Genomic DNA, 144,179 nt, shown 5'->3' on the forward strand with positions numbered 1-144,179 from the left:
CAGTGTTCTTTCACCTAAAAGTACCATTGTTTCCACAATTTGCACAACCCTGGCACCCAGGTAAGTCCCTAGTAACTGGTACCCCTGGTACCAAGGGCCCTGATGCCAGGGAAGGTCTCTTAGGGCTGCAGCATGTCTTATGCCACCCTAGGGACCCCTCACTCAGCACAGACACACTGCCTACCAGCTTGTGTGTGCTGGTGGGGAGAAAATGACTAAGTCGACATGGCACTCCCCTCAGGATGCCATGCCAACCTCACACTGCCTATGGCATAGGTAAGTCACCCCTCTAACAGGCCTTACAGCCCTAAGGCAGGGTGCACTATACCACAGGTGAGGGCATAGGTGCATGAGCACTATGCCCCTACAGTGTCTAAGCAAAACCTTAGACAGTGCAGGGTAGCCATAAGAGTATATGGTCTGGGAGTCTGTCAAACACGAACTCCACAGCTCCATAATGGCTACACAGAATACTGGGAAGTTTGGTACCAAACTTCTCAGAATAATAAACCCACACTGATGCCAGTGTTGGATTTATTAAAAAATGCACACAGAGGGCATCTTAGAGATGCCCCCTGTATTTTACCCAATTGTTCAGTGCAGTACTGACTGGTCTGTGCCAGCCTGCTGCTGAGAGATGAGTTTCTGACCCCATGTGGTGAGGGCCTTTGTGCTCTCTGAGGACAGAAACAAAAGCCTGCTCTGGGTGGAGGTGCTTCACACCTCCCCCCTGCAGGAACTGTAACACCTAGCCTAGCAGTGAGCCTCAAATGCCCAGGCTTTGTGTTACAATGCCCCAGGGCACTCCAGCTAATGGAGATGCCCGCCCCCTGGACACAGCCCCCACTTTTGGCGGCAAGTCCAGGAGAGATAATAAGAAAAACAAGGAGGAGTCACCCACCAGTCAGGACAGCCCTTAAGGTGTCCTGAGCTGAGGTGACCCCTGCCTTTAGAAATCCTCCATCTTGATTTTGGAGGATTCCCCCAATAGGAATAGGGATGTGCCCCCCTCCCCTCAGCGAGGAGGCACAAAGAGGGTGTAGCCACCCTCAAGGACAGTAGCCATTGGCTACTGCCCTCCCAGACGTAAACACACCCCTAAATTCAGTATTTAGGGGCTCCCCAGAACCTAGGAAACTAGATTCCTGCAACCTAAGAAGAAGAGGACTGCTAAGCTGAAAACCCCTGCAGAGAAGACGGAGACACCAACTGCTTTGGCCCCAGCTCTACCGGCCTGTCTCCCCACTTCTAAAGACACTGCTCCAGCGACGCTCTCCCCAGGGACCAGCGACCTCTGAAGCCTCAGAGGACTGCCCTGCATCTAGAAGGACCAAGAACTCCCGAGGACAGCGGCTCTGTTCACCCAAGACTGCGACTTTGCTACAAAGAAGCAACTTTGAAACAACTTGCGTTTCTCGCCGGAAGCGTGAGACTTGACACTCTGCACCCGACGCCCCTGGCTCGACTTGTGGAGAACAATCACTTCAGGGAGGACTCCTCGGCGACTGCGAGACCGTGAGTAGCCAGAGTTGCCCCCACCTAAACCCCCACAGCGACGCCTGCAGAGGGAATCCCGAGGCTCCCCCTGACCGCGACTGCCTGCTTCAAAGACCCGACACCTGGTAAAGGCACTGCAACCGCAGCCCCCAGGACCTGAAGGATCTGACCTCCAGTGCAGGAGTGACCCCCCGGTGGCCCTCTCTTTTGCCCAGGTAGTGGCTACCCCGAGGAGCCCCCCCCTTACCTGCCTGCATCGCTGAAGAGACCCCTTGGTCTCCCATTGAAACCTATTGAAAACCTGATGCTTGTTTGCACACTGCACCCGGCCGCCCCGTGTCGCTGAGGGTGTACTTTCTGTGTGGACTTGTGTCACCCCCGGTGCCCTACAAAACCCCCCTGGTCTGCCCTACAAAGACGCGGGTACTTACCTGCTGGCAGACTGGAAACGGGGCACCTCCTTCTCCATTGAAGCCTATGCGTTTAGGGCACTACTTTGACCTCTGCACCTGACCGGCCCTGAGCTGCTGGTGTGGTAACTTTGGGGTTGCTCTGAACCCCCAATGGTGGGCTACCTTGGACCCAAACTTGAACCCCGTAGGTGGTTTACTTACCTGCAAAAACTAACAAACTCTTACTCCCCCCAGGAACTGTTGAAAATTGCACTGTTTAGTTTTAAAATAGCTATATGTGATTTATGTGAAAATTGTATATGCTATTTTGCTAATTCAAAGTTCCTAAAGTACCTACCTGCAATACCTTTCATTTGAAGTATTACATGTAAATCTTGAACCTGTGGTTCTTAAAATAAACTAAGAAAATATATTTTTCTATACAAAAACCTATTGGCCTGGAATTATCCTTGAGTGTGCGTTCCTTATTTATTGCCTGTGTGTGTACAACAAATGCTTAACACTACTCCTTTGATAAGCCTACTGCTCGACCACACTACCACAAAATAGAGCATTAGTATTATCTCTTTTTGCCACTATCTTACCTCTAAGGGGAACCCTTGGACTCTGTGCATACTATTCCTTACTTTGAAATAGTGCATACAGAGCCAACTTCCTACATTGGTGGATCAGCCGTGGGGTACAAGACTTTGCATTTGCTGGACTACTCAGCCAATACCTGATCACATGACTAAATTCCAAATATTGTCATTAGAAACTGATTTTTGAAATTTGAGCTATTTTTCTAAATTTTTAAAAGTCCTGCTAGGGCCTTGTGTTAGTCCCTGTTAGCATTTCTTTTAGAGTTTAAAAGTTTTGTAAAAGTTTGAATTAAGTTCTAGAGATAGTTTTAGATTCTTAAAAAGTATTCCAACTTTTAGAAACATAGGGGGTCATTACGACCCTGGCGGTCATGGACCGCCAGGGCCGGGGACCGCGGATGCACCGCCAACAGGCTGGCGGTGCATCCAGGCCAATTCTGACCGCGGCGGTAAAGCCGCGGTCAGAAAAGGGAAACCAGCGGTTTCCCGACGGTTTTCCCCTGGCCTGAGGAATCCTCCATTGGCGGCGCTGCAGGCAGCGCCGCCATGGGGATTCCGACCCCCTTACCGCCAGCCTGGTTCTGGTGGCTTTGACCGCCAGAACCTGGTTGGCGGTAACGGGTGTCGTGGGGCCCCCTAACAGGGCCCCACCAAGATTTTCAGTGTCTGCATAGCAGACACTGAAAATCGCGACGGGTGCAACTGCACCCGTCGCACCCTTTCCACTCCACCGGCTCCGAATCGGCATCCTCGTGGAAGGGGGTTTCCCGCTGGGCTGGCGGGCGGCCTGCTGGCGGTCGCCCGCCAGCCCAGCGGGAAACTCAGAATTACCGCGGCGGTCTTTTGACCGCGCAGCGGTATTCTGACGGCGGTACTTTGGTCAGAATGACCCCCATAATGTCTACTGCAGAAGAGACAGTGGTGGAGCTCAACCTCACACCTTACCTGCGTCTTAGGATGTCAGAGTTAAGGACTCTATGCAGAATCAAAAAAATAAAAACTGGATCAAACCCTACCAAAGAACAGCTCCAGGAGCTCTTGGCAGAGTTTGCTAAAAACAACCCCTCTGATGATGCCCTCACAGAGGGGGAAGCTAGTGATGTGGAGGAGAATTTCTCCCCTCCAGTCCTAGTTAGGGAGAACAGGGTCCCTCAAACCCTGACTCCAAATGTGATAGTCAGAGATGCTGCTTCTCTCACAGGAGGGTCCAGCACCTCTGGAATCACTGAGGATAGCCTCAGTGAAGATGACCTACTGTTAGCCAGGATGGTCAAAAGATTGGATTTAGAGAGACAGCTCCTAGCCATAGAAAGGGAAAGACAAGAGATGGGTTTTGGTCCCATCAATGGTGGCAGCAACATAAATAGGGTCAGAGATTCTCCTGACATGTTGAAAATTCCAAAAGGGATTGTAACTAAATATGAAGATGGTGATGACATCACCAAATGGTTCACAGCTTTTGAGAGGGCTTGTGCAACCAGAAAAGTAAACCGATCTCACTGGGGTGCTCTCCTTTGGGAAATGTTCACTGGAAAGTGGAGGGATAGACTCCTCACACTCTCTGGAAAAGATGCAGAATCCTATGACCTCATGAAGGCTACCCTGATTGAGGGCTTTGGATTCTCCACTGAGGAGTATAGAATTAGGTTCAGGGGGGCTCAAAAATCCTCGAGCCAGACCTGGGTTGATTTTGTAGACTACTCAGTGAAAACACTGGATGGTTGGGTAACTGGAAATGAAGTGCATGACTATGTTGGGCTTTATAATTTGTTTATGAAAGAACACATTTTAAGTAACTGCTTCAATGAAAAGTTGCATCAGTATCTGGTAGACCTAGGTCCAATTTTTCCCCAAGAATTGGGAAAGAAGACAGACCACTGGGTCAAGACTAGGGTAACCAAAACTTCCACTGGGGGTGACCAAAAGAAAGGGGTTACAAAGCCTCCCCAGGAGAAAGTGGGTGACACTAGAAACAAAGAAAAAGAGTCCTCTGTAGGCCCCCAAAAACCAGAACAGGTGGGTGGGCCCCAAGACACAACCCAAAACAAAGGTGGGTACCAGGGTAAGAACTGGGATGCCACTAAGGCATGGTGCCACAACTGTAGACAGGCAGGGCACCACACCAAGGACACTTCTTGTCCCAAAAACAAACCCCCTAGCAAAATCCCAGGGGTGACCAGTGTAGCCATTGGGGATGACTCCTCCGATGAGGAGGTCTTCATAGCCTTCAACTGGAAAAAGGGCCCAACAGGTGAGTTGGAGATTCCAGAGGGAAGTCGACACTTCCACCACCTACTGGTGAATGGAATCCCAGCCACTGCCCTGAGAGACACTTGTGCCAGTCACACTATTATGCATGACAGGCTGGTGTTCTCAAACCAGTACATCCCAGGTGAGACTGCCAGAGTAAGAGTTAGCCCAGACAGGGTCACTGATAGGCCTGTGGCTTTTGTGCCCATAGAAGTGGGTGGGACTTTTAGCTGGAGAAGGGTGGTAGTCAGTACAGACCTCCCCCTTGATTGTCTCCTTGGAAATGACTACCCAGAGGTTAGTCAGAGCCCAAGAGAGGAACTGGTCCAGGGCCAGTCCTCTCCCAATGACTCTGGAGGTGCTACCCCTGCAGTAACTGCAAGTAGGCCCCAGAAGAAAAAGAAAGGAAAACAGAGTAGGAAAGGTAGACAACCTTTAGCCAAGGTTCCAGCAAGCCAAGGAGATTCAGCTCCAGTAGGGGAGAACTCCAAACGTGGCACTGGTAAAGTCCAACCTGACTCACAAGAAGTCCTGGCTAGTCAGGCAACTGTTAAACCTGAGTGGGTGACTCCTCAGCTAACAGAAGAAAGAGTGGAAGAAGGGTGTTTACTACAAGATGTAGTAACCCCCACTCTAATACAGCAGACAGGCACCCTGAGCCCAAAGAAGCCTGTAACTTATCTCCTTCCCTTACAGGTGAAGAGCTAAAGGTGTGGTTCTGGGCACTGACAGCTGTCACTTGCCTCTGCTGGGTGTTAGCCTTTATGGCTGCACTATCCTTGGCATGGTGGTCTGACACCATGCCAAATAGCAAGTTAGGCCCCCTGAACCTATTGGTCATGGTGGGGTTACTCCAGCTCTGGGTAACCTCTTTGGGTAAGCTAAGGGTGACCCTGGCTAAGATAAGATTAGCAGAGGTGGATACCTCTAACCCCAAAATAGAGAGAATGGGTGAAGACATTAAAAGCACAGACAAGAGGCAATTCAGACTAGGTCCTATCACTGTGGAAGTGGGTCAGTTCCCCAGAGGGAATGACCTGAACAGGAGGATGTAAGGCCGAGTAGGCCCTGCAACAAACCAGCCTATTTCCTCTACTCTTCCTCGCCTGACAGACTAGGAAGACTCTCCCAGCTTTGGCTGAGTCTCCTGGCCTGTGGGCTGGGGGGGGGGGGGACTTGTGTAAGGAAATGGCTCCCTGTTGCAGTTACCCCCCACTTTTTGCCTGATACTGATGCTGACTTGACTGAGAAGTGTGCTGGGACCCTGCTAACCAGGCCCCAGCACCAGTGTTCTTTCACCTAAAATGTACCATTGTTTCCACAATTGGCACAACCCTGGCACCCAGGTAAGTCCCTTGTAACTGGTACCCCTGGTACCAAGGGCCCTGATGCCAGGGAAGGTCTCTAAGGGCTGCAGCATGTCTTATGCCACCCTAGGGACCCCTCACTCAGCACAGACACACTGCTTGCCAGTTTGTGTGTGCTGGTGGGGAGAAAATGACTAAGTCGACATGGCACTCCCCTCAGGATGCCATGCCAACCTCACACTGCCTATGGCATAGGTAAGTCACCCCTCTAACAGGCCTTACAGCCCTAAGGCAGGGTGCACTATACCACAGGTGAGGGCATAGGTGCATGAGCACTATGCCCATACAGTGTCTAAGCAAAACCTTAGACATTGTAAGTGCAGGGTAGCCATAAGAGTATATGGTCTGGGAGTCTGTCAAACACGAACTCTACAGCTCCATAATGGCTAAACTGAATACTGGGAAGTTTGGTACCAAACTTCTCAGAAAAATAAACCCACACTGATGCCAGTGTTGGATTTATTAAAAAATGTACACAGAGGGCATCTTAGAGATGCCCCCTGTATTTTACCTAATTGTTCAGTGCAGGACTGACTGGTCTGTGCCAGCCTGCTGCTGAGAGACGAGTTTCTGACCCCATGTGGTGAGGGCCTTTGTGCTCTCTGAGGACAGAAACGAAAGCCTGCTCTGGGTGGGAGTGCTTCACACCTCCCCCCTACAGGAACTGTAACACCTAGCAGTGAGCCTCAAAGGCCCAGGCTTCGTGTTACAATGCCCCAGGGCACTCCAGCTAGTGGAGATGCCCGCCCCCTGGACACAGCCCCCACTTTTGGCGGCAAGTCCAGGAGAGATAATGAGCAAAACAAGGAGGAGTCACCCACCAGTCAGGACAGCCCCTAAGGTGTCCTGAGCTGAGGTGACCCCTGCCTTTAGAAATCCTCCATCTTGATTTTGGAGGATTCCCTCAATAGGAATAGCGATGTGCCCCCCTCCCCTCAGGGAGGAGGCACAAAGAGGGTGTAGCCAACCTAAAGGACAGTAGCCATTGGCTACTGCCCTCCCAGACCTAAACACACCCCTAAATTCAGTTTTTAGGGGCTCCCCAGAACCTAGGAAACTAGATTCCTGCAACCTAAGAAGAAGAGGACTGCTAAGCTGAAAAACCCTGCAGAGAAGACGGAGACACCAACTGCTTTGGCCCCAGCTCTACCGGCCTGTCTCCCCACTTCTAAAGACACTGCTCCAGCGACGCTCTCCCCAGGGACCAGCGACCTCTGAAGCCTCAGAGGACTGCCCTGCATCTAGAAGGACCAAGAACTCCCGAGGACAGTGGCTCTGTTCACCCAAGACTGCGACTTTGCTACAAAGAAGCAACTTTGAAACAACTTGCGTTTCTCGCCGGAAGCGTGAGACTTGACACTCTGCACCTGACGCCCCCGGCTCGACTTGTGGAGAACAATCACATCAGGGGGGACTCCTCGGCGACTGCGAGACCGTGAGTAGCCAGAGTTGCCCCCCCTGAACCCCCACAGCGACGCCTGCAGAGGGAATCCCGAGGCTCCCCCTGACCGCGACTGCCTGCTTCAAAGACCCGACACCTGGTAAAGGCACTGCATCCGCAGCCCCCAGGACCTGATGGATCCGACCTCCAGTGCAGGAGCGACCCCCAGGTGGCCCTCTCCCTTGCCCAGGTGGTGGCTACCCCGAGGAGCCCCCCCCTTACCTGCCTGCATCGCTGAAGAGACCCCTTGGTCTCCCATTGAAACCTATTGAAAACCTGATGCTTGTTTGCACACAGCACCCGGCCGCCCCATGCCGCTGAGGGTGTACTTTCTGTGTGGACTTGTGTCCCCCCCGGTGCCCTACAAAACCCCCCTGGTCTGCCCTCCAAAGACGCGGGTACTTACCTGCTGGCAGACTGGAACCGGGGCACCCCCTTCTCCATTGAAGCCTACGCGTTTTGGGCACCACTTTGACCTCTGCACCTGACCGGCCCTGAGCTGCTGGTGTGGTAACTTTGGGGTTGCTCTGAACCCCCAACGGTGTGCTACCTTGGACCCAAACTTGAACCCCGTAGGTGGTTTACTTACCTGCAAAAACTAACAAACTCTTACTCCCCCCAGGAACTGTTGAAAATTGCACTGTGTTTAGTTTTAAAATAGCTATATGTGATTTATGTGACAATTGTATATGCTATTTTGCTAATTCAAAGTTCCTAAAGTACCTACCTGCAATACCTTTCATTTGAAGTATTACATGTAAATCTTGAACCTGTGGTTCTTAAAATAAACTAAGAAAATATATTTTTCTATACAAAAACCTATTGGCCTGGAATTGTCTTTGAGTGTGTGTTCCTCATTTATTGCCTGTGTGTGTACAACAAATGCTTAACACTACTCCTTTGATAAGCCTACTGCTCGACCACACTACCACAAAATAGAGCATTAGTATTATCTCTTTTTGCCACTATCTTACCTCTAAGGGGAACCCTTGGACTCTGTGCATACTATTCCTTACTTTGAAATAGTGCATACAGAGCCAACTTCCTACAACTTTGTTCTCCAATTGGTTCATATGGTGGCTGTTGCCATGCAATTACAATCTCAGTACTGCTGACCTGTAGTCCTTGTATTATTATGCCATGTGTCCCATGCCATTGGTTTACGTCTGCAGCTGGTTGTGTGTATGGTGTGTGCGTGAGTGGTCTGTGTCATGCGTGTGTGTGTCACTCTCCTTTTCCTCCCTTCTTCCCTTGTGTGCTAGGCGGCTGTACTCACCATCATCATCTTCGTCTGTGTTGGTGTTCCAGGTGGAGCATGGCACAGAAGAGAATTGGGAAGACTTGAAGTTCTGGTTCCATGGTGGCATTGACCTTCTCTGTGTCTTTGATGGTGAGTCTTTGGTCTTCTGTGTTGTGTTTCCGCCAGGCTTTTGATGGCATTGGTACTGCCCCAGAAATCGTGGCAGTTTGCTGTGTCATGATGGTGGGCGGTACCTTGTCTTCCGCCTGGCTGTTGATGGCTACCGCCTTGGTACGTGGTGTTTATGCACTGGCGGTTGATGTGGTGCATTGGCTGTCTATGGGAGTTCTCACTGCCATAGTCCTAATTAGGCAGTAATTACTGTGAGCCTGTTGGTGGTGTTACCGCCACTTTAACAGTCACCGCCAATGTCATAATAACCACCTAAATCCTGTACCTTCATTTTTAGATATGGTTCCAGAATTGGTGTAACTACCATGCAAAAACTGTAACTTCTTTTAGCATGGATGAAGTATTGCAGTAAGGGATCAGAAAAACTGGCACGTTGCGTATTCCACATGCAATAATTTAAATTTTTAAAACTTATGCGTGGTTTGAAGGCTAGCCTGATAGAGATTAAATAGGGCACAGCCCAGTGTTACATTTCGACAACCCCTTGGCAGAACTCTCCCATCTTACGGTCTAACATGCACATGGAGTAGGTAAGACTGCTCACCAGATACCTTGCAGTTGGTTACTGCATAAGCATGGTTACATGGCACTTTTCTTACCATGTGTGAACTGGATAGGCCACAGTGTACGGCATTAACAGCACAACTGGGTCACACTTTGTGTCATCAGCTCCAGTCAATAAGATCACATTCGCACTGCAGAAAACGTGCTCAAGATGAAAATCTGATCATCCAGTTTTCACTAGAGCAGTAAGTGCAATGACAAGGAGGTCTGCTATGCGAGAGTCCCACTGCACTGGATTTAGTTGTATTGTATTAACTAACTGGAGAGCAGAGGGCACCATTGCCCTTGCCTGCATTTAGGCCTTTAGCACCATTCCTCTGCCACCGACAATATCCCAGACCTCTAATGCAGGAAAGTGGGGAAACTATAACCTCCTGCACTAAAGCTATTTTGTGTGAAATTCCACGTGGGTCTAGTTCAATTAATCTGATCGAAAGATGCAAATGGTGTAGGTTCTCCTCCTAGTACATGTTTTTATGTGCATTCAACCATAATATTCATTAAAAGAACATCCCCCCTGGAAACAAATCTCACAGACTGTGTGGGCAGGATGGGAGAGTGCATGCTAATGGATGTCAACTAGGTATTATCCATTGTTACACTTGACAACTGCTTGACAGTCAAAATAGCAAACGTCCTTAGTCTTTCCCTTTTGAAGTGCATACTTCTCCACCTCACTGAATGTAAACCTAACTGAAAATGACTACAAGCAGGAGAAATTAAAACAAAAAATATGGGTTAAAACAACATTGAACTTCTGCTTGCTATAAAAACGTAGTTCAACGTTTCCAGACAAATGCAAAGACTAATACAAAAAAACAGTGCAGCAAAATTACAGCCTGATACGTTTAACTCAGTGTGTAAAAACCTGTGCTATAGCCAAAATATCTGGAATGTAACAACTTCTAAATATCAATTTAAAATGTTACAAAAAATACTTTGCAAGAGATGTAGTCTTCAGATATCAAGGAACTCGAGTTCGCTTAGTAAGTAGATTCAAAATTTCTTCACGTGATGGAAGGAAAAAGAGAGTCTTGGACGCTGAGTGAAAAGTGGTTTCTGCAACTTGAACGACATTATCAAAGTTATACTTTTGATTCCAAATAAATTTGTGAGAATCTTTAAAACCGCAACTGCTTTTGAAAGTGTTTCTGATTTCCTCGCTTAAACCAGTGGAATCATTTGACGAAGAACGTGCAGCTCTAGGGGATCTCGTGAAGCAAAATCAAAACATGTGAAGTTAAAAATATATTGGCTAACAGCGATTCACCGATCTTCCGTGAGTGATGGAATCTACATTCAATACAATACCAATTATTGTATGAAAAATGAGAAGCAAACAAGTGAGGAAGGAATTCATTTCAATTGTAGACAAAGCACTGCTGCCCTAAATTCATTACGTATCAACGAAACAGGACCACATTCTTTTTACCAGGAATAAAATTTGAAGACAGAAGATACTTCAAAACACACTTTGAATTATGGAAAAATAAAATAAAAATTCACCAGCTTTAATATGTTTTCAGTGATACCTCAAAAGCTGTTTACATAAACGTAAGGTTAAACTGTACGTTGTCTATATGGATAACTTTCTCTTTATATAGACCGACTATTTTACTTACATTTATAAACCATGGAAAAAATATTTTCATAGACACGGAAATTATTGAAGTGTTTAATAATGTGCCATGTTGCTAAGCTGAAACCTCCTTTGTGTAAAAAAAATGGATTGGAAAACATTATACCATATGATATCTCCACTATCAAAAACATTTCTAGCCAGGATTAGAAGATATATTATATATTCAGGTTTCCACAAAACTATGCTAAAGAAAGGTACGTTTAAGATATATGTTTGGGGCATTTTTTAAAATAGTACTCTTCAGTTATATATTTTACATTGCAAACTGTACACATACCCAGTGTTGTTTTGAACAACATAAGCAGGTGAGTTCGAAGATCATTTTTAAAAAACGTGAATGCCATCTTAAACTAAAATCCACAGAAAAAGTCTGAATAATGGAGACTGTAAGATTCCTTGATGGTACATAGTGCTAAATCTGGTAGTATTGAGAGCTGCATCTTTGGCATTGAAAAATCTGTACAACTATTAAACAAATTGTTGTAGTTTATACAGCTTTGACTTCCTGTTTTCTTCAAATACAAGGACAAAAACAAAACTGACCCAGAATGGAAAATGGGCATTAATGACGCTCTGCTATTTGCCAAGGACATCCTGGGTGCTCCCTGTTTATTTTGTTACTTAGGTGTGTGGTGTGGGCTGTAGGCATCAATATATAAAATCAACTAAGTTGTACACCTTTTCGGAAAATTATATATAATATATAATATATATATATATTTATATTTATTTAGAAGCTTTGAAATAGTACAGTAAACACTTTGAACACGGTGTATAAACTACAGAATGTCTTTGATATTTTGTGGGTCTGCAGATTAACAACATGTTTATGACCCACATGTGAACGGAACATGACCACAATCTCTTGTAAAGTTTGAATAGTTTGGGAAACACTTGATCACACAAAAATCATATAAAAACAGTCAGGTTTAAAACAGTGATATTGCATTCAGAATGCACATAGTTCTTCCATCTGAACGGTTGGCTTCTTGTGGTGAATATAAACATCGAAAGGGCTCAGTGACATTTTGGAGAACGATATATAGTGCTGTAAACAGGCACACACTTATCGGGGAGGCAAGTTCGGTGGCCTCTTAAGTTTCCTAGGTTCCACACATACTTCAACTCATTTCTCAGGCCTGCTGAGAGCAATTAGGTCCAATCGTTGGCCATGATGTCTCCAACAGCACACTAATCCTTCAAGTTAGAGAAAACTGGGAGGCCAAGATAATGAAGTTGAAAAGTTGATGCTTTTGTTGGTCGCCTTTTGTGCAAATCATGCTGCTTCTCGCAAGTCCTGCTCATTTGACTAGCATATCCTTTTCCGCGCTGTAGGAAAAAAATAGAGAGTGTTGTCAGAATAATAATAGCATATACATAATAAAATGTTGTGCTCATATGTCGCCACAAAATTGTCCCAATAAAAGCAACCTAATTATAAATGTTCTACAAAGATCTGTCTCATTGGCTGAATTTGTATATGTTAAAGTTTTTCCTTCGTTCAGCAACACAGTTAATGTTACATATTTTTAGGAGCCCGTGTAAAAGACATTCTAGAAAGTTACACATTAACTCTGGACTTGGTGAGGATGGGATCACTATCTACAGCAGATTATTACTGTGCCAATCAAATCTAGTTATACTTCAGACAGTGGGTGAGGTCTTACAGCTTAAATAGCTGCAAGATTCAAGTCTGCCTAGCCAAAATCAAAACAAGCAATGTAAACAAATAAGAACAAGAACTAAGACTGAAATAGCAAGATCATCTTGAACATTCAAGCAAATATGTGCTTCTGCATTGTGCATCCTCTTACTGGTTGCATGTCTGAAAAGTAAGGTAAAAATATGCAATAATAAAGACTCCACAATATGGACAACCACTATATTGTCAAAGTAAGAAGATGTGGAGCTAAAAATAACTAATTTACACCTGTCCATGTATATGTACATTGAAGAGGTTTTAATAGGTGATATTTTGTAGTACATATTGTGGCTGGTTTGTATTTAAACTTCATAAGTGTTGCACCACGCTCCAGCTACCATGCTTTCACTATATGGGTTTATACAATGAGGATTATGGAAGACTAGAACTCCAACTGAGCAATGTTGAAACTAAGTTTCTTAGTTAACGTAACTGTTCCTGAAAATACCTCTGTTTCTATACTTAGCTGATAGGACAGAGAGAAAATGCAATTTTACTATTCAGTATTCAGTCTGTCTATCGTAAGACAGGCCTTCACCCACGATCAAAACTGCCTCAACGTTAAAGAGGTAAATACTGGAATTACAGCAAATACTTACAGTAGGGCAAGCACTGGCAAAGCCAATACATTCCGCTTATGCAAAATCTATTGGCTTTGTCAGTATTTTTTAGCCTTGTTGTACAGCACAGCTTTTTTCCAACCATGTTGCACAGCAACCACTTAGCAGTACAACATGACAAAGAAAATATTGAAAAGAAAAGCACTATCAAGCGCCCGGCACTGACAATATGATAGCACTTTTTTGTACTGTTAGCCATACTGTACACCATGGCTAAAAAAGTAAGAATTGGTGTGTTTTAGCCCTTATGTACACCAGTGTGGCTGCTGTTCTGCATGGCTAAAGGTTAGTGGAGTGGCTTGTGGAGGGGTAAATTGGAGTGGGGTAGATTGGGTAGAATGGAATGCAGTAGATTAGGGTAAAGTGAAGTGGGGTAGATTGAAGTAGAGTGGTGTGCGGTAATGTGGGGGTAGAGTGGATTGGGTAGACTGAAGTAGGGTAGAATGTAGAAGGGTAGATTGGTGTTTGGTAGATTAGAGTGTGGGAATTAGGTTGATTAGAGTGGTAGATTGGAGTGGGTAAGATTGAACTGGTGTAGATTAAAGTGGAGTTGATTGGGTTAGATTAGAGTGGGGTAGATTTGGGTGTGGTAGATAGGAGTAGGGTAGATTGGGTTGAGTGGAGTAGGATAGATTGGAGTGGAGTTCGGTGGATTGGAGAAGAGTGGAGTTTGTTGTGCACTATAAAAAAAAAATCCTACATCCTCCCCTCTTACATGGATACTCAGCAGGATTGTAGAAGAAAAATAAACACCAAGCTTCCTCAGCAGCACAAGCTTGACATTTGACTTTTATCTTTGAAATAAGAAAAAACTTTTTTGTACTGTTTACTTCTATGAGTACCATTGCAATGCATGAATGAGTTTTTTTGTAAAGAATGCAACAATAACAGGACATTTAGCTTACGTTTTATTGTGTATGAAATTCCCCTTAGATTTGTGCGCTATGTGTCTTGTGTTGTCTTATGTGTGATTTTATTTTGTTTTACCTTTTTAGTGGGATATTGTGGGTGATTGCTGCATCTGTGCAGAGTAGGTGCTGGTGAGTCTAGCTGTCTCTGGCAAGTGAGTGACATCATTTGTGAGTATATATGTCTTTGCAATAAAGCCACACTTTCTTTATTTCCTATTTTACATAGTGTTGGTTGTTGTTGATTTATTTGTCAAGTTACTTTTATAAGTAAGAATCATGGTTAGCCACAGGATTACTTCTCAGCAGGTTGCTGGTGTGCTTTTTGAATCTTCCTCTGACCATGATTATGAGACTGACTCTGCATCTGAGGTAGAGGAATTAGTGCAAGATTATGGCAGTGAAATTACTGTCTGAGAGGAATCATTTGATGATGAAGCCACTCTCAGTGTGGATTGCAGTAACTGTTTTTGAGGAGGACATTGATGTGCCGATAGTGCTTCAAGAGGCACATGGCTTGCAGCCCAGGGCTGCAATGCTTCCCATTGAAAACGTTGAACTCTGGGTTACCCCGAACATGGTGCAGCCGGCTTTGAATGCCTTTACTGGTGTTGCGGGGTGTAGAGTGAATACTGAAATCTTTTTGCCTATACATTTCTTTCATTTTTTTATGGGCAATGTATTTGTGAGTGAAATTGTTGAGCAGACTCATTTGTATGCTGAACAGTATTTGAGGGACAACATTGCCAGACTTGGGCCCCGCTCTAGAGCTGCTGGTGCTTTCCTATAAATCGGGAAGAGTTGAAGAGGTTCTAAGGTTTAACTTTTTTGATGGGCTTGATAAGGAAGCCGTTAGTGTCTTCATAATGGTCTACCAGTCTCTTGATGGTAACAGCCATATTTCCGGCAATCATGAGTCGTGATCGGTATTTGCTTCTGCTTCAGATGCTGCATTTTGTTGATAATGCATTATCTTTGCCACAAAGTCAACCTGATTGTGACCACCTTTTTAAGATTTGGCCTTTCCGTGATCACTTTGTAGACTGATTTTCAAAGATCTATGTTCCAGAGAAAGAAATCATTGGTCCTTTTCAAGGCTGTATTTAGGCAGTACATTCCTAGCAAGAGGGCACATCATGGAATTATTGACCCCCCTGGTGGTTTGGCCATCTTCAAAGTTAACAAGAAAATTGTGAAGGGAACGTGGGAGAGGACGTTTTAACAAATGTCACCATTTGTACCTAGATAACTTCCACACTGGTGTGCAATTGTTCAGGGAATAGTTCAAAGTGGACACAGTTGTTTGTGGCACAGTCTGTTCTAACAGTAAAGGTTATTCAAAGGAGCTTGTGTGTAAAAACCTTGAGAGGGGACAGAGCAGTGCCTTGTGTAGTGATGAACTCCTAGCTGTGAAATGTGAAGACAGGAGAGATATCTACATGCTGACTACAATCTATGATGAAGGTATTTCACCTCTGACTGTTCTAGGCCCCAAAATCCAAAGCTAGGCACATTCCAAATAATGAGTCTGTTTTCAGTGGAAAAATGTGATGTGTCCACTTTGAAGTTTTGGCCAGTTTCCTGTCACGGGCACTAGGCCTAACCACACAAGTGAGGTACCATTTTATTGGAGATGTGGGGGAACAAAGAATAGCAGAACTAGTGTTGTTACCAATTGTCTTTCTCTTCGTATGTGCCTTCTAAATGTAAGACAGTGTATAAGAAGAATTCATTTTGAGAAATACTCTGTAATTCACATGCTAGTATGGGTACCCCCAAATTCAGAGATGTGCAATTAACCACTACTTCTAAACTCCATATTGTCTGCCCATTTTGAAAATACACAGGTTTCCTTGATAACTATTTTTACTCTTGATATTTTACCAAATGAATTGCTGTATGCCTGGTACACAATGAAAAACCACAAGGTACACCTCATTTATTGGCTCTGGTAAGTTGGGTTCTTGGACAAACTACAAGCCCTAGGGTATGTTGCAGTATAATGCGAAAACTGTGTTCAAAAGTTTGGTGTTCTGAATCTAGTCTGCCTATTCCTGAAAGCTGGGAATAGCCTTATTTCCAGTACTGCAAACTCTTCGTTGATGCCATTTACAGGGAACCGATGCTTTCTTCTGCAGCACTGTTTTCCCATTTTTCCCAAACAAAAACAACATTCAGCTGTATTTTGGCTGCTTCTCAGTCCCCTCAATGTGAATCCCCAAACCCTGGGTACCTTTAGAATCCCCAGGATGCACCCAAAAAGGATGCAAATTTGGTGTGGATAGCTTATGTGGACAAAAAGGTTATGGAGGCCTAAGCGCCATCTACCCCAAATAGCTAAAAAAGCATAAGCACAGGAGGGGGAAAAGGCTGAGCAGTGAAGGGGTTAAAGGAATGCTGTATGGTAAAGTGAAGCATTTCAGGTAAATAGTATGGGAATGGATTTGAATTTGTGCAGAAGCAAAGACCTGTAGAATAATACATGTGTAGGCTAAAAGGTCAGGTGAGAGTTGTGCTGTCAAGCCAGACCTAAATGTATGTGTAGGTTAATTTCTGTACTCTGCCTTTCTATGCTGCTGCCAACGAAAATTACAATAAATTATCTAGTTATCTAAAATACTCTAATGGAAGTATTATGTCATGTTTGTGTCCCTAAAAGATGAAGCTCAAGCAGCTTGATAGATAAAAAATTAATAATCACAGCTCTGTGGAAGGCAGGGATTTATTTGTGGAAGCACACAACTTATGCCCAATCACAACTTGTACTCTTGGCTTGACAACGTACGGGCACAGCTAAAGTCCCTATCTGGTGACAGTTGCATTGTCATGCAAGACTTTTAAAAACTGTGACAGATATGTGCAGCAGTTATGAGCAGAGAAAGAAAGTAAAATAAAGTGAAAGAGTTTACTTGTGGCTAATATGAAAGTTGCTTTAAGTGCCTAGTCTTAATAAAATAGATCCTGTCATCAAGACAATTTAGAACTTTTGAAATCTCAATTGATCAAGTGAACTTTCGAAAGCAGTGAAAATACAAGATGTTTTGTCACAAGCTAGTTCTTTTTTTTAGTAATCTCTGTATGATCTGTCACAACATTTCACATTCAGATATTACAATGAGACCTATGAGTGAAAAAATATCAGACAGCTTGTGACGTTGGATCCACCACTTCATGACTATATTGTCACAGGGTCTTCACGGGTTGAAGAGGATAATGTAACTTTTAGCTCTTGCAATGGCACCTTGCTAGATATCACTGATGGAGGGCTGGCAAAGGACGTAAATGAGTCCCAGTATACTTTTCCAGACCAAACGTTTTGTTCAAATTAATTACCTATTAACTATATTAATTTCTAGGAGGTACTAAAATATTTTTCATTTGTAGAGCAAGCATCCACCTACACATTTTCATAGCCTATGATGTACAGAAATCTTATTCACAAATAGTGGTGAATGGTGTATGCCTAATACTGGTAGATTACATGTTTACATTGTATGGTCTCTCTTCTTTGTTGCATGCATGAAACCAGTGAAGCATGACATTGCTGCAGGCTTAACATGGCTTCTTCATCACAGAATCAATGCAATGCTTACTGATTAAAAAAAAAAAAAAAAAAAAGCACTGTATTGTTCTATTGGCTGAAGCACCTTTAAAACTGGTAGTCATTAGTTTGCAGTACCCTGCATTGCAAGTTTGGAGTACAAATGACGTTATTTCATCACTGCATGCTTACACGAACATGCTCAATGGGGAAATAACTAGTTGAGATAAACGCAAATCATTTTTTTCACCTTTTAGGATCTCTTAGTAGGAAAGACTATTGTGTTTCGGGGGGGGGGGGTAAGAATAAATCTGACTAAAGATGGGTAAGACATTCATAAGAACGGTTCAAACAACAGTGCTGCACAGACAGGTCTTCAACGTACAAGAACAATTAAAAAGTATATGAAAGAACACGCAGGGTGCAAGGTTATAAAGGAGGGGGGAGAAGTGACAGTGCAGAAGAAAGTACTGATAAACCACATGCCATTTTGAATTCAACATCTAAAAAGCTCTGTTGCTGAGGTGGTTCATCTCTAAGGGGCTGAAGATCATAGTTACAGACCCTTCTGACCAGGTATCCAGCTTGCTTCTGCAAAAAGATAAGGCTCTTCATAAAGCCAGTGTTGTCCTGCACAATTTGTTTTCTTTTAAAGGATGAAAAGGGGCTCATTAGTGTTCCTCCCTTTCTATTCTCTGGTTCATTGTGTGTATCATTAATAAATCTTACCAGCTAATCTGGCGGTTGAATGCAGATTTAAGGACACTTCTCACATTTACAAGGTTGGACTGGGACATAGACTAGGCCTGGGCACCACTATAAACAATAGTCCCCATTAGGGAACCCGTTAGCTATAAAAAGTGGCCCACATTTGTATGTGTACTTTGCAAACTATGAAAGGCTGCATGCCTTTGTGCTTTCTGCAGGCAGTGTTTGTGGTAATATCAGGGAAATCAACAGTAAAAAATGGCCCATCTAGCCATAAAACAGGACCACAAACTTCTAATAAGTCGGCCCACACCCTGACCTGTCAGAAAAGCTCATTGGGCACTGCCTGATTGGCCAGTAAGCCAATCCGACCCTGATTCACAATTATCTGTGATACCTGACTCTAAAGACCTGCAAGCTGAGGCGGCACATCTAAAGAGCATGTGCTACAAGAAGCCATTCCATCAGTTGAGTTGCCACTTAAACATTCATCAAAACCTAGGAATCGTGAATACACAGCCATACTGAGACTACACAACCAGCGTCAGCTTCATCACAATTCAAACAAGCTTTGGCGAAGCCAGTAATACTGATTTTAATGTGCTAATCCATTTAAACTGCATTAATGCTTGTCTATCTCTTCATGTATTACCATATTAAAGACAGAATACTTGTTGATTAGCCACTGCTTGTTTTGTGTTTAGCAACTAATTGTGCACTGCTATGCGTGTGGCTGTCCCGGTGTTTGTGGCGGGTGCCCATTCTACTTAAATTCAATGTCCTACTTGAATGAAGTGGCCTTTGTGCAGATAAAATATTTTAAAACACTTACGTTCTTAAGGAATCCGCCATATTTTTCGACTTTATTTGATGCTACATAATTGACATTCTATCGGCTTTACCAGATTTCATAGGGGTTTGTCTTCTTTAGGGCTTTTGTACTGAACTTGGCATGTTGGTAACTAGTCATATACAATATTTTTTTGTAGGCATTTACAAAGGAAAAATGTTTTTTTTATTGTCTAAAAGATGAGAAAACTATGCAGCCAGCTGAAAAAGAAATAATATGAACGTTTGGATATGTATAAATTCAGTAAGTAGCCAAACAGCATCATTAGAACAAAATGAAAATGAAAACGCAATCACCACAAAAGTGGAATGAGAGAGGAATGCCAAACGGCAGGTTCAAACGAAAGGGGAAATAGAGCACAACGGAGTAAAACATGCAAGGAAGGCTGCGAGAAATAAAATAAGTGAGTTTTCTGTTTGAGATATATCTAGTGCTGTGACAGCACCCCCTAAATAAAATGAGAACATTTTGGTGAAAGGAATTTTTATTCCTAAAATTGTGTGACCTTTTGTTTTTTTGATAGCTTTTCGATTTTTCAATCGCCTAGTCACAGGAAAGTGGGAACTGTTTCTAAAGCACTGCACATGGAATCTGCGATCCATAGACATCACTTTGGTGCTTCGAAAGAGAATGATTGACGTTGCAGTGGAGCTTTTCATCAAACTTCACAAGGAGGTCGCTGGCCGAGGTGGGGAAAGTGGCTGTTATGGTCGTGAATTCTGTTGTTACACTTGTACACATTTGCATGCTTAGCAAAAGCAATGTATTTATTTGATAGTAAAGACAGGGAGTAGACAATATAAAGAGGTAATTCATTCCATAATGAACATGAGGTGTGCACCCTAAATATCGATCCCAGAATATCCATGGGACACAACATAGAGGACAAAATATTTAAAAAAATATTGACAGGTACGTCAGTCTACATTTTCTATACTTAACTCTGCAATACATATATCTTCAAGGTACGCCGATGTGAAGTTAGGAATAGTAAATCCATGCTTCCCTATATGCACTTACTTTTCAATATTATCTCCCTCGGTAATCTGTTCTCGATATTTTTGTACCACAATATTCTGGGTGTCGATATTCAGTAGCAGAATTGAGCATGAGATAGAGGTGGCCTCGGACAGTTGCTTGGGGAGACAAGACACAGAGAGGGAACAACAGGGGACCTTGCATGTTTATAAGTAGGGGAACCACATCTGGCATGAGGAGGACATCAGCAAAGTTTAAGAGATGCGAGAAGGTAAATGGAGTAACAAACATCCTAAATGAAAATTGCAGGAGTGTTTAAAATCTAAGACATTGAAAATGTGGAGTAATGTTGAGACTGATAGTGTGATGAAAGTAACGTTTGTGTGTCTCAGCTGAAACAAGTAGCTCACTTTACTAAGAAAAAAAGGTATGAATCACTTTCTGATCAGTGTTTATAGGTATCACATACTGGTATAAATGGGTACATGCATCAGCCCACCTTTGGTTAGGTGCCTCTCTTTGCTTAGAAGTCCGTGACATGGCAACCCTGGAATAGTTTTTCACTTTAATCCTCCAGTCAATGTCTATATAATACAGTAAAAAGAAAACGTTTTGGAATTATAGCATTCTAAAGAAATTTTGGGCATATGTGATTTTATGTGCTATTTACTGAATCCATATTATTTTCTATTAAGTACATGCTAGAATTTGGAGACGTGAGTATTCTTTGCAACACTTGATCCCGTGAGTATGCAAATGTATTTAATTTACACACATAAATGTATTTTATCGAACCGTCTTTATCGCTTTCCAAGATATTCATTTATCACATTAGGAAGATAATATCAAATTAGAACGTCCTGCTATGAAAACATATTCCTAGTAGACGTTTATGAGCTCACTGTGAAATTACATGTAACGCAAAGATACTGCCTCTCAAATAAATGTGTAATTTTTTATTTTTTGAAAGCGGAGGGACTTTGATGTGGTTTTGTGGATGGAAAAAGAACAGATCGTTGGTAGTATTAGTACATGGTTACGCGCAGTTCCTAAAATTGCTTATTTCTTTAACAACGAGGATGTGCTCCTCCACTATTATCAGCATTCATATGAACTTTGCTTCAAAGAACAAACCTGTTGCACAAAAGGAATCAAAGCAGTGAAGCACCATCTTTCCTGATAATAAACATTTTCTATTATATCACCAATCACAACAGATTTGCCTCTTCCGTCTTCCAGCCACATCCTAATAAAAATCCTAGACTACCTGATCAACTTAGAATATCAAGAAAAACGTCGAAAAGGAAAGTAACAGTGATCCTTGGATAAACAAAGAAGGAGGTAGATCTAACCTCAGGGGCATTTTGAAAAGTAAAACTTAATTGCACTCCAAGCACAAACCTCCCTCCAAGACATTATAAAGGCTTCAGAAACTGCAGAGATGCCTACGAATGTACTGTTCATAATATTATAAAATACTGTCCACAAGTCATGTACTGTGAATTATCAATTAGGTGAAATGATTTGTTTTCTTGGTACGGTCACGAATGTGTTGCAAACTCTTGGCTGCTTTTTGAAGTGACATGTCCTGCTGCGGAAAAACTTGTTATTCCCACATTCTGCATCCATAGAATATTTTACCTTAAAATATGGAGGTGGGGCCAAGCCAGATTTGTGGATGCAATATACCTTTAACAAGAGTTAGATCTCGTGACTATTGTACACTTAGCCTGGTCTGACATGTCCACTGCACTAGCCTCTTCTCATTCAGGGAGTCCATGTGGAAGAATAATGGAAGCTAATGATAAGCTGCAGGTGGTAAATGTACATAGTAATGTGATGGATTTGTTTAACTTAGTCCTGGGGTTACCTAATCTCATGAAAAGCTAATATGGTCCCTCCGAAGCATTATTCTCTCCTTTAAAAAAAAACGATTTCCTATTACTTGTCCGTGACCATCCAGAATTGTCTTTTTGTTTCTCCTCAAGCGCCTCAGATATATAGGCTGTTCCAGGAGAACTTTTCTATACAACTAAAACCATCTGAACCGTGGGCAAGTACAAGCTTCTGGAAAATAATTTTAAAACCTAGAGAAAACTGTACATTAATCAGTTCAACTATTAGAGAAAGACCTTAGAGAGAGGTATCCCTTACTGTTGCCTCCATCCCTGAAAAATAATAAATATAGTCTTAAAATGGTGGATGGAATCCAGCAGCTCTTAGAATCATGAAGGTAAAAGCCAAAGTGAAACGGATAAGTCTAGTCCAATCAAAAAATATACTTCAGGGAAATGATATATGTCTGCACCAGCCAAGCACTGTGCAGGCTAATCCTGCACAAAATGAGTTATTTTTCGATAGAGTTAAACATGCTTTTAATTGTGACTTCTTGAAAAGCATATTAGAAGCTTCTTTACACAATCTTCTTCAAATGTTACTGTTCACTTTAGTTCACTCTAAATTTCACAGCTAAATATAAAAATTAAAACAAGGTCGAGTAGAGTTCTTTGTGCATTATGATAAGCACTTCTATTAACAAAAAAAACTGTTTTTCTGATTGAGTACATTTGATACTAATGTTTGACCAGAGCTGTCAGATTCTAAAAACAAAAACAGGAAAAATACTCCAGTAAATGTACTTCTGGAGTGAATTTGCCGCCGTTTTGGAACTCACCGAAAATTCCAGGATTGTTCATGAGAAGTTGTGATTCCTAGGGACAGCTCTGTAATCCGTGGCATTTTCTCTGATTGTATGGGTGAGATTAGAGAAAAATGGGAACTGATAACCTTTGGTGCACTTAAATAATGTATGTGACCTCACTGCTGACAAAAAGGATTGATTGTACCTGGGATTTTTTTAGGCTATCACTCATGGTACAGTGAGGCTATGTGAATGAAACCCTAAGATGAGCTACATCAGACTTCTCTTTGTAACTAGCCACAATAACATACACTCCAAATGCATTAATTGCAGCTGCGCTGCCACTCTTAAGAATGTCTTGGAAATACATGTTAAGAGTAGACCAGAAATAAACAGAATATGGAGGCAGACAATAACTACCAGACCCTTGTCAATTCTCCTCATTTTCACCACATTGAACCTCTTTGCGTTCACTCTTAAGTTTTGATTTTGCTAAAAGTTATTCCGACAAGCTTTTAGAACCGTCTACCCACACAAGCAAAAGTAGCTTCATTCTTCTAGACGTAAACCTTTATTTTGAAAGCACAATAAAAGTAAATTAAATGAAAAAAAAAACTGAAAGCGAGCAATATCTGCTTAAAGTTCAAATCAAACCTGCATTCTCTGCTCAATCATGATGTATATTTGAAGTATGAATATAACACCAATTATATTTTTGTCAATATAGCACTTTCTACAGCCATTTCATAAGTCTGCGAGTATGGCTACTTAAATCAATGGCGCTCATTGTATCAACTTGGAAAGTGTGGGAGGCTTAGCATGTGTTGCTAACATTATTATTTGTGGCCTTCAGGTAATACACAGATCACAGCACCATGTGCTCAAAACCTGTAAATCATCTCAATGTCTAGCACATGTTTTATACTATAGTTATGTACGATAAGTTAATGTTGCATAGTAGCACTGGGGGAAAAAATTACTTAGATCAGAAAACCTACAGTCACATTTATAGGCACACTCGTTGCTTTCTTTCTGAAATAGAGTATTTGTATGCCTAAACAGTAATTATATTAATACATATCTACTATCTCAAAAAAGCATAACGGCAGAGGTTCCAGACTGACCACACAATTACAGCAGTAGGGGATAGATGATTTGCCACCACACGGCCAGTGCACCCAATGTGCCACAATAACAGGATTATTTATTTTAACCCAGGTACCTTTTATACATATGTGGATTGAGAACAGTTCTAAGTACTCAGTTCTCATATATTATATTAATAATGACCTTTTTAAACAGTCAAAATAACAGCAGACTTAAGCCACACAATCACTAAGAACTATTCTGAACTGTATATATAGATATGGAAATCTTTGAAACAAGTTCATTGACTTGGATAGCCAAAACTATCTTTTCGCTTGAAACTCATAACGAAGGGCCGGTTACACGTTAAATTATATGGACAAAAAACTCAGGCCTGAGGAAGCACTGTACTAAAAACCACATAGGCTGAAACATCAATGACAACGTTTGCATAGCCAAAGGGTTACATATAATCACATGAAAGTAGTCGACTGGCACATGCAGTTACCCCCACTTTATAACAGGAGATCACGTAGTACAAATGCCATTTTTCAATATCAGTACACACAAGTCACGTTATGAAATTATTTATCGCATGTGTCCATCATCTTGCAAGACGAGAACACTGTATTATTCAGCAAAGTGAACGGCACAAAAATGACAGTATTCTCCACTACCTGCGTGTAATTGTGAAACCCCTGTAAACCCCTTGCAAAGTCGTGTGGCCTCCATCAAACATAAAACTTTGACACACGAACATTAAGCTGTTTCACGGTAGTGTTCCCTTTAATTGGTTTCTATGTGATTATTAAATAGCATTCGTTTGCTTTATCTCCTGCAGTCATGTTATTCATACAGAGCACTTGACAATTAAACAGTTTATGGCTATACATGCCTTCTCACGTCATCTTCCACTCTCCATGTGTCCATGTATCAAGAAGTTAGCACTCCTTGGCTACTAGTGCCTTCTCACGTCACCTTCCACTTTCAATGGGTCCATGTATCTACAATTCCAATCGGTTTTGCTTTTATACAGAAATACACAACTGAGGTACAGCTTTTGCAACAGTGGTGCAAACGTCTCTTTTTCTAAATCCAGCAAGGCAGAAGCAATGCAAGCTTCCGTTTCTCACAGTATAATACTTTAGTGTGGCTTGGGCCGCAGAAGCAGAGACGTCCCTCCCTCATGGAATGTCTAGTGAGCAGACAGTAGCATCCCCTTGCCCTTTTAACTAGGAGCAAACTAAAGACACAACATTGAGCCTGTTTACATGATTGAATCTATTTAAATGTCACGCTAAGCACCTACTTCCAGTCAGTGCTTAATTTGAGCCGCTGGTTTCCAGTACTACGCACCAGCACTTCATTTTCAACTCCGGCGCTTGTGGCAGCCCGCACATTTTGATGGTGTCTGCTTAGTTTACAGATGTTTATTAATTCAATATACATTGAAAATGACACTTACCTGCTGCCCAAGCCATTCTGTTTAGCTTTGGAGGCCTGGAATAGCGTGAATTGTCACACTGGCAGGAGTGTGGTGGTCAGCAATGGAGTTGGTACTGCCATTGGCAGCGCTGCCAGGGGCAATGTGTGGTACAAGCTGCAGTGGCATCCTGACGAAAGCCCTGGGACGTATTTTTTTAATTTATTTTTTTAACAAATGAAACACTGGTTCCAGTCTAAATCAGCACATGCTTGACTGGGGTCCCGGTTACTCTCCTCCCCAGTGGCCTGCGCTCCCAATTCACTTAGAGCGGTAGTGGAGTGCCATGATACATGCCAATATACACATAATTAATAACTGTATTCCACATGGTAGTTGGTTGCAGGTAGCCTACGCTGCCGTTCAAATGCTAACAGTGCAGTGATGCAACCAATCACTAGGCTGCAGGTGAGGCTGGAGGATGAATTGGACACTTGACAACAGCAGAACCAGATAAATCATTGCTGGCAATATGGATCAAATGAGCAATATGGACATGGACGGACAGGCACCCAGCACCATGGGGAGACGGGACAGAACAGTATACACAGAATTAACAGAGGGTCAGGTTGGTGGCCTTGAGTTAGGGCAAATAGGGCACACTCAAAGGAGTGTGGGAAAGAACACTAGTAAGTTCTATTCTTAACTGTATTGCGCCATTGTTCCATGTGTGACTCTGCTTGTAGTATGACTCCTTGCCACAGAACTAGAAATAGGACCATAATGGGATTTTACCCATTGGGCTAAATGTCATTTTAAGATGGCATTGAAAAATGTAATTAGAATGGATCAATGTGCCATCATTATAGAGAACTGAATGCTTTATTGTCCATGCACAATGAAAGCACTCCTCTGACAAAAAGTATATACGATGCTATCCGCTACTTCGTGAAGTGCTATTTTTTTTTCTTTATGCACATCAATCCAAAGGTTTCCTCTTGTGGTGCTAATGTACTAAAAAGCCAAGACTTAAACGAAGGAATATGCCTGTACCAAATGGAGGAGGAACTTTGACTAGAAGTACTTCATAAAAGGAGAAAATATACTCAAGGAAGCATATGTTTCTCTTGTGTATGATACAGTGAATTTTAGGTCGAGAATAGCAGCGCTAGTGCTGCGTTTCCGACGTGTTGGTATCTATGTGGGCTTTTAACCACACCCACCACACCCATCACTTTCACTCAGTCGCTGGCTTACCTTTCAAAAATCATTTGATGACATTGGTAAATGCTTTACCTTTGTCCCACCATTGGGCGGTTTTGCTACCGCCTTGGGGACCGACCCCGTTACATGGATAATGGCACGTTTGCCAGATTTTTGACAGCGACCAAACTTCTTTTTCATTTCATGTCTCTTCTTCATGCTCATGCTCATGACTGCCATGGCACTTTGAATTTGCCTATGTCAACTTTTTTAATGTTCATTTTTAATTTATGTGGCAAGAAAAGACCAGTTAGGAATGTACAAAGCTACTAGCTCTAACTCAAGCAAACATGAGACCCATTGCATTGCAAATTCTTGCTGTGATAGATCAGCAGGAAAACCAAAACACAGGCATTATGATTACAGACCAGCCACCAGGACAGGGATGTAGGGAGGGCTCAAGTGTGAAGCACAGCTGCTTTTGTTATTGGAGGCCAATATTGCAGCACTGCTGCAACACCAGCCCCCAGTAAAAAAAAGACCCCCACCGCTGCAAAACCAGTCCCCACCCTTCCAGCCTCTTGGGGGAACGCTCAGTGTCCGTTACGGCAAGTCTGGCCCCAGGACTAACAGCATGCCCATCACAATACACAATAATATTCTCCATGCTATTAATTCTAGTATTTTTATTCCCATTAAGAACACATTACGCCCAAACAAAGCTGTCAAACTATGATACCTATGAAAAAGCGCTCTCTTGCCCCAACGGGTTTGGCTGGCACTATATAAAAGTTCATAAATAAATGAGATTTGGGACCTTTCCTGGATTGCACCTGTAGTTTGGTAAACCAAATATACATAGTTGCAGAAATGCTGGCCATATGAAGAAAGAACTCTGTTCGCAAGAGAGCATTTGAAAGTAAAGTTTTAAAGGAATAATTACTTATTTTCTTTTATAAGATATTTTAATGCCATTTTATTGGGCATTCATAGAATCTTCCTTTTAAAACTGTCTTAGCTGGTGACTCAAAGCACAAACTAGCCTGCACAGTGTTTGCAATTAAGATGTTCTCGGTTTCATAGCCATTGTACTTTTAATGCAGTCTTAGATGTTGCGCTTTCCTTACAAACGTGCATCCTTTATTCAATCGAAGTTTATAAATAGATACAAAATACCCTTCCCAAAGTTAACAATCCACTTAAATATAGAATGCCCTGACATATAATCTCTACATTTGGGACACAGTGGTTCTAAAAGCATAAGGGCCTGTGATTATGATTTCCATTTGTGTGTACTCTGGAACAAAGTAGCACACACAACAGCAAAGATTCAGGGTCTATGTCCTTGGACATTTTCACTTACATTTGATTTCAACAGCAAAGATTTCAAGCTAGGAGAAGCAAGACTGATGAAACTTCACTGCCTAACTTACTAGGAGATAGCTCTCTTAATGTTCTAGTAGCTTCAGGAAGATAAGGATCTGTTAAACGAAGACTTGATTTTATGTCAAGTAATAGTAATCAGGACTTAAAATTTGATTTTCAGTAAAGTAAACACATATGTCCATGTTTCAATAATGTGTTATGTTTAAAATATTACTGAAATTATTAATTTCCAGCAAAACACATAACTCAACATATAGAGGCCTGCGGTTATTGATTGCCTTACCACTGATGTGAAACAGGCCTTCTTCAAGACATAAGGTTCTCTATTCATAAAAGAGACCTCAGTATAGAGGGAGGGTAAGCTGGCAGTCCACATGCTTCCCAGTGTGGTTGTCCATGCTGAGTATATTCTGCACAAGCCCAATCCCTTTATTGCCCCATAACTCCTGTAAGCCACATAGATGAATGCACTGGGTCAATTTCAGATCAAAACGACCGTGGACCTATCTGAACATGTGGTTGGGTGGAAGGTTGTGGTGGACTCCCTTAAAGGGCCTTTCATGATAACAAAGGAGACTTAGAGCCTCATTACAAAGCGGGTGGTCCAAGCATCGCCAGCCTCACGGTGGCGGCCAAACTGCCACAACTGTTGTTGTCCGACTGCCACATTACAAGACTGGTGGGTGGCACCATAAGGGGACCGCTGTCTCTGCAGTGAACATTGCTCCTGATGGGTAGATAGAGGCCGGAGTAGTACTCAGCCCCGGCAGTGCTGAACTACGTGCTGCCTGGCTGATTACAACACAGATTTCCTCCAGTCTTTCCAAGGAAACCCAGTGCTGGGGACCACAGGGGGGCCTGCACTGTCTCTCTTCTGAGCCCCCTTATACAATTTTGAGCCACAATGGCTCCTGTTCAACCATATATCTTTTTGTGTTGCCTGTCTACCTATGTACCTGTGGGCCATATTCGCTCCTACTGCCCATTGTGTCCACCAGACCTTTCTTAATGAGGCCAATGGCCACCATTTTCTCTCTCTTCTTCTGCACCCTTTTGCTGATATTCTTTGATTAAGCATCGTTCTACTTTTAGTGTTTCCTTGGATTGTAAAAGAGGTGTGTTGAAAATGTGAAACTCCAATGTAGTATCTGTACATCAACTCTAATGCCAGTAATTCTGTCTCTCATGCATTACATTTCTACCCCCATTAGGTTCCTGCACCAATCCTGCCTTTAACAGCTTCGTCCCTCTGAAAATTTAGCACCCTTTAGTCTCCTCGTTCTCGTTTTGCGATGAAATGATAGTACTGACCCACCGGTCCCTGTAAAATGTGTGGCAGCATAAAATTCATGCAGGACTGAATGTGAGTAAACAGACCAGCGCACTGTAAGCACATTAAAACAAGTATCTGGCTATTAGTGTGTTACCCTTTTATCTGACTGTGCTGTTCTTTTGTATCTCTTTCTGTTCATGCATCTATAATCCTCTTGCATCTCCCGCTTTGCCTTTACATCCTGTGTGTTCCACTTATCTGTGTACAGTTTCAGCCTCACGGCTTTTCCATGTGTTTCTCTGTGCTGCTTCTACCTACGTGCTTATCTCTGAATAGCTTCTCTCTGTGCACTTTTGTCCTCTTTGAATCTCTTAGCCCTTCTTGTCTACTTTGCTTACCACATAATAATTCAATTTATATAATGCACCATGTAAAGAACGATAATCCAAAAAATAACTGGAATTGCTAATAATACAAAAAGAGAATCACGAGAGAAGGAAACTCCTCTAAAGTAACTTCCCAACAAACATTCATTAATACTAATACACACGTCAGTCCAATTACATCACTAATTGCCCCTTTTTCTATTTTCTATGCAAAGCGTAATTTCACTGCATCTCAAACTTAATAATCATACAAAATACCAGCACAGAACCTGCCTGGGGGGTAAAATGACTCCTGCGAGACATTTTCTGCTCGACATAGTCTCTCACTGTAAAAAGGTGCAACATTGTGAAAAAATGTAGAGATGAAGTTTGCAGAATTTAACACAGGCATAATAAATATTTCACACAGGCCTAATTGCATATTACTTTTTTAAATGTATGGCTTAGAAAGGTTTAATTCAGATAAACCTCGAAACGTCTGTTCCTGATGTAAATTACAATCCTCGTGATCTCGCTACAGCCCACATTCTTCCTTGGTCAAATTAGAAATTTATTAATGCTGGACAAAGTACACAAAGTAGATAAAAATGTATGTAAATAACACATTACAGTACATAGTATTTACATAGGAGGGGCTCAAAATAGGCCATTAATGCATACCTTGAACATCGTTGTCACATCTAGCAATGTTCCCACCGCCTCTAATCTCATATCTGACTTTTCAATCCACAGCCATACTTCTCTGCGAGAATTACCACTTATGAATCGAAGATAAATATAAATCAATGAAGTGCACAGCACACGAAACCAGCAGTACTTTAGCCTCGAGTGCAGCAGAAGCCTTCACACTCAATACACGCTGTCTCTATGGGTCCATGTGTTTTGTTGAACTGTTAGTGTAGATGAGTAATGATGCTCCTTCAACATTTTGAAACCAATAGGACAACAAAGGCCACACCACAGCAATATTCCTAAAGCCAGGAAGTATTTTACATCTAGTAGCATGAATAAGTGGCTGTAATAAGAGATAACCATACAGAATATTGAAACGATAAAGGTCACACAAAGGTGCTCTTATTTTGGAATCCACTTTAGGGTGACATCAAATAACAATCTAAAATACGTGCACAAATCTACAAGATGTACATTACGGATTTTCAGTTGGAACTTCTGCTTCGTTCTGCCATAAGCCAGGATTGTTGCTTTATTTTAGTATGTCTGAATTCCAGTTCTACTGCAGTAAGTTTAGGGCAGCAGATAACACGATGTCAGAGACAGAAGTGTTGCTGTGATCTAGACAGTATCCTTCTTTATCCCACCTAGGAATGCTTCTGTATTCACCAAATACACACAGATTACTAAATGGGCAAACTACAACCTTCTTATGCTCCTTCGAGTTGATATTTGCTAGGTGAACGTAACATAATTTTCCACCCATCGACAAACTCATGTATCTAGATGTAACTTAACAGACCTCGGGGACTACCCCACGTTTACCATATGCATTATAAAAATCTCATTCATCTTGACAAATGCTGTACTAGCATATATGCAGAGGCAATAGGAGGATGGTGTCTCAACATAGTGGAACATCCCATCCTACAGCTCACATTTGTGACGACTAAGGAGCCCCTTTTTTCATACCAATCTGACATTAATCTATAGTAGTTATAGCAAAGTGTTTTTCCTTTTTCAAGCAATGCAATTAAATTAATACATAGAGGCTTTGTTTAGGTGATGCATTTTTATGGATTGTTTAAAGTTCTGCCTCTTTCAAATAGTTTGGTGTAGATTTCAAAAGCCAATATACCAACTGAAGGACAAGCACATGAGCTGAGATGAAGGACATGTCTGAATTTATAGGCAACACGTGACAGACGAAGTTTTGCATCAATGAGTGCATGAGCTATTGCTTGTGATACATTTTGTTTATTTACAGGGGGCTACAGGCCTGCCCACAGCTTACAATTGATTTACTGCATCATTGCTCTCGTTTCCTTGCTTCTCTTAAGTGAGAGCATGCTGGCTTCACATCCTTGTCATGTGTTTGTCCCTTCCCAGGTGTTTGGCTCAAGTATGGCTTCCTTGCCCAGTGTTTGTCCACTGCTTGCATATTCAAGGCTATTTTTTTCTTTCAGTTTCAGCACTCCACTAGGCTCCTGTGTTTGCAGGCCATCCCCTCCCGTTGTGCTCTACTCCATTGTTACTTGCTCGTGTTGTTGATTCCCACCCCTACCATCTCCCTGTCTTGTTTTGCTTGTCCCATTGTTGCTTGCCCCTCTCATATCCCATGCAACCCCTGCCTTGTCCTGCATTGTTGCTTACCCCTTGCCACCCTGCATTGTTGCTTATCTGCCCTGTTGTATCACCCTACCATCTCATTATTTTGCTTGCCCTTGAACCTACCTTTGCTTGTCCCTTCCACCCTCCCATCCTGCACTGTTGCTTGCCGTTGTCCCAAATTGTTGTTAGCTTCTGCCTACCCCACATTGTTGCCCCCCACCCTCCCATGCAGTGCAATAGAACCATGTTTAAGGAGCCACAATTAATCCAGATGTCCAATGCCTAGTCCTTCCGACAGTAAACAATGTGCTGTCACCTACCATGACACATATTCAATCATACCACCCAGTACATTTTTATCATATATCCTATACACCACATTAACTCACCTCATTCCTTAAAGGGCACCTGCAGCAAACAAGCACTGGCAAAGCCAACAGGTCTCATCTGTGCAGCATGGCTGAAAGTTCTCTTTCTTTTTTTAAAGAAAAAAGCTATAATGCAAACAGCACTGGCTGCATCATAACACTTTTTTTTGCTGATGGGAGCGTGGGCCAGGATGCATCTACACCCTTTGTATTGCAAACTTGCCCTCCCTCTGACATACCTCCTGCACTGCCCTCCATCCTGCAATTAAAAAATAAAAAGTGTTGTGCCACATCATATCTCTTTCTTTGTTTATCATTATTTTTAGCCAAGTTGCACTGGTGTGGAAAAAGGCCAAAAACATTGATAAAGGCCATAGCTCAGAAAAGAGAGTCCTACTGGCTTTACCAATGCTTGTTTTTTTCTATATTTAAAAGAGTTCTTTTGACTCTGCTTCAGAATCCTTTATGCTACTATTCGTTTTAAATCGCTCCCTTCCCTCGGGTAGTGCAACTTTCTCTACAGCTATTTGTGCCTGGTATATATCTCGCGTTCAATCCATAATGCTAGCAAGATGCCTGTTTTCTTATGTGACTATATCTAACTGACATGATTTTGACAAACTTAAAGATCGCTCTGAATGCTCCTTGCCAACTGCTCAAGTCACTCAATTACATTTTCTGATGCCGTAAAAATATCCTGAACCAACTCAGTCCAAACTCCGCCTTTTTCTATAAAATTAAAGAATTTATTTGAATTACTTCTTCAGGCAGCATATCCTATCCTTACACCTCCCTGAGAATTTTTTTCTGATTTCGTTCTGTCAACGGTATACTATGCCCAGCATTCATCAAAGAAATGGCAATGATAACAGATGTAACAATGATCTAGAAACCCCCGAAAACAAGAATGTTTGTCATTAAATACACTACCGCTCATAATAAAAATATTTCAATTTGCTTTTAAGGGAAATAGTCTACCCACCCTCCCAATATTCACAATTACTTATTCAAAACGAGGATCCGGAATATTCTTAATTGGGGTGACACCAGAATATCAGTGTCAGAATATGCCTGTGAAAAATATTGGGTCCTAAATATTGTTTACGTGTATTGCTCCATTGGCATTAATAAAAGAACATCTACACGACATGGGACTGATATTTTTATAAGTGATATTTAGGGACACAATATTGACATCGCACGATATTTCTGTAGGTGATATTCAGCCACGCTACTTTTTAAATAAGCCTTCCATCTTCACTTGGCCAGAAAATGAATGTAAATGTTGAGATCAAATATCCCAACATCAGGATTATAGCCCCCGGAAAGATATCTGTCAACTTTCAAAGGACCCCCTGGAAATCGAAAGAAATACCCTTAAACTGATCTGATGATGGTGGCCAATAGAAACTTACAGCTTTTATTTTTTCCTACATAGTATATAATCATTCATTCTTTCACAAATCTTAATTCGGATAACATTCTTAGAAGATAAAATGTTATAAAAACAATAAAATTGAGAGCTAACTCACATTACCATTATCAAGTTAAAAACAAACAAGTTAAAAATGTGAAGGTGGGAGCAGCAAAATATTTTACATGTTGATATTGCATCATTTTATGATACGTTATCTCCTAGTTCATTTACAAGAAGACTAGCAAAGTTACAGTGCAATACAAAGTTAGAGTGCAGAAGGAAGGATCAGCAAAACATTCAAATATTGACATCACATCGACTTTCAATTCATCAGGTCTAGTTGCACTTCGAAACATAATCCACAGGCCTTAATCTTAAATGGGCCGAATCTTCTGTAACCAAGAACGATTTCATAATAAGAAATCCGCTTCATATATTTAATCCATTTCATAGGTTAGGACCTCTAAATGTGAATAGGCTTTCCATCTTTTGGGAACAGTTTGAACATAGGCAGACACTGCATGACACAAGCCCTCCTTATCAAGTTTGCAGATGAAATTAAAAACATCTTTGTAATTCATTTAGAAAAAAGGATCATAAAATGTGTTTCCTAATATACTTATAAAATTGCAAAAAAAGGATAAAATGCAAAGTTGACTTGTGAGACTTGCCATCACATGGACACTTAGGTAGGTTTGGGTTCCATGTCCCCATTTTGGGAAAGCTACTATAAAGTCCAGAGTCCTTGTCCATAGCCTAGCAAAGTAGAATCTGTGTTCTAAATTATCATAACTTGGTAATTTCTGTCACAACGTCAGAGCTTGGCTACAGTTTCATCAAATACACATTAGCACATTTTGATATGTTGACAAGATCAAAGCACCTTCCTCCCCACCAATAAAGTTTTGCAAAAACGAAACCATGACAGAACAAAGCAACAATTTACAAAGACAAAAGATGGGCAGCCACCAGAAAACCTATTGGGAATGTGAATACTTGTTTATTCATGTTTTCACCCTGACTACTGTCACTTAGTAACCCATTTAATATGGGGTGGGAAAATCTTCATCCTTACCTCTTCACCTGCTATGAATGGAAATTGATCAAATCAGCATGAGCTACAAAAATGCTTTCTCTCTTAAAATCAGTCAGCAAGTGGGTTGATCTATCAAATGAAACTCTATATAGATCTTGGAAGTTTACAACTCTAAATGGTGGTATAATTTCTAAATTCTTGAAAATATTCTAAATAGATTATTCCATAGCACAAATAAATTCTTTGGAACCCCCTTCTCAAGACTAGTGAGCTATCTTAGAACCTTAGGATTTACATAAGGATTCAGATATGGTACCACATCCACACCTTCAGCACTGCACCCTTTCAATTTAAGTTCCATTTAAAGTGTATCTGTCAATACCTCCCTTTCGGAACCAAAATGTGCCAGCATCTTCTCTTTATTCGTGCTGAATATATCCACCTTTTCTTTCCCTCGTCATATGGCCAAATGCAAAAATCTGTTCATATCATTTACTGGAAGATTACAAGGCTGCAGCAGAGAGGCCTATTCTCCCCATATTTATTACGTTTGTGTTGTCTAACAGGGAGGGAAAGGGATCTTTCTCTTCTTTCAATCTCTAGTTCCCTACCCAAGTATCAACTTGATTATCCAGAGTTTGCACATCTTGTAAATCTTATTTAGGAGTCAGTCTCCAAGTTGTCTACTCTCTGAGCACTACAGACATTAACAGCAGTTGTGACTGAACCCTCACATATAATAAGATTTACTTCTTCCAGTATTACCACGCATGGCAATTTCTTCATCAAAACATACTGAGCTTACTGAGCAGAACTCCAAGCAAAACTAATGAGCACTTGTTGTTGGAAGAAAAATTACAAAAAAAGCAAAATTAAATTGCTTCAGAACACCAGGGACTAGCATACTTCCTTTGGATTTAAATAAAACAAGAGTCATCGAATGTGGCAGAGTTAGCAAAAAAGGTAGAAGAGCCCGACTAAATGATGTTTATCGCCAGTTTGAAATTATAAAACTGTAAGAAATATGGATCACAGAATCCTACGAATTTAAAGACCATCACAATTTCACAGAAAGTGCCAGTTCCGATGTGGCAGAAAGGAACTATGGCTATGTTCATATCAACTGTAGTCTGCAAGAAAATGGTAAGTAGAGAAATCAGTATCAAACAGTTACAAATGGTGAACTTTTGGCTTCTAGAAAACACCAAGCTGAGACAAACTGTACTATCAAAATATTACCTTTTATATCCATGATACACAGGAGAAGGGATATGCTTAATCTCCCTGGATAAACACAATGGCTTTGTGATGGGACTATAATGCCATGCCACTAAAGTGGGGGGAAATCTGAAACAATGCCCACATGAAAAGATCTTTAGGCATACCAACTGTCTCTGATACTTTCCCAAAAGATGATTGAACTGGGAAGATGTTGATTTTTTTTTCAAGAAAGGCTTGATCTACTTAACATTAAGACATACTGGAAAGTGACCACAGTCTCCCAAAACTAAACACTGCAAATACATACAGAGGAGATGCAGAATCTATGTGATGAGCAAGAAATTGATTCAAAGTCAATGGCTACTGGTAATGAAGAACACAATAGCATGAAAAACAGGTTGAACAAGCCAAATGAATGGCAATCTTGGTTCATCAAAGAACGTGTCTGAAGAAAACAAGAACTTCTGCAAGTGATCTGGAGAGGAGATACTAAGAAATAAATACCATATATAAATGATGGAATGCTTTAGTTACTACCAGAACAAGAAGAAGTGCTCACACAAGTGTGTGCAGAGTTAAAAGTCTGTGGCATGGAAGAACTGGGCGACAAGGCCATCAATAGAAGCACAGATCATGGAAATTAACTGTGTAAACATTTTCAGCATCCTGTTTGATACCAAGGTGGTGTGCAGTCATCAATGTTGTAGTTGGTTGTAGGTTCTACCGATCCAGTGTTATTCTCCTTGAGCAGAAATCAGTTTTACGAAAAATAGAAACCCATCCTCCAGCTTAAGAGACATGAGCCAGGCCTGACAAATTTCCACTTGAGATATATGCATTTTTCCTGAGGGTGGAGTAAGTTTCTTGCCAATAGTTTCTAGAACGTCGGAGACATGCTACCTTTCTGGCACCATGGAACATAAAACTTGTGGTACCATGGTGCAAATGAGGTCTTACCAATCCTATAAAGTTGTAAAGACCGATCAACCTCCATGACAACGACTGCAAAATGTGATACATTATGATTATATTGACTTTGAAAGCCTGTGTTAATGGGGAATATATACACGCTACCCTGGGCAAGACCATATATTAGATGTTGTATTCTACCATACAATACAGATCGAATCTATAAAGCAAAGCATGGATACCACTCAAGATGCCCCATTGAAGAAAGGTTTATAGGCAAAACTACTGGATCCAGGTCCAGAATATTTTGTGTTACTATTATCACCAGCACCAAGACACTTCGTCCTGAAAAGATATTCACCCATCCTCAAAATGCCCACAGAAGCAATTTCTCACCGTCTTCTCTATGAGAAAGTACAACCCAGCTTAAATGGTTAGTACATAAAGTCTACTTAGCAAGTTGTCTCTAGAATGCAGGAGAGGCTTCACCACTTATTATCTGACGTATTTGTGCAATGAATATGACAAAACTCCCTAATGGGGATAGAAAAGCATGTCTAACACAGATGCAGATGGGCTTGATCCATGTCCGATTTTCAGGGTATAAAAGCAAGATAAATGTGCATGTTGTGCCATTGCTGCTTCAGCACTTCTTCCAGCTCTCAGTGCTTCTATATGCAGCACTGCAGCTTCCATGCCCCTTCTGGTACTATGTGTCTCTTCTATTTCTCTATTTCTCTTCTGATTTGCTATGTCCTGATTTTTTGTTCCTCGTGTTTCTCTGATCGCTCAAGCCTGTTTTATTTTTAGATATATTTGCTCCTTCAGTGCCTGTGTGCTTTTGTTTCTTCGCGCTCCGAATCGCTCCTTCTTTCTTTGTCTTGTGGGTGTCTCATCATGCCACTGCTGTGTCTCTGCTACGCCGCTGTGATTTAAAAGGCTATGTACCACTTCCTCACCCTTGTCTTTCAGCACCCCTTCTGCTACTGTGGCCCCACTATTTCTGTGCCTCTCCAGTGTCCTTTTGTTTTTGTAATGTTGTTCCTGTCTCTCCTTATTTATTTTGTCACTTTACCAACGCTGTCTTTGTGCTCCTTGGGCTCTGTGCATTTCTGGTCTCTCTCTGATCTTTCTGTTTTTGTGGCTATCCTTCCTCCTTGTACTCCTCTTGTCTTTCTGGGAGGCTCCTGTTACTGTGATTCTTGCAACTACGTGCTACTCGTATCTCTGTGCCCCTGTCATTTCTCCCCATTTGTGCTACCCAAATCCTTTATCCTACTTTGTTCTCTTCCCCTTACTCACTTATTCTGATTCTTCTTTCCTGATCCGAGTGGTTAACTATAGTGCAGTAGTAGATTATCTATTTCTCAGCTTTGGGCACCGCCAAATTTTAGTTATCGTTGCGCTCATAAAACAATATAAAATGGCAGCAGGAAGATGTTTACACTGCTGCAAAAGTTGCATTGAAGGGTTCTGGGCAGGTGCATCAAAGGGTGCATCAAAGAGCTTTGAGTGAAGAGCTGGGACTGAAAACCCGGAAACTGAGAACGGAAAGGCGCAGTGATAAAGGGGGAGGAAGGGGATAAAGGACTAAAAAGAAGGAATGTGACACCAATGGGGAGCCTGTCTGTCCGCTCTGTATTGGTGGTGTTTAACATGGGAGAGTTTGTTGCAATTAACAATGTACCAGAGACCGGCTTCGTCCATCCAAAATATGGATATTCGTCACTATTGGTACCCTTTTTCCATATATATATATATATATATATATATATAAGAATGTATAAAAATTGCTACTGTGGACAACTATGAGAAAGAGAAAGCAAAACGAAATTGACAATGTGATCTTCATTTTTCTGTAACAAACTATAATTCTACAAATAACCTGACAAGATACTATTTGAGTGTACCGATTGCTATTAACATGTTCAGGAGATACCATGAGCTATGCTCGTTGGTAGTGGCAATAATGGATGGGCAGTGACAATGTTTTATCGCCGCTGTACTTAGCAATGTAAAGAAATGCAATAGGAGTTAAAACAATAATGTCCCGAGCAGATACTCCTCAACTCACACTCACACAATATTCGCAAAGCACAACCTACACAAGGGCCTCTCTGAATCACCGAAGGAGCACCAGGACAGAAGCAGGTCATCGCTGCCATGGTTATCTGGGGACCAGCACTTTTATTTATAGCAGGTGTCATAGCAACACCTATAGGGCTGATTCTTACACAAAGTAATTTTCATTAGTGTGTATATGTATATATATATATATATATATATATATATATATATATATATATATATATATATATATGCCTTTGCACACTTCATCTCGCAACTAATACACACAAATGCAAGGCAACCATTGGAACTTGCACAGCTCCACAGAACCCACTGACACTTTCTATAAAAGGGACATTCCAATTTATCCTACATTTTAATGAACTCCTATTTATGTACAGCAGTTCTTCAGAAATTACATTCAAGACGTACATAATGGTGACAGGCAACATATACTTATGAGCACAGTAAATGACTTAAGATGCAAAAAAGCGTAGATACGTTCTGACGATTTAGACAGTATAATTATATGCAAAGAAGCTGCTTTTAAAATAGCAACACTGAATATGTCAACACAGTCTACAAGTACTTCCTACTCAGGAGTCCTGCTTTGCAGAAGTTATTCTCAGTATGGAAGTTGATGCTTAAAGTAAAAACAAAAAGAAAATGCCCAAAATACATCCTCTAAATTACTGCTTCCTAACACTAAATTGAAAAAAAGAAATTACGTTCTAACTCCAAAGGCAAACAATGTTACTTGGCACCGATTACTATGCAAGGTAACTAAAGCGGAGAAGTCCTCTAGTTGCAATAATAGAGTACACCTGATCATGGTTACACACAAAAGTTACAATATTGCCATTTAGTAGCTCACATAGGTAGGAATGACTTATGTTTTAATATCCCTTACTTAGTGCAGTTATCTGATATAGCACAGGCAGGGGAAAATTCTGGCGGTCGTGGTGGGGGGGGGGGGGGCTGTTTGGGATGTGCCCCCCTAAGTAAATGCTTTCTTGGCTTGAGAGTTGTGTCTGGGGGCCCTGAGTTGAGTCTCCGGGTCTTTGTTGTTTTTTCGCGACGTCTTCATTTGACTAAAAAGTTTTAGTTTGGTTATTTTTAAATCAGGAAAGGGTCACCTAATGCAATTCAGTATTGAATCTGTTCCTCATGGAAACCGTGTATCCCAAACCTTGGTCATCCCGCAAACCTTCAGCATACTGTTTTTAGTTGGGAAATCTGCAACTCACACCCTCTGAATATCATTCACTAAGCTACGCCCCTGAATGCAGACCTGGTTCTAATAAGCACTGGAGAGATTTACAGAGAATATTTTTATTACAGCTGGATCTTCTCATGAGGTGCTGCATACAGAATTGTATTGTGTGTGAGTGTTGTCTAGGTGATACAACATTCTAGAAATCCAAATGTGATGGCAGAGAGGGGTCGGTACCTAGGGCAACACACAAATATTTTTCATCACAATACATATATGTACTATTTGATGCACAAGGCGATAAAGTGCTTTGCTGTAAATTACATTATTTTGGTCTACAACCATTTGAATGCCTCGTCTACCACAGGCGAGCAATTAATGTGCCATCATAGCAGGAGTGTGGACCTAAATGTAGACATGGCAAAAATACTCCAGTAAGCCCTACTGCCTTCCTCTACTTGCACTCTTTCTTTCCATCCATCCATTCTCTTTGTCTCCTTCCCTCCTTTCTGTCTCTGATCGCTTTCTTTCTACCGCCCTTGCTTTCTCAAATGAAGCCCCCTGTCCCTACTGAAATTAAAACATGTGTACTGAGGATATAACAGAGGCACCAGCAGCAGCAACCCTGGGCTTCCAAAACAGGCCTCCAGTGGCCCCAGGTCACCTGGGCAAGGTCCGATAGAATAAAAGTCCAGGCCATCTTTGTGTGGCATAGCAAATAATTATTGTATTAGAATCTCAGGAGACAAAGCTAAGGAACCATTTGATGCCCAATGTGGTCTATTAGTGTGAAATGACGCACATGGCAAAGCGGTCAGAGAATGCCTCTGCAGCATAGGTCCGGCATGTGTGGAAAATCCATCTTTGGAACCGTAATGTTAAAGTGCTTACAGTATTTAGTTTGTAAGAAACATAAGTGCCAAGGCCTGCATTAGGGAGCTCCTGCAGCTTGCACCATCCACTGCCTCTTGCTAGTGCTGCAATAATGCTACCAGCGCAACCTCTGACCATCTGACTCCTGCAAGTGTGATAATTCATGCTATTCCCAGCCCCCAAAGCTATAGGAATGACCTGGTCAGCAGGTATTAAGTCATTTTAATGTATAGTAAATTAAAAATCAATTGTTGTGGTAATCTTTAAATCAGATAAACAGAATCACCACGTGGCAAACTGTCCTAAGTGCCGGTGTTGATAAGTGCCGGTGCTGAAGGATGGAATCTACCAGCTCAAATTAAGCACTTCTTTGTGTGCTTTCTAGCCAAACATAAGAAAAGAGCGCACTCCCTCCCATGCCTTAAATTATCTGACAGAAGTTATCAGCACGTTTTTCAGTCATCCTGAGAAAAGCATAGAAGACATCAGAAACGTCCATTCTGTTCTACTTAACAAAAGTGGAGAGATTTCAGCTTATTATAGGTCACTGTTACTGTGGGACTTGGAAATATGCTTCAAGTTGGAGAAATGTTCTTTCCTGCTTCATCTTGTTCTCTTTGTGTACGCTTGATAGGTACTGTTTTGAGGTATTTCAACTTCGTTTCAAAAGCTTCCTTTTCCCTCTCAATAATGTTCTAGCAGTTAGTAGTATTTTAGTTTTTTTGTGGAGATAATTGAGCTGTTGTCTGATTAATGTACAATCTGGTATCCCTTATTGCATGTCGTTAAAGACAGTCACAGCATTTACTTGTCTTCAGTCTTCATCGTATTCATAAACCTTTGGCCTACATATCTTTATAAGCACCAGTTATAAGAACCGTGATGAAGAACAAAGAAAATGTAAGTTTATGATCCGGGGTGCACGGGTTCTCATCTGAGTGTGGATTTCAGTCTGCTCTTAGGTGGACACAGTCTGGACCGACGGCCAACAGCAGGGGAAACACTCCTATTCCCACTGTGATGCTCTCAGACCCATGATGGGAGTCCCTGCCCTCTTGATTGATAAAAACGCGAATCTGCTGTGCACTCGTAATCTGGACACTCAGACGAGAAAAAAAGAGTGAAAAGTTGCAACAATTCAGTAATCCAGAATCAAAAGTGGTGGCTTATAATTTAAGATTTTAGCACTACTGAGCAATAATGTTGAAATTCTCCGGATGTGAGTGGCTTGAAACAGAAGTGTGTCTTAGGAGGAAGTCATGGGCCCTTAGTTACCATTGAAGGTATGAACCTGGGTATTGTAACACTTAGGTGCTTCCAAGCTCTCATCCGGTTGAATGAAGAATTAAGGGTCAACCAGAGGCAAGCAGGCATTTGTGGTACTGAACAATAACAGGTTTTCGAGTGGGAATTAGTTCCACTTCAAGACTTTACAGGGAAGAGCCTTACCCTGGTGTGCGTTTACAACCAAGCTGCTAGCAGTTGTCAGGTGCATCTGCCACAATGATGTACAGATTACCCACGATACAGTCCACTGAACACAAGTGAGCTTGAGGTTCAAAGGTGCTTTGCAGAACAAGCATTTGCAGCTGTCGAAGCTATGTAACCCAATTTAAGTTCCCTTGTTCCTGCAAACACGCTCACACTGGGTCACATGCTTGTGACCTTTACAAAGAATTAGTTAGTTTGGGTTTTAAAATTAGCACTTGATGAAACAGTGAATGCAGTATTTGCCGGTTTTATCAGAGTGAATAATTTGGGACATGTGTATTTAGCCATGATGTCAGACAGGACCTTGCTTCACTTGCGCTCATGCTGGGATTAGGGAAGTCCATGGTCTCCTGAGGGCAGTTGCATATATCTACAAGACAGTGCTGCGATAGCACATATATGAACACAACCTTCAATTAGAAAAGTTATACAAACAATGTAACTGGCGGCACATTTAGTTAAAGTGACTACTTATACGTGAAGGCCTCACTGGTGTGGCTCAAACATTCCTGAAGGACAGAACGAAAACGTTGATGATTCTGCTCATGCTTCTTCAGTGGTGTCACTGGCAGCCGAGGGAATAAGTATCTCCAGAAAGGGACCAGCTGACGAACAATAATTAGCAGTCAGACACTGAGGTCATTTGCGACTCGTGTGCAGTAGGAGGCTGTTAAATACCAGGACTCTCACATTCAGTTAATAAGGCACATCAGGCAGTAACGTACACTGAGTGATGAAATGGCCAATGACATTTGCTTGATTCAGTTTTGCTGGGGTCATTTTCATGGGAATATGACAAACGGATCGTGATGGAAAATATTCTATAATTTTAATGGCATTCAAAAACGTTCAGTTTTAAAATTTGTCTAAGAACAGTAGAGGTGACTGTATTAATCTTTTTAAAGAAGGTATCACTGGGGAAAACGAGTGGAGGTCGCCTCCTGAGCAAGATATGGGATCATTTTTAGTCAAGCCGTTAAGAGGGAATTATTAGGGTGTCGTTATATATATGATCCACTATTAGACTTAGTGTAATTAAAACATTGACAATACGAAGAACAGTGCAGCCTCAACTGACATCAAGGACGAGCTGCCTATATGCTCCTGGCCCTGATTTTGCCAACTCTAAGGCCAGGGGTCGCAAAGGCAGAGCCCGTGGTCGCAAGGGGCAAGCCAGGTGTCGCAGCTCCGACCCCTAAATGATGTCCGTGGCTATTACCCGAGCTGAGTTGGCGATCGAGTGGGCAGCTGTTACTTCTTTGTTTTACTGGGAATGGGCACTATTTAGAATCTGAGGTGCCTCAGAGTTCCCTTTTCTTGTCAGCATCATCACCACTTCTCTGCATGAGGGAGATGTCCCTGGAAGATGTGGCAGTGCTAGACAGTAAGTCTTTACATCTACTGATGTATCAAGATCACCAGCAGAATCCCTGTAGCCCATTCCCGCACCTGCCCTAATAGAACAAATTTGTATACTCCTGCAGGCCCACTACTGCTCTTTCCAGGGGGCTCATATTACCACCAATGTGCTTCGGGCCACGAATGATTGTTAGTACTTTTGTCATTTCTATAAACTTTCCTTGAGTCTGATATGCTTTTTATCTCCGTCCCAGACTTTGGCAGCCAGCTCCATGCTTTCATCGCTCACATGGATCCCACATTTAAGAATACCTTGTTCAATACAGAAAGGCTTGCTACTTGTACTCTGGCTGTTCCTAAGGGGAACCTGAAACAAACCCCTGTCCTTGCATTATGTCTTGTTCTCTTCTCAAATGGAGGCAGCATGTCCAAGGCAGTAAGCAAGCATGCAAACTATTGATAGGTCAACATTCTTTTAAATGCTGGCCTGGCAACAAAGGCATGAGCAGTTTCAAATCGGAAAATGTTAGAAATTATTTTTTATATATCCTGCAAAACAATTTAACCACATACTATTTTAATCTCAAAACACATAGGAAATCCCCACATACCCCGAAAAAAAAAGTAGAAGAAATCCAGGCAACACATCAAAAGCAAGATGTTGCGCTGTTCCGTTTGACTGTAATATGAGATGGGGGTAGAGTGTTCTGGAAAATCTGTTTTGAGAATGCATCCCCTTCCTCTCAAATACAGATGTCCACTTCACCTGTTTTGCGTGAAAATGTCAAGGAGTGCAAATACTGTAATCGTGCCATTTTCACCGAAGTGCAATACTTCTAGTGCAGCCTGGTCTATCTGATATTATAAGCGGGGCTATATGGCTCCATAATCACCGAGGATTACACCTTTATTTGTACAGGTGCTTTTTCATCCAAATATGAGAATTCCCCTCATCTCTGTGTATGCTCACTTTATTGAACAATGGCTCTGCCAAACCAATGTTTTTTGTCAGTCTGTGGAGTTTCAGCTCACTGAATACATGATTCATGGTAGTGAATGTGGAGTTCATCCCCTTTAACGTTGCCAAATAAGCAAAAAGAAATGTTTGATTGGGAACACGTAACAACTAGTACAGCCCAAGGCAGCAAAAGACAAGGTAACTTTTGATTGGGAACATGTAACAACTAGTACAGCCCAAGAAAGGCTATCAGGCTATTAAAACATTCTACCCACTGAGGGTAGAGTATTCTAAATTAAAATGGAAGGTAAAAAACAGAAATATTGGAATTTTGGTGCAGAACGTCATTTCCTGCCACTATTGGCTCTAAACAACCTATTGTCGTCAGTGAAGCGCTCTACAACCCAGTGTTCTAATTCCTTGATAAGACTGCCAATTGAGGGAGTGTCTCTACCACAGACATGGGATTGAGGGCTTCCTTATTTGACAAGTCTGTCATCTTGTCAGGGCACTATCCCAGAACCTCCAAGGTTTATTTGGGCATAAAGACTCGTGACTCTTCAGGACAATCCTTTGTGACAGAAATATTGCTTGGGTTTATGGCACATTACTAGGTCACTAAGTCACAAAAGAGAGTACGGGGTTTTTTGGAATTACAAATGGGTTGAAAGTGTGCTAATTGCGTCACTATACCAATCCTAAATCTCAACTAAAGATAAAACGAGGGGTGGTTTAAGGTCTGTGGAGGGGGATTTCCTTTACGGACTAGGTGGTCTCACACACTATATAGTGTCATGCTTCATCATATGACCACCTAGCCCCACCCAGGTAGGACAATACCACCTGGGCGGACTCAACCTCGCTGTTAAAGGAACAGGAGGGAGTGCGTAAATTAGTTTGATTTCTGGAAAGTAGGGATCCAGCTATGCTATGGGAATAAAAACACCTACTCAGATACCAGGGTGAGTTTTAATAGAAGGTTCTGTGTGGTGTGATTAAAAGAAATCGGAGACCAGTGTGAGAACAATGACTCACAAGGTCACCTATCTAGCCGACATGTTTCTGCCCTTGTCATTGAGCTATGGAGGGTCTCTGGGCATTCATCAGGGCGTTGGATCCCTGTTGCAGATGCTTGTAGCGGTGCAGTTTAAATCGCAGTAGGAAAAAACGTGGGAAGGGAAGGAAGGGCCTACCTTAGCCAAGGGAATACCTGGGGAGGACCCTAACAATAAAGGCTATTAGCCTCTGGTATCCTGGAGAGGGAGCGTCCCCTTATAGTCAGACTTGCATCAAAGGTGGGCGCTCTCTGTGCGCCTATACCGACCTCTCTGTCAGGACCGCTTGGGTGTCTGACTATAAGGGGACGCTCCCTCTCCAGGATACCAGAGGCTAGTAGCCTTTATTGTTAGGGTCCTCCCCAGGTATTCCCTTGGCTAAGGTAGGCCCTTCCTTCCCTTCCCACGTTTTTTCCTACTGCGATTTAAACTGCAGCGCGCTACAAGCATCTGCAACAGGGATCCAACGCCCTGATGAATGCCCAGAGACCCTCCATAGCTCAATCACAAGGGCAGAAACATGTCGGCTAGATAGGTGACCTTGCGAGTCATTGTTCTCACACTGGTCTCCGATTTCTTTTAATCACACCACACAGAACCTTCTATTAAAACTCACCCTGGTATCTGAGTAGGTGTTTTTATTCCCATAGCATAGCTGGATCCCTACTTTCCAGAAATCAAACTAATTTACGCACTCCCTCCTGTTCCTTTAACAGCGAGGTTGAGTCCGCCCAGGTGGTATTGTCCTACCTGGTTGGGGCTAGGTGGTCATATGATGAAGCATGACACTATATAGTGTGTGAGACCACCTAGTCCGTAAAGGAAATCCCCCTCCACAGACCTTAAACCACCCCTCGTTTTATCTTTAGTTGAGATTTAGGATTGGTATAGTGACGCAATTAGCACACTTTCAACCCATTTGTAATTCCAAAAAACCCCGTACTCTCTTTTGTGACTTAGTATTATGTTTGGGGAGTCGAGTACGATGGGTGTCTTTTCCTACTCCCTTATACTCTCCCTTTGTGTACTATCACATTACTAGGTCACAACAGGCATAAGACGAACAGCTTCTTAGCATGATAAATGTGACAACTGAAAATCCATTAATGCCATCATGTTTAAAGTCCAACAATGTTTAAGCTTCTGAAACTCTGAATCTGTTAAAAATGTAAAGCAGATGTCCAGGAGAATGAACACAAGATCTCTAAATTGATAATATTTGATCACCTGAAGCGGACTAGGAGTATTTCCTTTCAAAAACATTTCTGGCAACGCCAATACTTTGGAACAATTTCTTGACTGGGAAGAGGAAGCAAGCACTAAGAAGTTTTGAAATAAAAGAAGGCAAGGAAATAGGAAAATGGGCTCCTAGACAAAATTATCTACATCACTACGGCAGCACTAATAAAATAAATCATGATAGCAAAAGAGAGCTTTCTATACTCAAATTAAAACAAATACACCTAAGAGATTTAAAAAAAAGTACAGTAGTCTCTACAAAGGATTGACTCTGCAGGTTACTCGCAGAATCTGTGTCTAATATTGATGAGGGCTGAGGTCGAATCCCACTGTGGCGACTATCAACAGAAACAGGGTGATCATTTCTACTTCAAATAATCTTTATGCTATAGGTTTAGTGTTTGATAGTCTTCTGCCATGAAAATCACAGCCCCCACCACCCCACCAAGAGACAACTGACAACAAACATTGTGTGGTCCAATATTTAAGCCTTAGGATGTGAAGCACGCTTTGGCAGTGTATGGAGAAATCATCTGGAAATGAAAGATGTGCCCATATGTATCAAGGAAAAGGTATGGAATTGCAGACCTGGATGAAAACTCAGACAGTCATTTTTGGGTCGGTCTGGAGTAGGTCAGTATTATAGAGGTGTAGATTCAACCCTCTAAATGTGATAGGAGAAATAATTGAAATGCGATCTGGCCCCCAATCTACCTTTTAGTGACTGCATTTCATTATTGCCACCAAAGACTACCAGTCTTCAAAGTGTCACTGCAAATTAGGGAACACATATTTAATATATTGTCAATTTTAAAGTATGTTCATATAAATAACAGTACTTTTTAGTACTCTTTCATTGGTTATATATATTGTTACTGGAGTAATACAATTTGGGAGTTTGTTCACATAACTAACCAATGTGGGTGGACAAAGTGGGATCTTTATAATGCTAGTAAGCAGTTCCAGCTGACAGACTGGAAGCACCATCCAAGATCTTTGTAAAAAGCATGCTTTGCGTCATCAAACCAGCACATGAATTTGTTGGCGAGATAGTGGCTGATGCTGCCTGTTTGAGGTGATTGTTGGTATGAAGAAAACCCTCGCCCACATAGACTAGAGGATGGAATTTGGTTGAAATGTAGCATATTTGTCTTATTCGCAATTACAAAATCCTTATAAGTTTGTTGGGCTGGACTTTCCTCACCGTTTCCTTTGTTTCAGAAGGATGTCTTACTTAGATCTTTTTTTCGTGGGCATACGTTGTTAAAAATATGTTTACACAACAGAGATAACATCAAAACTCGATTACAAAAAAGATGGTCAGGTCGCAGAAATGCTGCTTTAGACACCGGGAATTATGGCACATCGCAGTATGTCCTTGTACAGACCAATTATAGGTTTGCAATGGAAGTTCCCAAAGTGGCATTAGAAATGCGCGCTCGAATGATATTTTGAACAGAAAAGTGAAAAACATCTGCAAAGGACTAGTTTAATTAACTCTCTTGTTTGAATAAAGTCCTATAATGCCAATCACCCGGACTGTGGAAGTCCTGATAAACTGGCACGAGACTGCTGTAAATCAAGGGACATACCACAACATATTATTGAGCCTTTATTGTTTGAAGATGTTTACCAGGACATTCCTAGCAGGAGGTCTTGCCAAGGGCAGATTACACTGTTACATTCAGTTCAAGGTGAGCAAGGGGGCTTCACTGGAAGGCTTCACTGGGAGAAAAATGGTCAAGAAAGTTAAAAGAATTTCACGCTAGAGCCTAGATCGACAAATCAGTGTAATAACACAGTTCAGCCTAAGGCCAACCCGAATAACTACCTTTTTTGGTGGAGAGCAAAAACAATGCTAAATATTAACATAAAATGACTAGCTTCCACGAAGACCCCAGCCAGAGAGCAGCAATGTCTTATTGATTCAGTTTATGGGGCTGCAAATAATCATGCACCCTACACCATAAAAGCTATCATTGGACTTTTGCGGCTTTAATTGGTGGTACAACTGCACAAGACAATGGCAATCAATGTATCGACCTGAATGAAAGGCCGACTAGGCCCCACCAGGATTCGTTTCTATGACCACAAGTTACAAATCAATCCCACAGGCACATCAGCCGGCTGAAATAGGTTACTGGTGCCGAATGTGAATTTAATGAGTACCAGACAAAGAAAACAAATCTGGGGAAAAAAGAAACTATAAATGTTAAGTAGGAAGTGTGTGCCATTTAAATGAGCCATCTACTTAACAGCTCCAAAACGGCATTGTTTGTTCACATAGTGTTCTTTAAAAAAAACATACATTTGACAAATGGAACACTGCTCAGCCTTAGCTTCTCTTAAACCGATGTCCCCCACTATGCAACGCATAACAACTAAGACGTGCCTGTCTAAAAATGTACACCAATGTTGCACACAAATATGTGAAACATGCACTGTTTTAAAACATAATCCCGCCTATTGGTAGCGCTTGTGCTCACTGCTGCCTGGTCTAAAATACTTGATATGGGTGAAAGAACAAATGCTGGAACTCACTGCTGTGGAAGCTGCTAGGATGAACTTTATGAAGGAACTCATCACATCAGCATTGACATACACTGAAAGGGCTACCACACTTGATAGCCAAAAAATTTCAGCAGAAATGCTATATTAATCATCCACAGTATCAACACTACGCTGTAGGGCTGTGGCACCGGTAATGCACAGTACCCATAATTCTAAGCAGCACCGGGACACCTTACCTTTAGTGGGCTTCCAGGACAGCACCGGAGCCGCTGTATTAGCATTAGAAATAAGCGGCCCTTCTCAACAGGAATGCAATACCTTTGATTGGACACTGCCAATACGTCTCAGCAGGGCTGTGATACATTTCAAGGTACAGTGCTAGCACTTTTCGGTGGATTGCCATAGTCGTACTGGGGCAGTATTGGGCGCTGCCATCATTTTAATAGAGTGTGGGCACCTCTCAGCAGACATCCTAGCCTTTTAGTAGAGAGCTCCAGCACTTCTCTGTAGGTCTACAATACTTTAAATGGGCCAGTGGCAGCACTTCTCAATAGATTTGGCTTGCCTTTAATGGACAGTATAGTCTCTTTCGGGAGCGTTCTAACCTCTTGGTAGACATTATCACCACTTCACAGCTGGGCTGAAACCGTTTTCATGCATTAGTACTGGCACTTCTCTGCAAGAGGCATACATTTTGTGGAAAAAAATACTGCATTACTCCCTCACTTCATGCACTTGGAATTACCACACATAATAAAGCATTATGAATCACTAACCATTATATGTTCCTAATCCTTGCGTGGCAGCAGATGATGTATTTCTACTGTGAACATTTATCCTTTCAAAAAACCTCATTTTTCATGCTCAGTACCCTTTTCATGAAACATCACGAGTACAAGAGCTGAGAGAACCTCGCTCACTCACACCAGGGCCCAGACCTCACACCATGCACTCTCAAGCCTGGTGCTGGCAGTCACTTCTCAATTTCACAATTTAATTGAACCGAGTTTAAAAAGAAAGATGCCCTGCTGGGGGCTCGAGCCATAACCTTGGTTATTGTGTTAGGATCCGGAGGCCTCCAGACGGCCCACACTCCCCCCCCCCAGACACACCACACACACGGTACAGAAATAGTAATACTGGCATTTATCTGTTGCAAAGATGACGTGTGATAGGGGGGCTAGTAGTTCGACATCAGCAGGCCTCTGGATATCCCACACTGGTGATGCAGCTGCACAGTGGGTCTCATCCATCTGTGGACTGTGCTGTCAAGAGCTCAGCACTCTGCAATGCTTGGGCCCTTCAGGCACAAGTGACACTCAGCCCAGAGCTCCTTTCCATCCATGTGGACACTCTTGCAATGCCATCTGAATGTCAACTGGCAGTGTGAGAAGGCTAGGGGGAGACCATGTGTAAGGAGGAAGGAAAGCCCTGTTCGAGGTACAGGTGGATTACACAGGTGGAGAACCCATGCACACATTTACTTGTCATCGATTCTGTATATAACTTGTGTCCACTGCCCTGACATGGGTTTGTCAACAAATTTGGAAGTAAGCACTTTTATTTTAGGAGGGGCTTATTCCAAAACGCAATAATGTTTTTAAAAAAATGTTGTCATTGTGGATGGATTAAAACTATGTAGCAAAACTACTTGCAGCCACAGCTACTAGATGTATTTTAAATAAGTGCATAGTTACTGATATAATTGGTCAGCATAGTCTTTAAGGTATCACTCTGCTCTATCTTGTGTGATTTCTATCCTGAACATTGTATCTTTGAAATCTTTGTGAGCAAGGAAACATACTAACTGAAAGGATATGACAGAATATTGACAATAGTTTAGTACAATCTACAAGCAAGGACTGAAGGTGTATCAATACATATATTACTGAGTGCTTCAGTAATCAATGTGAACACGTGACTTGTTGCATTATGAAACCGCATCCATCAATTTGGCCACACAGAGAAAACAAACTGAATATTGAGAAAATGAGCATGGAAGAAATGAAAGACAAAAAAGAATATGTGGGGCTAGCCTTTGAGATCTGCAATCACATTTTAGCACAAATAGAGTATTCAAAGACACAGAAACGTGCTGCTTTGAGCAGTCCTGAAACAACTACTGCACCCACAAAAAATGTGTTTCATACCCTGAAAGGGCCTAGCCGGCTAATGCAAACTGTGGCTAAGCAGGCATGTGTGGTGGACTGAATTGTGGATACTATTCTCAATGGAACTGAAATCGAAGGGTAGATGTAGGACTGATTCTTAGTTGGTTTTTCTTATTAGCAAGAGGGTGGTCACGTTGAAAAACGCCATGAGGTCTAACGTTTTCAGAAGAGCAGTTTAGACTGCCACAATCAGTGATGGGTGAGGTCCATGCTATGGGCCACTGGTATCAGGGTACATTTACATATTGTGGGCTAGAGTTTAATATACCGAAGATGAATTATCCCTCTGAGCGATTAAATGTCAGTGAAATGCACAGTTGGGTTTGTCTGACTACTGCAGCATGTATGGTGCAATTTAATAGATTAAGAATCCGAAGTAAGGCTGAATTATATTGATTATGAAGTAAATCACGGGACTCTACCTTGTTTAATGTAGAAATAATGGCCCAAATTATTACATTTCTGTAAAAATATATTTAAATATTTAACAATTGGGTGAATGTAATAATCTGCCACTTGAGTATCTACACCACGGTTTTATTTTCTAAACAGAAACATCAATGGCTTTACTGGTCCCTTAATCAGACAGGATACTTTAGGAATAAAATATTTTACACTAGTTGAAAAAAAATATTTAATTAATCATCTTTTTATAGAATGGCACAGATCTACTGCAAGATAAGACAACACCTAGAGCCTAAAGTTTACACCACACCTAAATCACCACTAAAAAAGCATTATACAATGAAAACAATCTTCAGTTATAAAAAATTGTTTCCATAACTCATGTTATGACATGAGACCAATCAATGCAAAAAAAAAAAATTCAACTTCAAATAAGAAACTCCTAGGTCCTGAATCAGAGGGAAGGGGGTGAAACGTTCTTCTCAGAAAAACAGATGGGACCTTGTTTTTTTTCTGAAACCCAGTTTCTTCCTCTTAATAGTTCCATATACAGATTACTATGCCCTAGAAGCTCGAAGCTCATGATCTAGATCCAAATTACCACACAGGCAGCTTCATTAACAGAACAACATGGCACTGACCTGTGATGTAAGCTAAGGTCTACTCTGGAGTAGAAAAACTCAAGTGAAACCTCCAGAAAGAAATGTGGACTCACACTGTTCAACGGATAAAATAAGAGGCACTGTAGTCCTCGCACAACTGTATAAAAGTTGCACATGTTTCCAAATTGGAATGTGTTCAGCAATAAGTGACAAAAACAAGTGCAGTTGCTGTATGACAAAGAAACAACCACTATAGATCGCACACCAGACATTTCATTTACCAAAAGGGGAAAATGTATTACCATTTCAAGTGATTTAAAAAACAAGCAGGCTCCAAGATTGATTTTTCAAGTAACATCAGAGAAGCCACAGAAACAAACCCATTAAGTATCCTATCAATAATGGGAACAGTCTACGGCTAAAAAGACTTCTGGCATCTGTTCAAACATTAAACCTCCCAATAGGTGAGGAGCTCCTGGCTGCTTAGATGCAGTGTTGGCTCTGCGCGCATGCACTATCATGGCAAATAAACAGACAACTTACTCAAATATGGGGGTTTGTAAGGCGCTCTGGTGCCGGAAAGCAGACCGTCCAACTCCTTCCTCTCTTTCCTTTCAAGTGTGCTCCCACCTCCATTGACAACTCCAAGCAGGGCCTTCTCTTTGCCAAAGGTGGAAAAGGACCTCTCGCCCCCTGGCTGCACTTCAGGTGCTTCAAAAACCTCAGTGTCCGGAACTGAGTCCATGCCGGGCACGTGGAGGTTGGTGCGGTAATCTACAGCCTGGCGTCCATCGGAAGGGACGAATGAAGGCATCCAGCAGCGATCTGAGTGGCCCAGAGCTTTGCATTCCTCTGTGCAGTTAGAAAAAAGATCAGTGCCTGCAACCGGGAGAAAAGGACAACAGCTTTAACACCAGCAGCCGTGGACAGAAAGGAAGTAGAATGCATATCACAAAAGTGAGTGAGGAACATGGCCAAAACGGCAGGCGACAAATGATTACTCTGACTACTGATTTGGTGATTATCAAATTCTGCAGGATTCAGGCTGACACATACGAGCTTCTTTATAGTGCATGTATGAGCAGTGTTCGATTCAGTTAGTGGTTTGAAAAATGAAAAAAACACGTTGTTTGCTGTTCATGCAGCCACAATTGTTTGATACTATTCGGTATGATCTCCTCTCATAAAACAAATTATATTCCTGTCTTATTGCATACATTCTGTTACTTTAAAATACTCTCTATATATGTTTTGCGTTCGTCCTGCAATGCAGGTTATCATCACTGCATATCCCTTATGCGCATACTTATTAACCTCAGATACAGGCACAGAGGCTAAAGCTCTTTAGAAATAAAATCCCTAAATTATTTAACTCAATTTTAAACTATAAACCAAGAAAAACAATCTCTATACTCTGAACATCATCGGGGGCTTCATTAACCCCCACTTTTTCCCTTGGAGTAGAGGGGTGGTGTCACTGGGGAGTCCTCTGTAATATGAAACATTTACGATGGTTATGGCTTTTAAAGCTATGATTTGAGATTTGGCATCCAAGAAGCTCATTGACACGAACTTCTGCAGGGCATTGAAAGGAGAGGGGGGGAGGGGTGAGGAGAAGGAGGTATGGGGACAAGAATTGATCGACGGTGGATGGGTAAATGCAGAGGTGATTGGGGACGAGGATGTAGAGAAAATCGACAAGATAGCAAGAAGGTTGTAGAGTTGGATGACTTAAGAGCAGGATGGAGGGATGGATACAAATAAGGATGGGTAGAGGGTGTATAAAAGGGTGACTGGGGAGAAGAATGAAAGGATGGAGCAAAAAATAGAGTGGCAAGCTGAAGAAAGAAGGAAGGTAAACTTGAGAGATGAAAGGATGGATGCATGGACAAGTGGGTGAATTGATGGATGGGAAATGTACAGACGTGATCTCAAGAAAGAAGGAACTAAGTTAGAAAAAGATTGGAAGAAGGGTGGTTACAAGGAAGGACAAAGACTGACAGAAGGATGGAGAAAAGGAAGGAATACAGAATTTCAGAATTCCATTTCTGCAGGGGTCCCAATCTCCCAAATGAAGAAGGCGTTCTTATACCACACTCACTCAGAAGCATTTAGGACATGGTTCAAAGTTGAGGTGTTTTATTTTTCTTGCTACTCCCTTATTCGTCAGTACAACAAAATAACTGATTTCCTCCTTGAATATGTTTAATATCTTGACCTCTTTTTAAGAAGGCATATACAGTATATGACCTTGGCATGAACTGTACCCTGGGACGCCATTGTACATATACAGCCTAACGACAAGAAGGCCGTGAGTATTAATATTGATAACTGGTGGACCCGGAATCTTAAAACCATGGGCACTTACCAGTCCATAAAGTATGAGTAGATCAACAGCAGGTGGAAATGGCTTGTTCATAAATGTCTCGATCATAATCAGTAATCAACAGCGCAGCAGATTGGTCCTGATGCTTAATACACACCTTGAGGCATTTGATAGGCTCTACATCAGAGGTCTTCAAAATGGGGGGTGGGCCCCATGGGGGTTCTCAAGTGATCCCAGGGAGGGCGCCAGACTGTGGCCAAAAGCAGCATTAGATAACAGGCCTTTGTTTTAAGCAGAAGCATGTGGTTACATTTTTAAAAAGGTAAAATTACTTAGCTGCAATGTTTATATAGGTTTAGACATATTTAAACAGAGCCATCTTTATAAAATAATTGTGAAAAATTCTGATGGGGGCCCAATGATTTTTATTTTTTAACTGGGGGGGGGCGCGGCATTAAGAAGTTTGGAGACCACTGCTCTACATGTTATACATTACCAATTATACTACTGTCTGAAAACGTAGCATGCAAAGAAGCAGAGTCCCATGTTCTCCGAAACACGTACATTCATGAACATAAAAGGACAGCCTCTCTGCACACCCATGTTCCTCCTGAGTTGCACAGCCAATACCTGGAATGGTCCAGACGTAGGCGTCCAACGTGACTTGGCTGCTGACAATATTGACAACACGTTAATGACTAGTCTGTCAGCAAACATTTGCTCCGGCCAGCTGTGGACTACCCCCTCGCATCGCTTGATGCTACTAAGATTTCAAAGGACGAGTGAGACTGTACTGACAGCCTTCGGACTGACACTGCAACTGCATACAAAGCACGAGACGCTGCAGCCTATGGATTAAATAATAATGGCGGCTTGCAAGAGAGCGAAAAGAAATCACGTCCTACTCTGCTATAGTACATCAGCAACTCAAGTGTATACATTAACGCAATGATAATTCCTTAAAGTTACTTCGTAAATAACATCTGCAGTGGAAAGCAAAATTACCTCCAAGCAAAAAATGAGTATTTAAATGCATGCCCCATATACCTAATTAGATAATTCTCATGCAATCGTTACAGAATTCGAAATCTACAAATTGGTCAGACTGCCTATCACCGGGTGCCGACACCCCAAGAGGACAGGGGCAAAGTGTTCCCGGGGCTCTGAGAGGCACCCATCTTCGAACACTAAATGCCTCTTAAAGGACCTGTTTATAAGAAAACAATGTATCTTCGAATACAACGTGTACTTTACCGAGGAAATGAAACAGAATTATGGGCCAGATACGCAAAGGGGGTCAGTCTTTTGGAGGTCTGCTTAAAAAGATGGAGGATTTCCATATCTCTCCCATTATAGTTACAGTTTCACTTTAAAAAACATACGTGAGCAAAAGTGAGTTGGCTTTCATTGAAAACATATTTAAGAACAATGAAATAAATCACTGGTCTCTAATTCCAATTGGGATTGAGAAATCGTCCGAAAAGAACATGCATAGCATGCATCTGCTTTTATACGCAAAATCATACATAATAAGCAAGCCAGGTGTGTTAAAAAAATACAAAAATAAACTTGTAAGATGGGAAGGAGTTCTGTAGGTAAGGAAATCAAAAAGTTGGAAGGCGTACAATCCACAGGGCACTCCTAAAATAATAATAATAATAATAATAATAATAATAATAATAATAATAATAATAATAATAATAATAATGTCCAAACACAGAGCGTGAAGAAAAGAGTTCCTGTTTCTGAGCGCTAGGCTAAATTATCTGTAAAGGTCCATAAATGGTGGCACACCCGCCCCAGGCGCAAAGATCTGAACTTGGCATCGTCCTGCGTTTGATGTGCGAGACTGCAGGAGTCCAGATTCGGAAGCTGCAGAAACACAAAGCACCAATGTTTTTGTCAATCGACGAGGAGCACGCCAGATGAAAAAACAGACTTGCAGTTCTGGTCTCCTGTCCTGGGAGTAAAATGTAATTTATGTTCCATCATCTGGTAAGAAATGAATACTAATAACTTGTAATTAAATATTGGTCCGCTGAGCAAATGAATTTCGAGCGCAGGAAGGAGCCGATGGTTCGTCGTCGACTAGAATTCAAAAGCGAGCAATGGGTGGCGAACCTACGTGCCCGCGTCTAGCGCGAAGGCGAGGGCAGGCAATGGAAGCGTTCCCAGGACATGGGCTTCGAGGTGCTCGCCGCGAGGCTGTGCTAGCCCCCACTTCCAAGCGCCCTTCAGATGCCAATGAAAACCAGGAAACAGAACCAGCAGAGTGCAATGAATCGACCAGCATCGCTGTTGCACCTAAAAGCAGTGCTGGCGTTTTTCCATTCACCGCCAAGTCACCCGTGGCGATGTTTGGCGAGTTCTACATATGAACAAAAAAGCTAAATGAAAAAATCAAAATAGAGGAGCGTAATAGTGTGGATGTTACAACCCACTGATGCACCTCTCGCATCTCGTAAACAATTTCGAACTCGATGTGCTTAGCTATTAAATCACATCTGCTAGGCAGAGGCGGTTAACGCTTTCTCTGCAGGCTCTGCGCAGAAAGTGACGATAAATCAAACTATAAAAAATACACAGAATTTGTTTGGCTTGTCAATAAAGCCTTCTCGAGGAGTACACGTCCCCGGTAATCTACACATAGTACTCGGGAAAGCTACTCATGTATGTTACCTCAATAACCATTAACCATCGATGGTATTAGGACAACAAACTCGTGCACAGCGCACAGTTAGAGCAAAACCAGAGCCTCTGCAAACAGCCGCAGATTACACCTGGGGGTGACTGAATTGACAGTTTGCACCCAATCCCGCCCTCAGACCAGGGCCTCCCTCTTTGACTCTTTGGTACATAAAACGCTATCCGCATGCACACTTCCGTTTTGGCGGTGGGTTAAAAGAATCTGTGACTATGGCTGAATAGCTGCAGACATTTAATTCCAAAATGAAAACATGTCAACCCAAGTGGAGCCTTAGGTGCGAGTTTGTGGGAACGCCGGGGAGGCGAGGGGTGCAAAGCAGTGCAGAATGTCCACCGGCTTCGCCTGTTTCATATCCACACTCGGGATTCACTTCCTGCTGAGTCCCTCACATACGAGATATGCCTGGGAGCTTGCTGCGCGCTCTTTGCTGCCTGCTGGCTACAGAGACGGCAATCAGTCAGCATGCATAAGAGATGTGCCTGTGAGCTTGCTGCGCGCTCTCTGATGAATGCAGATACGGCGATCAGTCAGCACACATTAAGAAATATGCCTGGGCGCTTGCTGCGCGCTCTCTGCTGCCTGCAGATACGGCGATCAGTCAGCACACATTAAGATATATGCCTGGGCGCTTGCTGCGCACTCTCTGGTGGATGCTGATAGGGCGATCAGTCAGCACACATTATTAAGATATATGCATGTGCGCTTGCTGCGTACTCTCTGGTGCCTGCTGGCTACAGATACGGTGATCATTCAGAATACTTAAGAAATATGCCTGTGAGCTTGCTGCGCCCTCTCTGTTGCCTGCTGGATACAGACACTGTGATCAATCAGCACACATGAGAGATACGCTTTGAGCTTGCTGGCCGCTCTCTGCTGCTGGCTGATATGGCGATCAATCGACACCCATAAGAGATGTGACTTTGTGCTTGCTGCGCGCTCTCTGCTGCCTGCAGATACGGCGATCAGTCAGCACACATAAGATATATGCCTGTGCGCTTGCTGCGCACTCTCTGCTGCCTGCTGGCTACAGATACGGTGATCACTCAGAATACATAAGAAATATGCATGTGCTCTTGCTGTGCCCTCTCTACTGTTTGCTGGATACAGATACTGTGATCATCCAGCACACATACAAAAATATGCCCGCGCGCTCTCTGCCGCCTGCAGATACGGTGACCAGTCTGCAAGGATGGAATTCGCTCTGACTTCTGCTTTCAACAGCCTCGTCGAATACTGCGCCTCCTACACGTTAATTCAGTTTTGCTTGTTACTTATTATGATTCATTATGCTGATGGCCTAATCTGATTGAAATTCTCAGTCGAGATAAGAACGCGCCCGGCGGAGCGGGGAGCTTCAGTAAATGAGATGCGGCCTCGGAACAAGAATAGCTTCCTTAAGTTCCCGAAATGCCCATTACTGTGTCAGCGCCCCTGAAAGCGGACAGGTCGGCGAGAGGCTAAATGCACAGCTTCTTGGGGGAACAATGTCCGCAGCCCCTTATGGAGGGCGAAATGAAAGGCGCTGTGTTCAGGCCCGAACTTCTGCCGAGCCCTGACTTGTGGGGTTCCCAGGCGGAAAATAGGAGCTCTGTTCTCAAGGAGCGGACCTCGGGGACTCTTGGCTCTGCCGCGCACTCATTAGGGCTGCATATTAATGACTCGCAGGGTCCTTCAATGCCAGGACGCACAATGCACGAGGGGGCAGACAAGCCACGGGCAGGAGCCGGGTGTATCTAGAGCAACGTCCACCGCCTGCCCGGACACTGCTGGGGGATTACTGGGGCTCAGCCCGGACCCAGAGGGCAAGAGGTGAGGCGCCCGCAGGCAGCTGCAAAATTACTTTCTATAGCAGAGGCATTTCCACGGCTCGGCGCCTCGCAGATTCCCAAGGAGGAAACCCCATCACTAATCCTCTTCGTATTTTGAGGGAAAGTGGGCTTGAGATGGTGAAAGTATGTTCCTTTTCATTCAGGATGGGGTTTTGCTGATGTGCCCTTTCTTTCGCTTTGCATTCAAAGGAAAATTGCTAAGATGCAATTTCGTTTGGCAGCTTCATAATTTTGATTGATTTTAAGTGGTGTTTTCAAAGAATAAACCCATGAAAAGATTATATGTGTGGTAAAAGAATCTCAACGCGGCAAAGAGGAGAACTCTCGTCGAGGCATCTCACAGAAGCATGTCAGATTCGTGCCCTTTTACTGAATGCATTAAAAAACCAGCCACATTGGACAAACAAAAACAGCCACCTCGAACAAACATTCACGCCATTTTATGTTCCCAAAAAAGACAATTAACGTGGACAATCACATTTACATCATTCTACATTTGCAAAAAATGAGAACCAACCAGCACAAAATCTTATAGCTCTAAGTCATCGGATTTGTGGCAGGTGTATTTCCACATTTGTGCAAATCACTCAAGGCAAACACGAAAACGCACCAACTAGGTAGTGAATCATCTTACATGCAGCACATTACTAAATGATTCACATCTGACTCCTCTTAATATTTGGCAGATATGGGAGCCTTGCACAAGAACATAAATCGATTTTTCCAGGATCCCACAGTTTGGACAAGTGGCAAACCAGGATTTAAACCCAGATCTCCTTATTTCCAAAACTGCAGCTTGCCCACAAGATGATATTGTTATTGATAATGTAAATCCAACTTGTGTGACTATTCTGAAAATCTTGCACTCTTCGACTAGATACACCTGCCGCACAGTACTGAAATAATCCTAAGAGTCATGACCTAACAGGTTGAAATGCCCAATGAACTTCCACCCTTGTGGCCATGCCGGTCTGGTATGCACACTACCGCAGCCCCCAATGCTACCCCAGCGTTCACAATTTGGCACATGTTCATTGCGATCGATGACTTGTTCTTGAAGTCATCCTTCTCTTGAAGGCTTACCAGAGGATTGACCTCGATTAGTGGCGTCGTGATCACTGTCTCCTTGCTCGCTGTCTCCATGACCACTGTCCTTAGAGCTTACTATGTCTGCTTCCTGGAATGCAGAGCTGGAAACATAAAATATGGGAATTATGAAAACCCGCGTTATGAAAGAGACGTTCACAAAACCATCTTCTGCCATCACATGGCCGCAGAGGGTGCTGCATTCACAACAACTCCATTCACCACAAGACTGCCTGCCACGTTGGGAAGTGAGAAGGCAGGGCAGCTCTTTCAAGCAGAGCTGCTGCAGTCAAGGCAAGCAGTCCTGACCTGTCCTGCACATGGTGTGTGCAGTGTGCGCTGTACCTTCTTAAAATCCACCCACTACGGAAGCCTGGCCCTTTTACCAAACCCACCTCAGCGATTTCTCTGAAATACATTTTGCAAATATTTCACTAACACGTCAATAAAAGCATCGTGTTCGGTATATGTCAGATTACGGGTCACCGTTCTGGTGAACACCCTAATAGCGGCTCAGGCTACTGGCATTTTATCACCATGTTTTAGAGAAAATGCAAAAGATGTTTTACAAGAACAGAAACAGTGGGGTCCGTACCTGTTTACTCGTCTCGGCCTGTCAACCAGATAACTGAGCTCTGTCCGCTGATGTTTATTCTAGACAAAAGAGGGGGGAAAAACAGAGATATGTAACAAGGAAAAGGAAATGGTGGTCTTCTGAGGCGTGTACTGACTTCCAGCATGCCGCGTCGTAGATTTAAAGGGGGTTTGGGTTGTTTTTGCCAGAAACTGGTGGGTCTGTGTAACATTTTAAAACACTATGTGTCATTTTCCCCAGGACAGTTAAAATATGACCATTTCCCTACACTCAGACTACAAGTGATCGCAATTAATGCAGGGTTGTGCGAACCTTTCATCATAGTTCAATTTGATGTGTCGAGTACAGCAATTTAAATTACACTACCTTGAACACTCTATGCACACATGAAGTGCGTGCTGAAAAGAAGGCATTATGCTTGTCTGTTGAGTAAAGGTCTGATTCATTATTTTCCGCAAATATTGACCACCCTGATACTTATAGGGGGAGGGTCGTTGTCAGCAGACTATGGAGTGGACACCGTGTGTGCTTAATGGTGCCAATTAAATAGTTTTTCACCAAGTTACTGGTAGAAAGAGGCAGAGACAGTGACAAACAGACATCCCTTACTGATGTGGTGCACTGTGCACTTCCATTCATTAATTTAAGAAGAAGACAAAAGAGCTGATGCAGAGAATCATCAAAAAGCTGAGGAAGGGAGATGAAAAAGGCAGTCAAGCAGGAAGTGAAGGGATTTTGTGGGGGTAGGAGGGCAGAATATTCAACTGGAGGCAAATACAGACGGAGGTGGCAAAAGAGGATGGGGAAATTGAGTGAAAACGGGAGGCAACAATAGAAAAGGCTCAAAAGAGGTAGAGAGGAGTTGATTTAAAGACAGAGACAGATGAGAGAAGCTAGTGAGATGGGAAGGTAGAGAAAGGCAGAAGCGCGTGCAAGGGAACACAGAGATAGGCACAGAAAGTCAGTGAAAGGTATTGAATAGAGAGGGACACAGAGTAAGTGAAAAAATGAAAAGAGGTAATATATATATACACACACACACACACACACACACACATACGTGTGTGTGTTTACCATGTGATTGCTGGCAGGGAGTGTGTCGTGGTACTGTGGCAAAGACGCCTTTTCTAGATAATGTAGAGAAGCACCGTGACTCACAAGAGATGAAGCTCTGAATTGCCAGTGACAGCCCTCCCACTCGTCAATAATGGGGTTTATACCGTGCCATTTTCATGTGGATTATTTTTTTTTTTTTTAAACAGACATTTAACTAAAAGAAGGATGTAAGGAATTACATTTGAGCACTGAAATAAAATACAATTGACGAGGCTACTAACTAACACAACTTTGGTGAAGTATGCAATCTGTATGGCTATAAACTGTGCTCTCTGAAGTCCGTTTTTTTGTACTGTGTTTATAAGTGCATGGATGTGCTTTTATTTCCACCGCTCTTCTAAGTAGCATGGGAATGTACATATAAGTATGAACACACAAAGACACATGTCTGCATGTACAGAAAGGGAAAGCGGGGGGAGGGTTAAAAATGGGAGAGATCTTGGCTGGGCAGGCTGCACTGATAAGTATGTTCGCCTCCAGCATCAGTACCACAGTGGCTGGCGCCAAGCAAGCTTCATTTGCATGCACACCATGTAGGCGTTTAGCTGCAGATTTGTTCTCTCGTCGTGCCACCAACTGCTGGGGTCTGTGCACGGATTCAGCGCTCCCAGAAGTCAAGGTCCAGTCAGTGCTGGGCGGCGTGTATTTCACGGGAGTGGGAGCTGTCCTGGCAACCTTGGGGGACGTTGTGGAGGAGGTCGTGCTGGACAGCGGCTCTGCACGAGGGGAGGGGGTGGATGCTTGGGATGCAGTAAATAAGCGTGAGGGGGATTTGCAGATAACAGGGGATCAGGGACATCTGCTTTCAGGAGGAAACAAAACGTAAAACGCTTAAGTCATTTAAAAAGGCTTAGCCGCGAGAGAGAGAGCGTGTACTTGTAATCGGTGTGCAGCGTTACCACCCCCGCCCTCCCCGGGTAAGGGGAGCAAAGCCCCCATCGGCCCTCGGAGATCAAAGTGACCCGAAAGGGCAAACTGCTGCTCACATTTTCCCCAACAACTCCTGCGGAGGCAGGTGGGCTTCTATCTGTCGCCTGAATAGCCCCACCTTCGGGCTACCCCCTTTGATAAAATGAGAGCCCCCCCCGTATCTTCAGGGTCCGGACCCTTGGAGCAGACCTGTGCTACACTCCCACCCCCTAGGCGGGTCCCGGCTGGGGCAGGCGCACCCGACTCTTTTTCACGGGGATACCCCACCCGTTCAAGGGGGGCTCCTGAACCCCACACACCCCACATGCCAGGCCCTCTCACTTATACACAAGGTCGAGTCCCCTCCGAATACATCTATCTTCAAAGCGCCCAACCCTTCACTGAATTCAGCGTGCCTCGACCAACTGACACCGGTTGTGAGAATACCCTCGCCGCCCTCCCTCAACAACTCCGAGACGGACACTCGCTCTGGCTCCACTGGGCGACTGAATCCTTTGACTACATGTTCTCAAACGCCCATGGCCCTATTTAGTCGATCTCCAGGCAGGAGACTGATGTCCCCGATGGGCCCTATCGCGAAGTCCCTATGGCCCTGGGCCGTCTTCAGTAAATCACCTAACAAGAGGTGCACGGCCATGGTAATATTCAATTAACCCCACTCCACTTATCAGCTTGTTGCCGCCACAGATGGGGTGTCTGTTGAAGATTCCCTTAACCAAATATTCCACTCTGCTGGATATAGATCCCCCGGTGACCTAAAGTGCATCTCATGTACTAGATATATTCCCAGGATCCACCCTGATGCAGGTTACATGGATAAGGTGGTTGCAGATGAGCCCCTGTAATAAATTCCCACTAATGAAGATGAACTTAATAGTCGCAGTACATCCCAATGCAGGTGGCTCAGCCCTCTGTTACTTTCTGTCTAGGTTCATGGAATATATACATGCAGGAGTTATCCACTTTATTCCTCCTAAAAGACAGAAGATGCCCTAAGCTAACAATTAATGTCCTGATTTACCCCCCTTAAGCCCAGTATCACCTCACCTCTCCTGACAAGATGCTGCCATTGGAGATAATGTCAGGCTGCTGGTCGCTGTAACCGGTCACAAGGGCCCCTCCACATGGGCTCAGCTCAGAATCCCCAGCACGAGTAGGACTGCAGGGCTTGAGGAACATGAGGTCTGTCTTAGCAGACTCGGGGGTCAGACAGACCTGGTAGCAGTAGTTCTGGTTATGGTGGTGAGAGCCGAAGGAACCAGTGTCCTCTGGAGGTGGGCCTCCGGGTGGTGCGCTTGGCAGTGCAGAGGCCGAGCTCTGTACCAACATAATGTCTGACTTGCTGAGCTTCTTCTTGCGTGCGCGAGCCCGGCGGCCAGGTGGGCAACAGCAGCATGGGCACCCATCAGCAGCCAAGCAACTGTATAGGTTCAGCTTTTTCTCCTTCTGACAGCGCACAGCCAACAGAATCATGGCCAGAAGGAAGACAAAGGACACGGAACCCAGTGCGATTATCAGAATCAAAGTCAGGTCTAGTGAGCTCTCAGTAGCTGCACCACGGCTTGGCCTCTGCTCCCCAATGCCCGTCCTTGCCACGGAACCATCCACTAGCGCCACACGAAGCCAAGCGGTTGAGTTGAGTGGTGGCTGGCCATGGTCCCGCACCTCCACCAGCAGCTCATATGCAGCGAGGGCCTTGGCCTGTGCAGGCACCCTACGGGCAGTACGCAGTTCACCATTTCGCCAGTCCATGCGGAAGATACTCTGTTCATTGCCACTCAAGATGCTGTATGTTAACCTTGCATTCTCACCCTCATCTGCATCTGTAGCCTCTACCCGTGCCACAAGGTACCCGGGTTCCGCAGTCCGTGGCAGGAGTGCCTCTCTTGCCCAAGAGCCATTTGCACGGGGGCCAGGGCCTGAGTGTTGGTGTTGAGCTGGTCCTTGTGCAGGGCCAGGCGGTGGAAAAGTGATAGCAGGGGCATTGTCATTCTGGTCCAGTATGATGATGGAGACAGTAGCATTGGCACTAAGTGGTGGAACACCAGCATCACGTGCTTCCACAGCAAAGCTGAATCGCCGCAGTTGCTCATAATCAAAACTTCGCAGTGCATACAGAAAACCGTTCTCTGGATTGATGGAGACATAGGTGGACACTGACATGCCCTGGATGTCACATTCCAGAATGGTGTATCTCAACTCTGCATTGCGCTCCTCATCTGCATCTGCTGCACTAACAGCAAAGATATAGGCTCCTGGTACATTGTTCTCTGTCACGTACACATCATAGTTGGTACGTGAGAAACGTGGGGCATTGTCATTCACATCTGCCACACGCACACGAATGGAACTTGTGGCACTCTTAGATGGGGTGCCACGGTCACGGGCCAGAACAGTTAGTGTGTAGTCACGTGCAGCTTCGCGGTCCAGTGCTCCATCAGTCACTATGGTGTAGTAGTTCTTGAAGGAGGATTTAAGACGGAAGGGTGCTGGGGGGTCTGCAGGCAGTAATTCACAGTGAACTTGCCCATTCTCTTCTGAGTCACGGTCTGACACGCTGAAGAGGGCAACCACAGTGCCCGGTGCAGCCGCCTCACTCACAGCCTCCTTCACTGTGCTAAATGTCACTTCAGGTGAATTGTCATTAACATCCACCAGGCGTACTAGGACTTTGCAGTGCGCTGGCACAGCATTTGGCCCCAGGTCACGTGCTTGCACATACACCTGCTGGGTGGCACTTTCCTCATAGTCCAGCTCACCAGCTACTTCCAGCCTCCCTGTGGTTGCATCCAGGGTGAAGAGCTCTCGAGCTCGTGCTGGCCCATGCCCACTAAAGGCATATGACACCTCGCCATTGGGGCCTTCGTCGGGATCTGAGGCATTCAGCTGTAGCACTAGAGTACCAGGAGGGGCATTCTCGGGCAAGGACACAGCATAGACAGGCTGTGCGAAGGCAGGTGCGTTGTCATTGGAGTCAAGGACCCGGATACTAAGCAGCGCGGTGCCAGTACGCGGGGGCGTGCCTCCGTCCACCGCAGTAAGGACGTATCGGTGCAAAGCCTGCGCCTCGCGGTCCAGGGGCTGCACCAGCACGAGCTCCGCGAACTTCCCGCCTTCTGAAGTCCCTCCCCCGGGCGCAGACACCCCGCCTTGCGTCTGCACGTCCAGCGTAAAGTACGCATTGGGCGTGAGTTCGTAGGTGCGCAGCCCGTTCGTGCCGGCATCGGGGTCTTGCGCGCTCTCGAGCGGGAAGCGCGCCCCTGGGGCTGCGCTCTCCGAGATCTCGAGCTGCAGGTCTGCGCGCGGAAAGGCGGGTGCGTGGTCGTTGAGGTCAAGCACCTCCACCTCTACGCGGAAGAGCTCAAGCGGGCCCTCGAGGAAGACTTCGAGGTGCAGCAGGCACGAGGCGCTTTGACGGCAGATGCGCTCGCGGTCCATGGGCTCAGCCACGTGTAGCACGCCCGTCTCCAGGTCCAGCGTCAGGTAGGGAGAGCGTGAGGCGGGCACCTCCTGAAAGCGCCTCGCGGACAGCTTGGTCACGTCCAGGCCCAGGTCCTCGGCAATGTTCCCAACGAAGGTGCCCGGAGGCTGCTCCTCCTGCACCGTGTAGTGCAGCTGCGGGCGAACCGAACCCACAAACAGCAGCAGGAGGGGCAGAATTGAGCTTAAGAGAGGCATCTCCGGAGAACTGGAGGGCAGAGCAAAGAGCGGAACTAGGGGACTTCACTGCTCTTGCTGACGGACCCGCATCACTTCACGGATCAGAGGAAAGCAATGGAGAGCGTACAGCATCCTTCGCACATAGGGCAGCCAAGTCGCCATAAACCAGACTAAATCCACGTTCATATCAAGTTTTCAAATTGTATTATTTTTTACAACACGTTTTTGTTCATGTTTTTAAGTCCAGTTCATGTTCAGTCCAATTCATTTTGCAATAATCCAATGCAATTTAAACCCCAATATGTTCTTAAACGTTGATTAATCCATTTCAGTTTAATCCAAAGCTTGTGGAGAAGTAGGTGCATGAAAATGAGAGAGCCAAATCCCAGATGCGGTGAAGCAGGTGCCTGTGGTCAGGTTTCAGACAGGCACTCCCCTGCTAGATGAGATGCTGCTGGGAGTCGGGAAAGCCTGCTGGGAGGGTGTCGGTCCTGCGGCGGGTCAGGGTGAATGCTCTGCGCCGGGGAGGCTGTGGCAGTGCTTTTGATCTCTGTACTCTCCTGTCAGTGTCGTAGCTGTCGGTACGCCTCACTCTGCTCGCTGTCCCGTTGTGGCTGGCTGCTGTCAGTGCTCCTGTCCTGCCTGCGCGGCTCCGGCGGCGGCTGGCAGCTTGTGGGCTGCGTGCGCGCGGCTCAGCTGTTTTTGCGCAGCGCCCTCTTCGGAGCGGCCAATGGGGGGCGGTGCCGCCCTCGGGGGCGGGGCTAGGCGTTGGCATCGCCACTCACAGAGTCGCTCTCCGTCGCCGAGGGCCGGGCGGGGCTCGGAGCTGGCCGGGGTTCTGATTCAAGAAGTTGGCTGAGGGATTCCGCTGTGAAAGCCGAGGACGCTCCCTCCGGAGCGGCACCCGCGCGCCAGTCTGCGCACCAGCGCGGGAGCCCGTCTGGAGCCCGGAGGGGAGCTCCACACACCTAGGGCCGCATTGTGTTCGGACCCCGGGGCAGAGCACGCGTGGAGCGCACTCCTCCCAGCTCACCTGACAGCGGTAGACCCGAGGGTGGCCCTCACAGCATTCGCAACCCTTTCATAGCGCCTTTTACATTGAGAGCCGATGCAGTTATTCGCAGCCTGTCACTCTCGCTGCTCCGTGCTTGTGCAGTCGCCGCGGGTGCTCTGCTAAACCGTGACTGCCTCTGCAGCTCCCGTTGTCGCTCACGGGGCGCCAAGGAGCTGCCCAGCCGGGTTCGTGTGAGCTGGACCCGTGCCCGCTACGCACTGTCCGTGTGTTGGTGCCTGCGCGCCTTGCAGCCCCTCCTTTCCCTCGCAACATGCTTCGTGCCCCATCGACCATTCCCAGCACTCCCTCACTGTCGGCCGCAGCTCGGCGGAAAACAAACAAATTACACTGCAAGCCTAGGGATATGAACATGTGTGTGCAGATGCATGAAGTGGGACGTTAAGAGGGGTATCATTAGCCGGGCACAGTCCTGGCCGGAGCCGCCGCTCCTCTGGCACGTACGCGCGTCTCGCTGGCCGAGCGGCACTTTATTAAAACTCCATCTCCGTGCTCAGGGCGAACCTGTCTGAGCACCGAGGAAGAAGCAGCAGAAAATGGCCCTCAGCCGCCGCGCCGAGGTTCTGCCCCAGCAGCAGCACGTCCAGCCTCGGAGACCAGACACTTGATATAAATCAGCCCACAGGTCTGGCAGCAAGCCACAGCTCGTCAGAGAAACCGTGCCCATCAGTCCGACGCCTGCGATGCTTTATTTTATACAGCCTCATCTGAGTGATAAAAAAAAATATGCCAGCGATTTTAAAATGTTGAATTATCATTAAACTGCCATGAATGTGTAATGCCTCGAGTTAAAAATATGGCCACTGCCCACGTCACTACCTGGCTAGAACGGTTCCATAAAACGCATAATATTTAAACGTAAATTAGATATGCTTTCGAAGTGAGACTGGTCGTGTCACTGATCGTTCGAGTGACGCAGGCTCGGTTTACTTTTCTAGTTTGCTAAACGCGCCATAGAAACAATGGTATATATAGCATTAAAGCGGAATGAGATCAGACGTTAATCTCTCCGTGTTTCCAGACATTCGTACTGATTGCATCTATACAGAACGCTTAGCTAGAGGTGAATGGCACAGACCTCTGCAGACGGGTCAGTAGACGGATATGGTGGCTGGCTGGGGTGGAAGCCGTGCCTGTATATGATCTCTGAGTAGTGCTCGCGAGCGCTCATTATTCACTCGCTGCAGCTTGCTTTCAATTGTTGGCCGCAAGCTCCCCCTAGCGATCTCAAGGCGTATTTCACGTCAGACAAAAACTCGTGTGAAAAACCTTTATTTTCTGGAGGAGTCCGGAGTACCTCCGAGAAACGGGGGTCTAATTCACAAGCAGTCTGCGAGATGCAGTGGGGTACGCTGGCCTGGGCGGAGGCGTGAACCAATAAACATGCTTTTATTTGTGAGGCGACAGCGTTATTTCTCTAGATGTTCCACTACGTACCTGTGGTCATCTGATTCGACGACCAGTGGCACAGGCAGGTGACTAGCAAGGAGTCACGCTTGACGGTGTCTATAAATCTGGTGTCGTTTTTCTCTTGATTGCTCTGAGAGGGCGGCTTTGATATGATTTGTTTTCTCGTTGCTTGTTTGTTCCCCTCCATAGACCACAGGGCTGTTGGGGCGGCGGAGAGCGGGCTCGGTTGCGTCTATTCTGGTATCGTGCATTCACCCTAATAGTTGTTCCTGTGACACGAGGGCTGCAGTTTGAAGCGCGCTGGCCCCACATAAAGGGGAATCCGTCGTTCAAACGTAACTGGGGAATTGCGGGCGGGGGCACCCCCTGCAGCTGCTGCACAAAACCAGGCCGCCAACAAATGCGCATGTTATCGCGATCACAAATGTCCCTAGCACCCCAAATGCCACAATCATTAACACCTGGGTGGTCTTTATAAATTACTAAGGAAAACGTGCCGGACTCTGATGTGGCGGAAACTCCCTTAATCACATCCTCCTTCTGCAGGAGATGTGGAAAATCAACACTGGACCGTGTATTTTTTCACACCTAGGCAAAAAAACAACATCCCGAAAACAGTATGTTCTTTTCCACATTATTGTTGAACCCAATAGTGATCCTCCACAAGACTGTCCAGTGTTACTCATTGTGTTCCGGTACAGTATGTGCACTCGGCAGCGCATGCTCGATAGAAATGCAAATGCCGCGTTCTGTGTTTTTGAGTGTGAATGCGAATTGGGTGCAACTAGCGAGCATTTGTGTCCCTAAGATGTGGCGTACAAAGGGTACATTTGTCTGTGGGTGCTGCTGTTAGTCATCCCTACGTGGCATTTGTTATTTGTACTTCCCACGTCCTTTTTTCTACGGTGGGAGTGCAGCGTGCTGTCTACTGTGTGTGTCCCCCACCACACACTGACCTATGAAGGGGAAGGACCACCTGTCTTCTTTTCCTGACATGCATCTGACTATTGTACACCGTGTCTTCACCGAAAAGAACGCAACGACTCAGCCACTCTCACGATTTACAGTTCCTGGAAGTGTCTTTGACTTGTGCAAGGACAATGATTGCCTTTCAACATTCCACTCAGTTCTGGGCACCCAATCACGCCCTGCACTCCCCTCTAGTGCACGCCCCGAATTGTCTTTAACGAACGGCCTTGTTGCCGAAACCCCCTTTTCTGCTCATTGATACCTGTTTTTTGACAGGGCTTGAATACCATTTTCAGAGCTGCCAGGTTTTTGTTTATGCCCCACGCTAGCCAGACACAAAACAAAAGCACTGCAAAGCAAATTGAACTGGATATTAATTAATGAACTCGAGTTCGAACCTAGAATGGCGATTTATTTTCCAGCAGTGGAATCGGTCTTTCCTAAATGCAGCTGTTGGCCCTGCGTGATCTTGATGCGTCTTTTAACCCGGCGTTCTTCGCGAGCGTGTTCACTCAAACAGAGAGATGGATCTTCGAGTCTCCGAAGATGTCCACTCTGTAGCAGGAGCGGAACTGATAGAGCAGCTCTTATTTATTGCAGTATAGTAAACAGGGCATGGCAGGGCACTTGTGCCACTTCACATCAGGGCTGCCAGCGTCTATAACAGGGCTTCCATAGCACATCCCAGGACTCCCGGTGCCTAGGACAGGGCTTCCAGTGCCCAACCCTGGGCTAAGTGTCATTGCATATCCCAGGGCTGCCAGTACACGTCCGTGCTGTGACAGTGAACATCCTATGTATGACTCCTAGCGCACATTTCAGGGCTTCGTGTGCCCATGACATACCTGCCTTTGCACATCCTAGATCAGCTAGCACATGGCTGCCAGTGCATGTCCCAGGGCTACTAGTGCCCACAAGGACTTCAAGTGCACATCCCTGGCCTCGCAGTCCACATCCCATGGCTGCTAGTGCACGTCCCAGGGGTCCCTGTGCCCATCACAGGGCTGCCATTGCACATCCCAGGATTGTCAGCGCCTATACGACAGCATCCAGTGCACGTCCCTGGTCTGACGTGCACACTATGGCTGGCTCCTAGTGCACGTCCCAGATCGTCCCTCTGCCCACCGTAGCATGGTTGACAGTACACAACCTAGAGCACACTCAGCCCATCGCATGGCTTCCATTGCACAACCTCTCAGTGCAGCGACCACAGCTCTGCCCTTCCTTGTGCCCCTGGTTTTGTGATGTTGAGCCACGCGCTGCTCCTTCGTGCTGTTAACCCTTCTCTGTGCCTCTGTTTTTGTGATGTTCAACCACGCGCCCCTCCTTGGTGCAGTTAACTCTTCCGTGTGCCCCTGGTTTTCTGATGCCCAGCCACGCTCTCCTCCTTGGTGCTGTTAACTTCCAATAACCAGCCGGAGCTAGCGGTTTGTTCACCTCGAACCGCGAATTAAAAGCCCAGATGATCTGAAGCAGCCCTCTAATTCAACATGACAAATTGCACTTAGACAAAACAAGATTCCGAAAATGATCTATGGATTTTTGCGACGGTCTCAGCAAATGAATGCAACATGAATTAAACTTCCTAATGCGCACGGTGTCATTCGTAATATGCAAGTATCGACTGATATCATACAAGGCGGCACGTGCCTTGATCCGCGAGGTATATCCATTCATGTGGATGCTGGGGGGCCGAAACCTGTTTAAGCATACCGAAGGAAGCCCTGTTACAGACCGCCCCCCACACTCCACCGCCACACACATCCCCATGGCGAAATACCGTGTCTGCATTTACACGCACACGGAGAGGCACCACTTCAAAGAGATGCCCGCTCCATTGGTAAATACATTTACACCCAGATGGAGGAATACAAAAAGACAAACCTAAGCCCGCATGCTCACATAAAGATACACACAGATAATCCTGTACATTCAGAGATGCAGACACACACATGCCGAGTTTAACTATAGTTGCACACAGTTGTGTGCATTAATAAACAGAAACGTACATACAGATACATAGATGCAGAGACATATGTGTGCACATACAGCGCTACATACAGATTTGCACACATACACATTCCTACAGAGATGCACACACACACACGCATATGCACACATATATGTTTACATGTAAATAGCTATATACATAGATGCGTGCAGGCAAAGATACACAAACACGTATTTAAATGACGCTTTCTTTTTGCAGTCACCTTTGTAAATAAACTCAGAGACCGTTCGTCAATGTCTGCTCCAACTAGCACCAACGCTCGCTAACACAGACCTCGCAAACGTGGCCAACGCATACGCTTTAAAAGTCTTTCAATGAATTACCCCTGCTACAGAGCATGCTTTAAACGAACTTCATTTAGCACCCACTTTTTTAAAGGAAAACACTGTTGTGGCTTGTGTGTCTTTCCTAGACAAAAGATTATGCAGGTACTTTAAAAAAATGGAAAGTACCCCGCGCCTCATCGAGGGCAGTACACGCTATTTACATGTGGCTGGTTACAAGTTCGGGTGTCCACGCATTGTCAAACGTTATGAAGTCCTCCCAATATCGCATGCTCTGATTTTCGATTGTAAACTCTTTTAATTAAGCAGGCATCGTAATTCCTCCATATGTGTCGCAGGGCCGTCAATAAATCTTCGCGGTACCTCGTGGCACATTCGCTTCCTGCTCTTTGCAGCCTCCTGTGAAGCTGGGACGCCTCTCCGACTCTCTGGAGTGTCATTACTGGGCTTAATTTTAATTATCTGGGTTAACAAAAAAGGAGATCCTGCCTGCGAGAGAATTAATATCCACTCTCGCTAAAGGAAAGATTACGGGGATCAATGGCGCGATTACAGTTGTAAATAAGAGGCACTGGGCGTCGTTGCAGCAGCCGGGCCTGCGCGTGGATTCTGAGGGAGACGCTGCATCAGGGGTCGATACAGCGAGGACCTGGTGCGTTATTACGGGGGGGAGAGGGGGCTCCCTTGTGGGTCTGCTCGTGACTGTCTCGGACACAAAGCAGGGATGTCACTGTTTGCACTGCCTGTCTAAACAGTTTATGCCTCGACGATTGTAGGAGACGGAGCAGGCGCTCTGCGTGTGGGTTCAGAGAGACCAGGGTGCGCTGGGAAGTTTAGAAAGAGTGACAGCATGTGATCCTGGAGGTCAGGGCTGCTGAGGTCAAAGGTCGATCAGCGCGCTGTCGGTGAATAATGACCCGAGGGCTCCCGGAGCCATGCAGAGACTGTGCCTGGGTCATCTCTCGCTCCAGGCATGCAGCAAGCAGAGCCATCCTTCATCAATATGAAAGGGTTACCACCAGGGCTGCTTGTACTCTGCACCCTAATCCTCCCCACGGGGTGCCGTGCTCCGCGGTCTCTGACAGCTCCTGGGTATGAAGAGGAAGGCCCAGCATGACCCCAAGAGGCGCGACGAATCAGATATGCAGGCTGGCCACTTTATTCCCCTAACAAACCGGCATGCTTTAATATATACCATTCTCTGCCGGGGCTATCTCCCTCCAAAAGAGAACGCCTAATTTTGAAAGTAAACTGAAAGGGATTGTGTAATTAATCTCGTGTTGCTTTATAGCTAACATAGAAATAAGCATTTAAAGTCAGGTTGATAACGTGGTGAAAACTGCGTGTCTTAGTGTAGGGTGATTTTTGTATCCTGCATAGCTCCCAAATTGCTTGTTGTCAGACATGAATGCTCACATGGTTCCGGTTTTAACATTACATTGATATTTGTAGTCTTGCCTTTATAATAGAAAGCCTTTAATGCAAGGCAAACACCCAATGGTTGTGTCTCGCACCCCTGACATGGAACGTTTTAAGGGTTTATTTTAGTGATAAAAGGGCTGGGTGGGTGGCATGGTTTTTCTTCCAGTTTTCTTACCGTTACTGCAGTATTTAAGGGCGTGTGCCCATTTTGGAAGGTAGCAAATCACTTTAAGCTGCTTTTACATCACAACCCCGTTTTTTTTTATTGAAACACATCTATGGTCCTTACTAGACACCCTTGGGAAAGGCTTTTGCAGTGCCCTTGTTTTGCATTTTTTTTATGTGTATAGCGTGTAATCGACCCGAACGTGTTGGAGCGCTTTACATTTGCACCAATTATATTACAGGTCACATTCTTTTTAAGGTCGACCATGCAAGTGCTTGTGCTTGTGCATGCGTCTCGCATGCGAGACACTCTTGTGTACAGTAAGGGGCTTGGAGCACGCCTGTTGCTCACCATTTGTTGATTTGGGTGGTGCTCTTCTTTGAACCCTCCTAATTCGTCAACGCATGTCTGGCATTATTTCCGTTCCTCCGTGTGGAGCAGGGATCAAGCATTAATAAATTTTAACTTAATTAGTGCCAGTCCGCTGCTTCCTGACATTATAGAGGTACTATTTTATTTATTTTAACTTCCAGTGACCTCAAACAGAAGGCTTGTGACAAAAACGTGCCCAGCAGGACAAACACAATTGCAAAGTTTTAATTTTTAAAGCTAACTTCTTTTATTTTGTTAAGTAGGCATTGTTCAGTTTCCACCTATGTTTTCTTTTGTTTTTGTTCGTGGGCACTGTTGTCAAAAGATGACATTTAACTTGTTTGAAATATGCAAGGCCTATTCCATTTTCTTTTGTTTTAGACATAGGGAGATTAAATGATTTGCTCAGCATCACAGGATGTTGAAAGGACGCAGAGACTGGAACATGATTTCGCAGTTTCGAAGTCAGCAGCTGTGGCTTGTTTATTTATTTATATTTTTAGCAACAGTACCCATAGCTGGGCTTCCAGTGCACAGCGCAGGCCCCCCTGAGCCCATTACAGGAGTACCACTGCACATCCCAGGTCTGCCAGCGTCCATAGCAGGCCTTTCAGTGCGCATTCATGGGCTGACTGTGCATATCCCAGGCCTCCTAGGGCCAGATTTAAGAAGGCCCTAGCGCCACCTTGCCCCACACTAACGTTGTGAAATGCAGGAATTGCACCACGTTGTAAACCCTTGCACCACATTATGCCTGCGCCAGGCATAATATATGGAAGGGGAGTGTTCCAGCATTAGGAGGCCCAGAAAAATCATGAGGCAGGTGTAAAATGAGACTCCCATTGTTTTCACTTGGCTTCCTTTCACTTTGTTGGATTAGCGTCAATATTTTTGGAGCCATATCATAAATACGGTGCACACATGGTGGCCTTAGGGGGGGCACCGGGGTGCAAGAAAAGTGGTGCATCATGACATGATGCACCACTTTTCATAAATTTGCTCCTAGTGTCTATAACTGGCTTTCAGCGCACAGCCCTGTGCTTAGAGTGTACAACCCTCTCCGGTTGCATGTCCAAGGAATGGCAGTGTCCATAACAGGGCTTCCAGTGCTTGTTGAGCAGATTCAGAGACTCAAACATGGTTCCGCAGATTCAAAGCCGGAAGCTCTAGCTTGTTTATTTTTTTAGCTGTAGTTCTGTGGTTTAACGTTGTACCTTGGTTAATGGTGAATTCGATAAATAACTCCTCCAGCATCAGGCATTACCACTGCTACCTCTTCTTTATTACCTGAGACCTTCTTTTACCTAAAATCGCATAGATAGTTGCTTCCACCCAAATAAAGCAGCACCCCCTGCCCCCCATGGAGTATTGTGACTTTGTGCCAAATGCTCTGCCCTTACACTCCTAGGAAAATGCTTTCTGAACAGTGGTTTGCCTATTAGTACCTCCCTCTTAAAGTACAATTACTTGTTGAGTATTCACCCAGCCCCCTCTTCTCCTCTCTGCTTTTGTCATTCACTGGGCAGTGCTCGCTTATATCTCAGCATTAGCTCTCTAGGGCCCCCTGCTTTCTCTCCGCATTCTCCAGTTTTTCAACTCACACAGCCTCAAAAAGCCCACTTTCCTCCCAATTCACTACTTTTGGGAGGAGGTGCGTAGCCCTTCAAAGCCCCTCCTAACTTCAAGGGGTCCACACTCAGCCCAAAAGCAATGTATGTCTGTGAGAAGTGGAGCCTTAGGAGCCCCTCATCACATTATGCTGGGGGCCCTTCATTTGCATTACTTCACCACTTGTCACCAGACTTTTCACAACACCATAAACTCCACACTTACTCTTTGAAAGCTACCCTTTAAGTTTCAATCCCATATTTACAGTATTTCACCTAGAGGTAGGCAAAACAACAAGGCTCTACAATGGCCCTAAATGCCTGAGCCCGAGAGGAGCCATCAAAGTAATTGACATATAAATCGTGCAACAAAGGCCAAGTTAATATGATAAATACTACTAAAAAAGTGTATTTCTTTAACCTTTGCAGTCCTTTATCGTTCGAACATTATAAAGTGATTCAAATGGGAAAAAATTGTGGGTGCTCACTAAATTGAGTAGGATGGGCCTAGAGTGGTGGCTAGGGTGTGGCTACGAAGCAGGCATTTAATTATATCTCAGTCTTCTTTGTGTGACTAATTTGCGCTAAAAAGTGCAATTTCCTACATCATTTTTGCATAAATTTGCAGAGAGGGCATGCATACATGCCGGAAGCATACCATATGAACACATAATTGCAAAACAAAATGATAAAGATGTAGCATTGGACTGAGGTTGTCTTCTAGTGGATACATTGCAAACTGCATAGCTAGGAGACCCGCATTCTAATCCGGGTTATCTCACTATACCGATATGTGTGTTGTTAGCCAAATTATGTTATCTCCCAATATTCCAGCTCCATTTTCTGCCCCAATTGTAGACCGAGTGCACTACTAATAACCACATTGTCTTTGGCACATGTCAGCCTATTGCTACACCCACCCGCAGTGCACCAGTGCTGCTACTGTAGAAATTGACCCTATTTGCTTATGATTTATAAAGTATCTTGACCATGGTACTTTAGAGCGATTTCCACTATATTTTTATGTGATAATAATGCTGCTGCTCGATATTGTTTGCTTTGATACATGTCTACCATTCATTCTGTTCCTTGCTGAGAAAAGTGGCGATAGTCCTGGGTCCCACACAGCTTCTGCACTTGCTCCCATTAATAGCTTCAAAGACATAGATCTCAATGGTTTTTAATAAATAATTCATGTGTTTTAGTAAACACAGTAAAGAACATTTATTGCTCATGATGACAACTGGGGTGGAAGAACACATTGCAGAGTGGCAGGCGAGCTGTAAGTCTGTACAGGATGTTTTCATGACAATGTAAAACTCTTCAATTCACTGAGCGATTTTGCCAATTACTTGGAAAGGTGAGCACCCGTAGGTTGGCAAATGTGGTAGTAAATGCCCCATATCTAAACCTAGGGCTTAAGGCTGTGACGCTGTACAGTATTACTCTTCTAAGCTCTGCACAAGACGAGTACCAGCTTCAGAGATGTCTATACAACCTACAGGAGATGTAATGGATGATTCACCCGTTCATCCTTCAGACGCTGATATATTTTCCTTGATTTCTTTATTGGTAAGTAACATGCTTAAAAATCTCAAACATTCACTAGAAAATGTAGAAAAAAACAAGAAAAAGTATCAATCCTCTGGAAATGTATGTGCATGGTATCCAGTGTATCCAGTGCTGGGCTGCTTTCACACCAGCGTGATTAAAGTGAAAGACATCACTAATTTAAATTTAAATTTTAATTTTAAATACCTCTGTTTCTCTTATTTAATAACAAATCCTTATGAGTTGCAGCAAACCACACATGTATAGGATCTGAACATTACTGTGTATCAAAACTGCAATCAATCATTCATTTTTAATATAGCACTTTTTGTAAAGGTCCGACAGCTTCACAGTGCCGTTGAGACGCAATGCAGTTTACTACATATACTCTCAATGGTGTTGATTTTATCAGATCCAAACAAAAGAAAGCCTAATGCTGCCCTTTCAGGATCTAACCAAGCGCCTGAATGCAGATGTTTGCAACAGGTATGCAAACCCTGTAAGTGTTTTTTTTCCAGCAGTAATGGGAATTGCAGCCACAGAATAATAATAAAAGCTGTCATGCTAGACATGCCTCTTAACATAATATGTAAAAAAAAATGAAAGTGTTCCTGTAACATTACAAGAAGACAGAACATCACATTATACACACCTCCACTTAAGCAACGGGTACAGTGCTAGTCTAGCTGTCACTTCCACACAACAGGCCCTCCTCTCATGTGTTCCTATCTCTATGATCGTATTCAGAATGTGAAATTTAAACCATCCTGGGAAAGGGAGCACAAATCTTTAAGCGGTTGTGATGGACACAATGTGGAAGGAATCTTTGTGGAGAATGGTTCTCATGTACACAGAATGGAGACATAGCATCCTGCTTTCCACTCATACACTGTAAACTCATTAGAGCTGAGATGTGTAGCAATGGAAAGAAAATCACCAATCATGCATCCAGACATAAGTATCCATTGTAGACAGTGTCTCGCAACAGACACACACATACAATTCTTTGAACGTTACCCACTTTCTCCTCCAGGTCCGCAAACTTATTTGTGAAATGAACTCTGTTCTCGTGTTTTCAATGCTTCTCTCAAGGTAGAAACACTGCCCGAATCATCCAATTCTGGCAGGGGGCGGAGGGCTCGTATACCTAGGAAGCCTAAAGGTGCGATTCTCCATGATTCGATTCCACTTAACTTTGAATGTGGGCACTGTGGCAGAGGTCGCTAAAAGGCATCGTGTGGTGCTATTTACTTTAGTAACCTTGTTAAAAAATGAATTTCATGGGTGACGGACAGTGAAGGGCACATTTGGAGTTCTCCTGAAATCGAACACAAGAGCCACTACTATCTTGCTTTCTCCCTCTCCAATTGTCCTGCTGCTTGTGGACCTACCCTGGATCCTTGGCTTACTGTGCCACTGGAGCTAAGCTACACATAGTTGATGAGCCAATAATAAGGATAAAACTGGTCCTGCGTTCCTTGTCTTCCTGTTCAGGGAGGACCAGACCTCATAGCTTGGGCTGGACTCTTCCCATGAGAAGCAAGGTCAAGCCTGATTTGACTATGGCTGGGTCCAAACTGAGGTGGCATGGTGGGTGAAAAACAATGGATTGGGATGTGGCCAGAGTGATTGCCAGTCGCTGATATCAATAAAAGCATTCCAGCCATCAACTTGTTGTTTTTGCGTGTGGGCTTGTGGCAGAAAGCTTGGGACACATTTGCACACAAAGACAAGTGTTAGAAATGGGGTCTCTCGTTGACAGAGGTATGTACCGTTGGCCAAGTAGGGGCCACAGTCCTAGTCAGGGTAAGTCACAACAGAATCCAAATTATCCTTTTCTCACCCTCTGGTACCTGGTAGAGCAGGCGAAAGGCAATTGTAGGAAAGTGCCCCTTTTGGCACTCTTACCCCCCCACTTTTTGCCTGGTATTGATGTTAACTTGACTGAGTGTGTGCTAGGATCCAGCTAATCAGGCCTCAGCACCAGTGTTCTTTCCATAAACTGTACCATTGTTTCCACCATTGGCACACCCCGGCACACAGCTAAGTCCCCATTGGAAAGCATTAAGCACCCGATGCTGTGTTTGCACCCTCCACCTGTTTGCCCCTGTGTCCCTGAGGATGTATGTTTGGTGCTGACCTGTGGATCCCCGGTGCTGACCTAATCCCACTAGGCCTGTGTCCTGAAACTAAGGGTAAGCACCTGCAACATGTGTTCTTCCAAGTGCCCCCAATCCTCATAAGATTCCATTTAAAACTCAACACCAACTTTGACCTCTGCACCCGGCTGGTGGTGCACTTTTGGGATCAACTTAAACTTTGACCTGTGGACATCCTAACCCCTGAAGACTGGGATCCTAAGACAAGTAGTCACCTGTTATCTGTGCTTAAACATTTCCTCCCCAAGGACTGCATTGGTTCCTATGAGAAATTTCACTGTGTCAAATTTTAATATTGAAAAGTGTTACTTGTAAACTGTTTTATATGCAAACCCTAATCAAAGTAAATTTAATACATATGCTTTATACCTACTTACAACTGTAGTTATCTGCAACAAAGACCTTTTGGTTCCAGTAATAAAGTAACAAAATATATTTTTGCTATGCAAAAATATTAGCCTGGAGTTAGTCATTGAGTGTGTGCCTCATTTCATGACTATGTATACAATAAATGCTTTGCACTACCCTCTGATAAGCCTAACTGCTTGACTACACTACCACAAAAGAGAGCATTAGTGTTGTCTACGTTATTCTCCATTAAGCATCTGGGGAACCCCTGGACTCTGTGCTTACTATACCTAACTTTGGTATAGTATATACAGAGCAGTTTCCTACATTGGTGGATAAGCGGTGGGGTCTACGACTTTGCATTTGCTGGGCTACTCAGGTAACATCTGATCACACAATTAAGTTCCAAAATTGCCTTTAGATTCAATTGGATTATGAAGTGACAATTTTTCTAATTTAAAAAAAATTCTGCTAGGGCTTTGGTAAGTCCCCTTTAACATTTCATTTCAGTTTTAAAGGTTACTATAGCTATATGTAGGTAGCTAAACATAGTTTTCGATCCTAAAAGAAGTCCCCAACCTTAGTAAAATAATGAACTCAACCTGACCCCATACCTTCATCTCAAGATGAGAGAGTTAAGGTCTCTCTGTGGCCTCAAAAAAAATAAAACTGGTTCCAACCCTATCAAGACTCAGCTTCATGAGCGCTTGGCACAGTATGCAAAGGAACATCCTATTATAGAGAATGATACTGTTGGACCTGGCTGTTTGACAGGGTCATCCCCAAACTTTTTGTCTCCTTCCTCCTATTTTTTCTGACCTGTTGTTGTTGGCTTTTGAACTCTGGGCACTTTACCACTGCTAACCAGTGCTAAAGTGCATATGCTCTCTGTGTAAATTGTACTATTGACTGGTTTATCCATGATTGGCTATTTAATTTACTTGTAAGTCCCTAGTAGAGTGCACTATATGTGCCTACGGCCTGTAGATTAAATGCTACTAGTGGGCCTGCAGCACTGGTTGTGCCACCCACTTCAGTAGCCCCTTAACCTTGTCTCAGGCCTGCCATTGCAAGGCCTGTGTGTGCAGTTTCACTGCCACTTCGACTTGGCCTTTAAAAGTACTTGCCAAGCCTAGAACTCCCCTTTTTCCACATATAAGTCACCCCTAATGTGTGCCCTAGGTAACCCCTAGAGCAGGGTGCTGTGTGGGTAAAAGGCAGGACATGTGCCTGTGTAGTTTATATGTCCTGGTAGTGCAAAACTCCTAAATTCATTTTTACACTACTGTGAGGCCTGCTCCCTTCATAGGCTAACATTGGGGCTGCCCTCATACATTGTTGAAGTGGCAGCTGCTGATCTGAAAGGAGCAGGAAGGTCATATTTAGTATGGCCAGAATGGTAATAAAAAATCCTGCTGACTGGTGAAGTCGGATTTAATATTACTGTTATAGAAATGCCAATTTTAGAAAGTGTGCATTTCTTTGCACTTAAATCTTTCTGTGCCTTTCAATCCACGTCTGGCTAGGTTTAGTTGACAGCTCCTTGTGCATTCACTCAGACACACCCCAAACACAGGGTACTGAGCCTCACTTGCATACATCTGCATTTTGAATGGGTCTTCCTGGGCTGGGAGGGTGGAGGGCCTGCCCTCACACAAAGGAATGCCACACCCCCTACTGGGACCCTGGCAGACAGGATTGAACTGAAAGGGGACCTGGTGCATTTCTTAGCCATTCTTTGAAGTCACCCCCACTTCAAAGGCACAATTTAGTATAAAACAGGGCCTCTGCCCTACCTCATCAGACACTTGCTGGAGAAGAAACCTGAACCAGAGACTACATCCTGCCAAGAAGAACTGCCTGGCTGCTCAAAGGAGTCACCCGTCTGCTTTCTACAAAGGACTGCTGCCTTGCTGTTGGCCTGCTGCCTTGCTGAACTCTTGTCTGGCTGTAAAAGTGCTCTCCAAGGGCTTGGATAGAGCTTGCCTCCTGTTCCCTGAAGTCTCAGGACCAAAAAGACTTCTCTTTTTCATTTGGACTCTTCGTGCGGTGAAAATTTTGACGCACAGCTTGCTCCGCTGCGAGAAAATCGCTGCACACCGACGCTGATCGACGCAACGCCTTCGGGGTGACCGGAACTTCGACGCACGGCCTCGCAAGGACAACGCCGCTCGACTTCCAGAGGGAAAATCGATGCAACGCCTGCCGTGAGAACGAAACTTCAACGAACAGCCTCACGGAACGACGCGCAGCCGGAATACAAGCCAAAGAATCCACGCACAGACCCTGGGACATCTGGTAATCCCGCGATCCATAGAAGGAGACTGTCAGCGCGCCGGAAAACAACGCCCGACTTCCCTGCGTGAAAAATAACGACGCAAGTCCATGTGTGCAGGGGAGAAATTGACGCACACACCATTTTTCCACGTATCTCTTCTTCTGCGGCCCTTTGCAGAGATTTTCCACTTTAAACCAGGTACTTTGTGCTTGAAAGAGACGTTGTTTGCTTTTTAAAGACTTAAGACACTTCATATCATTTTTTAGTGATATCTTTACAAATTCATATTGCATCTTTGATCGTTTTGACCTGCTTATACCCAGATAAATATTATATATTTTTCTAAACACTGTGTGGTGTATTTTTGTGGTGTTATATTATGTTATTGTATGATTTATTGCACAAATGCTGTACACATTGCCTTTTAAGTTAAGCCTGACTGCTCATGCCAAGCTACCAGAGGGTGGGCACAGTTTAATTTGGGATTGTGTGCGACTTACCCTGACTAGAGTGAGGGTTCTTGCTTGGACAGAGGGTAACCTGACTGCCAACCAAAAACCCCATTTCTAACAGATACCCTCTCAGATGGGGAAGAAATTAGGGACCAGGAGTTGACCTCCCTCCTCTTAACCTAACTAGGGAGGACAGGTCTCAGTGCCCCTGTCTCCAAGGATAGTACTCACAGGATCTGAGTCTTCCACAGGGGAGTCTGCTTCCTGTGGGAACACTGAGGGCAGTCTAAGTGAAGAGGACCTCCTTTTAGCAAGGACGACCAAACGATTAGCCTTGGAGAGGTAGCTCCTGGCTATAGAAAGGGAGAGATCAGAAATAGGCCTAGCACCCATTAATGACAGCAACTTAGTACTTAGGGACAGAGTGCACTCTGATACCTCTAACACCCCCAAGTATGAGGAGGGCGATGACATCACCAAGTGGTTCACAGCCAATGAGAAGGCCTGTGAAGATTGAAAAAGTCTCACTGGAGAGCTCTCCTTTGGGAACTGATCACTAGTAAGTGCAGGGATAGGTTCCTCACACTCACAAGTGCAGATGCTGAATTCTATGACCGCATGAAGGCTACCCTGATCTGGGCTTTGGATTAACCACAGAGGAGTATATAATCAGGTTCAAGGGGGCTCACTAAACCTTGAGCCAGTCCTGGGTTGATTTTGTAGAATATTCAGTTAAAACAACAGAGGGGTGGTTAACTGGAAGTGAAGTGCATGACTATGAAGCGCATTATAACTTGTTTATGAAAGAATACATTTTAAGTAAATGCTTCAATCAAAAGTTGTATCAATATCTGGTAGTCCTGGGTCCAATTTCTGCCCAAGAATTGGGAAAGAAGGCAGACTAGGGTGACCAAGACTTCTACTGGGGGTGACCAAAAGAAAGGAGTTACAAAGCCTCCCCAAGTGAAGGGTGGTGTGACACCTAAGGATACAAGCAAAAGCTCTTCTAAAGGCCCCCAAAAACCTAAGCAGGAGGGTGGGCCTGAACCTCTTCACACCTTCCCATGGGTACAAAGGTAAAATATTTAATCCCAAAAAGGACTGGGGGTTCAACTGTAGGCAGAGTGGACAACAAACGGGAGACTTGGCATGTCCCAAAAATAATTCCCCTAGTATTGCACCAGTTAGCTCAGGTATAGCCAATCTCCAGGTGGGATCAACAGTGTGCCCAGAGCGAATCAGGGTTCACACTGAAGTTACTTCAGTTTCTGAGGGTGGGGTAGATGTTGCCACTCTTGCTGACTGGCCCCCTAAAATGAACAGATACAGACAGCAACCCTTGATTAATGGGACTAAGGTAGAAGCCCTGTGAGATACAGGTGCCAGTGTCACTATGGTGACAGAAAAATTGGATTCCCCACCACAGTATCTGGCTCACAGATCTATCCAATCACCAATTCTGACACTGTAACTAAGGTCCATCCAATGGCTATCGTGACCTTAGAATGGGGAGGGATTACTGGCCTGAAACAGGTAGTGGTCTCTTCTGCAATCCCAGTTGAATGACTGCTAGGGAGTGACCTGGAGTCCTCAGCTTGTGCTGAGATAGAGCTCAAAACCCATGTTGCCATGCTGGATATCACTGAGATGGTGTGTGTGAAGACTAGAGCACAAAGCCGAGCACAGGGTGAAAAAGAAGTGTTGGAGCCTGGAATAATGGCCCAACCTTCCAAGAGAAAGGGCAAGAAGACTGGGAGGGGCAGCTACTGTACAGCAAAAAGCACAAGACCTCTCCTCTCAGGAAGAAGTCTTAACATCCTCTGAGGGAACTGAGTCAATGGAACTTGATTCTTCCCAGGGGGACCCTCTAAGGACCAGCTGTGCCAGGGACAGAGAACCTGTCCCACTCTTGAAGGCCTGAGGCAGCAAGCTGCTGCACAGGAAAGGGAGATGTCAGTGGCTCCCACAGGTTTTATTGGGAGGAGGGACTCTAGTATACTGAGGCCAAAGATGCCAAACCTGGCACCATCAGGCGATTAGTAGTGCCTCAGCAGTTCAGGAAATTCATCCTCACTTTAGCACATGATATTCCCCCTTGCTGGGCATCTGGGCCAAACTAAAACATGGAATAGGCTTGCCAGCCATTTCTAGTGGCCAAACATATCACAAAAGGTGAAGGGGTTTTGCAGCTCCTGTGTCACCTGCCAAGCCAGTGGTAAGGCAGGTAGCCACCCAAAGCGCCATCTAATTCCACTCCCAGTGGTTAGGTTCCCTTTTCAAGGGTTGGTGTGAACATAGTGGGTCTACTTGAACCACCCGCAGCCTGAGGACACCAATATGTACTGGTAGTAGGGGATCATGCTACCAGGTATCCTGAAGCAATTCCCCTTAGGTCTACTACAGCTCCTGCCATAGCCAAAGCCCCTATTGGTATCTTTACCAGGGTACGGTTTCCTAAACAGGTGGGGTCTGAGAGAAGTGCCAACTTCATGTCAGCTTACCAAAACACATGTGGAATGAGTGTGGGGTGACTTACAAGTTCACTACACCATACCATCCACAACCAATGGACTTGTTGAAAGGTTCAACAGGACATTGAAGGGCATGATCATGGGACTCCCTGAAAATCTCAAAAGGAGATGGGGTGTTCTTTTTCCATGCTTGCTTTTCACCTACAGAGAGGTGCCTCAGAAGGGAGTAGGTTTCCCCCTTTGAACTTTTGTTTGGCCACCCTGTTAGGGAACTGTTGGATTGGCCCTTTTTGCTGGGTCATCCCCACATTTTTTGTCTCCTTCCTCCTATTTTCTTGACCTGTTTTTGTTGGCTTTAGACTGAGCACTTTACCACTGCTAGCCAGTGCTAAAGTGCATATGATCTCTGCATAAATTGTATTGTTGATGGGTTTATCCATGATTGGTATATTTGATTTACTAGTAAGTCCCTAGTAAAGTACACTAGAGGTGCCCAGGGCTGGTAAATCAAATGCTACTAGTGGGCCTGCAACACTGGTTGTGCCACCCACATAAGTAGCCATGTAATCATGTCTCAGACCTGCCACTGCAGTGTCTGCATGTGCAGTTTTAAACTGTAAATTCGACTTGGCAAGTGTACCCACTTGCCAGGCCTAACCATTCCCTTTTCCTACATATAGGACACCCCTAAGGTAGGCCCTATGTATCCTCATGGTCAGGGTGCAGAGTTTGGTTAAGGTAGGACATATTACTATTGTGTTTTATATGTCCTGACAGTGAAATACTGCCAAATTCGGTTTTCACTGTTGCAAGGCTTATCTCTCCCATAGGTTAAACTGGGGGCTGCCTTTAAACACGATTAAAGTGTAGATTCCCTTTGGGAGCAGACAGACATGTGGAGTTTGGGACCTCTGAACTTACAATTTAAAAATACATCTTTTAGTAAAGTTGGTTTTGAGATTGTGTGTTTGAAATTGCCACTTTTATAAAGTGGGCATTTTCTTGCTTGAACCATTTTTGTGACTCTGGATGTTTGTGGATTCCCTTCCTGGGTTAGTTTGACAGTTGGGCTGTTTGCACTTCTCTCCAGACAGTGACACAAAAGTGGCTGGGGTGCAGCCTGCATATTCTGATGAGACATTTGTGCTAGGAGGGGGGAGTGGTCACTCGCACCTGAAAGGGCTGTGCCTGCTCTCACAAAATGCAGTCTCCAACCCCCTGGTGTGTGTCTGAGGTCTTGCCTGGGAAAGACAGGATTTCACAAATTAATGAGACTTTCCTTTGAAGTAAGCCTACTTCAAAGGCCAAAATGGGTATAAGAAGAGGACCCAAAACCACAGACTTTAGACAATTCTTGGGGTAGACACTCTACCTCACAGACACTTCTGGACAAGAAACCTGCTGGTGAAGAATCCCTGAACCAGACCTGCAAAGAAGAACTGCCGGCTGCCCAAAGGACTCACTGGGACTGCTTTTCTGAGAAGGACTGCTGCCTTGCTGTTGTCCTGCTGCCTTGCTGATCTCTGGCTGTGCTGAGTAGTGCTCTCCAAGGGATTGGATAGAGCTTGCCTCCTGTTCCCAGAAGTCTCAGGACCAAAGAGACTTCACTCCTGCAACTGGACTCCTTGTGCAGCGAAAATTAGATGCACAGCCTGCTAAAAATGACTCACAGCCTGCCGGCGGTGAGGAATTCACTGCATGCCGAACCGGAACGACACAGTCTGACTTCGCAAGGAGAAGATCGACACAGCGCCTGCGTAGCGACCAGAACTTCGACGCACGGCCCACCGGATCAATGCACAGCTGACCCGGGACAACGCAGCCTGACTTCCAGAGAGGAATCAACGCAGCACCTGCTGTGGGGGAGAAATTTCCACGCAATGCCCACTAGATCAAAGCAGCGCTTGTGACTTCACTCTGCAATCCCTCGATTCCACGCACTGTCCACGGGGTGCCAGAAAACCCGGCAACCCAAAAAGGAACCAAGTCCGCACACCGGAAATTGACAAAAAGCCTTCCCCTGCATGGAAAATAATGACGCAAGTCGGTGTGCGAAGGTGCAAAACTGACGCACACCTCCCCGTTTTCCACGCATCGCCTCCTCTGCGGTCCCTTGCGGAGATTTTGAAAGCAAACCAGGTACTTTGTGCTTGCAAGAGACCTTTATTGTTTTTAACCCTAGAAGTGCCACGGGCCGATCTAATCGCCCTGTGTTAAAACTGAAAGTGTTCAGGCTCATCTGATCGGCCCAGGAGCTTACACTCCATTGGGAGGACTTTAATTCCTGCTGTGCCGCTTGATAATCAATAATGGCGTGCAATGCCAATCTGAATCACCTCCCTCGTCCTTTCTAAGGCCGTAGTTGCCTATATGCTGACCCACTCGCAGAGATTTCTCCAATTTAAAGTAGTGGACAAATCTAGTTGAAATAATGCAAACTAGAGTGTGAGAGAAGTCCTTGCTTGCCAGCAGAGGGGGCAGATAGCTCAGAGTCATACTGCTGTAATCTGCCTTCAGCCCCAGTAACAGTGCAGCTAGCTCGAGACTGTTCCTGCGAAGGTGAGTTCGTTAGAGGGGGAGTTCAGGGCATAGCTGATGTTTGCTTTTTGTTTAGTTATGTGTCTTTTTGTCTGTTTTATGTATCCACAACGGGAGCTGGTAAGTCGCGCTGGTTGCAGCATGTTCTCTTTCATTTATTTCTTAGCGTTGGGGAAGTTGCTCAAATGGCTTTGCATGCGGGAGGTACACGGGCATAGAAAAGGCCGCGATCACACCCAGGAGTGGGTAAGTTTCACCAGGTGCAGCTCGGGCATCTCTTTTGCTTGCTGCCCCTCCTGATCGCAAGCCCTCGGCGCCTTCAGGCACGGCACCACTGGCACTTTGACAGCAAAGTAGTTTTGATTGTTTTCTTTGTGTGACACTGCCGCACTCTTTAGCAATATAGAATCGGACCTGTGTGTAGCCGAGACCTAAAAATGAATGCTCTTTGGCTGTAATGCCTGAAAAGTGAGACATGCCTATGTCCAGGATTGTATTAGGAGGCAATTTTCCTGTCCCACTACTGACCTAAAACATTTTTAGAACTGGTTTGACATTGCTGCTGTCTGAAAAATCGATTGTTATCAATGCCATAAAATATATTCCGAGTGGGCTTTGGCTTCACCCAGCGTACTATGACCCTCGAACCTCATGCTATTGGCTATTTTGTGTAGCATTATTCTCTGAAGTCCTTGCTTTCCAATGCAGGAGAGACTGGTTTACATCGCAAAAGTGCAGTGAATCATTACACATTAAATTTTTGATCTTATAGGTGAATTATTTTCAGTGTAACAGGTTTTTGTACTGTTTTAATCACAACACAAAATTCAAGCCACACCTTTGGGATTTGCCATTGCTTTTTTCTAATATCGCCAGGGCACCTTAATCAATAAAACACTAGTTTCCCTCCTTAAGAATTGTGGCAACTGATTTAAAATGATGAGCTCCGAGAACTCCAAGCACCTTGTAAATGACCATTGCATGCTGTGAGTGTTCTCCCAGTACGTAGAAGCATTTAAGCAGCACACAGAAGAATTTGAGAAGTTCTCCTGTCTGTGACTGCCATGGTTTCCATTGAAGTCTTAGTCAGATAGGGTGTACATGGCGTCTGAAAAGGTGCCCTAAATTAGTAGGCCTCTACGATTCAATTTCCACTGGGTCTGGTGTGCCCAGTGCTTAATTTGTAAAATAATGAGTGCTGCTGCTCAAAGTGCTGCTCAGAAACCTACAACTAGAGTTATTAAATGTCAGTGTGCCGAAATCCACTTCAGGCTTCTTTAATCCACTGTCAGACACTCCCTGCCCCTTTATCTCACTTTGCAGATTCCTGCTTTCTCCTTTGGCTGCGTTTTTCGGGAATTATCACTTACAACACGATTAATGCAGTGCTATGCATTGACCACACTGCCATTACCACGAATATACATTTACTACACATGCATTTACCACACATGCATTTACTATGCATATGCATGGTAACGTCAGAGAAAGCAGCCTAGGTGTCCGGGGGGAACATGAAGGAGCAGAGAGCAGAGGAGAGAGAGGTAAGTGGGGCCGAGTTTGGTGAGGGAGGTTGGGGTAGTGTTTAGAACAGGACGGGGGGTTGGGGTAGTTTTTTAGACAGGATGGGGTAGGTTTTAGGGTACAGGGTGAGGGGTTCAGTAGTTTTTAGGACAGGGTGGGAAAGGTTTTAGGGTTCAGGGTGGAGGGGTCTGGGTAGGTTTTAGGACTGGGCATGGGGGTTCAGGTAGATTTCAGGACAGGGGTAAGTTTTAGGGTTCAGGGTGGGGGGTTGGGGTAGTTTTTAGGACAGGGCGAGGTAGAATTCAGGGATTTAGGGCAGGGGCAGGGTGTCAAGGTAGTTTTTAGGACAGGGGAGTAGCTTTTAGGATAGGATGGTGTAGGTTTTAGGGTTCAGGGTCGGGGTGGGAGGTCAGGGTAGTTTTTAGGACAGGGTAGGCAGCAGTCATGCTATAGCACACAGCAAAGCCTGTATGGTACCTCAAGTCAGTTGGTTAGGTTGGTCATCCTGAGTTTTCTGGTCCTGGTACGTCACGCCTCACCTGTCTTTCCTTTCTTTTGCTCAGTATGGCCCTGAAACATCCACGCTGAAACATTGATAGTCCCATCACGCGGGAAGAACTTCACTCTTTCAGTGAGCTCTGGAAAGCAGCAAAAGCTCCTAGCATTGATCGGTCCCTCAGGATGGTGTCAGAAGGCCCAAGCAAGGATCAGCAGCCAACAATGCCTCTCCCTAAGTGTCAGAGAAAAGTACCAGCACTCTACAAGGATGCACTTCATACACAGAGGAGCGAGTCCAGTCCCCAGGCACAAATAGAGTCCACAGCAGAGGTTGAGTCAGAAGGGCCATTGCCTTTGTCCCGCCCAGTAGGGCAGAGTCCCATTATACCCGTCTATAGTGCTAACATGGGAGCGGCGGGTCAGAGTAATGTGGTTATTTTCCCAACATCCCAGAGTGATAGTCTCCCTCTACTCTTGCACGGGTGGCAGCGGCACCCCGTCCCCACAGCCACCAACTGTAATTGCGGTTGCTGCTACATGCCCTCCTATAGTCTCAGCTGCACCTGCAGCTTCTACATCTTGTGTGGTTGCTCTGGGGTGGGGGGTGGGCACAGCAGCACTACGATTGGCTGTACAGGGCAGCCAGCAATATCTACCAGTCCCATGCTCGTCTGTCAATTTCACGCACTCTGGCCCCTTCTTCGGCAATTGTTTGACATGTGCCAGCTGAAATTAGGGAAAAGATGTATGAGGGTGTCTATGAGTGCATGGATAGGTAAATGTGGCTGTGTGTCAGTTTTGGTTTTGAAGAGGGAGTACACTGCATAGTGAGGAGGTGTCTGGGATCTTATTGTCTTCAGGGCGATTAGGGCACAATTAGCTTTTTAGGGTGTGTGGTGTGAATGTTTTCACATTAGCTGGTGGGTGTGATTGTCAGTGTTTGGAGGGAATTCTAAGTTCTTGGAATGTTGCAAGTTGCCTCAGAATGAATGTTTGGCAACATTTTGAGGATGTCTGGTTGTGTTGGTAGAATGCCTGTGGGTATTTTGATGGTGATTTGGTGCATGCTGAGGGTTTCTGGGGTGCTTTGAGGATGTATAGGCTCACTGTGAATTCTTGAGTGGCATTAGGAGGGTGTCTGGGTACATTATGGGGGTGTTTAGGGGTGACCAGGAAAGTACCAGTGCCTTTGATGCATTTTGAGTGTCAGAGGTTTGAGGGGATCTGGAGTGTAGGCTTATGAGGGTTATTTGTTTGAGCTTTTCAGGGCATTATTGGTTTGCCTGGTGTGTGTAATATATTTTTCTCAGAGTCTTTTGTGGGATTGTAAGGGAGTTGGAGGGCATTTTCAATGTGTCCAAACTGTGGGTGTGTGTCTGTAAAATGTCGTGAGCGTGCGTAAACTGAAATGGTAAGTCTAGGCATGGGAGCTAGACATACAAAGATCCCACTTCTCGTACTCACACTTTTGTAGAAAGTCTGGCAAGAGTCGACTAAAATCAGATTCCTGACAGATTAAACTTATTTTTTCCATATTGCTTTCTCATTCCAAAATTATTACTTGGAAGGTGCACTTGCATTCTTCTTTGACTGTCTTCCACAGACAAATGTTTTGAATCTGCAATGGAAAATAACTTTCAGAATGCATCTACAGTTTCACTGATGTCTGAAAATGTATTATTTTGGGGTAGTTTCCTAAAATGTACTCATTGAGCTGAGGTCTATCATCTTTTACACTAACATTTATAGAGCATGGCAGTGCTGCAGCTATGTAGATCAAGAGGAAGAAAACCTACTGCAATAAGCCTCGTCCAAGGGACTACAGTAATCCAGTTCCACTGTGTACTGAAAGATCATAGAGAAGCTTTGGCAAGGTAAGTGTGCAATTAGAGTCTAAAAGCATGCCTACCCATAAATTGCTGGAGAGTACAGTTATAGGACAAGTAACACAGCGAGGACAGCTGCACGAGAAGTGTCTAAACAAGATCTAGTCGACTGGTAATGGGCTGTAGTAGGAGTAGACAGCTGAAAAAAGAGGTAGAGATAGAGCTTCAGAAGAATAAACTACGGGGTGATCACTTTTTGAGGTTAGTAGATGCCATGAGAGCTCCAGGTGAAGGGGGATGGAGCTGAAGATGGAGCATTGAGGGGTTGATATAGAGAATTTACATGGCAATTGTGGCTGAGGTGCATGTGAGATCGAGGAGGGGTTTGACACAAGGGATGAGGGCAGAGGGAATGAAGTATGAGAAATAGAAGATCATGAGAGATTGAGGGTGGAAGTTGCAGAGACGTAATTGTTGGGCTGCAGGATGGAAAGGGGATTAGTTGAGAGCTGTGGAAACACTAAGAGTAGTGTTTTGACAACAGCTGTTGATGAACAAAGCCTGCTATGGGCTGCTGACAGCCCCAGAGATAGTACAGCAAGTGGCTTGACCTAATCATGAACCTAGCGCAGGCCTGCACACACTCTGACCCTCAGCTCCACCAATGAAAGCTAGGTATTGTACCATTCTCCCTGAATTTTAAGTCATGCTTATCAAGAGTTAGGGACAGAGTCTTATGTTTTCGTATGCTGGAGAGGGGAGGCGTATGGACAGAGGAAGCCAGATTCCCCCATGTGTATACAACAATGCAGGACTGGGATGCGTCTGAAAAAACTCATTCTGGGAGGTCAGAGTTTGATAAGTTTGAACTGTGAAAAAAATTTAAAAAAGTTTTTGAACATTAAAGATTACTTAAGCTGTTTATGTTCATTCTTCAAATGTAGGTATATGAGAACTAAAGGTTTCACTTGCACTTTTTCCTGGTTCAAATGTCAGAACATGCGCATAAAAGCAGAACTTTACACAGGTTAGCCAGTGGCCTCAACCCTAGTGACACATATGAAAAGTTCTGGTCGCACTGTTTATTCTCTTAACCACAGTATAATGCCACCAAAGCTTTATGCGCTATATTCATGACAGGCACAGTATTCCACTGTGAGGATTGAGGGCACACAGGGCTGGATTTAGAGATGTTGGCGCACAGTACAACAGTCTTTGTTAGCGCCCCCACTGACCTCCTTTTCCACAGATTCTGTCACTACCACTCTACAACCCTGCCCCTCATCTCTCCATAGCCACTCCCTCTCATGTAGCTCCTTTGTTTAATAGTGCTACTCATACTAAGGTAGTGTCAAAGCACCTTACATCACACACATACACTCTGAGACAATGAATCATACTTGTGTAAATCAGTGTATTGAAAATGTCACTTAAGACAATGGGGACTACAAGGTGTGGGATCTCATGACATCCGTACTGGTATCCATAGCATTTTAAGGGCCGTATTTATACTCTGGTTGCGCCGAATTTGCGTCGTTTTTTTCGACGCAAATTCGACGCTAAACTAACGCCAACTAACGCCATATTTATACTATGGCGTTAGACGCTTCGGGCGCCAAAGTGCCCGGAGTGTGCGTCATTTTTTAGCGTGAACCCCTTCCTTGCGTTAATGATATGCAAGGGAGGCGTTCCCGTCTTAAAAAACGACTCCCAGGCCTTTACGTGGTATTTATACTCCCGGGCAAAAATGACGCCCGGGAGTGGGCGTGGCCAAAAACGGCGCATTTGCGCCGCTTTTTAACGCCTGGGTCAGGCATGGCGTTAAGGGACAAGTGGGCTCAAAATGAGCCCAGAGTGCCCTCCCCTGCCCCCAGGGACCCCCCCTGCCACCCTTGCCCACCCCAGGAGGACACCCAAGGACGGAGGGACCCATCCCATGGACATTAAGGTAAGTTCAGGTAAGTATATATATATTTTTTTTTGTGGCATAGGGGGGCCTGATTTGTGCCCCCCTACATGCCACTATGCCCAATGACCATGCCCAGGGGACAGAAGTCCCCTGGGCATGGCCATTGGGCAAGGGGGCATGACTCCTATCTTTACAATGATAGGAGTCATGTTGATGGGGGATGGGCGTCGTTAAAAAATGGCGCAAGTCGGGTTAAGACGATTTTTTCGACGCAACCTGACTTGCCCCATTTTAAGACGCCCATACGCCATTTTCCCCCTACGCCGGCGCTGTCTGGTGTACGTGGTTTTTTTCCACGCACACCAGGCAGCGCCGGTCTGGTAGCGCCGGCTAACGCCATTCAATAAATACGGCGCCCGCATGGCGCTTCAGAATGGCGTTAGACGGCGCTAAATTTTTTGACGCTAAACTGCGTTAGCGCAGTTTTGCGTCAAAAAGTATAAATATGGCCCTAAGTGTGCTTGGTCTGGAGAAGCACAAACTTGTGCTTTAAAATGTAACACAGTGGTTGGGGGTGACTTTACAAATAATTATTTCTATCCATAACAAACCCTTCTTAGCAACATTAGGATAACGAAAACTGGGGAAAAACATAGGGCCGTATTTATACTCTGGTTGCGCCGAATTTGCGTCGTTTTTTTCGACGCAAATTCGACGCTAAACTAACGCCAACTAACGCCATATTTATACTATGGCGTTAGACGCTTCGGGCGCCAAAGTGCCCGGAGTGTGCGTCATTTTTTAGCGTGAACCCCTTCCTTGCGTTAATGATATGCAAGGGAGGCGTTCCCGTCTTAAAAAATGACTCCCAGGCCTTTACGTGGTATTTATACTCCCGGGCAAAAATGACGCCCGGGAGTGGGCGTGGCCAAAAACGGCGCATTTGCGCCGCTTTTTAACGCCTGGGTCAGGCATGGCGTTAAGGGACAAGTGGGCTCAAAATGAGCCCAGAGTGCCCTCCCCTGCCCCCAGGGACCCCCCCTGCCACCCTTGCCCACCCCAGGAGGACACCCAAGGACGGAGGGACCCATCCCATGGACATTAAGGTAAGTTCAGGTAAGTATATATTTTTTTTTTTGTGGCATAGGGGGGCCTGATTTGTGCCCCCCTACATGCCACTATGCCCAATGACCATGCCCAGGGGACAGAAGTCCCCTGGGCATGGCCATTGGGCAAGGGGGCATGACTCCTATCTTTACAATGATAGGAGTCATGTTGATGGGGGATGGGCGTCGTTAAAAAATGGCGCAAGTCGGGTTAAGACGATTTTTTCGACGCAACCTGACTTGCCCCATTTTAAGACGCCCATACGCCATTTTCCCCCTACGCCGGCGCTGTCTGGTGTACGTGGTTTTTTTCCACGCACACCAGGCAGCGCCGGTCTGGTAGCGCCGGCTAACGCCATTCAATAAATACGGCGCCCGCATGGCGCTTCAGAATGGCGTTAGACGGCGCTAAATATTTTGACGCTAAACTGCGTTAGCGCAGTTTTGCGTCAAAAAGTATAAATATGGCCCATAACGTTCTAACCTATACCTTGCAATTTGCATGCAACCCTTTGATGACAGTTCATAGCTCACTGTGCTAGATTATGGTTGAAACTTAAGAACTGCACAGTAACTATAGGATTTCTGTGACAATAGAAGTAACTCACTGAGCTGTCTACATAAAGTACAATTTTGTGATCTGCATGGTACACGATCTTTACAGCAGGCACAATAACCATTTGTGCAACTTTATAATTAATCAAAACTGCTACTAGACAAAACTCCAATCACTCTCCAGCAGGTACATTAACCAACAGAGTTATCTTGACATTTTTATTGTTTCCTAAAGATTGAAGAAAAACACAACAAACTCTGCAGCAGGTGTTTTCAAACCCATGTGATATTTCAAAACAAAGGGCCCCCTGAGCTTGGGGCTCAGAGCTGTGGCACTGGATGCACTGCCCTAAAGCCAGCCCAGAGGGCACGCTTGGTGTGCCTTTTCAGTCAATCAATTAGGATGTTCTTGTAGACAGCAGACTTGTTAAACCGGTGGGTCTCAGGACGCTGTGGAGGTGTTGCAATTCTAGTCCGGCGGGAGGTGGCGGTCAAAGAGCCAGGACTTGAGCTGCTTTCGGAAGGTCTCCAGTGAGGGAGACGTGCATAAATGGAGGGGAAGGTTGTTCCAGGTTTTAGAAGTGAGGAAGGAGAAGGAGCATCCTCCGAGTTGTTTGTAACGGATGCGGGGGACGTGTGCCTAGGCGTGGGCAGCTGATTGGAGTTCCCTGGACGGTTGATGGTAAATGAGTCGGTTGTTGAGATAGGTGGCCTGGTGTTGTGGAGGGCCTTGTAGTTGTGGGTGAGGAGCTTGAAGAGACATCTGTGCTGGACAGGGAGCCAGTGGAGGGCCCAGAGGTGGGGTGTGATGCTAGTTCTTCATGGGAGGTTGAGGATGAGTCTTGCTGTGGTGTTTTGGATTATCTTCTACACAAATTACTTCTAGGTTCAGCAACAGGGTTCTAAAGTCTCACTTGTAGCTTCTAGTCATCTACTGTTGTAAATCCCATTTCTCAAGATGCCCCACTATCTTTGGTGACTTAGCAGGGATAATTGTTCGTAGATAATGTGTAGACATGTGAGAATTAACTAAGCAACCATCTTGTGGGGTAACCAGCAATTCAGGTTATTCATTTCTTCTGCAAAAGCATTCTTGCTAGCAAATGTTTACGTCCTAAAAGCAGGCTTAACTTTGTGAGTTCAAGACACAATTTCTCAGTCTTTTATCTCAGGGCATATTTTACTTGTTGATCAGTGGTGCTCCTAGGTGAGGCATTGGATGGAGTGCTCATGGTACCCTTGCATATCATTCTAGTCACTGACATCAAGCAGCATGGCAGGCTTGGTAAGTAGTTATGACTTTTGGACCATTTTACCAGGCAATTGTACGGTTGACACTTGAGCGGGGTTTTGACATCTTGTTAAGAAGTTTTAGAACCTGTACTCACATACTCAATTTCAGGGGTCTTTGTAATCAGTTAGTACATTCTCACAGCTGAGTATGCGTTCCAGGGAGGAAACAGACTCTGTTTTGTAAACTCATGAGGCAATATGATCAACACGTATGTTGAGCTAGAAACAACTCTATCTGCTCTATCTGCAGCAGTCCGCAATCAATTCACTGAGAAATGAACACAGTCGCCATTGAAGAAGACAGACCAGCATTGTTTTGTTGTTCAGGAGACACAGGCCTTATTCCAGGAAATACATGCTGAAGCATTAGCTTCTCATGCTCCCTATAGAGCCTCATCCTCCCATTTTTCTATTTAGCTAAGCATAGGTACAGTTGGCACTTGAGCAGGGAAAGCCTTCATTGCCATACACCTGTGCGCACAAAGTGGTGGACCCATGTACACATTTTCTCCTGCGGGAAAACCTGTTTCTCTGGCAATACTGTAAAAAGAAGACTCATCCTTGTGACCTACTTTATGCAGCTAAAAGTACATTGTTCATTAAGAATCAAGTTGTGTCTTCTTTTGTGTTTGTCTGATAAGTGTTGTAAGGGGAGTCCAAGGGTGCAGGCCTTCTATGGGTGCTTTCAGGCTATGTCATGAGGCTACACCAGACTCTGTCAAGAGAAGCCTTTGACTCTGTACACATTCTATACAGGCCTCCCATTTTACCAGTTTATTAGGCAAAAGTCCAGGTGAGACTCCAGTGTTGTAAAATGCTATAAAATGTGTTTTTCATGGATGATTTGAATTCAGTATTGTAATCTCAGATACCATGTGCTAGATCAGAATATTCACCCATGTGCTTTGCTTCTTGCTCCTGAAAAAATATTGAACTTGGTAGAGTTTGACTTTCTTTGTAATGTGAGACACACTCATGTAAAAGCTACTCAAAACCTATTCGCATATACTACCCTACTGCTTGTACTATAAAGAATTAACAAAAACAAAAAGTTTGTTTTTAACTGTTTAAAAATTTTTTTTTAGAGAACATTTATTACAAACAGTTACTTAGCTAACTTAGACCAAAATGAAATAAACTGTAAATACGGTAATATTTAAGGTAGTAATATAGTAACGTTAATATCAAATATTATGGAACTTATTAAGAAAAATATGAGGTAACAGAAAACTAGTTTTCTTTCTCCTGATCTCTAGAAGAGGGAAGACAGTGACTTAACTGGGGATAACATTGCTCATGAACCCCAAGTTTACACACTGGACACCAGTGGCGGGAGCCGTGATCCTCAGTGCAAGGAGAAAGTAGTGGTGTTGTAGATATTTGTTCTTGAAAGACCCTATCTTGCCCAAGACAAAGTGCCTCTACAATACTCACTAAAAAACTGTGGCAACTCTGGATATTGCATGGATCAGTATTCAGTTTATACAATTTGTAAGCATTCATGATTGACACATCAATAAGATTATGCCAAACTTTGGACCAGAATCTGTGTGTTGATCTCTCAGCTGCAAATTCATATATTTTGCGGTCACTTACATCTACCCCACCCATTCCTTTATTGTAGTCTAGAATGATTTGAGGTCTGATGATTGACTTCCCAGATCTGGTCTGTACAGTCACATCATCTGCTAGGCTAGAGGTGGACAGCAGAAGGACAGGCTTGCATTGACCTTTCTTTTCCCTGAAGGCACATGCCAATCCCCCTTTGTTTCTCATATACTTAGACATTTCTGCCTACAACATGGCCCTTGCAATCTCTGGAGGCAGTCCTTTAGAGTTTGCCTGCACTTTGCCTGTTAATAGAGTTTTGTTCACAAAGAGCTCCTCCGCTAGACTGACACTTGTGTAATAGTTGGCAGTCATTAGATGATACCCTTTACCAAGTAAATCACAGAAGCGGAGAAGACCCATCACCTTATTGAACGCAAACCCCTTTTCAGTTCCTATTGTTTTATACTTCCCAGAATATAAATCTATATGAAGAACATTACATTTCAGCTGTCACATACCTCAAATTTCTTAATGCTAAACCTGGCATGCCTTTTATTAGGCATGTACTGAATGTAAGCAACCCTATTTTTCATGCCAATCATTGATTCATCAATACAAATCACCTGTTGTGGTACATAGTACCGCTTGAAAGCATGGTTTAGTGAATCAAGCACTGGCTTGATCTTATGCCATGGGTCATAACCTTCATCTCCCCTCACCTTTGCAGTGGCATTATCATTTATGTGGAGCATTCTTGTGACAACAAAGTATTGCCACAGTGGCATGACCTGCCCAAAGAAAGGTGTGGCCTGCGAAGGGTGTGACAAATCCCAGTAATGTTTCACATTACTTTTCTTTATGAGGCCCATGTTAATAGATAACCCAATCCATTTTTTCAAGAGGCCTACAGTCAAGCCTCCATTCATCCATCAGTGTAGGCATGAATGAGGATGCTCACTGATACATTTTGCCATTTTGCCCATCAAATCTCGTGCATATTTGTTTGTTTCACAAACTATGTGTACAAGCAGTTCCTTGGTTAAAAACAGTTGAAAATATGCAAGTGGGGGGGAATTTTGTGGTGGAACTTTCCGGACTCCTGGATATCTTGCATTAAACTCAACCCCATTATTGTTGTGATCACTGCCTGGTGCAATTTCATCCCAGAGAATCTCACAGACATCCTCTTGAGATAATTCTTCTTCTTCACTCTCACTAAAGTTTTCATTACCTACACTTTCTCCCCCACTGCTAGACTCTTGAACCTCTCCAGAATCCACCTCAATGTCACTGTCACCCTCTCAATTTATATCCGGCGCTTCATCTAGAAATTTCAACAAAGATTCCTCTGTGTTGATCTTAAATCGTTTGGTGTTCATGGTCTTTATTTTAAAAAGAGAACAGGTGAAATATTTAGCACCCTCCCTCACCAGCCTGAGTTTTGTAACTTCTGTGAGGTAAAAGTTATTAACCACCACGTCCTACAATCAAAAAGGGGGTGAGGACAATGGTTAATGTAAAGAGAAAAAACACAGAAAAAAACGGAACCCTACTTCACAAAAATGTATAGATAAGTAATTTGCTTACAAGCTCCAAAAAAACCAACTTCTCTCCAACATGCCCAAATCGCTGTGAGAGAAAATCCTGTCAGAGAGAGGGCTGATGTATCTTTTTGGCTGCTCGTGGCAGGAGTACACTGGCAGAGAAGAAGGACAAGCAAACATAGTACACCATTCAGTAGATAGAGTCAGCCATTTTGTAATGACTGTCTGTGGTAAATTAGAAAGGCTTTGCGGTCATTTATGCTTTTAGGTATTTTTCACTAACTGAAAAAGCCAGCTTAAAACAAAATCCTTATTAGCAAAACAATTTATTTTTCTTGTGCTAATGTTTGTTTTAACTAAATTTGTATTTAGACCATGTTCCTCTATTTTTACTGTTAGATTTGAATACTCGATAATACTTTTAATATGTGGAGACTGTTTTCAGAGACGATAAATAAAACATAGCGTATCTGAATCATGACAAAACTAAAGTTAAGACTTGGTACATGTGCTTATATTTTTGGCAAAAAGTTGTTTACTATTGTAATATGTATATGTAATCCCATACATGATACATATCTTTACAGTTCTTTGGTTACATACCTTCCATTGTCTCCAGCTTAATCCTTTATGAGAACCAGTGATGTATGATTGCTATTAATTGTGACTGAATTTGATAGTAATATTAACCTCTGCTATAATCATGACCTCATTTCAATTTTCTGACAGTTCATCGGCACTAGTCTCTCCATTGTATCCAGCTTTTCCCTTGCTGACAAGCAGTTGAACATGATTGAAAAGGGCTATAAGTACATGTGACACTGCCATTGTCCTGTGGCACACCTTAGTTATCTTGTTCCTTCCTTGTTTATTAATTGACCATAGACTAACCATAGTCTACAGCTTTATACGCATTCAAGTAGCAAATCATGATTGAAAAAGATTGTGACTAAATATAATCCTACTGCATATACCCCATATACCTCAGGCCACGCTGAATATATTTTCACTGACAAGTTATAGGGCAGTGGTTCCACGGATCCACAGTGGTCTGTGACACAGTCCCATGGAGTCCGCAGGCATCTCAAAGCATGGACCGGCAGGAAGGAACTTCTCTAGCTGGGGCTTCTTGACAGTAACACAAGTTTTTTTTATATTTGTTACTTCATTGTGCAGCAGTTTGTGAAGGCACTACAAAGTCCCTTGTATGTCCAGCAACTTTTGGGCAAAAATAAAAATGTCTAGATAACTCTAGTGATTAATGTACCTGCTAGAGAGAGATGGGAGTATTGTCTAGTGGCAGTTTGACTCATCTAATATAACACAGATGGTTAATATGCCTGCTGCAAATTAGTATCATGGTTACTAAAAAATAATATTTTATATGCATTGCACAGTGGGTTACTGCTTTTGTCACAGAGATTATTTGGTTACTGCGCAGTTCATAAATTACAATTGTAATCTAGCACAGTGAACGATCTACTGCCATCCAAGAGCTGCATGCAAACTGCATGGCACAAGTTACATGTTTTTCCCTAGTCTTTTGTTATCCTGATGCTGCTAAAAAAGGTTTGTTTGCACAGGAATAAGTTTTTGTTTTTAAAGTCAACACTAGCCGCTGTATTATGTTCTGAAATCAGAGTTTTTTGCTTCTCCAGACCAAGCACTCCTAGAAAAATGACTAACCAGCATGGATGACATGCAAATCCTATACCTTGAGGTTCACTGTGCCTTATGTAACATTTTCTATACACTGATTTTCACACGTATGATTCATTGTCTCTGTATGTGTGTGATGTAAAGTGCCCCAATACCCTACACTGGTAAGAGAGGTGCTGTAAAACTAATAAAAGACATGTGACAGAGGGGCTATGGAGAGACGAGAGGCACTTAAGGTTTTACTTCCATACCCCACCACACATTTATGTGAAAAAAACTTTCTCAGATCTCATGTACCTAAGAATTAAATACAGAAATCACTTGGGAAATATAGACTCTGACCTGAGGATTCAACTTTCCAAAATAAAACCAAACATTAAAAAGTTAGTCACCGAGATGCAGCACCAACCTTCCCATGAAAGTTTTTACATTTTTGCACCTTTTGTCAATATAAAATAAGTTTGCCTTTAGTAATTCGAGTATTTGTTTGGTGGGTACTTGTTTGTGTATTTTTTACTTTTTTAATGTTTGAAATTTGAATCACACAAATTGCTTGGGGATCCGCAGGTTCCAGTAGGGATTCATTGGGGGTCCTCAGGACTCAAAAGGTTGAGAACTCCTGCTATAGAGCATAACTGAAAAGGGTCTGAATCTGAATTCCATAGAGCAACTCTCCCTTATATACACCTAGGTCATGGTGTCATGTTCCTTCCCTGACATTTCGTAGGCTTAGGGCCTGATTTAGAACATGATATACAGTTTACTCTGTCACAACACTGATGGATATCTCATCCACCAAAATCTAAATTACATTATATCAAATGGGATTTAGACTTCGGAGGACGAGATATTCATTACCGTTGTGACAGAGTAATTTGTACCCTGAGTTCTAAATCAGGCACTTAAACACTTAGGAAAGTAGTATTTTATATCAAAATTTAGATTAATCCAGCCATCAATTCAACCAAGTAAAATTCAAGAATTCATAATAATACACATTATGATTATTATAATAACACTGCATTGTTTTAAAAAAGGATCTACAATGACAGAATAAAGTCATTTCAAAACATAAATAAGTTGTCTTTTGAGGCCAGTGATCAAATGGAAAGAACCCTCTTCCAATTTAACCAAGGAAATGCAACTAATGTCCAGGACAACATAAATAATAACACACTTAAGGGAAATGATACAACAGAAAATGAATAATGACCTTGAAAGACTTAGAAAATGTCCACTTATAGGCCAAAGGTCAAATAGCATGATCCCTCCAAGACTTTAACTAAGGAGAATAAGTACTTATCACGACACTTTCAATGATGCTTTAGTTACAACAAATGATCTAATGGTAATTGATTATTTACCATAAAACACACAAGTATAATTAGAGGTCAAAGGTCAAATCACATGAACCCCCCCACTAATTAAACAAAGGAAATTGCAAGTATGTATCTTGACAATTCAAATGATGCAACACTTGTAACAAATGAGCTAACCATAATTTAATGATCACCTTCAAACTCTTAGAAAAAGTGTAATTAGAGGCGAAAGGTCAAATTTTATGACCTTTCCACCAGTTTGAACAAGGAAAAAAGTACTTATCATGCTAAGTCCAACAATAATACACTTATAGAAACTGATCCAAGGAAACGGAACAAAAACTAAAAAAACTTTAAAAAAAAGTGTATTTAGAGGTCAAAGGTCACGTTTTTTGACCTCTCACCCAATTTGACTTGTGGGCTTGTGAGTTCAGGCATGGACCATTATAATGACACCTCACTTTGGAAAAACAATTTTACTGTTACAAAGATACATCCTTTACACACTTTTAAAAGCTACCATTTAGGGTCAAAAGTTAAGAACGGGGACCTTCAAGAGACTATGCATGAAATCATACATCACCTAAAAAAAAACCATATATCACTGCTGTACATAAAAGTCAGAAAATTGATTTTGAGATGTTGAACATATCTAAAAATATGAAGATTGATATGATTATATGAAAGACATCAACAGACAAAATAGCATGTTGGCCATTTTGTAGTACGTAAAGAGGTGTCAAAAGCAGCAAAAATGTGTATTTTCACATCTTTACTAACAACACTCTCTGAAACACCCATTGTACTCCTGTGCAAAAATTGTACTAGACTGATAACTTTAGATTTTGCACAACAATTGAAACGCATGAAAAATGTATGTGCCTTATATCTATGTCATAGTATGACAAATAGCCATAAAAAACATACAGAAAGTAAAAGAAAATCAAACTCTGCCTTTTTACCTGGGGAGCAAACTTAATAATAAATATTTCTGTGCAAATGCTTTTGGAAAATACGACTTTTTTTATTACCCTACCAACGCAGTCATTTACACCTATCATTTTCACAGTCATCTGTCGGCCATCTTTAATTGTTCCATGTGACTTCAGGGTGTTTTATAAATGTACGTTTTATATATAAATTGATAGTACAGAAAGTACTGAAAACAAAAATATATAATTAGACATACTACAGCATGTGAAAGCAAAGCACTACAAAAAGTCATTAAATGGCTTGGCACTGAAGGATTTTCAATGGGCACTAATAGGGTTAAGTCTCTAGCACACTATAGCTAATTTTGGTATAGTATATACGGAGCCAGCTTCCTACAGCAATGTATAAACTATTTGCAATAACTCATACCGTAACACAGTGAAATAAGACCAAAAACCACAAAAATCCAATATGCACAAGTCAAGATATTACTTTTTAAAGGTTGGAATAAGTTTCAATCCTTAGGAATCAGAGGTTGTATCCTTGTAACACACAGTACCTGGGATGTGTAAAAAATAACGACTCACTGGGTCTCAGAGGGGGGGATGCATAAAAAAATAAGGTGCTACATCGGATTTTCTGGAGTAGCACAGACAATGCCTCATATCTTTCCAAGATACAAGGTAATGTATCAATTTCCAGGATGCTTTGAAAAATAAGGCACTGCATTGGATTTTACGGTGTGGCACAGATGAAGCGTCGTTCCCTTCTGCTCTGCAAGGGGATGCGTTGAATTCTAGGAGTAGAGCCTTGGTTCCTCACTGTGATGGAAGGCTATTTTGATGCCCATTGATGATGTGTTGAAAATCCTTAATGTGCTGGTGAGAAGGAGCAGGTGATGTGTGGACCCAGTAGGTGAGGTGGCAATTTTCCACCTGCAAGGCAGGCGATACATCAGTTTCTGCAGACGTTGCATCAATTTTCCAATGCACAGAGAGTTTCTTCTCTTTGATGAAGTCTTTGTAGCCCTGAGACATCAGAACAAGAGGAAAGCTCAATCCAAGCCCTTGGATAATACTTGTGGTGAAGTCAGAGTCCTTCCAGCAGAGTCAGGGACCAGCAGGCAGCAGGGCAACAAGCAGGGGCCAGCAGTCCTTTTCAGCCAAGCAGTCCAGATGAGTCCTTTGGGCAGCCAGGCAGTCCCTCAGACAGAGTCCAGGTGTAGATCCAGAAGTGTCTAATTCAGTGGAGTCAGAGACCCAGTACATGTACCCAAAAGTGCCTTTGAAGTGGGGGAATCTTCAAAGATTTGTTTGGAAGTGCACAAGTTCCCCTTTCAGCACAACATTGTGTGCCAGGAGGCCTTTGGGGGTTATCAGTCATTTGTGTGGGGTCAGGCCACTGGCCTTTGAAGTGTAAATGATAGCCCCTCCAGCCTTCCTGCCCAGGGATGCCCAGGGAGACCCATTCAGTACGCAGAGGAATTTAGATGTGACTGGGTGTCCTGTGTTTATGGCTGTCTGGGTGGAATGCACAAGGGGACCTGTCAACCAGCACAGCCTAGACGTGGATTGGAGACAGACTGTAAGGAACAGAAGGCAGTAAGTGGAGAGAAATGCCCACTTCCTAAAAGTAAAGCACACAATGTTCATGGAGGAATCATTTGCATAGAAATATTTCAATTATATTAAATACTATTAATCAATTCCATAAATGAATAAATCTTCAAACAGCATGTAATTTGTTTCTGGGAAAATGAAGAATTGTATATATTCACTAATAATATATACATCAGGATAGCAAAACAACAAAGAGATTTTTTGTGTTTTTATACAAAAGCAATGGCGACCCCTCTTGTCCACAATCCCCTTACATCCAGGGGACAGAAGGAGACCCCCACTCTCCGGACTCTCCAATCACAAAAGGTTTGAGTCCTATATGCAGTCTTTCAAACTATCAGAAAATCACTCCTAAGGGACTCCAGCAGCTCATCCGAAGAATTGCGTCATGCAGGGTATAAAGTCAATCTTTCGGTCTCCCAAAGCTCAAACCATCCATGAGACCATCCTCAGGAAAATGTGTCAAAGTGGATTAAATTACAGAAATTGTTGCTTTGTTCAACATCATCTTCCTAGAACAACACTGCTTAATCCTTTTCGTCCGGCACATACAACGCTAGTAAATTACTCCAGTATAAACAAACAACGGTGTAATTTCACCACAGATACGTGATATAAAGCTTTATGATTGATTCGAGCCTGGTGGGAGTTGACATATCTGTGGTGAAATTACATTGTCTTTGCAAATGAGTCCTCCATGAACATTGTGTGCTTTACAGTTTAGATTACCCAGTTCTGTGGGGAATATTGGATTACCCTGTTTATTTATAACACTTTCTAAACCTGGCATTTCTAAAATAGTGATATTAAATCCAACTTCACCAGTAAGTAGTATTTTCCATTACCGTCCTGGCCATACTAAACATGAGAGGGTTACAGATCAGAATCCACCACTTAAAATATATACAGGCAATTCTAATGCTGGCCTATGAGAGGAACAGGCCTCACAGTGTTAAGAAATGAATTTGTGAGTTTTTCACTACCAGGACATGTACAACACATACGTTCATGTCCTCCCTTTTACTTACATAGCACCCTGCCCTATGGGTTACCTAGGGTCTACCTTGGGGGTGACTTATATGTAGAAAAAGGGGAGTTTACGGCTTAGCAAGTGGTGTTAAATGCCAAGTTGAAGTGGCAATGGCAGACCTGAGACATGGGTAAGAGGCTACATACATGGGTGGCACAATCAGTGCTGCAGGCCCACTAGTAGTGTTTAATTTACAGGCCCTGGGCACATATAGTGCACTTTAATAGGGACTTACAAGTAAATTAAATATGCCAATTTGGTATGAGCCAATGTTACCATGTTTTTAGGGAGAGAGCACATTCACTTTAGCACTGGTTAGCTGTGGAAAAATCTCCAGAGTCCTAAAGCTAACAAAAATGAGATCAGAAAAAGAGGAGGATGAGGAAGGCAAAAAGTTTGGAGTGACCCTTCAGAAATGGCCATTTTCCAACAAAACACATGCACACATTTATGCATACAGACACACAACAACATTCAAGGCATTTTCATATAGTGATATTACTGTAGCTGTGGTTCCACTCGTGTGTGCTTTGCCTCAACCCACTGTCTCCCCATTTTTCGAATCAATATGTCAACAGAGCACCTGGGTACCATCATGTTAAGTTTGGATTCTGTGTGTGAGACATGGCAGGTGACATTTGAACCATATGGAAGAGCTTATTTTTCAGCACACATCCTACACTATTCTATTTTAAAGTGATCTTGAAAGTGCTAATCAAGGAAAAGGAGGGCCAATAAAGTAAAGTAAAATACTCTTACATTTTTAAATAACTTTACTGCTTTTGACTATTCACAAAATACATATGTAAAGTTACTCAAAAAGTGTAGACTTACATGTCTCTACCCCCAGAAAAAGAAGGTGGAACCAAATATACTAATGTAAGTTACTACTACCAAAAAAATTAAACAGTAGTAAGTCCAGCTCACAAATGGCCAACCATTGGTACTGAAGCACCCTCCAAAAGAAAATAATCGAGTTATGCAGGTAAATGAGAAGCACACAGAAAATAAGGTTGAATTAAATTACTCAAAAAATTTAAATATAAATGAATATCATGTTAAGCATGTTTAAAATGTAGGTATTTATTATTTAATTATAAAATATTTTAATAACCTTTTTGAATTGAAACGTTAATAATTTTTTATTAAAGTCTAATTAAATAATTTAAAACTAATTTTATACATCACTTTTAAAAATGATAATGCATAATATAATGCATAATAAAAATGTTATGTTTTCGGTGGAAATATATTTTTTAATTTGAACATCAGAAAACTAATTTTAATTTCATTTAATATATTTAAATTAATTAAATAATTAATAAAAAAGATAAGAGTGATGTACCGTTTTTGTTTGCTCGATGTTTAGAATAAATGCATAAATAATTTACATTTAAATTTAAAATAAATAAGTCCTAACTTTTTTCAAGTTTAAGAAACATTTTTATTTTTTACTATAATTTACCATGTGAAGATCCCCATATCGACTACAAAGTCTCCTTATCAAGGAGTATATATCATTATATATATATGTTAGTATATAAAAACATAGAAAATAACATTTAACTATCACTATTAGTAAAAACATTTTTAGTTAAATCACACAGCCACTTTAAGGTTTTTGCAATAAGAGGTGTTACTATTAACCAATTTGTTGATACTCCGATTACCAACCACAGCAGCATGGAAAACTGAGCTGAACTTGCTGAGATCACTATCTTTTTTGAATATGTGAATAAAGCAAATAGCTGGCATTGTTCCACCATACCCAGTTCTCTCTTGTTCTTAAGTTGATTGCAGGTTATGAATGGTTCATGGCATTGTTTAAATGCTCTTTGTTCTAGCAGATTCCAGTTTATTTTGTATTGTACTTCTACCTTTCCTGGTTTCTCCTGCAGATCCAGTTTTTAAATATTTTCTCTAAGCTGACAAACACAGTAGTAACCACATAGGGTCTTTGATACCCCTATATCTTACAGCTCGTGTATCAATGAAACAACTTATCTATTTCAGAAGTTGTTTAATTGTTATTAATTACTTACACAGTACTTCAGAGCATCACATAGCACCTAGCCAACACATGATTCATCCAGGGTGAGTCACAGCAGGAACAATCAAAAGGCATATATTTTAGAATATTTTCAAGTTACATTTTGGATATGTAGGGTGTAGATTATTTGTTTCTATTGGGTGGAACATGTGTGTTCTTGTGGCTGTCCTTGCTGGTGCCTGGGTGTGGTTTGTGAGAGCCAGTGGCTATGCACTGACATTCTGACACTCTACAGAGTGTATATATAAAACAATTTCAAAACCTTTCCTTCAAAATAGGCTAGTGAAAGTTTGGTGAAACATGTTGTCTAAATGGAGCACTGAAGGAATATGTAGGAATTAATATAAATAAAACAGCTTCTCAAAACAGACAAATAAGAGCATCTGATGTATTTTTTCATGGACACACGAGCTGTAAGAGTTGGAAGTATGAAACACACTACCAAATTATAAGTGTGTCTGCGAAGTTAGTCATTTCCCTTTGGCCACTGCACCCTTTCCCAGCCCATTCACTCCACTCTCATTGGGAAAGCAGAGAGAGGTGGTGGGCTGTGAATGACTCTCTCACTGCTGTCGCCATCACAGGGATTCCTTGTCAGCTGTGGGTCTCAACAGACCTGGGGTATGTAAGGCTAACAGGCTGATGGTCCTAGAATATCAACCCTCATTGACCATCTCCTTTGACTCTGCAAAGACTCCAGAGAGTGGGAAAAGGAGAGGTGTCCATGGGCACCCACCTGCTCCGCCTCCAGATCTGTTTTGTCACTGCTCTAATTTAACTGTGACAAATTTGTTGTCAATCACATAACAAACTACAAAACCTGCCTTTGTTACTTAATTAACCTTTTAGTATATTTTTATTCAGCCCTGTCATAATTTGGCCATCCAATGACACATACTTGCCTTTGCTATTATTTTATGTTATGCTCTGTAATTGTATTGTGCCACTCACCACTAATCACATTTGCCAGTAACCCATGTTACTGATCCACCTCTCCAGTTCTAATGTACTGCTATGTCTCTTTGTACACTGTTTACAGCAGAAACATTATGTTTACAAGTAAATGTTTAGATTTGTATACTGTAGATATAAACCAGTTTGGTATAAAGAGATTAGTTTACACCCTCATTCCTAGTACCTAATTTGGCAGTGATAGAATGCAATCATTCATGAAGCCTATTACATATAGCTCCGAGTTGTGATACATCTAGCCTAAAGTTATACATATCTACATACTTCTTCATTCACCTGTGCACCACTACGTACCCACCAAACTGTCTGTCATGTTGCATTTAAATCCACAACTCTGACAGAAAACTCCCTGAGAAACCTGTGCAGACTTGTGCTCTTAGGAATGGTAATTACCAATAGCTTTTTTAAAAGAAAAAATAAGTAAAAATACATACGTACATGGGATTTCATTGAGCCTTGTTTATTTACTGATTAATTGCAGTGGCATTTGACATTTGCTTCTTCCCACCTCAGCATATAGCAAGGACACTGATTCAGCCTACTTAACATATTGGCTCCACTCCCTGTGAATCATGGAATTTTGCTGTGCTCAAAAATGCACATTGGTTTTAAAAGAGGTCCCTTACAGTGCCTCATCTTCTGTGGCAAAATGTTATTTTTCCAAAAAACATTTGTTATAGCTTTACCTTTTTGTGTTCAGTGACTAGAGGAAAGACAGCAGCATGGGCTGCACATGCAGCCTTCTTTGGAGTGCTTGGTACTACAGGTACAAACAGCATCATTAGTCCCTTTTCATTAGAGTGCCCAAACCAACATGGCTGCACTAGTCTGGGAAGTTTTCTCACAAGAATCTATATTTTTTTCTTTGACACAAGTAATTGCCTAATGGTTGAATACATACATTACACTTGATACAATTCCTAAATGTTGTTCCTAAAGCGTGCTACTTTATTGCTTGAGAATTCAAAGCTTTTATTTTATTGCAACACTAACATGGCATGGATCATAAATGTTGGTTTTAACTAGCACTAATTTGTTCCATGATGGCTGCTATTTTTGGTCATGGAGACCTTTTATTTTTGTCTCTTTTCTACTTGTACCATGTGTGGTCCCAGCCACATGCTGGGATGTCTGGATGCCTTAAACCGTTTAGTGAATTGTATTATTCAACTTCCAATAAAAGCAGTTTGTCATAAAGACACTCATGTCCTGTGAAATCAAAGGCAACAGAAATGTCAGTGTCCATGCGTTCAGGTGACAGCTTGCCTAATGAGTCTTCTGATGAAAATAGATGAGTGAAAGTGTTGTTTTTTTGCATTTTTCCGAACCCTATATTTTTGCTGGTTGTAGAGCTCTGTGCACTTTACTCCTGCTAACCAGTAGTAAAATGTTGATGCCCCCCTTAAACATGGTTGAATTGACATACTCCTTATTGGTATATTTACCTTACCAGAAATCTCTAATATATGGCACAAGGTGTACCCAGGTCCTAGAAGTTAAACGCCACTAGAGGATTGCAGCACCTATTATGCCATACCCTACACTGGTAGATCAATCATGTCTTCAGACTTATTCTTTGTAGTCTGACTGTAGCAGTGACAAAAAGCATATTAAGCAGTTCCAACTTATTGACATGTAAAAACATCCCTTTTAAATACTAGTAAGTAACCCCTATGTAGGCCTTGCAGTCCTCAAGGCAAGATGAATGGGATTTACAAGTACAACATGAAGACATTTAATATTAACATGCCTTTACAGTGACTAGCATCCAAAAGCTATTTTTCACTGTGGGAAGCCTAGCTGTCCTATTTAGAAACACAGAGTACAGATTAAAATCCTAATACTGTATCTCAGGAATAGCACTACCTAGAAAAATAAGCAAGTAAATATTTTTAGTAGTTATTAAAGATGCAATTAATTCGTGAATTCTGATCTTGAATACATAGAATACATATTAAGGAAAAGTAACTTTTAGAACCATACATTTTCCCTACCTGAAGCTCTTGGTGGCTAATTTGCATTAATTATCCAGCTTCCTCCAGCCAGCAGTTGAGCTGGATAAGGTGTGGATGAGGTGTATAATTCCTCACAGGAGCTACACAATAGGTCACTGTAATTTGCAGTGACCTGAATCGATTTGCAGTGACCTAAATCGATTTGCAGTGACCTGAATGGGCAAGATGACTTTATGGAGATCAGCAGAAAGGAGAGGGGCTATAAGCATCATTTTTACATTAAAGTGTCAAATCCTGCCATACAGGTCTGTTGGATTCCCACATAACATTCAGGGAATGTTTGAAATAAAGATAACAGTATGCACATTTTTTGTTCTTGTAAGGGACACTTGGATTGCCTTAGTACAATCTCCACACACAACCTCAGCCCTCAAAGCCCCCCTACATTGAGGGTGTCAGAAGATGCTCTCCATCTCAAAACCTCAGGTCAGTTTAGTAACTTTTATGGGTTCACTCTGACATGAGTTGTGATTATTCCTTGAAGTGGGTAGTCATCCACCTTTCTTACAGAAAGATGTAATACTTTCTAAACATTTGAATTCAAACAAGCTGTTAAAAGTTCCCAAGCTATAGATGTAGTTTGGAGAAGCACATTTGTACTTCTATCTCAGTTATAGTAAATTGTGTAGAATAGTGCCACTTCAAATGTGCATATTTTTGAGGGAAGCTGTGCAGTGGTTTGTTAACCCAGAGTGTCACATGTATTACATTGCTGAAGGTGCGTATAATGCCAACGCACTTCAAGTGGCCTTTGAGTAGCAACTGACTGTGAGCATTGCCTTTTTGTCCCGTTATCCTAATTAATGTGCATTAATATTGACCTATGGTTCCCAGTATATTTTAGTGACAATTGAGTCATAGAGTAAATTTTAAAACGTCTAGTGGCCAAAATCTGGTGCACATGTAATTTAAGTGTAATTTGCTAGAAGTCCATGGTACTCCACTTGAATTACAACTGAATTTCTAACAGTGGAAACTGAGATGTCAAAAAAGTGATGCATAAGAAAGCATGAATCGTTTATTTTTTCCTGAAAAGGTAATCAATAAAAGTCTCGTTGTTCCAAGTTTCTAAAATATATTGAGTGAAAGACTTTCAATGTATACGTTTTGTTACTGCTTTTAATTGTTTTTCATTATTGTATATGAGTTTGTTTTTGAAGCACATTGACTGTGGTTGCTTTATGTTACCACAGCACATAGTTGAAAAGGTCATCAGTAAAGGTGAGTCGGGCAGCATTATGAGCAACATTATTTTCTTGTTAGCCATAAATGTGGCAATAACACAAGGCACGTGGGCAGCTTGATTGAGGAAATACTGAACAGGCATAATCCTAACAGCCCATCCTTTCATTATTTGTAAACACGAAAAATAGAGATTTCTCTTATTTCTGACAAAAGGGTCTAAATATTGAAGGACTGAAATGTTTATTTGGTTAGCTTCAAAAGCATGCCTAGCTGCTAGGTTGCTGAATGGATAATCCACACATACGAAATAGGAAAACAATAAATAATTGTACTTTAATTAAACAAAGGCCAGAGAAATTGGCTGATATAGACTCCATTTGCGCCTGCCTTTGGGATTTGCACTTCGTATAAAAGTGTGTTGTGTTCAATGTTTTCCAAACGTCGGCTGCATTGTCAATATGTCTTTGGATAATATGTAACTTTTGCTAGTGCCTCACTGAATGCCTCAGGCACGTGTCATACTCTGGTTCTGACAGTGCTTGTTTTATTTTGTGATGACCCGTCTGTTCCTCAGACAAAGTTATCAAATGTTGGTTTGCACTTCCATTGGAGCCCATCCCACACATGTACTACAAGCAGTGCCCATCTAAATCTTTATAACAAAAACGATGCACGGATGGCCATCCTTGAATTGTTTTTGTTACACTTTGCTAAAACCCATTGAAAGAAAACAAACATTTCAAACACCTATAGCTGGGCAGCCAATGCGAGAACTGTTGGCATTGCCAATGCTTGTTTAATTTTGAGTTGAGGCTGTTTTCCCCCTACCCACTTGATTTGTTGCTTCTGTTGATGCAGCTTGGACACTGCATGCCTTCCAGGGAATTCCCTACTCTGTTCTCATGGTGACTAAGTTGCACCAATCGATCTGTGGAAATTGGCAGCTTACAAAAAAGTCAATAATGAATTCCCATGAAATGCTGGACACGAGAGAGCTAATTTCAAAGACTCCCACCCGTTGTGGTGACATGACCCTGCTGATAGCTTAACCTGCAGGCTCTGCGCACGGCTGAAATACGTTGCATTTCTGTTCCTATCCCTTGCACTCCACCAGTTGCAAATCCGCCATTGCCTTGCAATCCAATGCCTGCCCTTTTCAGTCATTTATTAAAATATGTCTTAATCCTGCCTTTTGTTGGGACGTATCTGTTTGCAAAAATTATTGTTTTTACAGTACACAATTTAACATGAACCATCCCTGTGAGAAAACTAGACTGATTGCAGAAGCCCTCTCACTTTCTACTGGTGTTTTCTGCCTCTGATTGTGCCCAGGGCACTGCTAACCACTCCCACGGCCAGTGCTCTGTTTAAAATAGTATATGCAAACTAGGCATAATTATAATTGACTATGACAATCTACATAAAGGTCCCTAGTATATGGTAGGGCATTTAGGTTTAGAGACCCCAGTGTAGTCAGAGCTCCCTTAGGGTGCACTGCTGGGGTCGCTGGTGTCATTGTTAAAGCAGGACTGCCTTGCAGGATGCTTTTACATTAAAGTTAACCCCACATTTGTTTCCCCATTATAGTACATCAGCTCCACATGCTAGCTTTGGGAGGCTTTATTTAAAATTAATAAAGACTCATTTCCACTAGAAAATAACTAAATCTGTCGAGTTTGGAATCAAATTAAAAAATAGAATAAATCAAACAACTTGCTAAGGTTGGATTTATTACAACTAGGAAAGAAAACAGTTTAAAACTCTTTCTGAAAGTTACCAAATCAGCCCTGCAGTGCCTTTCCTGATTGGCCAGTCTCTAGCAGCCTGAGCCAGGCTACTTAAATGAGGTGTGAAGTGGCCTGGGCTGAAACAAAGGAAGCATCTAGTGGGAGGAGAACTGCTGCAGCTAAAGTGGCCAAGCAGGTTTTCAATTGAGGTAAAGCCACCCTGGACAGAAACGGAATTTCCCACATCAGGTGGGAGCCCGAGTAATTAGAAAAGGAGAGGGCCTGGAAGTGGTGTGTTAGGGAAACCTAGTCAAATCAGTGGGTGGGCTGAGCCAGATGTAATCTCCAAGGAGAGATTTTCTTCATGTTAGATTTTCAAAGAATGTTGTGTTCTGGGGTTATTTGTATAATACTTTGCAGGAAGTGTTCACCCCAGAGGGTGGCACCCTGACCCCTATTTGTCAGGGGTGTCCCCCTGCTTGCCAACCCATAAACAAGGATAAATATGGCAGAACTGCCCAGCAATTCAGATCCTTGCTGGAAGAAGGTACTGGAGAAAAAGGACTGCCCTGCTGAATCCCTGGTCTGCACCTGAAGGACTTTTCCAGCTGCACACTTTGGGCTTCACCAAGAAAATGACTTTGCCTTGCTTCTGCAACTCCAGGAGTGGACTCCCTATAAGGTACAAGTACAAAATAGATGACCAGAGTCCCCTGAATCAAGTTCTGCAAGAAGATCCCAGCTGACCAGCGTCCAGTTGCCATTTGAGGATTCTAACCAGGTGCCTTCTGAGAACTGAAGTCCAAACTCCCAAGGAGCATCGCAGATCTTCTGAAACCTTGGATCAAGTTGTGGACACTTCAAGGACCTAAAAGCACTTCTAGAGAAGATCCAGAAGTTTGGAACAACTTTGTAAAAAAAGCTCCATAAGTGGACCGACTTGACGTTGTGAGGCAACCTTTAATCACGACGCGGCCTGAATTTCAGGTTTGTCCTGCTGAAAGCTCTGGAGCTCCAGACTTCCAGAATATGACAGGGGTCTCACAGAAAAGCAATCTGACGACATTGCATTGAAATCAACTTGCTCAAGAAGAAGGGGGAAAAGCTCCAGGAAAAGTTCTAAGTGTATAGGCAAAACTTTGACTGAGGCCTCCCACCCAGTGCATCCGAGCAGGGATTCATGGCGGTCAGCCTCAACTTTTGACTTTGCCGCAGTCAAGAGCAATCAGATGTACTATGTTGTTGCTTTTTTGTTTTTAGACACTAGATACCATTTTTTTACATTTGATCTTTGAAGAAGATGGTGTAATTTTAAAGATAAAAATGTTTCTATTTTTATAAATTGGTGTCAGAATTTTGTTGTGTGTTGTGTTTTGCTCATTTACGGTTTTGTTGATATTAAATGGTTTACACACCTGTCGCCTAAGTTAAGCCCAACTGCTCATGGGCCAAGCTACCAAGGGAAGAGCAAGGATTTATTTACTGAGACCTAGATTTGACCTAGTGGGGTTTTGTGGCCTATGGCTAAGTGTAGGTACCTACCTGCCTGTAACAATAACCTACTTTCTAACAATGCCTATAGGAAGGATTCATGATTTGGTGCTGATAATTACATGTAATAATTCTTAAAATAATTCCATAGTATATTATGAATTAATTGACGTGTTATCTGTCTGATGCCACTAAGATATCCTTCTTCACCTCATATTTGTGTTCTCTCTGTTGTTCTCTTTGAAGAGACACTGCAGGACCAGTGATTTGCACCTGGACACTACAGCTGCTGTAAACACCTGAAATGTCTGAGTGAAACGTCACGGTGGAGGTAAGTGAGTGATGAATGAGGAATAACAGATATAGTATTGCTGTTCAGGTATTCCCCATTTCTTAGGTGACCCTCTGGATCCATTTGTGATCCTGCAGCATCCCGCCCCAAGGTAACAATATTCCTAATATCAGTAATTCCAGGATGAGGGAAACATTTGTCTGATTTGTGGGTGTATTTTGTAATGGCGTTCATTAAGACTGGGCTAATAAAATGGTGTGGTAATCCCGCTCTCAGGACTACCAAAACCGAGTATTTTGACCACTCCTTGTAAGCACCACAGCTTGAGATTTAGATTTGGAAATGAGGGCCTTAGTTTTTAGATAAACTGTATTATTGCCAACAAGTTGATTTACCCTAGGTGTTTGGATAATATGTAACTTTTGCTAGTACCTTATGAGCTTCATGCACCATGCATGCGTCAAAGCTGCAAGTTTTGTGAACGATTGTTTTATTTTATGAAGACCCGTCTGCTCTTTATGCAATGTTACCAAGTTTTTGTTGCCTCTTGCATTGGAGCCCATTCCACACAGGCACTACAAGCAGTGCCCATAATTAAATCTTTATAACAAGAACGATTCCAAGATGGCTGGCTGTGCATGTGTATGCATGCATGGGCGTTCATCCTTGAGTGGTTTTCGAAACACTTTGCTAAAACCCATTGAAAGGAAACAAACAGCTATCCAATGCTGTCCAGTCTATCATGTGCTTCTCTGTATTGTTACTGCCATATATTTGTGTTCGAAGTAAGACAAGGAATCCAAACAACTATCTTACAACCAGGGCACACATGATTACTCGCATGGGCGTAGGAAGTGTGGGGGACGCGGGGGTTGTATCCCCCCCAGATTTTGGAGGGTGGGGGACACGGGGGACAAAAGTGGGGGGGATAAAATAATTTCCCCTTTTACATATATTATTCAAAGGGCCATTAGCGCACAAAAGCGCTACTTATAATAGCCCTCTACTGACCATCCTCCAATCTGATGGGAACAGAATGAAGGTGAGCCAGGAGGCCCCCTGCGCCCTCTGCCCTTTTGTTTGTCCTGTTTACAGCTGTGGGCATTAAGGGTGCTCATAAGAACAAATGGCACGAGGAGAAGAGTTTTGGATGATTACTGTCTGCATCACCTGCTGCCGCCTTGAAGAGGAGCACTGCAGGAGGCCTTCAAGAGGAGCTGCAGGACAATGAGGAAGATCTAAAGAGGAAACAGAGTCCCACTCAGCCTGATGCCTGCAGGCTAGAAAGGAGACTCTGTGAAACACAATATTTGTATTTGACTAAGATCACACCAGTTGGTGAAACAGTGAAGTCGAGATTGGGCCCAGATTTTACCTTTTCACACAACAATTTAGCTATTAGAAGGGTATATTTTTCTAAGATTTATGTTTAATGTTTTGTTATCTAGGTAATGAAGGGCTTGATATAATCAAGCCTGGCGTGGCTAACAGGGAGAATCCATATTTCATTTTGGGCCTTTATGCCTAGCATTATTAGTTATGTTGTTGTTATTGTTACATACTTCAGCATATTGAAGTATATTATCTTTTCTCTATCTTTTCTTCACTGTACTCTGAAACAATCTACCCTATGCCACTGCACCCTACACAACTTTTCTCCACTCTGTGCTACTCTACGCCACTGCAATCTATGCTGTACCACTCCACTCTACATCACTCTACTCTGCAGCACTCTACACTATGCTACTGCAATCTATGCTATTCTACTCTAACCATTGTACACTACACCCCTGCACTCTGCCAGTGCACTCTTCACCACTTTACTCAAAACCAATGCACTCTATGCCACTGCACTCTATACCAATCTACTCTGCTCCACAACACTCTATTCCACTGCTTTCAATGCCACTGTACTCTGCGCCACAGCACTCTAGACGACTGCACTCTATGCCACTCTACAATTCACCACTGTACTCTGCGACCCGCTAGTCTGCAACATTGCACTCTGCCACTGAACTCCACGCCACTCTACTCTGCACCACTGCATTCAATGCCACTGTACTCTGTCCCACTGCACTCTTTTCTGCACCACAGCACTCTAATCTAATGTACTCTACTCTACACCACTCCAATGTAGGCACTTCACTCTACTTTGAAATCATCTCCTCTATGCCACTGCAATCTACGCAACTCCACTCTATGCTATGCCAGCCTAATCTACCCTGCACCACTCCAATGTACCCTGCACCACTCCAATCTGCTCTGCACCTCTCTATGCTAATAAACTCTACATCACTATGCTCCACTCTGCAACAATCTACTCTTCACCAATATACTGTACTCTGTAGCAATCTACTCTATACCACGGCACTCTATGCAACTCTATTCTACTCTGCACCACTGTACTCTAAGCCACTCTTCTCTACTCTGCATCACTCTACATCACTGCACTCTACACCAATGCATTATATGCCACTCTACTCTACACCACTGTCCTTTATGACACTCTACTCTGCAACACTGCACTCTGCCACTGAACTATACTCCTCTCTACTCTGCACCACAGCACTCTACTCTGCACCGCTCAACTATATGCCACTCTACTGCACTCTAGACCAATGTACTATATGCCACTACACTCTATGCCACTCTACTCTGCATCACTGCACTCCACTACTGCACTCTACACCAGTCTACTCTAACTTGCACCACTCCACTCTACCATGCACCGCATCACTCTATGACACATCACTCTAAACCACTGCAATCTATGCTGTGCCACTCCACTCTGCTCCCCTCTACTCTTCACCACTCTACGCTACTGCACTGTACGCTAAACCAGTGCAGTCTTCGTCAATGCACTCTACACCACTTTACTCAAAACCAACGCACTCTATACCACCACACTCTACACCAATCTACTTTGCACCACTGTACTCTATGCCACTTCACTCTAGACCACCCAACTCCACTCTATGACACTTCACTCTGACATTATATTCCATGATACTAGACTCTGACACTCTATTCCATTAAACTCTAACACTTTCTCCACTCTGTAGCTCCCTACACAACTCCCTATACTCCATTCCACTTTACTCCACTCTATGCCACTCCACACCACTCTATGCCACTTCTTATCTACGATACTCTACTCAACACCACTGCACAACCCTCTATGCCACTCCACTATACAGCAATGTACTATGCTCAACAACACTCTACCCAACTTTCTCTTTGCTAATTCACGTTACTTTACTTCACTCTACTCCAGTTCACTCTTATTTATGCCTTTGCACTCTACGACACTCTGCCACTCCACTCTCTGCCACTCTATTACACTGTGACACTACTCCGCTCTACTACTACTTTATGGCATTGGCGCTTGATTAGAGATTCAGATCTCCATTGATTGCCTTCTCACTCATATGAGACGTGAGTCAGATTTATCTTCGCCGTTTTGGTTACAAGCACTCTGGAACCCTTTTAACTCAAGCTTAACAAAGGCTTATGATGATCCTGATATTTGTCTAGGGGATCGAAATATCGTCGGCCAAAGTACCTTGACTTGAATTTGTGCTATTGTACATACGTTGGCATAAGCAAAGGTACTATGAGCTAATGACTTTTTGATTCACTATTTGAGTCATTCATGTAAAAGTGGGTGTATAAAAGTTTGTAAATCATTATTGTGGATGCTAACCTTGTAAGAAAGTAGCCTCTTTCTAGCTTGGTTACCCCCACATTTGGTCTGTTTGCCAGTGTGTTTGAGTGTGTTTACTGGGATCCTGCTAATCAAGACCCCAGTAGTTATGCTCTCCCCCTTAAATTGTGGTTGTTGCATACTGGTAACCCAGTATTTCACCTAAGATTGGCATACTGGTGCCCCCTTATAAATCCCTATTATATGGTACTTGGGTACCCAGAACATTGGGGTTCCAGGAGATCCCTATGGGCTGCAGAATTCCTTTTGCCACCCATAGGGAGCCCATGCAAAGGCTTCTGCAGGACTGCCATTGCAGCCTGCGTGAAAAGGTGCATGCACCCTTTCACTGCCAGTTAAACTGCACCAGGTCACTTACAAGTCACCCCTATAGCAGGCCCTCCAGCCCTGAGGGCAGGGTGCAGAGTACCTGTGCGTGAGGGCACCCCTGCAGTAGCAGAGGTGCCCCCATGACCTCCAGGACCATTTTCCCAGACTTCAGGAGTGCGGGGATGCCATTTTACATGTGTACTGGAAATAGGTCACTCCCCATTTCCAGCTACATAATGGTAACTCCGAACATAGGTCTTTTTGGTATCAAACATGTTGGAATCATACCCCAAGGCTTTTGCAAGCATTGGTTGTATGATTTCATGCACTCTGGGGGCTCCTTAGAGGACCCCCAGTATTGCCGTTCCAGCCTTCTGAGGTTTTCCAGGCAGCCCCAGCTGCTGCCACCTCTCAGACAAGTTTCTGCCCTCTTGTTGCTTGAGACGCTCAAGCCCAGGACGGCAGAACAAAGGATTTCCTTTGTGGGAGGGGTGTTACACCCTCTCCCTTTGGAAATAGGTTTGGAAGGGGTAGCTTCCTTCCCCAGGCCACTAGAAATGCTTTGAAGGGCACACTTGGTGCCCTCCTTACATAATCCAGTCTACACTGGTTCAGGTACCCCCAGTCCCTGCTCTGGCACGAAACTGGACAAAGGAAAGGGGAGTGACCACTCCCCTGTCCATCACCACCCCAGGTGTGGTGCTCAGAGCTCCTCCAGAGGGTCCTTGGGTTTTGCCATCTTGGATTCCAAGTTGGCAGCGAACTCTGGGAGCATCTGAGTGGCCAGTGCCAGCAGGTGGTGTCAGAGCCGTCTCCTGATAGGTGCTTACCTGTTTAGCTGACTAATCCCCCTTTCAGGGCTATTTAGGGTCTCTCCTTTGGGAGGTTCTTCATATTCAGATTGCAAGACTCCAGCAGGAATCCTCTGCATCCTTTACTTCACCTTCTCACCGAAGAAACTGCATCTGGACCCTCCAGGAACTCCACAAACTGCAACAACGAAGCAAAGACGACTTCTGCAATATTGTAACTTCAGCTCCTGCCAGCAACTGTAGCTGTTTCCCGGTCGTGCATCCTCAGAGGACAGCCTGTCTTCAGTCTGCACCAGAAGAATGAATGAATCTCCCTTGGAGTCAAGGAGTCACTCCCCTGCTTCAGCAGGCACCTCTCTGTAACGATGACCATCTGCATGGGTCCCCTCTCCTGACGAGTTGCATGGATCCTGCATCACGGGTGGTAGACTGAAGTGGTCCCAATGGTCCTGACGTCCTACTGTCCAACTTTGGTGGAGGTAAGAGCTTGCCTTCTCACGCAAGACAGTACCCCGTGCACCATGTGTTTTTCAGTTGCCAAGGCGTGTGGCATCCTTCTATGAAATTCTTTGTGCACAATGTAGCTCCGGCCCCCAGCACTCCTTCCTAAGATGCACAGCTTCCTGAGTGGTTCTCTGGCGGCGTGGGATCCTTTGTTTTTGTGCTGTGTGGGCCTCCATTTGCAACTCCTTTGTCCCCGTGCTGGGGGACTCCTGTGTGCGCTGGCTGGTATTCTGTGGGCTCTCTGAATTGCTGAGACCCCCCCTCTGACTCCTCCTCCTGGGTAGAGTCCACCAGGTCCCTCCTGGTCCCGAGCAGTGCCATTTTCCGCTAACCGTGAGCTTTGCCTGTGCCAAGGCTTGTTGGTGGAATCCAGTGATGCAAACCAGACTGCAATCATCCATCCGGTGTGGGATATCATCTGCACCAACCACGAACCCGCATCAATCTTCTTGGGTGCAGTACTGACTGTTGTTCTTCACCAGTGGTTCTTCTTTTGCACCTTGATTCGGGTTAGCAGGGGCTCCTGTCCTCCCTGGACTCTTCTGTGCTTCTTGGACTTAGTCCCATTCTTCAACAGGTCTTTAGGTCCAGGTAACCACCCTTTGTGTCTTGAAGTATCTTCTGGTTCTTGCATTTTCTTCTTTCTCGTGTTCTTGTGTGTTCTCGGAAAGTTACTGTGATTTACTCCTGCTTTCCTGAGGTGGGTTCTATTACTTACCTTTGGTGTTTTAAAATACTCCCAGAGCCCCTCTACACACCACACTTGCCTAGGTGGGAAACCGACATTCGCATTCCACTTTCTTAGTACATAGTTTGTGTTTCCCCTAGGCCCATTTCTAACCATTGTGATTTTCACTAATTGCACTGTTTTCTAACTGTTTTTATTGCTATTGCTGCATACTAGTGTATATAATTGGTGTATTACTTACCTCCAAAGGGAGTATAGTCTCTATGGTATTTTTGGCATTTGTGTCACTAAAATAAAGTACCTTTATTTTTGTAACACTGAGTATTTTCTTTCACGTGTGTGAGTACTGTGTGACTACAGTGGTATTGCATGAGCTTTGCATGTCTCCTAGATAAGCCTTGGCTACAGCCACCCCTAGAGAGCCTGGCGTCTAGACACTGCCTACATTTCACTAATAAGGGATAACTGGACGTGGTATAAGGTGTAAGTCCCACTACAAACCAGGCCAGCCTTCTCCAAACCACTGTACTATATAGGTTACTTTTTAAATTTTTCTTGTAATTGGCGACATTGGGTCATCCAGATAACTTGTGTAATGCTCGAATACCAGTCTTTCTCAATTTCCCCTGTTGATGTTTTCCCACTACATTTGATCTTTTATATTTTGATTGAATAAATGCATAAAACATTCCATTTGCATACTACTTTAATATAATTGTTTATGGGAGGGGTGTTGCATTTTATTCAAGGGACCCCTGTTCCTTTAAAGTTAAGTTTACTGCTCCATTCTAGGACACTCTACATACTCCATGATACTACGCCACACCAGTCAATGACACATCATTTTCCTTTATGCCATTAACTTTGAGCCATGCTGAATAGTAGTCTCATTGTACAGCATGGCTAAAACACATTGGCAAAGGCAATAGAACTTGCATAGTCGAGACCTATTGGCTTTGCCAATGCTTGTTTATAAGGTATGAACTTTAAGGTGACTTGCAATATCCTTATGTACACAGTGGGTATTTTATCCCCATATAATACATGGTCACACCACCAACTTTCCCACAAACCACTTAAAACCTTAGTGCATAGCTTCTGTCATTCCAAGCTAGTAAAGTAGAGCAGAAGAAAGAAAAGCAACATTCAATTTTTTGCTTTAAACTGCTGTATTAATTATGCTCTGTGACCTGATCTGCCTTTTACCTTGGCTGCGAGCTCTGGCAGAAGGCATTGTAATGTCAGAACTCGACTGTAATAACCCTATCATAGTCATTTTCTGATGTCTTTTCTTTATAATCAGTGAATGTCTTTTCTTTACACGCTGTGACTTGGTGCATCACAAACAGCCGTTTCTAAAGAAATTAGTGACTGCAGTTTATACAGAGATTAGAGAATCCATGTTTATATAGCCTGTAGCTCCAAGAGCTTCTTCATTTGAAATGCTCCTAGTTATGACTGATGTGGAGCTGGGCTTCCCAAGATCACACACAGGAGTAGAAGTGTTATTAGAACTATGGTTTCCGAGCACAGTTTACAACTTTTGTACCTAATCGCTTTTGATCTCTCCAGTGCGGTTCCAATTGGCATGAGGCGAAGGACATGATGGGTGTGGGCTGCAAAGGGTATGTTCTTCCCCTTTACCCTCCTACCTTGATTTGCTTGGTGCATGAAGATGCAAGGTTAATCAACATGTTATTTTCACATTTGAGCTAATTACTTTGTGAATGTAAATAACAATAAAAGATACTTTCAGACTGTGAAAACATGTCTTCCTTTCTCCCTATTTCACTTCCAATATATATGATTGTGTATATTTATCGGAGCCTGCAGTTCGTAACCAACGAGCGATTTGTGTAGGGTTGATTGAAAGTCCCCAAGGCTGTCCCTGTCCCCCCCCAGAAATGTATGGTCTCCTACGCCCCTGATTACTCGTTGGTTGGAGTGGTAGTCCAAAGTGGTTATCATTGCATCTGATTTTGCCGGAAATCAGCCCCAAGTAGTACCATGCCCGGCCGCCTGCCTGTGTCCGACCCCCTCCTATGGCATAGGGGGACCATGGAATGCTCTCCCCTGCCAGCCCATAGACTGGCCAATTTATAAGAATTATGCTTTTCCTTTGACTTGTGTAAAATAAATACATCAAATATTATGTTCGTATACTTAAACGCATGTGTTCCTGATTTAGTCCTACCTTGCTTTCGAGGTAAAATATTAGAATTAAACCTTTCAAATGTCAATAAACACTGACCTTATACAATATTTAACGCACCTAGTTTCTGATGAAGTTTTTACCAGCATAAACAGAACTTCGTTTTCTCTTTCAGTCAGACCCCCAGCTGTCATTCCATAATCTATACATTAAAATGTCGTGCGCCACCTTTCTTTCTCTTATGACTAATGTTGACACTGAGAGCTGTAAATGCAAGTTATAAGTACTGACTAAAGCGCCGGCATTCGCTACAACAGTCTAATGCAATCGCAGTGAAAGTTTTAGAGATTTCATTGGTTTTCTGAAAATAGGAGAGACAAAAATAATTACAAGCAGGCACTCACTGACCCGTGAAGTGCGAATGTGTTTCCAGGAATTGTGGGCTGAGCAGAAATCCACCATCCTTATGTGTTTTTGCAAATCACTGACTTTGCCTTTTGCTGGCATTTTATACTTTCCTATACTATCGGTCGTATTGCAACCGCGCTGTTTTTCTTCATTTCGATTTTGATCATGGCTCTTTTGATTTAGCAGACACCTCACTGATCTCTGTCTGAAATGTCTGCTGCTTAGCAGCTGAACAGAGGATGGCTTTGAGAGGTTTTGTTCCTTCCCCTGCTTGTCAAGCCCGCTGGATCTTCAAGACTGAACTAAATGGAAGTACAAAGAAAAAATGAAACACCTCTGAGATGAAATTGGCAGAAGGCTGCCTAATGCAGGCACGTTGAGGCATAGTGACCCGTACGTGTTCTTGAGACAGCTCAAATACAAATGCGATGTAGCTTGGCTAACTGCAAAATAAAAGGAAGCAATGTGCTGGCCTAAGATTGAGCATGTGTCGAGGGTGAAGGTAAGCATTTTCAATCTGGAATGTTTGAAGATTACAGATGCAGACGTCTGCATCATACTTTCTGAGACTCCCACTAATATATTCTGTGAACTTCGCTAGAAAGCCATCCATTCAGGGATCTGCTGGAAAACCAAAAGCAACCCTGACAAGCATGCTCATTCCAGACCGCTCCCTTCATCTTCTTGCACATCTCTCTATTTCCGTGCATTCATGCTCTCTCACCTTCTCATTGCTTTCTCTTCTCCCTCTTTGGTCGCTTTCTGTCTGCCCTCCCTCCTCTTTCTCTCCCTCTTGAAGCCTCCCCACCTGCTGTAGTTAACCACGAAAGTGACACAGGCACCAGGAGTGGTCCTGGGTAGCAAAACCGACCAGGCCCACTGGAGAAATGCCTGGTGGAATAAAAGGCCTGACCGGTCCTGCATCCATTTAGCTTTCTTTCCTTCTTCTATCCTCCAGCCATTAAAAAGATCTCCAGTTCTCAATAAAGGGCTTTCTAATTACTCCTCCTGGGCATTTTAAAGCTGCCTCTGAATTGGAAGTGTGTCATCATGGAAATCTGGCTTCCCAAATTCGAGAAAACACTATATCGTTGTAGCACTAAAGTGTTTGGAGTCAGTGGAGTAGTAAGTGTGTAATGGGACAAGTTGCAGGCAATGACAATGAATTGAAAAAACATAAACACACTGTCCGTCTGGAAAGCAAAAGCCAGTCATATTTTAGGAGTTATGAGCCACCTTGACCACTATGCCCCTGTACCACTGCCTCAAACTATCTCTAGGTTAGATGGGCATCGCAAAAAACATAGGACAAAACAAACGGAGGTCTGTCCGGAACTCATAACATGAACCATGCCCATTTTCTAATTAACAACAGACCTTCTGAACATTAAATTAATACTAGAATAATTATGCACACGCGAAAAGGGTAATTCATAAATAAAACCGAATTGTTAAATAATCCTGTGTTTTCCAGGAGGCCCTTTATATTGTTTCTAAATATCTAAAAAAAATTACAACAAAATCAGCATGCCTAGTTGTGATAAGATCATTATTACTATTGTACCCTCCACCATTTCACACAATTTGCTGTTTTGGTAGGCATGTATAATAAAACTAAGAGACTGCTGTCTCATTTGTTGCTGTGTCACATCATTTTGAAGCATCCTTTTAGTATCCTAAATTTGGAGTACTTGAAGTTGTGATATGACACATTTATATTTCTACATTCCTCTGTAAACCACACTTTCAAAACTACTCACCTCAATTGCAAGAGAGCTAGGCAGCAATCTGAGTCGCAAGCCTATGTTGGACATTTGGACAAAATATAATTCACAGCTCTCTGAGTAAACGCTTATATTTGAAGAAAGAGGTACATGTTAGGAGACGAAGTGAAGTCCAATTAAAATAATTATGAGGTAATTATCATAAATGTTGTTGCATTTACAGCCTTCCCTGATATATATGTGACCTACATGTTTGCTAGACTCTACTTTTACTTCCTCTTATATTGTTTTCATGCACTGCATTTCTTGCTATGTAACTTTATGTTTTTACTAATGTAGGGTGTACTGCGGAGTTTGACGAAGAAGTGGTGTTTGAGGATTAATCCTAAACCCTCACGCCTGACTGAAGCAGAAGCAGCAGAATCGACACCAGAATCAGAGTGCCTGAGCAGACGGCAGTCACAGCATCCACACAGCGTCTCTCTGGCGTTTCCCTGGCTTTGTTGGGCCGGCGCTCCGGCAAATCTGTCAATCCGAGGGCCAGGGCCGGGAGTCGGTATTTGAGCTGTCCGAGCCTCTCTGAGGCTTCGAGGCGGCAGCCACAGCAGCCACAGCTGCCCGCTCGGCTGGAGCTGGAGATCCGGAGCTCGGAGGCGTTGGAGGCGTTGGAGGCATTGGAGGCATTGGAGGCATTGGAGGCTGGCAGTTCCCTGAGCCCAAGGAGTCCAAAGAGCGGTAAGAGGACCAGGGCAAGGACTGGGAACAGCTAGAGCCAGCCTAGAGAGCACCGGGATTATAGCGCGGACGCTCTGACTGCAGGTGGCCGCAGGAGCGAGGTGGGGGCAGGGGGAGAGCGAAGTGGAAGTTCGCAGTAGCGGCGGTGGCAGGGGGGTGGGCTGCGGGAGCTCCGGAGGACCAGAGGACCGGGGAGTCGTCACAGGGGCATCTGTCTCCTCCCCAGTGCGTCAAGGGGAAAAACAGAGCAGCAAGCAGCAGTGAAGGACGCCGCGAACCACAGAGATGCCGTGGAGGTGCCGTGAAGAAGTTGCCGCCGCAGGGCACAACAACACGAGAAGGATCACAGAGGAGCGGGGGTGTGGGGACCCACCGGTTTCGCTGCATCCTTCCTCGGGGGTTCGAAGCACAGCCGCACTAGAGAAGAAATCCACAAACTGCTGCCAGTAAGGAGCAGAAGGTCCCTTTTTTTCACTGGACCTCCCCGCTAGATTGGAGCTGCCTGACTCCAGCACAAAGAACACACAATAAACGCAGAGAAACTCAGAGACTGTGTGGGAACTGTCAAACTAGCAGCAAGCCAGTGATCACAAATCACCTAAAGCACTTGGCTGTACGCTGCCCTTCCAGCGCTGAAACAGCCAGAAATAGTTCATCGGGATTAGCACCACCCAACTTTAAATCAATCACCAGTCGAAAGCACCCAGATATTGCCTGCAAACCCAGGGGAGGCAGCAAGCATGACATTAACGCATGGAAGGAGAAAAGCAGTAAAGAGACAAAGGCAAGGCTCCCCAGGGGAAGGCCAGCACAAGTCAATAAACGAATCAACAGAAAGGAAAGTACCCCCAAATCTGGCACAAACAAAGAAACTGCCTTGCAAATCTCCAAGCAAGGGAAAAAAAGCAGAATATAAAATCACATACTTTTTGCTCACTAAAAAGGAATTGAATCCCACCAGCGCCCTAACGGGTATAGCTCCTGCCAACGACTCTGAGACAACATGTACAGCTGAAGTGAAGACTGCGCAGGACATTGAAAGGACCTGTGCGGACCTGGGAAAAATCAACATGCCAATTCCCCAGCCAAATAAAACCGGCTTAACGATCAGTGCAGAAATCCACAGATGTTACCTAGATGACATTTTTTCTACCTTAAACCTCAGTAACTGGAACAACTGGGGTGAGAGCCTGTGCGGTACTCCTTTTCCCAAACTACCCTCACAAGTAGAGAACAACACAGACTGTATCATAATTGAGGAATTTCCACTGATAGACCTCTCAGATACTTGCTCGGATGCACCTCGGGGCACTCAGACTGCAAACAACAAAATACAAATGAGAACTACCTGTAGTACTAGCTCACCACGAAAAGATCTCTCACCTTGTAATATAACAACCACAACAGCACTTGACACACATGTATCCCCAGCTGTCATGGCAATGGAGCAACAAGAGCAATTAGAGGAATTTGAAGCCTCACTAGACCACACAACGGGGGCTAAAGCAAAGGCAGCTCCATCAACACCTGGAGACTCGTGGAAGGCCTTGTTAGCAACAATGGACGCGATATCAGCAGCCATCCAATTTCAAGCAGACAAGCAAGACACTCAGGTACACTTACTTAACATCCTGGCCATGCACATTGTGAGCATTGACAATAAGTTACAATCCTTGAATGATCTGATAAAGAGGGCTCAAGCCCACTCATACACCCAGCAGGTGACATGTCAGTGCTCCATCACAGGTGATAACTCACAAAGATCCCTGGACATCCTAAATGACATCTTGAAAGAGGTAAAAACCCAGACCCTTAGAACTGAAGAGCAGTAGAGGTGAGAAGATCCCCAAAAATATAACGAATAGGGAACACCCACAAAATGCAAAGAAATCCGATGAGGAAAGCAATAATATCAAGGATATTCATTCACCCGGACAGGGAACGCCTCAGAGCAACACAGAGGGCAGATCATGCCTTAGTACGCAAGAAACGGGGCCCCCCACAGGAGGATCAAAGGACTTAACTCCCAACAACTCAATAGCGGAGGAGACATCCCTCACGAAAAGGGAAAAGAAACGAAAAAGGAAGGCACAGAAAATAAAGGGGGTCCAGCAAAGCTGCATATGGAAATCATTTGCTAAATTAAATGGTATGCAGTCTAAGGAAACAGAATGCACTGAAAACAGAAACAAGAGCTGCCAATCAAGACAGATCAGGTCAGAACGGCCCGCCAGTGAGGACAATTCTACGGGCAAACCAAGTGCTTTAGCTAATCAATCAACATCACAGCAACAGTCTCCGAAAAAACCCCGTTCCAGTAATAAGCAGGGTAGCAGCCTTTTGCACGGAGAGATGGCCTTAAGAGAATTCCAGGGAAATAGAGCAACCACCAGGCAGTGCCCAGAACAGGCAATTCAGTGGTTTACTGATAGACAGGAAACTGACAAACCCTGGGAACATAACCCTCAACGCATAAGCTCCGCAAATAACATGATCATAACAAATCAACCTGCAGGCAACAACAAACAAATTCTAGATCATGGTCACCATCTTTGGTCAGATGACTGCACAAACAGTGCGGCACAAAAAAGAATCCCAGGACACCAGATAACGCAGGACAATGTGGCCTCAGAGGACAACAAATTACTTTTCATTCCTTGCTATAATTCGAAGGGGGCTTTGGCACCATACTGAAGTTAATAAATGCGATTTTGCCCCTGGCTCACATTTCAACAACAGAATTGATGACTGTGGAGTTCACTCCACATCCAAATAATAAAGAAAAGGAGGCAATGCTGACATCCTGGGCCACGTCCGCCATTATTAATCAAATTCTAGCACATCAAGATACGTTTAGGTCATGGGGCATCGTCCTGCAAAAACTAGAAATGCCCAGATACCCTAACCTTCTGGTACCGCAACAAAAGAAGGGCGGCTCAATCTTAAAAGGGGCAGTGGGAGTAGAAACCTCTCCAAGCAGTTGGGACCGCATAACAATTGTAAAGCACCAAAGCATGCTCCATCCTAGCACGCGGCAACAGATCTTCGTTGTTACTTCCTCTACAGTCAAACAGGCTGGAAGGCAAAATCTAACAGATAGCAATCATAAATGCTCCTGACGAAAACCCAGAATATATCCATATTTGCTCCTGGAACACTCACGGTTTAAAGAATTTGGTTACCCACAGGGCGGCTCTGAGTTTCCTTCAGCAGTTTGAAATCGTCATGCTGCAGGAAACATAGTGCATGGAGACAATACAAATTTCGGGCTATTTTGGGATAGACGTCTCTGCTAAACAACCTAAAAAACACAGACACCCCAAGGGGGGCCTCACAACGTATTGCTCCACAAAAATCAACTGGGTGATCAAACAGATCGATGCATGTCGGATAAATGGACTACATTAGCCTTTTTGGAAAAGTTAACCTCCCAAAGTTTGGTGCAAAGAGTCCAGTTCACAATGGAGGAGGCCACGAGGAGCAGGTAGAAATGGTCTGGTGTTGTACACGGTCATCGCTGTAGCATGAAGATCAGTTTGGGCATCATGGATGGTCATTACTGGAGTATCAAGTTGGCTGTAACTAGAGGCTGTTTGTTGCTACAGCAGGAAGTGCACATCTCATGTTGCCAGTTGTTGGTGGTAACTGTAGCATGAAGAGTCAGGTTCACCAGAGCTTTGCGTTGGCAGTTGTCACCGGCAGCAGAGTGTTGGCATGAACTGGCCCATTCACTGTCACAAAGAGCACACAACTTCAGGGTTTCTCCTTTTCTTTACAGAGGGAGGCCCCTGTTGGAGGTCAGGGACTCACTTTAGCAGACACCAGCAGCACAGGTCCGGTTGCACCATGAGCTGGGCAGTTCTAGGGAGGCCTGCAGTGTCCCCGTAGCTCAGAACAAGTCAGTCAACTGACTCTTGGAGTCACTCTGGTAGTCGTGGGTTCCTGCAGATGGTCCTTTATCCTCAAGCAGTAGGGCACACCTCAAACAGCAGGGCAGTCCTCTGAAGAACAAGGCAGGCCTCTTGCAGCAAGACATTTATCTGGTAGCAGCAGGACCATCCTCTGATAAACAGGGCAAGCTTCAAGCAGTAGGGAGTTCTCTGAAGTAAATGGGCGCTCATCTGAAATATTCCACAGGTCCAGAAGTGTATTGAAGTGGGTCAAATTTTTATACCAGGTGCCATCTGTTGAAGTGGAAAAAACATCTGTGCTGCCCCCACATCTAGGTCTGGAAAGTTCAACCCTTACCCTGCCTAGGCTCCAAGTAGTCTAGGGTGACAAAAGGCTGGTCAAGCACCTTTGTGAGTGTGTTGGAGGCAACGACTCCGCTCCAGCCATCGTGTTAGGATGACCTATCCTAATAACATCCAATCCCTCATTGTCTCACTATCAGGGAGGAATATACAAAGATCAACTGCCAAGCTATTCACAGTCATGTTACCCAGGACACAGGCGTCAAATACCAAATGCTCACAACAAGAAAATATAAACATTCTAAAAATGGCATTTTCAGAATTGTGACTTAAAATCTGATTTTAACATTAAAGAGGATTTTATGTCACAATTCATTTGAGTCCAAACTCCCTAATTGCTTCCAATCACATGTTAGCACTTACTAAATCTAATAAGGTAACCCAGTGTTATCTAATGGGAGAGATGGGCTTTACAGTAGTTAAAACTGAACTTAGGAGTTTTTCACTACCAGGACATGTTAAAATTAAAAACACATGTCATACTTTTTGGATACACTGCATTCTGTCCTCGGGGCTATTTAGTGTCTACTATGGGGTGACATATTTATATACTAAAAAGGAAAGTTTAGGTCTGGCCAAAGGTGTGTTTTGCCAGATTCAATTGGCAGTTTAAAACTGCACTACAAGCTGCAATGGCAGGCCTGAGACATGTTTTACAGTGTTACTTTAGTGGTGGCGTGATGAGTGCTGCAGGCCCACTAGTAGCATTTCATTTAGGTGTTAGCAAATTTTACCATGTCTAAAGGAGAGCACACACATACTTTAGCACTGATTAGCTGTGGAAAAATGCGAAAAGTACTACAAAAGGGCTGAAAAAACAGGATGGGTGAAGGCAAAAATTTGGGGTGACCAGGCAGAGATGGCCAAGTCCAACACCATGTTTATGATGGATTATCATTTGTGTCAAACTATAAATAAGTCCCAAAGTTCCCAATAAGTTTACTCACTGGAACTAAACCCTTGAACAGAATAGTCTGCTTCCAGTGAAAGGACATGGGTTCTTTTCATTGCTTTATGTTTTTTTTTATAACTATTCCTTCATTGCCCATTGTAAGCACAACATAATTTACATTTCCCAAATAGCAAATAGAGGAGTAGGAGCTAACCTTTTTTTTATAAATGGGGCTTTATTTCACTGAATGTAATCTCTTTCTTCTGTTGTGAGCTGATAGATTTTAGTCTCCTGCAATCTCCTTTCTTATTCAAGTGCCTTCAATTTTTCACTTGTTAGCTCTATGCTTTGAAGATATGTTATCCTTACAAGGCAGTCCTCAATAATTATCAGCAGATGATGAAATCTTATGATTAAAATTTTATTCCTAGTAGCCGCTGAACTTTCCTACCCCTATGAAAGATGTGTGCTGTCAAACTATAGCAATTGAGGATTGAGGCTTAAGCTCCAAGTACCAAGGGCCAGATTTACAAGGCCCGAACGTCTCCTAGTGCCACATTAGAGTCATTTATTTTCTCGCTACTGTGGCTCAACAAGGCAAAAATCGCCACGCCACATTTACAAAGTGGTGCAATGCATGCATTGCACCAGTTTGCAGCCCCTTGTGCCACAGTATGCCTTCGCCAGGCATAATATGTGCAAGGGGGGTGTTCAGGCGTTAGGAGGCCCACATAAATGGCACAATGAAACCTACAATATTTGATTGCACCATTTTTTTGTCATTTTTAATGCCTGCTCAAAGCAGGCGTTAAAGGATGCACCTATTGAAGTAAATGGACCTCCTTGCACTTTGCTGCACTAGTGTCAACATTTTTGATACTAGTGCAGCAAAGTGCCACAATAGCATTAAAAATGTTGACGCTATTGGCCTAACGTGCGCTGTATTGTAAATACAGTGCATCTATGGTGTTGTTAGGTGGCGTGGGGAAGAAATCTGGTACATCAGTAGTGATGCACCAGATTCTTGTAAATCTGGTCTTTAATGTCCTAAAGATTTTTACGATTACAAAGTCTATTAATCGAGTTTTGGGACAACAAAACCTGGGAATCAAGCTTTGCCACCATGGAACAACTTTTAACAATGTAGAAAAGCTCTTTTGTGAGTTGGAAAAGTGTTTCTAATTCATAAAACAGGATATGTGACCATTTTTAAATCACAAATGGGAGACAGTACGAAAGAGGTATTCTCCTCTTTGTGAGTTAATTAGCTGTGTGTAAATGGATTATGGTTTCATTTACAGTTACAAAGGAAAGACAAGTTAACACCCCTCAAGTAAGTGGAGGGGTGGCGAGGTGGGCACAGAGTAACTGATACACCAATAGGAAGGTGTCCTCTTTCTGAATCATGCTGGAAACTATGTTGTGGCTGGAATGGACGATCTGTGAGAAAGCTCCACATGAGTCACTCTATTTCACAGGATATTGACAGGAAACGCCTCAAATGATATGGTCTGACCAAGTCATTCACTATTCATGTTGTGGTTATGGGGGCCCATCTATCTGTGTTCATAAAATAAATGGGTGATAAACAAAAAGGGAAATCGATGTCGAGATGCCAGATGACTTTCTGGGGCAATTCGATATTCTGTAGCCGAACGAGATGCCTAAGACAGGATTGAGGAACCCACTAGCGGCATCGACCTAAGCATGCCACGAGTCTTCAAGGAGGTACTGGTGCTGATGGACATGACTGGTCCAGTAAGCCTTCTTATACAGCCAGAAAACAACCAGCGGTACCTATGGGGCCAGCTGCCTCACAGCCATTGCCGAGGTGATGCGCACAGGTGAGGTAGGGGACTGCCGTTCTCTACTAGCTGACTTGTTGCAGCGCCCTAGCCATCTGACCGGGAGACATACTTTGTGACTGGAATGAGCACCCACTAATGACTTGCCCCTTCACACGGAAACCAACATTTTCTATTTTGAAGGAGGGTTGCAGCACATGTACTACCACTTGCTGATGGTTGGAGGATACTGCACCCACTTTTTCCATCTTCTGAGTAAAGTTAAAGCCACAAAAAATGAAAAGTGAAACAAACAGAGGTAGCTGCTGAACTTGATCTTAAAGCTGCTGCCGATAAAAAAAAAAAAAAAACATTGTCACCAAGTTAATGTTTCACAGGACATAAGACTCCTCCATTAGTATTCCACCAGGAAGGGTTCCTGGTAAGTATTTTTTTCAGAGGCACTTAACAGCAAAGAACAATCTCCACAAGTTATGGAACCAACCAAGACTGCTGTCACCCCGGACTCCATCATGACTGAGCTAAAGAGCATCAAGGTATCAATAACTACAGTGAAGTTCACTATGTCAAAGACTAACAGTGAGCTGAAGTCAATTAGAGGAGTTCTCTTCAATTAAGACTCCTTTAGAAAATTCAGACAAAAGGACTGATGCCGTGGACCCTATACGCTTGGAATCACTGGACTCGGTTTCCAAACTCTGGAAAATAAAGAAGAAGAAAACACAGCTGCCTGGAAAATGTACAGATCCTTGGTGTTCCAGAAATAGAGGCAGGACAAGACACAATCACATTTCTTTCAACGTTTCCACCCGAGGTGCTATAAGTTGACTTTATACTCCCTCTCAAATTTCAAATGGCACATGGGCTCCAGACTTGAAAACATAGTTCACAAGACACACAGAGGCCAATCACTGCTTGCTTACTATGACACCAGCATGTGAGACTCCTGTTGCAGGCATACGAAAAGCTCCTACACATATGAAGATCAAAAGATCTGGAGAGAGGGCTGAAACACTTGGAGACAAGATCCCTAAACATGGAAGTTCATGGACTCTCAAACGAGCACCACACCAGATCTACCCACTAAGCCTAGGGAAACAAAAGGGAAGTTCCTCCCCCAAAGGACAGCATCAAATCAGAATTCAAGCTAGAGACATAAAGGCTCTGATTTATACTTTTTGGTGCAAAACTGCATGAATGCAGTTTTGCACCAAAAAGTTTAGCACCCGCTTGCACCATTTCTGAGCACCGGCCGGGCACCATATTTATGGAATGGTGGAAGCCGGTGCAAAGGGTAAACTAGCATAAAAAAAAAAAAAACGTTAGCTGGGTGGGGCTGGTGGTATGGAAGAAGGGAGATTTGCACCAAAAAATGATGTTAGTCAGGTTAGAGTTAAAAAAAATGACTCTAACTAGCCTAGCGTCATTTTCTGATGCAAAACTATCCATACCACATGACTTCTGTCTTAGAAAAGACAGGAGTCGTGCCCACCACCCCAATGGCCAGCACAGGGGACCATGGTCCCCTGGGCATGGCCATTGCACCCAGTGCCGTGTAGGAGGGCACACTTCAGGGCCCCCAATGGCACTTAAAAAAATATACTTACCTGTACTTACCTATACTTACCTGGGATGGGGTCGCCCATTCTCTGCTGTCACTCTGGTGTGGGTGGGGGTATCCTGGGGCCTGGGGAGGGCACCTTTGGGCTTATTCCATAGTGTTCCACAATGGAAATAGGCCCACAGGTCCCCTAATGCCTGCCCTGACCCAGAGGTAAATAATGGTTCAAACTTTGCACCATTATTTGACCCCTCCTCCACCCATGCGTGATTTTAGCACAGGGGGATAAATATAGCGCTAAGGCCATAGAGTTATTTTTTGCATGGGAACGCCTACTTTGCATCTCATTGACGTAAAGTAGGTTTCCACGTCCAAAAAATGACTTTAACTCCATAAATTTGGCGCTAGACAGGTCTAGTGCCAAAGTATAAATATTGAGTTAGTTTTGCACCACATTTGCGTAAAACAATTATGCAAATTTGGTGCAAAACAAGTATAAATATGCCCCAAAGTACCTTTCTACTCCTACTTATGCAAGAGCATTCCCAGGAAATTACATACTTAAAATCCATTGGCTTGCTACTAACCTGTAACTTCTGTGGCTAGAGACCTCTTAGAATAGCAGCATACATATGAATGTGCAGGGAGGCTGCAATGGCCTCTAGTACGTTAACAAAAGTTTTTTCTCCTTCCCTGCACCTCTCTAGGTTACACTAACACAATTCTTTAAGTATTGAAAGATTTAGTAAACTGAATATCACTGTGGCATTTAGGATGTGCATCAAATTCTAAACTTACTCCCAGAAAAACAAGTGTGACTCTGTAAATCTAATATCTCTACCTTTTTCTTCTATACACTGTAAACTCACTCTGAGCGAAATAACACCCTCTCTCATAAACACAACGTTCAGTTGGTCAATTTTGAGACTTGTCATTGTGTGAACTGAAAGAATTACCCATCTGGTCAGTAAACATAACTGGACTCTGTCTTGATATCGAGAGGAAAAAAGTACTCCCCCAGCTAGAGACTAAGAAATATGACATAACCCTCCTACAGGAGTCTAACCTTTCATCTCATTGATAAATGCAGATGGGATTGGGTCGGGAAGGTGGTCTCCTCCTCGGAATATGATACCCTAAATGGAAACTCCCAAGCTCAAGCATCAAGCTACAGGAATAATGGAATGGCCATTTGTATACATAAGAACTAGATGCTCGTATACAGAAGACATGGACTGATCCCGCAAGGAAATAACCTGATAGGACTCGTAAATACCTTCAAATGCTCCTGAAGGTCCGAAGAAATCCTTTTTTTCCATTTTGAACAGGTTGCTCATCAAATTTGACTAACCAAAATTATAGTGGGAGGAAACTGGAACTTAGTGCCACACCTGATTCTTGACAGATCTGGATGTACCAATGTTAGGCATAATATGGTCAGGGACCTGGTAAAGACATAATGGAAGACCATACATTATTTGAACACCATACAGATTAAGAGTATACTTTTCTTTTCTGGACCCATGGCTCAGAATCCAGGATAGATGCTTTTCTTAATGAATGGCACTTAGCTTCCAAAACTATAAGAATGCAGCATGGACATCAGTAGTGTCCTAGATCATACACCATTATATCTACATATTGATATGCAAAAAATCTATGGTTCTTGATAATCAAGTAAATTGAACTGAATATCCTCAAGCCACCTATGCTCCTCCTCTCTTGCCCTCTAGCACCCCCACCACATTTGTTGTAGTGGTAGCAGTGGCCGCTCCTTCTCCTACATCGCTGCCAAGACCTGGATCAACCAGCCCCCCCAGCTCTGAACAGCACCCTCCGTGGCAGACTTCAGAAAGAAACACAAGACCTGGATTTTCGACTGAGTTGGCACCCTGGGGTGACAGTGCTGCACTTTATAAATGCTGAATGTATGGTTAATTAACTATCAATCATCTGTACCACAACAGAAAAGGCCTTTGATAGTATAAAAAGAAAGAATTATGAAAATGGGGTGAAAGCATAAAGGCTGCTAGCCTTGCAATTGAAACAAAGCAAATCGCAGACGAGCACACCTGCGCTACATGATTCTGATGGCACTTTTCTGTCGCACCTACTGGCCATAAGTAATGAGCTTGCTTCACTTAATGCAAAATTGTATTCTTCTGAAGCATCCACCTACATCACTTTGGAGAAGGATTCCATGGAAAGGCTTCCCATCACACAGTTTCCCACCTGTTTTTTTCAGGAGATTTCTGATGTTGAAACTGCAGAAGCCAAAAAGGTTATGTCAATTTGCAAGGCACTAGGGGAAAATGGCTTCTCCAAACACATTTAAAAGGCTATGAGCCCCATAATTGTTCTGTTGTTGAGTTAAGTTTTCAGAGAATCAAAAAAGACAAGGTGTACATACAATCACAGTTTAACAGGACACACATTTCCCTAATATCTAAACATGAAAGGACCATTCTGTTGGGTGCTAATTACAGGCCCATTTATTTTCTTAACTGCGACATTAAGATATTAACAAAAGTACCACCCAAGAAATTGGGTAAAGGCATCAACTTGTACCCAAACATTAAGTGGAATTTATATTCAACCGATCCTCTATGAACATATCAGACCACTGTTGCATTTGTTATGGAGCACTAAAATGAACACTGATGAGAAAATGACTCTCTCCCCCGATGTTTAGAAAGTGTTTGATCAATATTTTTTCAGAACCCTGAAAATGTTTGATATAGGTCATCACTTTGTAACATTTGTATAATGGCTATGTCACTGTAACGGTTTCACATCAGAAGATGTTATGATCAAAAGACACATGAGGCAGTGATGTCCCTTATTGTCATTGCTCTATCCTTTGGAACTGGAGACCCAGACAGTAGTAATCAGAGCATACAATATGATCAATGGACTTTGGGCCTGATTTGGAGTTTAGTGGATGGTGTTACTCTGTCACAAACATGACAGATATTCTGTCTGCCGTATTATGACTCCATTATATCCTATGGAAATAGTAATACAGTGGACCGGATATCTGTCACGCTTGTGCATTATCTGTCCCCCAAACTCTAAATCATTCCCTAAGTGCTCAACCTCATGTTGTATGCGGATGATATTTTGCTGACAATAAGCAAACAGTAAAGTTCTGTTTTCTTTATAGGACTGAGGGCCAGATGTAGCAAACTTTTGCGAGTCGCAAATGGCCCGATTCGCTATTTGCGACCCCGCAAAATCAGAAATGGGATGCAAAAATCCAATTTCCGACTTGCAAAATGCGATGCGAGCCGGTACCGACTCGCAAAATATGCGACCCCATTTTGCGACCCGCAAATAGGAAGCCGCAATTTGCGTGTCGCAAACCATATGTAATAGCAACTCGCAAATTGCGACTAGTCGCAAAAAGCCCATTTTGCACTTCCAATTTACCACTGACTCAGAGCAGGTGGTAACCATTACCAAAGTATAAAAGGAGACCCAGAAGGCATCTGGGTTACTCAAGATGGCGGAGATATACCTTATAGCAGTGAGGAGGAGAGCCCACGCAGCCCAGCAGAGGAGGAGGAGGAGCCAGAGACAAGAGAAGATTTACAGAACAAGGCAGACACTGTTCCAGCAAACTGAGGAGTAAATTTATGACAAATACAGACTTAGCAGCGCAGCTATACTAGATTTAATAGATTTACTCAAACCACAGCTAGAACGCCAGACTGTGCGCGGCTGCGCCATCCCTACGCATGTGCAAGTGCTATGCTCACTGCACCTCTTGGCTTCTGGTAGCTATCAGGGGGTCATTGCTGTGGCAGGTGGAGTATCCCAAAGTGCACTATCAAGGTTCCTCAGGGCATTCCTAGATGCCTTACTCACACACATGTCCTGATACATATACCTACCCAGGAATGAGGCAGAAATTAACAGCACCAAGTTGGACTTTTACCGGATTGCCAACTTTCCCCATGTCATAGGGTGTGTAGACGGGACACATATTCAAATATGCCCTCCTGCAAACCTGGAATATCTGTTCCGCAATAGGAAGTGTACCCACTCTCTCAATATTCAGGTGGTTTGTGCCGCCCATTATGTCATCACTGACATGGTTGCTAAATTTCCAGGCAGTACTCATGACTCCTACATTTTTAGGCACAGTGGGATACACCAACACCTGGAACGTGGGGAGTTTGGAGACAGATACCTCCTAGGTAGAGCTGAATACACCTTGTAGACATGCACACAGATCAATGTGCAAACCACCTATGCCTTGCTAACAGTGTACGTTTTGTGCCCAACAGGTGACAGTGCATATGCACTACGGCCATGGATACTGACTCCGTACTTAACACCCAGCAATGAATGTGAGAGGCGATACAACAGTGCACATAAGAGGACCAGGAACATAATCGAAAGAACCTTCGGACTGCTGAAAGCAAGGTTCAGATGCCTCCACCGAAGTGGAGGTGCCCTCCAGTATACCCCCATAACGGCTTTCAAAATAGTTGTCGCATGCGCTATCCTGCACAACATTGCCACCCGACGTGGGCTACCTCTCACCCCTGCAGACCCAGATTCGGAGGATGAAGAGCAAGAGCTACCAGATCGCCATCATGGGGATAGGAGCATCGCAAATCAAGGCAGACTGAGACGGGAACACATTGTAAACCAATACTTTGGAAGGTACGTGCCAACTTCTACCACTTCTACCATACTCACCAATAGAACAAACAGTCCATGTGTTCAGTGGAATGAACAAATGATTTAATAAGTGCAAATAACCAAACTATATACAAGAAAAAACTGTTCAGGGACTTCAATCGTCCACCTGGCATGGGACACATTGCCATCATGTGCCCCAACATCAGGGACAGTGTTTAGCTCACACCCCACGGCGGGCTCGGCCAGCCTGGCTGGTACTAGGTGGGTCAGCAGTGCTCTGCCTTGTACTCCCACTCCGTAGCACCCTGGTGTCACCGGCAGAGACACTGCTGACAGTGGAGCCCTCCTCACTGTCTTGTGGGGTGTCACCTGTACCCCTGGACACCTGCCGTGCCTCCATGAGGTCTATTGCATGGGTGATCCGGCCCAGTCCCCGTGCCACATCACCCGCAAAGTGGCCCATGTCAACATGGAGGCTGACTGTTCACCTAGACAGCCCAGTTGTGTTAACTGCCAGCCTGACGATAGAGGAGGCCATCCTGTCCAGGCGTTGTAGCAGCTGGCGGTCCCTGCGCTGCGCACCGTCACTCTGTGTTAGCAGTCCAGCCACTAGTTCGCGCATTGACAGGGCAAGGTCACCTGTGTTGTTCCCAATGACCTCCAGTTGTGAATGCACCTGCTGCATGCTGTTGGCATGGTTCCTCTCAAAGCGCTGCAAAACCCCACTAATCCTCCTTAACTGTTGGTTTTGCAGGCGCTGACCACATAGCAGTTGGGCCTTCGTTGGTGTTGTGGAGGGAAGCCCTGGCTCTGCCTGCTGCTCTGCTGTCATCATCCTGCGTCGCCTGCGCAGTGGTGCAGGCCCTGTAATGTCTGATGTGGCACTCTGGCTTGTACCTGGTGCAGGCTCCAACACCACTGTTGCAACAGGTGTTGCCAGAGAGGGGATGGTGTTGGTGGTGCAAGTGGGAGTGGTGGCTGGTCCTGTTGTCTCCTCTCTGTGCTGGCTGACCATTGGCACCTGGCTACTTGGGCTGGTGGGGGTGTCTTGTGGGAGACCTGTGGGACATGGGGAAAACACTGTCAGTGTCTACTATCAGTTAAAAACTTCCTAATAAACAATAGCCTATGAAATGCCTACTTGACTACATTGCCCATAATGCATCATTCTGGTGTTTGCTACTCTGAAATGGAGCTATCTTGGTTGTGCATGCCCCTGTGTACATGGTGGGTGGGGGTATGGCATTGATGGGGGTACAGGCATATCACATGGTACTCACCGGTTGATGGTCCGGGCTCAGAGGTGTCCAGTTCTCCAATTCCAGTGACAGCCTCCGGCTCAAGGGTCTCCTCAACCCTTTCCTCCAGGGGTGTGGGTGGTGGTATGGTAGATGGTCCCCCTCCTGTGCCTCTCATCTCCCGGAGCCGTTCTGCAACCCTCTCCTTGGTCCGGGAGCAGAGGTCGTACCACCTCTTCTTTAGTTCGTCCACACTCCGGTGGCTGACCCCCAGGGAGTTTACCTTGTCCTGGATATCCTGACAAATTCGTTTTTTTTCAGAGTCTGGCACAGTGAGGGCTGCCTTGCTAAACAGCTCATCATGGTGCTGACCGCACTCATCCGTTAGCACCTCCAGCTCCTTCTCAGTAAACTTGAGCTTTCTCTTCCTGGGAGTGTCAGCCATGGTTGCTGGTGCTCTGTTAGCTGTGCTGCAGTTAAAAAGGGTGTGGTCCTCCCTCCTCCCAGGTGTATTTGTTATCTTCCTGGCTGTGATGTCATCATCATGTGCCAGGAAGTGTTTTCCTGAGTGTTCTGGAGTGGTTTCTAGAGCGTTCTGCAGCACCTGCTTTCAATTTTCAGCACAGTCGCAATTTGCGACACCCACTCGCAAATTGCGAGTCCGTTTTTTGTGCTGTCGCAAAAAGCGACCTCACAAACAGCGGACTCGCTATCTGCGGTGCGACTCCGGGTGCGAGTCTCAATTTGTCCGCGCACTTTCTACCTGCATTGCAGTTAGCGACACGCAAATTGCGAGTCGCAAATGCTCGCAATTTGCGAGTCGTTACTTTTTTCCTACCTACATCTGGCCCTGATTTCTGATTTCTCTGCTTTCTTGAAATACAGAATTAACTGGTCAAAAAGTGAAGCTCGAAAAAAAGAGAAGGCCCCCTACTTAGCTTATCCACCCAGGAATACCAATGATCAATCTTAAAAAAGGAATATCAAAAAATAGTGTTTAATAAAAAATCCCATACAAATACTAATATATAAAACCACATAGATAAAAAAATTACAATAAAAATCCAACAGGCCCCACCAAGGACCACTAAACAAATTCTGTTCTAACACACATAGGAGACAATAACCAAGACACCCCACTGGCCTATCGTCAGTCACTGTCCTAATTTAGGTATCCAGTGGCCAATTGATTAAGGAACTGAGGGGCATATTTATACTCTGTTTGCACCAAATTAGTGTCATTTTCTTTTACTCTAATTCAGTGCAAAACTAACTCCATATTTATACTTTGGTGCTAGACCCATCTAGCACCAAGGCCCTGATTTAACCTTTTTTTGCACTGCATTAACGTCATTTTATGACGCAAAAGTGGCGCAAACTTACATAATATTGGCCTTTATTTATACTTTTTGCTGCAAAACTGCACTAACTCAGTTTTGCACCAAAAAGTTTAGCACCAGCTTGCACCATTTCTGTGCACCAGCCGGGCACCATATTTATGGAATGGTGCAAGCCGGTGCAAAAGGTAGGCTAGAGTTTTAAAAAATGACTTTAGTCGGGTGGGGCTGGCAGTATAGAAGAAGAGGGTTTAGCACCAAAAAATGGCTTTAGGCAGGTAAGAGTAAAAAAAAAATTACTCTAACCAGATTAGCGTCATTTTATGGTGCAAAACCTACCATGCCACATGACTCCTGCCTTAGAAAAGGCAGGAGTCATGCCCACCACCCCAGTGGCCAGCACAGAGGACAGGGGCCCCTGGGCATGGCCATTGCACCCTGTGCCATATATGGGGGCCCATTTCAGGGCCCCCTATGGCACTTTCAAAAATAAAATGCACTTACCTGTACTTACCTGGGATGGGGGTCCCCCATCCTCGCAGTCCCTCTAGTGTGGGTGGGGGTGCCCCTAGGGCCCAGGGAGGGCACCTCTGGGCTTATTCCATGGTGTTCCACCATGGAAATAGGGCCACGGGTCCCCTAACGCCTGCCCTGACCCAGGTCTTAAAAAATGGGGCAAAGCAAGCTTTGCCCCATTTTTTGACCACTCCTCCTTCCCTTGCACCATTTTTACATGGGAGTATAAATATGGTGTTAAGGCCATAGAGTCATTTTTTTGCACGGGAACGCCTACCTCGCATCTCATTAAGGCAAGGTAGGTTTCCACTTCCAAAAAATGACATTACCTCCATAAATTTGGT

General features: G+C 43.7%; 1 protein-coding gene across 2 annotated transcripts; it reads right to left on the reverse strand.

The window, feature by feature from the left end:
- Positions 1–11,893: 11,893 nt before the first annotated feature.
- PCDH10 (protocadherin 10) lies at positions 11,894–68,532 on the reverse strand. Of its 2 annotated transcripts, XM_069242123.1 has the most exons (6): positions 64,707–67,997; positions 61,614–61,672; positions 61,016–61,122; positions 53,614–53,949; positions 20,994–21,078; positions 11,895–12,516 (listed from the first exon to the last, which is right to left on the reverse strand). In XM_069242123.1, exons 1-6 carry the CDS (start codon positions 67,335–67,337, stop codon positions 12,489–12,491), a joined length of 3,246 nt encoding a protein of 1,081 aa, XP_069098224.1. In that variant the 5' UTR covers positions 67,338–67,997; the 3' UTR covers positions 11,895–12,488. The 2 variants fall into 2 exon arrangements, with proteins under 2 accessions (XP_069098226.1, XP_069098224.1); XM_069242125.1 differs by lacking the exon at positions 20,994–21,078 and having other exon boundaries at positions 11,894–12,516; positions 64,707–68,532.
- Between the last annotated feature and the right edge of the window lie 75,647 nt (positions 68,533–144,179).

Source organism: Pleurodeles waltl, chromosome 1_2 (assembly GCF_031143425.1).
Source record: "Pleurodeles waltl isolate 20211129_DDA chromosome 1_2, aPleWal1.hap1.20221129, whole genome shotgun sequence".
NCBI lineage: Eukaryota > Metazoa > Chordata > Amphibia > Caudata > Salamandridae > Pleurodeles > Pleurodeles waltl.

Excerpts from the sequence above, each read along its gene's own strand:
- PCDH10 (XM_069242123.1), bottom strand. The coding sequence starts at position 67,337 with ATGCCTCTCTTAAGCTCAATTCTGCCCCTCCTGCTGCTGTTTGTGGGT. Across the intron at positions 61,673-64,706 it reads GCAGCATCTTGTCAGGAGAG|AATAAACATCAGCGGACAGA; the intron begins GTGAGGTGATAC and ends TCTTTTGTCTAG. Across the intron at positions 12,517-20,993 it reads AGAGAGGCACCTAACCAAAG|CGCGGAAAAGGATATGCTAG; the intron begins GTGGGCTGATGC and ends TTTTTCCTACAG.